This window comes from Tachysurus vachellii, chromosome 22 (assembly GCF_030014155.1).
Source record: "Tachysurus vachellii isolate PV-2020 chromosome 22, HZAU_Pvac_v1, whole genome shotgun sequence".
Lineage (NCBI taxonomy): Eukaryota > Metazoa > Chordata > Actinopteri > Siluriformes > Bagridae > Tachysurus > Tachysurus vachellii.
The window spans coordinates 9,802,427-9,946,605 of NC_083481.1; the positions used below are offsets into that span (position 1 = coordinate 9,802,427).

At 37.7% G+C, this 144,179-nt stretch overlaps 4 protein-coding genes across 6 annotated transcripts in view; 2 read left to right on the forward strand and 2 right to left on the reverse strand.

The window, feature by feature from the left end:
* Nucleotides 1–14,208: 14,208 nt before the first annotated feature.
* alpl (alkaline phosphatase, biomineralization associated) lies at nt 14,209–33,828 on the reverse strand. Its single transcript, XM_060858538.1, has 12 exons — nt 33,702–33,828; nt 24,136–24,278; nt 22,159–22,275; nt 20,853–20,968; nt 19,957–20,131; nt 18,541–18,716; nt 18,222–18,362; nt 17,825–17,894; nt 17,600–17,734; nt 16,570–16,761; nt 16,360–16,479; nt 14,209–16,062 (listed from the first exon to the last, which is right to left on the reverse strand). The coding sequence occupies exons 2-12, from the start codon at nt 24,221–24,223 to the stop codon at nt 15,794–15,796; spliced, it is 1,599 nt and encodes a 532-aa protein (XP_060714521.1). The 5' UTR covers nt 24,224–24,278; nt 33,702–33,828; the 3' UTR covers nt 14,209–15,793.
* Nucleotides 33,829–39,332: 5,504 nt separating this feature from the next.
* ece1 (endothelin converting enzyme 1) lies at nt 39,333–74,138 on the forward strand. The gene is made up of 19 exons (XM_060857723.1): nt 39,333–39,450; nt 47,387–47,473; nt 57,812–57,947; nt 62,307–62,519; nt 63,182–63,306; nt 64,337–64,483; nt 64,643–64,708; nt 64,989–65,177; nt 65,269–65,411; nt 65,577–65,691; nt 67,485–67,595; nt 67,676–67,774; nt 68,453–68,530; nt 69,165–69,268; nt 69,379–69,489; nt 69,599–69,666; nt 70,278–70,468; nt 71,126–71,221; nt 71,362–74,138. The coding sequence occupies exons 1-19, from the start codon at nt 39,403–39,405 to the stop codon at nt 71,536–71,538; spliced, it is 2,304 nt and encodes a 767-aa protein (XP_060713706.1). The 5' UTR covers nt 39,333–39,402; the 3' UTR covers nt 71,539–74,138.
* Nucleotides 74,139–79,856: 5,718 nt separating this feature from the next.
* eif4g3a (eukaryotic translation initiation factor 4 gamma, 3a) lies at nt 79,857–133,579 on the forward strand. 3 transcript variants are annotated; one of them, XM_060857732.1, is made up of 35 exons: nt 79,857–80,597; nt 93,940–94,012; nt 95,565–95,702; nt 96,965–97,042; nt 97,659–97,751; nt 100,305–100,337; nt 106,809–106,991; nt 107,678–107,789; nt 108,016–108,128; nt 108,601–108,717; nt 111,548–111,644; nt 111,829–112,479; nt 112,687–112,766; nt 115,131–115,356; nt 115,484–115,608; nt 116,735–116,854; nt 117,022–117,174; nt 118,446–118,643; nt 118,745–118,891; nt 122,082–122,318; nt 123,702–123,806; nt 123,894–124,029; nt 124,469–124,572; nt 125,253–125,343; nt 125,444–125,552; nt 126,484–126,686; nt 128,453–128,568; nt 129,689–129,861; nt 130,026–130,151; nt 130,792–130,873; nt 131,123–131,221; nt 131,455–131,601; nt 132,028–132,109; nt 132,363–132,509; nt 132,605–133,579. In XM_060857732.1, the coding sequence occupies exons 1-35, from the start codon at nt 80,503–80,505 to the stop codon at nt 132,784–132,786; spliced, it is 4,971 nt and encodes a 1,656-aa protein (XP_060713715.1). In that variant the 5' UTR covers nt 79,857–80,502; the 3' UTR covers nt 132,787–133,579. The 3 variants fall into 3 exon arrangements, with proteins under 3 accessions (XP_060713715.1, XP_060713716.1, XP_060713717.1); XM_060857733.1 differs by having other exon boundaries at nt 79,858–80,597; nt 96,965–97,039; XM_060857734.1 differs by lacking the exon at nt 96,965–97,042 and having other exon boundaries at nt 79,860–80,597.
* An 8,435-nt stretch (nt 133,580–142,014) lies between these two features.
* The window catches only part of timm17a (translocase of inner mitochondrial membrane 17 homolog A (yeast)), an 8,769-nt gene continuing 6,604 nt past the window's right edge, over nt 142,015–144,179 (reverse strand). Inside the window, exons 5-6 of the mRNA XM_060858553.1 lie at nt 142,727–142,837; nt 142,015–142,619 (exon numbers count right to left, since the gene is read on the reverse strand). Coding sequence (XP_060714536.1) covers nt 142,549–142,619; nt 142,727–142,837 — 182 coding nt within the window. The 3' untranslated portion in view covers nt 142,015–142,548. The remainder of the gene's footprint in view (nt 142,620–142,726; nt 142,838–144,179) is intronic.

The window sequence follows — 144,179 nt, forward strand, 5'->3', positions numbered from 1 at the left end:
ATACCAAAGAAAACCTTTTGAGGGAGAAAATGAAAGACAATTTGAGCAAACATTTTATTTTGGTTGGGTCACCTTTAAGCAAAGCAGTAATTCACATTCCAGGCTAGATTCCAGAAGAGTTTGTTCGCTCTCGGCTTCATTTGTGTCTTTCTCTCCTTATTATTATGTTCTTGTAATCATTTCATGTCCTGACCTTATTTTATGTTGTGTTAGTCAGCAGTCCTCTTTTCCCCATCCTCTCATGGGATGTTGACATGTAAATATTTTACCATCCAACCATTTTAAACATTAGCTCTTTGTGTGTGTCCTGGGCAAAAGTTCACAAGAGAGAAACCATACAAAATCAAACGATCCAAAAGAAAAAAATTATTGAAGCCACAAAAGTTGCACTGCTCATGGAAAATGTTAATCTTGTGTCACAGACGTTACTCAGTATGGCGGGGATAAACATTTTCCTTCTCATGCAATTCTATCAGGATACTCGTGAGAATGTTCACAGTTTATTGTTGTTTATTGTTTTCATTCAAAGTGTTATATGAAGCTATGCAACACACAAAAAACTTCCATTGTAAATCTAGACTCATACTGTATATACTGAGTGCTGTAAATGATTCATGAAGAATAATATTTGGAAGAGGAAAATCTTCCTTTAAAAATAGCAAGGCTTTTTATATGTATAAGAAAGAATATGGGTATGATGCTGCTGTGCTTTGGAACAAAGTGTGTACTGCAACAGGATATCCCTACCCTGGTACCAATAAATGAGATTCTGTCAACAATATACTCTTACTTTTAAATATTGAAAGTATTCTTATGAAATTTGCTTTGAGGTGACATGTTACAGCAGGGAACATTCATTCCATGCAGGTTCAATCTGGTTCAATCTTGAGCTCAGTACATCTTCTGTTTTGTATGTTGTCATGTGTTCATTTGAATTTCCTCTGGGTTCTTCAGTTTCCTCCTACTGTCCGGTTATATAATACATCTACGATGCTAACATACATCCATTTCTAATGGATGAAGCCTTGGCCTGGAGGTGAGGTCGTCAGGTGGTCCCCAACCTTCACTGGGTGTTTCAACCCTTAACCACAGCACCCTCCAGTTGGTGGGTCAGCAGTGACTGGCCAGGTCACTGCCCCTCTCCTCCAAGTTTCCAGCTTGTGTCCTTTCTCCTATTCCAGAGCCAAAAGGAGGCTCTCTCTGCCGCTTCTCCCAGCTTACGAGCGGCTGCTTTCCTCAAGTGGCCTCTCAGTCCAACCTTTGTTAATAGATTCCACACAGATTGAGCTGGGAATCCACGACATCCGACTTCCACCGTCATCAGCCAACATGTCTACCCTTTGTCCCAGCAGCCTTCAACAAGTTGCTGGTATTTGGCTCTTTTCCTCTCTGCAGCTTCTTCACAGCCCTCCTCCCACAGCACCATCAATTCCACCAAGATGATCTTCCTTCCCTCCGGAGACCACATGATGATATTGGGCCTTAGAGTTGTAGCCAGTAACCCCTCAGGGAAGTGGAGTTTCTTCCCTAGGTCAACCTCCATTTCCCATCCCTTGGCTGACTGCAGAAGGTTCTGCTTGGCTCGGCTGTGGACGACAGGTCTTTGGCCTTCTTTCGCAAAGGCAATGGTGCTCAGCAATGGTCTTACTTTGGCTGGTTGTTTCTTCCCCCTTTCTTGCTTCACAATGTCTGCGAGCACTGCCAACACCTTGTCATGGCGCCACCTGTATCTCCCCTGTGTCACTGTAACCTGGACTAGGATAAAATGAAGGGATAGTATCATGGAAAAGATGAGTGAGTGAGACAGCTCAACATGACACCTGCAATCGCCCTCCTTGTCAACAAAGCCATTCCAAAATTTGGTGTGACACAGTCAGGATTGAGTCAGAGCTTATGTCAACTTAACATTAGGTCTAATGCCTTTTGCCATCTGACTCCAGATAGAATAATGATGATCACATCATTTCATTCTTGAAATTCAATACGATGCTAAGAAGGATATAGTGGTTACTGAAGATAAATAAACCTTGTGCTTATGTAGGTGAATGTAGTAATAAGTATCATACATACTGTACAATGTTACTAAACATACAGTATATATCGAAAATGACATGTAACTACATGATCTAAACCACAGTGTAAAGTATATTACTGCTATTATTAACAGCATAATTTCTAATGATCTTGTCAAATATACTTTAATAAATTCACTTAAAATCTCACAGGTACATGAAGATCTTTTTCCTGATGGCTGTTTTTTATCATTTGCCCAATTATAATCTCAATTCAAGTTACTTAAAACCCACTTTTTCCGATATCTTCAAGTATATGATTTTTGTTTATTCAATTTAAAGGGGTATATAGACTTTATCTTTCAAGGGCCAAGCTGGCAAATATGTATCCTTCTGTTGACCCATCTATACAAGATGCAGGGCTCTCAGGTTTTGAAGACAGGCAAGCGTGACATCTCCAAGCCCACCGCAAACCCCCACCACCACCACCACCAAAATAAAATAAAATAAAAAAATTTAAAAAATAAAAATAAATAAATAATCGGGGAGTTGTTGTGTTTGGTAAGGATCACTGACCACATTTTAACCAAATACAAAGTATTTGTTTAATTTCCATTTATTAATTTGTGTGTGTGTGTGTGTGTGTGTGTGTGTGTGTGTGTGTGTGTGTGTGTGTGAGAGAGAGAGAGAGAGAGAGAGAGAGAGAGAGAGAGAGAGAGAGAGAGATTATGACTGGTGTTGTTTATTGTAAGTGTTTGTTGCCTTTTTGGACTCCTTTACCATTTGTAATGTTGGCTCCCATTTAAAACAGTTCGGCTCAAGCCCAGCCATTTTTATGGTCATTTTAGGGTCAAACTGTTTCGTGTTGAGGTTTTGTTAAAACCGACCATCGAAAATACCCTCTCTAATGAATTTTTTTTTTCATTGGTTGTTGCGTTAAATCGTAGCCAGATAGTTCTATTTTCTGATTGGCTCTTTTTTGATTGGCTGATAAATGTCAGGCTCGACTAAGAACTCCAGGGGAGACGCGATTGATTCCATAGAGACAGCGGTGCGGACAGATACATTTTGGGAGCTGCAGCATATTAATTATATGATAAATAGTCAAAAAGTTTTTCTGCATGAGAAATACAATGTGTGGCGGGAGAGCGTATGAAAATACCGAAATGCGTGACTGTCACGCTCAATGTGTGACACTTGACAGCCCTGAAGATGTAACATTAGTGACATTAGCAAATACTGTATGTTTTGGCTATGTATTATTTTGTCTGATTTTTAGTCACATATTTTTTAACTTATTCTAGAATAATTTTTAAGGATCTTTTACGGATAGATCCATAAAAGATCCCTTTTGGTATTGTGTGGTCGAAAAGGAAGTGAATTGGACTGCATTGCCTTTACTTCTATTTTACTTCTATTTTATAAAAGTCTCACAGCTAAAATGCTGCTTAAGCCTAAGGCAGAAAACTGCAAAATTCAATTAACTCTTGTGGTTTTAATTATTTGACTTAAAACATCCATTTGTTTTTTAGCAAAAGCTCTATACTGGCATCATTTTACATAGTCCATTTAGTCCATGCTCATTAAGAGCAAGTTCAGCACATTATTCTTATTATTCATTTATTGTAAAGGAATAAAGAAGACCAAGGGGAGAAGGTCAAGCAGATCCCATTTGCTTGCAATTAAGTCATGCACAGGAATGGCAAATTACACTCCCATGTGGGCTTGTTGAATTGTTTCTGGAGCCATGAAGCTATATGTGGTGAGGAAGGGATATGAGCCATGAAGGAGCCATGATGGTCATGACCCTGCCTTTACAGACCCAAGGCCTGTTGATGGGTGGGTAAATGAGTTCTGGGTGTATTTATTTAGGAAGGAAGGTAGCATCTTCTGTTGTGTTGATTACTTTACAGTAGGATATTGGGAATATTTCTATTTCTTGGGTCAACTGTTCCGTGGTACCCTGAGGAAAAGTTTAAAATAATTAATGTTAGGCTGATGGCATTGATGGCCATCAATCCCCTGTCAGATATATTGGTTCCACCGACTCATTGTCCTCTAGGATGCCTTTGGAAATGAAGAGATTATGGATAATGGATATGAGGGACCACTGAACAGCATCATATTTGTAGGAGCTTAAGCAATCCAGTCAGCATTTGTCTAGAAGTAACGTGTTTTGAATCTGTATTCGTATTGCCCAATGTCTATACTTATTATTCTTGATTTTAGTATAATTTTAGTGTAATTGTCATTTTTATGGGTGTAGTGTTGGAAAATGTTAGAAACCTGAGAGCAAAGAGTGTATTTCTGTGGGTGTAATTACTGACAACTAGATAATAACCCATACCAATATATAATACTCTTGAAATTATGCAGCCACAAATGGTGTTAAACAAAGAGTTAGTGAAAAATAATATATAAAAACAAAACAAATGGATAAGAAGGTTGTGTGTTACTCTTTAAGTCAAAGGGGTTTGACGTGGAACTTCTTTGGACAATTAAGGAGTACTTCCTAAAGCGCTTCTACTGTACACTGTAGTAGGGTTCTACATATAACTTATATGGTTTAAATTCAATTAAATTAATTTCAAATGACAATTAAAAATTCTCAATGTCTCAAAGCAGGTTTATGTAAGTATAGTAACAAAATAAAATGTTTAAAGTTTATCACATTGGGATAGGAGGGAACACTAACAAAAAATATGATGATCATTCCACATTACATCTACTCTAGTATTGTATCAATTTCTGACTATTCTATCTGTATTTCTAAATGGCCTGAATGTAATTAATTGGGTTGATGGGCTTATTAAACTTTCTGCACTTACATATTTTGGGTTAACCAGAAATAGGTTAGATGTTTTACATGCAAAGCTGTATTTAGCACATCTGCAGGGTCTCAAATTATATAAATGAGAAAGTCCCACTCACTGCAGTTAATAAGGTCTTTAGTTATGACCTTCAGATTTCTTTGGAAATAAATATGGTCTGTCATCTGTTGTCTATTGCCAGTGACTTTAGAGTCTTTTAGAGACTTTATCTACATCTGTGAAACATTGAAAAACCTCTCTCGAAGTTAAAGAGTGAACATAAAGAGAGAACATAAAAAGAGCTACCCAAATCGAATCAGACGCTAGGTCCACTTTTTTTTACTGTAACAAAGTATGAGAAGCTGCTTGAAACCTTTTAAACGTTAAGGCAAACAGAATATAAATTAAATAGGCAAACAGAATATAAATTAAATAGGCAGTGCTAACAAAAAACTAAAGCAACTAGAGCTAATAATAGATGAATGATAGCTATGAGCAAAACGCTAGATAATAGGTAACAGAGATACTCTAGGCTAGTTGAAATACTGGAACTGAAGCCACTTAGGCACAAAAAGTAGAGCAAGATAAGATTTTATATGTTTTATACAGTAGTGACTACTGTATAAAACATATAAATTCTTGTAGATGAATTGGTAAATAAAACAGAATTGAAAAATGTTTTATTTTTCCCATGACTTTATATCTTTAAAGATACAGTATAGAGTAAAATATAAATGAATTGATGGACCACATACCACATGATTGTACCACTAGTACAGATGATTTTGACTTGATGAATTTCCTATTGAAGGAAAGAGACTAGTAATTTTTACTTAATTCCAAAATGTCCAGACTGTACGGCACTTTTTTTTTTACCCCATTTCTCTCTAATAAACATAAGCATGGATAAAAAATAGGCTTTATAAATAAAAATCATCTCTTTCTGCATACTTTATATGCGAAAAACTTTTGCTTTACAAAGCTGACATCCACATCTTGACTAGGGATTTCTATAGGACTAGAGGAGGAATGTGCTCTGATACATTTGGGAATACACTGAATGATGGCATGCAGCAGGGATTAAACAGCTCCCTAGTTGTATACTCCAGATGGCTTCCTAGTATTCATTCTCAATTCTCTGTATTCATTCTAAGCACTGGACCTTTTTCTCTGCCAAATTAGTGCTGGCTCTCACGTGTTAAATTATGTTGAAAGAAATTGCCGTGACAAATGGAGTTGGTTTATAATTCATGATTTCATCCTCTGAAAAAACATGTTCCCTAAAAGCAGCATGTGCAGATCTGGCATTTGCAACACCTCACCTCACCCGTTGGCTTTTACAGCTGCTATATACATTGATCATCCCATCCTCTGTTTTAATTCTCCAGTGTTATTTCCATTTAACAATTACTATTATTTGTGTTAAAAAGGGTTTGGGCTGGCTTGCTGTCTATATTTTTTGGATGTAATATTTATTTAATGTAATTAATATGAAATGAATTAGGCAATAAATAAACCATTTAAACTTGACAGTATAATCTGTATATAAAATGCCCTAACTTCTTTTCAAATGATATAATTCAAAGCCAGTCAATCAGGGTTTCTATTAGTTAGACTTCTTATGCATACCACAGGATTGTTTAAGCTTAAAGGATTTTCATGAATATTAAATGGCTTGTGTAAAAACAATTTATGAATAACTCCATTTGTATTTATCTTGATATATGTGGCCCACTGTGGGTAATATATCCCATTAAAAAGGCAGACTAACATGCTAATGGAAAAAAAATAAAAAAATTCAGGAATTTAATTACAATAAGCTTCTTTGGTTGTCTGTCTGGGGAACATTTACAGGTTTTAAGTTGAATGCTACCCCAGATATTCCTTTAAGAGAAGGTGTCGAATACAGTAGAGCCCATTAACATTGCTAACATAAATGTCAGTAGAATTTAAAACATTTAATAAACTTTCCCTGACCCTCATGTTGTTCATCTATCACACAGCAATATATGTGCTTCATTTATTCTTAATCTTATTGATCATGAAATGGGTTTGGGTTGGCTTTCTGTCATTATTTCTTTATTTTTGTGTTTAATTGAATAAATAAGGGGGGCACGGTGGCTTAGTGGTTAGCACGTTTGCCTCACACCTCCAGGTTTGAGGGTTCGATTCCCGCCTCCGCCTTGTGTGTGTGGAGTTTGCATGTTCTCCCCGTGCCTTGGGGGTTTCCTCCGGGTACTCCGGTTTCCTCCCCGGTCCAAAGACATGCATGGTAGGTTGATTGGCATCTCTGGAAAATTGTCTGTAGTGTGTGATGGCGTGAGTGAATGAGAGTGTGTGTGTGCCCTGCGATGGGTTGGCACTCCGTCCAGGGTGTATCCTGCTTTGATGCCCGATGACGCCTGAGATAGGCACAGGCTCCCCGTGACCCGAGGTAGTTCGGATAAGCGGTAGAATATGAATGAATGAATGAATGAATGAATAAGTAAACTTGACAGTACAATTGTATGATTGGATGCCAATAATGGTTACGTTAATTAATCTTTGGAGTAATCTTAGGCACAAGTAGGATATAAACATTTACCAGACAGCAATCACAGAGAATTAAATACAGCTAATAAAAAGTGGGGAAAATCACATGATGCTGATCATGCTGCTTTCTTCTCTCAACATGCTCCATCTGCATTTAATCAACTGATTAAAACTCCAGAACGTTTTTACTTCACCTCTTAACCTCTTAACATGCCCTTTCATCATCTTCCTTTATCACATTCTTTCATGAAAAGCTTTTTTAATGTCTTTCCAACGTTGCACTTTCCATCTTCCCTTTATTTCCGCCTTAAGATGCTTTTCTCTTTTTTTTTCTGCAAAAGAAATTCTGCAGCTTCTCTAATCCAACAATCTTATCACCTATTCCCAAGGTTCCAGACTGTCTGTCAAGAATTCTTTTCCATTATTAAATCTGTCAAAGATTACTATATAACATTTGATTATGAAATGACTGCCTTCAAAACAGTTATTCCAATCCCATAAAAAAAAAAACAGACAGTGGGCACTTACATGCATCTACTGTATTGACCAGCATCACTTCTCCCTTCGTTCTAGTTATTGAACATGCTATATAAAATCACAGGTTGTTATTTCTAACCTAGAACAATCTTATGGATCCTGATCACTCTGGCATCATAGTGGAGCACTCCACAGAAAAAAATCTTATAGATATTACTGTGAAGCAAAATTAAAAAACATACAAAATCATCCCCAAATAGCAAAACACTTTTCAGGTGGATTCAGCCAAGATATATCATATTATATTGGCTGGTACAATAAGAGGCCCAGTGGCCAGATTTACAACATATCTTTTCTTCAATTATTGCATGTATCACTTCTGGAAAGTTTTCATTCTTGCTTATCTTAGGCAATCTGTTGTTTTTTTTCCTTTTATGTTTAATACTCAATTCACAGTGTTGTTATTAAACATCATTGGCAATTAGTGTATTATAGGTTATGACAGCACTCAGAATGCTCTCCTCATGTTAAAGGTAAAATGCAAAAGAACAATGTTCTTTATGAAATCACTCAAACATCAACTGAAAAGTGGTTACTAAGAATGAGTAAACTGTGACAGTTTGGAGTGGATTAGCCTTTATTTCACTGCTAATTGACAATGCTAACATGAGCTTACCTATTAGGATTCTAAAATCATATTGATACATTATTGGTCACTGCTAATTATTGATGATAGCTATTATCTAACACAAGCCAATCTTGAAGATCTTAAAGATCTTAAATTCCATATTTATAAATCTAGGGTTAATTGTTGGCAGCCATTAAGCTAACATGACAGTCTTCTTGTGAGGATTTAAGTGATAATCACAACTGTATATGGTATACCCTGCCAGTGTTAGGTATTAGCTAAAAGCATTCTATTTTAAGCAATTGTCATAAATGTTCTTAATCTCTCTTTATTATATTGTCTGCTAAGCACTGAATTCAGCTGTCAGCTTTATCTACCTATTCCTATTAGCATTTTGTAAGTAAGTATTTATTTAGGTCATGGTCTAAGGTAGCTAACATTTGTTTACATGGAGTTTCATGATTCCATCAGGTATATTTAAGTTGGTCACATTCTGAAGATATAAATTTGTGTCCAACATTCTCTGTGATCATTATGACTCCGGGCTAAAGTCTAAAATTGCATTGCTTCAGGTATTTTTATATGCATTAACAAGCTCCTCCCTGCCATTAAATGACTATATTTGCCATAGGTAACTCCACCCAGACTCTCCACAGGTGATCCACAATGACCATTGGTTGTTTATTTTCTGTTTTCTCAGAAGATAAGATTCAAAAATTTATACAACTGTTCAAAAGTACAAAATGGTGCTAGGGAGCTAAGAACATCCTGCACATACTATGATATTGCACATGATGTGATATTGCACATGCTATGATATTGTAAATGGTATTATATTAGCATACATATGGTACTTATTGTGAAAATGGGACAGCGCATAGTGTGCTGCTCACTATGATATCTGGGACGGTGTTCTGCAGCCTCACATACTGTGGTCAACCTGTTAGGAAGTTGATAATACAGGTCACCAGAGGAGTATCCTCTCCCAAGTCCTGTAGCTTATCACTGAGGATTGCAGGTAGTGATAGTGGTTGAAAGTACTGGAGAAGACAAAAAACATGACTCTCACAGTGTTGCCTGTCTCCTCAATGCCTGTGGGTATGAGCTTAGTTTTGCAGGAAGATGATAGAGTCCTCTACACCAATATGGAGCTGATGATCGGACAGCAGCGGGTTTGTTCGATTGTTTGTTTTGGAACCAGGCATGTTGTTTTCCACAGTACAGGTACAGTCATTATTCAAATTCAAATTCAATTTATTTGTATAGCGCTTTTAATAATTCCAATTGTCTCAAAGCAGCATTAGAAAAATATAAAAACAGAAGACAGAAAAAAAATTATAATAATAAATATATATAATAATAATAAGAAGAAGAAAAAATAAGAATTAAAAATAACAAAATGAATACATACAATTAAAGTTTCAAATTAATTTAAAAATATTAATTTAAAATTTAAAATACTATATATCCATCCCTATCCCTAATGAGCAACCCAGAGGTGACGGACGCAAGGAAAAACTACTTGAGATGATATGAGGAAGGAACCTTAAGAAAAACCAAGTTCAGAAGGGAACCCATCGTCATTTGGGTGACACCGGACAGTAAATATAAAAAATGTAATATGTAAATGTGTAAATGTAAATAATGTAATTTCTACAACAGTTTATAATAGTGCAACCGAGAGCTTCTGAGGAACTAATGAGTCAGCGCAAACTCTGAGTTCACTACAGACCTAACACTAATTTCTTCCTGTCAAAGTCTTCAAATGATTGCTGATATGAATTATGTCCAGGATCAGGTGGAATATGTGCTGAAACACTGCACACAGCTGAGTGGCACATCCTCTGAGTACTCTGGGGCTAAGGCCGTCAGGGCCTGCAGCCGAACCAGAGCAAAGGTATTTGAACTCTCTCCTCACACCCTCTACGGTGATGTTGAGTGGAGACACGGGAAATGAACCTATGTAGCAGGCAGGGGAGAGTTCTGCATGGAAAAGACAGGAGTCATTGTAGAGAGATGATTTACTTGAGGAGGGAGGACAGGGCTGGGGTTTTGAAGTAAATGGGTGTATAATGGAGGGGGGAGAAGGAGAGTGTTGTACTTGGAATTGAGTCATAGGAGGAACTATGGAGTGGCTGGTCAGAAGCCACATTCTCATACTTGTTTAAAAAAACCCATTTACAGATTTGTTTTTGATCTCTTTTGTCCTTCCTGCCTCGTGTATTTATTTTATTTTTTTACCATACCCATGGTTTAGCTAGTATATCTGGTGACCATCCTGATATGGAGGGCAGCTTTTGAAATTAAATCCCAACAAACCGGAGCAGCTGTACATTACTGGAGATCCAGTATCTGCACTAAGGCCACTCAGGCCATTATTCAATTCCTTTTCCACTTCAATTCTAGATTACTGCAACTCTCTTCATGCATGTTGCAAATGATACAGAAAGCTGCTGCATGCTTTGTTTTTTTTTTATCTTATCAAATTCTCCCACACCACATGCTTTAACTCCACAGTCTCTGCTAGATTCCTGTAACAGCCCAAATAAGTCTAATAACACTCATGCTTATCTACAAAGCAAAAGACAGGCCCCCACCTTCCTGGATGCACTTTTGAAAATCTGAAAATGCCTGAAAATGTCTGAAAATGCCCTGATTCACACATCAAATGAAAAAAACAAGCTCTACATCCTGCATCCTCCTATTTATTTGGTTTAATTATGAGATTATATCTTTTCATAACGCAACACAACACACAGGCTTTGTACACCATATTGAAATGTCACCTGACCTGCAGTGGGATCTTGGCACATATTAGAGAAAACAGATCTAGGCTCTTGTAATGAAAAAATGATAGCAAATGGATGCCAGAGTTCTGTACATTAACATATTTGTATGTATTCTTATGGGATGAAGCTTTCTCTTACAAAGGCCCACACTTATGGAACAGTCTTCCAGTTAGTGTTTGGGTCATCTCTAGTGTTTAATTGTTTTTGTCTTAGGTAAAGGAGCAGATGTGGAGGCTTCACAGGCATAGAGTGTTTTGGTGAATCCTGGTGGCTTACATCGGGTTAGAATTTTCCTCACATGGCCCCACATGGTTGTGATAGCAGCACTTAGAAATTATGGCAATGGTTTTGGACTACAATTGCCCATTGAAGACTACATAATTACCATTTCTGACCATTTAGTGCAAATGTATTAAAGAGAAATTATATATAATAACACTCTCCAGTGTCACCCAGATGAGTTCCTTTTAAAATCTGGTTCCTCTCATGGTTTCTTCCTAATAATACATTAGGTAATTTCCTCACCAACATAACCTCTGGTTTGCTCATTAAGGATTAATTAACAATTTACAATTAATCCTACAGTAAATGTGTATATTTCTTTAAGGCTACGTTGTGGAATGAATTGAACTGAATTGAAATGGAAAAGATACAGGTAGCATTAAGAGGTGCACTATTTAGGTTGTATTAGGTGTCTTTTCCGGAAGGTTTGCCTAAAAGCTCCATATTGAGATTAGGTGTGTGGTTCAGGTTGGCAGATTTCCAGGAAATTACCATACCAAATACATAAAAAAATAGTAATAATATATGAAATAAAAATTAAAGATTCAGGAAGTGAACAAGGAAGGTGCATTTTTGTTTCTTATTTATTTCCTCTGTATTCATGTGGGAAATAAGTTATCAATGAAGCATGAACATTTTTAGTTTATTTATAGAGCTTCTGCTCTGTGTAGCCCACACAGACTGCTCTGTGCACAGGTCAGAATACCACTGCTGGGGTTTCCAAAAATATTCCATGTAATGAATTTTAAAAAATATTTTATCTTGTACATTAAGTGAATGTTCTATCATTACATAAATATTCTCCTTCATTATGAAATGATAATCTGCCTGGAAATTTTTGGAAGCAAATTTTTCTGATCTGCCTGCCTTTGAAGCATGGGCAAGATGCGCTTTGAAAAATAGTTCACTTACTTGGTCACATTAGATTGAAAGCTTGTACCAGATATCTGAGTTGAGTAAAATATTTTCTGCGAATTATTTGTTAGAATTTATGAATGACTTCTTTTTTCAGCATAATCTGGGGTATAGTAGTAGCATGCACATATTGACCAATTTTTATAAACTTTGGCAACCTTGTTTTTCAGTACAATCACAAGAAGAAAAAAATTCGAGTAAAATAAAACAAGACGTAGATACCAATTGTAGTGAAACATTTGGCCAATTCTGCCTTCATTTATTTGAACAATTGTAAATCACTTCACAAACAAACCAGTATCTTCATGTCTGTGGCAAATTTGCATTGTGATTGTTCAGTTATACCTATTGTTGTAATAAAGAATACATTAATAAAATTCCCTCTATCAACATAGGCAATGTTTACACAGCTCATTTCACAGTAGCTCAGGTAACTGGGAAAAATTATCAAAAATGAAAAAGGCAATGTTTTGAATGTAGGAGAAATTTACACGTGTTATATTTGCTTAAAAAAAAGAGAGAGAGCTATCTAATCAAAGAACCCTGTATGCAAAATATTTCATTCTACTCATGAAGAAGCCTCCATAGAATACTACAAAAAAACAACATGATTTTCTGGACTGGGGAACATTTCTATTTTAAGGAACTTTCATTTAGACTTTAACATCTGGGATTTGTAATTATACAGTGCAAAGATTTTACGCCACCTAAAATGTTAAAAACATTTATGTGGGCATCAAGTATATATGTGGGTAATATTCTATATGTTAAATGCACATTAACATCAATACAATAAAGTAATAATATTTCTTTTAATTATCAATCTTTTTTTGACATTTTGCATTTTGAGAATACAGGATGGATTCACAAACTTCTCTTCTTCATGGCACACCAGCACACTCTTTATTCTGTGTTTGATCACTTCCACCACTAGCACAGCTGATACCAGACACTGGGGTGCCATATGAAAAGGTTTGAATGCACACTGACAATCGTTAAGTATTACATCAACAAGAATATTGTTAGTGAACAGTCGCTGACCAAACCTTATTACAGATGTAATCTTCATATTGTCAGAAAAACTAAAAATCCTAGAAACTATGAATGCAATTTGAGATGCAATTGAAAAAAAATACATTTCTGTCAAGTATCATTGTCAATGCTTCAGCTATGAGAAGTCTTATAGTATATTTAGCAAATTTGAAGGCCATAAACCATGGTGAGGGTCATATGATTTATATATGACCACCCATGATCATAGGGACCACCCATGATCATAGGGACCACCCATGATCATAGGGAATGACATTTCAAATCTAAGATTGTTTTCTATAGACATGCCAGCACACTGTGTGTATAGCTCCATCACAGTCTTGGTAGTAGTGTTAATTTCGTCACCTATTTTTAATTTAGTCTTAGTCTTAGCCTTGTGCCAAATGTCCTTGTTAGTTTTAGTCATACAGTATTTAGTCATTCACATATCTTTTTTGTTAGTCTTAGTTTTAGTCGACTAAAAGTCTCGGCATTTTAGTCTAGTTTTAGTCAAAAAATTGTAGCTTGACCACATCTGGAATCTATTGTAAGAATAAATACAACGAGGCCTCATTAAATGCAATAATATCAGGAACACAAGTGTTATAGTGGAAATAAATAACTTAATGAAAAGCCTAAGATCAAAACTGTAGGGGTGTGTATGTATGTGTATATATATATATATATATATATATATATATATATATATATATATATATATATATATATATATATATATATATATATATTGCACACACCATTATTGATGATATTTGGAGCAATATTACATGTAATTGTTAAACTTGATTCCCTTACATATACATTTGCTTTTAAGCCTAATTATTAATTTTGATTATGATGTGATTGTGACAGAGGCTTGGGAAGAGGTTTCAGGTTGGGGTGCTGAGTTTTTCTGTCACCACTTTTGAATAAGAAACAATATCAAGGCTATAAAACTTGTCAAAACTCCGCGAATCACAAAAGTATCAGTGAGAAGTTGAGAACACTCGTTTAAACAGTGCATACACTCAAACTTGACTGCACATCACATTTTTTACTTTAATGATACTGCTTTTAATCGTAATGCAAAGACCGGTCATCGGGACATAAGCTGTCATGTACAATAAAAGAGCCTGCGCAGCGACAGGAAATATAATTTAACACAAAAAGCTGCCTAGACCAGGGGTGGACTTGCGCTCAGGAGTTTTTATTTATTTGTTTATTTATTTGTTTGTTTGTTTGTTTGTTTGTTTGAGCGGCGTGTGGACGAATTCCTTCTACGCACACACTATTTTATTTCTTGATAACAGACTGCTGCGAACTATAACACACCGTTGCCATGAAAAACAGAGCGTTGCCATGGACACACAGGATTCTAACCGTAGAGACGGAGCGCACTATTTTCTTTAACGGAACCAATACAATCGTTTTTAAATCAATAAACTCCTTTTTAAATCATCATTTTGAGTCAAATTATCGATTTATTTGGTAGGTAGCAATATAATAAGCGGGATCCGCTTCACGGACCTGTAACTTGAGCAACAGCGTGAAGCCGCGAACTCGTGCTGAATATTTTAAAGGCGTACTGTAACAGCTGATGAAAAAGCAGAGACAATTGTAGACGAAAATTAAGAGATTTTATCTTAGTTTTTATTTTATACAAAACATTTTCGTCTTCTTTTTTCGTCAACAATAATGCATGTTAATTTAGTCTTAGCGTTTTTGGACAGTGGTGCAGTCTTGTCATCGTCTCGTCTTAGTCATGAAAAAAAGGTTGTTGAACATATTTCGTCTCGTCTCGTCTGACGAAATTAACACTACTTGGTAGATTTCTTTTATGATCCTAATAAATAATTAAGCATTATCTTTTTAATCTAAATTATAGTTTAGAATTTATAAGTACCTATATCTCTGCAGCTTGAAAATACCATATAGAGCATCAGAATTAAGATATTATCCAGTCGATAAAAAATTGTAAGTAATATTTAAAAACAATATTTAAACAGCTTGTTTTTTCTAGGGTTTGACAATGTATTAAGCCAAGAAAACATAAAAGAAAACATATTTCTATGTTCATGTTATCGGCCTTAATTTCTTTAGGTACTTCTATTAGTCCTTCATCTTTATATCACTTTCTTATTTGTTTTATTCTCTTCAATATAAGCAGTGATCCCAATGTGTAAAATGTGGTACAAAGATCTTTTAAAAGTGAAAACTTTTTTAAAATATATATATAAAATTCATCCTTACAGTACCTGATGTCAGATAATAAAGTCTATAAGTAAGTTTGTAAGTATGTTGGCAAAAGCAATGATTTCAGCACAATAACCAAGAGATTACGATGAGTAGAGCTAGAGTGAGAGGGACTGTTGTGGCTGAAGGAGCAGAGCTGCTGCCTGAGGGGCAATGGTCTTTGTTCAGGCCAATGCAGCCTGCATAAGCCATGACATGGGGAATGTAGTTCTGCTCTTGCACTCCATGAAGCAGGTGTGCCATAGGCCCTTTGGAGAAAATGGCAACATCTTCACCTCCATGTGTTTCCATGCGTAACGGAACAGCTGCCTGTGCTTGATAGTTGTTTTCCTCTGAGGGAATGAAAGAAGTAAAGAGGGATATTGGTGCATAATATCCAATTTTAAGGTTTACAATCATTTTAAAATAGTGCAGAACTACAAAGAAAGAAAGAAATTTCATGTCAAGCATCATTGCAGATTTTGGTATTTCCTATATGTCCTCCAACAGAAAGAGAAGTTAAAGAGCTCTGACAAGAATTATAATAAGGTCATAAAAAGACACACACACAGACCATTTCTACTGAAAACTAACAAAGAAACATCACTTTTAAAGGTTCAAGCATTTATCAGAGCAATTTAATGACTTACGATAATCCACAGTGGAGACGTTGACCCTGGAACCATTGATGAGCTTGAACCCAGGACCATTTCCATACAAAATGGCTGTGAAAGGCTTTTGATCAACATCACTCACCATAGGTGCCAGTCCTGCACACACACACACAGAGAGAGAGAGTGTTGGAAGTCTGAATGACACTTTAAACAGCACTGAGTACGTTATTCTAGTCAAACACTAACCGAAGATGGAGTTTCCTCGTGGTGTGTAGCCTCCAAAGTTGAACACATGCGAGTGATCAGCAGTAATAACAGTTAGGGTGTCATGGGTGCTGGTGAGGAGATCAGCTCGACCAATGGCACGGTCCATTTCTACAGCTTCATACAGGGCTTGTTTGGCTTTGCCTTCATGGTGTCCATGATCAATTCTCCCACCTGCAGCGGGGCAGAGTTGAAAGTTACAGCACTACATCATTAGCACTATAGCCAGCCTATAGCATTAGAATTATGTGCATAGTTCAAATTACTCTTCAAAATTAAAAAAATCTGCTAAAACCCACATGGCAAAATGGCCACACAGATATCCTGAAACCATTGAAATTCACTTAATATTCATAAGAACAGGCTCAGATTGTATTTATTTACAATAAACAGATTTTATTTAAGACATTATATAGATAATAAACAATCTAGATAAGAGACTGCCTGAATGGTGACAGCAGTTACCATAAAATGCTTAAACATTGATTTGTTAATAGTTATGCATTGATCCATTCAAGTAGTTATGTTTAGTTGTGTTGTGGCCCATCAATAGCAGTGATATTTGAACCGATGAGAAATCAGTGCAGAGAGAAAATAAACATAGCTCTTTTTTCTTTCATCTTTAAGCATTTTCTTTTGCCATCATCTTTCTTTTTGTTATTATATATGGGTAAACGCTTTAATGGAGCAGTGGTGAATAAAGCTGGATAATCAAGTAATAGATATAAAAAAAAACTCTAATTAAAGTCTGTAAATGCTCTTATTTCTCACTCTGTAGCTAATCTTTGGTTTGAGTTTCTAAGTAATTAACAGACTTAAATGTATGTGATCTGCTACAGAAGCTAAGCTTGTTCATGTTTAGAAAATTGGAGTTACATATATTAATCATCTCTACTACCTTTTCATTTCATGGTATACTCATTTCATGGTATCCTCCTGTTATACTCTACTACCTTACTTTAAATACATTGTGAAACCAATGTGGTCACTTGAAGGTCCATGACTCTTTCACCTTCTACTAGCAAATAAAAACCCTTAGGGTTTTTCCTGAGGATCTTTATAGCCACGTCCACCATCTCGGTGAGGGAAGGATCAGCGCTGATATTCCTCTCCAAGTCATAAGGCAAGTCTCCTGGCTCAAACAGTCCTAAATCATTGGTACAAGAAAGAGGAGGACATTTTTAACACCTAAACATTGTTAACTACTCTGGATAAAGCATGCAAGTGAAAAACTCACCCAGTAGATATTCAACAGAAGAGGGATTTACTGAAAGAAGATCCCTTTTGTTCCAAACATAGTAACCCCTCTGTAAAACAAACAAAAAAAATGTTATTTCCTTTTATGTTACATGTAGAATAAACCTCCAGCTTATGGGAGATTTGTGGCTAAATGACAGTTGTAATTCCTCTGGAACATGTGCTGTTCATATGTGATAATACAAACAAGACAGCTCGACAGAACCAAAGCTCTTCAGATCACATACCAGACAGTCAGTGAACCATGTAAACTAGTGAACTAGTACAAAGGGTGAAAATATCTTGCAAAGCATCAGCAATGGTAGAAGTAATTCAAAAGCAGAAACGTGTTTTAATAGAAGAAAAACAGATATTCTTTTCTTAAATGTTGCTCTCACCTTGTCCTTCATTTTGTCAATCCATTCCTGAATCAGATTCCGGCCATCTTTGCGTGTCCCACTGTGCTTCTTTTCACCAGGGTATTCCACATCCGACATGTTTTTAGGAAGCATGTACTTTCGTCCACCACCCATGATTACCTGTCCACCCAAACACAAAGGAAAGAATCAAAAACTAAAGAGCAAAACTAGAAAGGAACCTTTCCAAATATACTCCATAATCCTACCGTTCAATACCCAATATATAGTACAGAAATCTGTAAATGACTACCCACATAAGCCATTTATCAAGTGAAACAAAGGATGCATGGGTTAATACATTAATATTGGGAATGTTCTCCATGAGTTGTCTGGCGATGTCCTTACAGCCCTCCTGCACTGCCTCAGCAGGCATTTCTCCATCTGAATACCAGTCACGTTCCACACAGTGGGCATACGCTGCACTAGGGGTGGCATGGGTCACTCGTGTTGTTGTTACGATGCCCACAGATTTCCCTGATGAGCACAAACAACAGAGTGCACAAGTATGACCACAGGTTCTGTATTTGGTTTATGCATTAATTAAAAACTGAACTAATGATTCGAGAATAAATTGTAAAAATTGAAATGAAATCCTCAAATGAAACTTTAACTTTTCCTGCAGGATACACCCTGGACGGAATGCCAACCCATCGCAGGGCACACGCACACTCACACTCACGCACACTCACGCAATCACACACTAGGGACAATTTTCCAGAGATGCCAATCAACCTACCATGCATGTCTTTGGACCGGGGGAGGAAACCGGAGCACCCGGAGGAAACCCCCAAGGCATGGGGAGAACATGCAAACTCCACACACACAAGGTGGGGGCGGGAATCGAACCCCGAACCTGGAGGTGTGAGGCGAACGTGCTAACCATTAAGCCACCGTGCCCCCCCCGCCCAAATTATTATTTTTATTAATATATATGTATATATATTTTATTACCTGAGAAGTATTTTATTTATATATTTATTATACATATTTTATTGCTGTAAGAAAGGCAAGGAAAGAAAGGTCTCCGTAATATAGTTTTTTTTATATAGTTTGTGTGTGTTTCCAAAATATTTTCAAAATAAAGAAAAACAGGACAAAGCTGTGCAGTTTGTTTCTGTGTAAGTTTATGAACAAAATGATCGGAACACAATTGTCTGTGATTCCGGGGGCACCAGGTGAAATCTTGCCTAGGGCAGCAAATTGGCCAGGGCCGGCCCTGATTGTAATATACTGCATATTGCAATGACAAGAAGAGGGAAGGTGGGGTTATAAACTGGACATTGGCTGTACATCAGAAATAGAGGTATGTATAATTATTTCCCATGTAAAGTCTAAGAAATAAGGAAATTGACACTACCACCATCCTCTCCCCCCCCCCCCCCCACACACACACACACCTTTACAATGGCTCATTCTTGGACTAGTTATATTCTGTGGTTTTTAGATGAAGAAGGTACAGCTGTAACTATTAATCTAAAACCACACAAAACGTGCTGATGCTGAATGATTAAATCTTGTCAGCTTTTCAAGTCATCACAAGTGTGATAATCTCTCAACATTATTTTCTTAAGGCTAGGACATTACTAATATTTTTCTATTAAATAAATCTATAGTTGTGAGCTGCTGCTGCACATGCATCTATGACTACTAGACTCTCTTTTCTGCTCCTTTTATTTGCCTTCAGGAAAGTGTTGAATTTTTCGCTGGCACACACCTGCATCTTTGGCCCATTTAAGGATGGAAGTGACCTCGTTACCCTGCGTTGTGTTACACTGGCCCCTCACAGCTGCCGCACTCACACCCACCGTGCCCTCGTTGGCCTTCACTCCACACAGGTATGCCGTGGCCGTGCCAGCACTGTCTGCCACCTGAGCGTTCGTGTTGTAGGTCTACAGAAAAAGGCTTGTGAAATAATAAAGCTTGCTTGGGCTAATACCAGAGCAAGCTGGTATTTAGGTAATTCAAATAAATAATTAAATCAGATATAATTTGTCCTTTAATACTTGTCTAATATCTCATTATCGTGTTATGTACACTGTAAACATTGCTGTATAACAAAATACTGAAAAATGCTGAAATTAATCTGTAAATTGTTTCCATTTAATAGTAGAATATTTATTTTATGGTAAATTAATATCAAACTCAATGCATAGCAGGATGTCTAACATTTTTAAGGACTGTATTTTATTGTCTATAATCATAAGCTAGAACATTGGGGGTTCAATCTGTGTAAGTTAACAACTGTTTTAAAAAAAAACTATTTGTGCACTTTTGGATCTTAGGTTAAGTGCTTCATGCTGACAATATATGACTGGAAACTATATGGTATGTACAGACTGTACACATCCTTATTATGTACCCAGGCAGTTCAGACATACTGATTAACAGTCAGACTTCATAATGACCCTGTGTGTTTGGGATTTCTGAAAGAAAAATCCTCACTGTGCTATTCAGTTGTTTTCATCTGCTGTAATTTAACAACATGGACATGACCTCATGTTTATTCAGACATCAGTGCACACTTGTTGGCCAACAAGAGCCATTATGTAACAATACAGATTAGGAGCACAAAGGAAAGCAATGATGGGATAAAGAGGTGTGGTGCCAAACCTTAGAAAGGGCCACATAGGGGAATTTGTCCATCTCCAGCTGACCCTCCTCTCCATAGTGACCATTCAACTGTCCTTTCAAGATCCTGGCTGCTGTCACTGTAGGTACACCCATACCTAGACATAGAGCATTAGTTTTCAATCATTTGGCAGACAAAAAAGAAAAAAGACAGAACACAGTCAAGATGTCTAAAGCCTGGAATTTTACATCCTACTACAAACCTCTGAACTATGTCTCTTAGTGAATCATAATAGAGGCATCTTGGCTTCAACAAACAACCAATTTGAATTTTTTTTTTTTGAAGATGTGGAACTGATTCAAACTGATTCAATGAGTCACACTGGAATATACTTTATTTGCATTACCTAGTCTATGGACCATCTTACATTAAAATAAGTAAAATGTCATATATAGGACTATTATTCTGTGTTATAAAAGATCTATGATGGAAAGTATAATTCCAAAGATGAATTCATAAATATTATGTATTTTTTATGCATCAGTCACAAAAATGTAAGCATACAAAGACTAATTTGTAGACAATAAATAAATTAACCCTCATGCTTGTAAGCTACACAATTTTTGTATTTGAGAAAAAGAAACAGATTTGAAAATTCGTTTGCACCCAATTTCTACTTACTTTTCTATTCATTTTAGGATGAATGACTCAGTAACCTAATAAGATAACTAAATAAAAAGACAGAACTAAATAAAGTATTTAATATTACAAAATATTTTCATATTAAAGAAAAATATTAGAAAACACAATGCAATCTGACAGAAAATTTGCAATAGTCCAGACATCCAGGGTCGCAGGTTGACTTTGGCCACAAAACAGGACATCTTGAATATTTCGCCAGCCCATTGCAGGGTACAATTGTACACACACTCAAACACCTATTTATACATGCCAATTAACCTACAATGCATGTGTTTGGACTTGCAGACTCTGCAGACACAGGGAATAGAATAGGGAATCAAACCCCCAACCATAGAACAGGAGCTGTAAGGCAACCATGCTAACCACTAAGCCACCCTGCTCCATATTTACAGTAGTTTTTCATAAATAATGCAAAACACTAGACTTGTGTTTTTCCTCCATGAAGTTCACAGCTCAAAGCTATGGCAAGAACCAATAAGTTTTGAGAAATTTCCCCATTGTGGGACGAATAAAGGTATATCTGTATAGCTTAAAACACAAGTTTTAGAAGTGAACTGTATCCAAAAATAAATTTCTAGTGTTAAAAAAATACAAAAATAAATGATATGCAACATACTGATTGACATGGCCACTAATTTCACTTACCATCTCCCAGGAAAAGAATAAGATTCTTGGCAATGTTTGTGTTGCGCTCTGTCTCCAGAGCCTTTGCCAGAGTACGCTGTGCCCATGAGTTCCAATACTGGGGATCCTTCTCCTGTTCTGCAGAGCATTAATAAACACACTGCAATGTGTGAAAAAACTGAAAAAGATGACTGCAATTTTAGCAAGAAAATCATACTCACAGGTTTTCTCACATTTTAAGGTACATAGGACATACCAAGGTTCTGTCTCCAAACAAAATATAATTTACAAATGAATCAGTCTGACACATATACCATTTTTCAAGACAAGACATGACATAACCAGTAAAGTCCTGTATCATTGGTGAACCCATTAGGAAAATGACATAGCAACAGGAATAATAATCTCTTTGCCTGCTGCAGGGAACTTCTGCCTCATATCAGTGAATAACATGCATAAACATTAATCAAAACATGATGGCAGGGTAAAGGTTTGTGTTGTCACTCATACTGTGAAGTAAGGTGGCTTTAGACTGCAGGGTCCATTTATTTTTTTGGAGCAATGCCAAGCAAGCAAAACTTATTTAGTACCTAATAGCTACCTGTAGCTTATAACCTTTACCTAATGGCAATGTTATAAGCTACAAAAAAAGACAAAGAAATGAAATGTTATGCATTATTATTATTATTATTATTATTATTATTATTATTATTATTATTAGTTCTATTATGTAGCCTGAGAAATGGCAAAATCACTTTGTTACAATGATTCTTTTACATATTCTGTAGTTATTTTTTAATTTGGATAAAAGATTCCATTGTGTTAAAAAAAAAAAAAACTCACATGATGTAAAGTCATTATTATGCCACAGTGACGACAGTATATCTATTTCAGATTTAATTATGCCAGTATTTAGTCATACTGATGTATCATATAGAATCAAAATACTGAATTGAATTTGTAACTCCTTTTGATTAATTGTACATTGTACATAAATATATAAATCAAAAAGCAAACAACATTAGCTCAAGGGCTTAATTGGTCAGAAATGGGGTTGAGGAGTGTTTTTAAATACTAGAACTCATCTGAACACAGAGAACCAGGATCAAGTGCTAAATAACCAGATTATAATAACAAGTCTGAATGCATTCGCTATATATTTGTTCCTTTTTGTTATCAGTCCAAATGTCTAAAATAAATGCATTGAGGCTCAGTTTAGCAGATTGCTTTAAAACAGAAACGTTGTCTATAATCCAAAGTAAATGGTATGTTTGTTTTTCCTGTAGTAGATTTGAAACATTTCCTCACAAGTCAAGTGCACTAGTTTTCTGCATTCATTTTATTTGAGTTGGTTTCAAACTTGAAAGTGTTAAATAAATATATAAATAAATAACATATGAGATATATGTAGGTCTAAAAACATAGATCTTTTTCATTCATTGATCAGAAATGTTATGAAAAAAAGACCTTTTGCAAACCAACCAACAGCCTGATTTATTTAACAAATGATTGATAGTTAAATAAATAACTACTGTAGTTTAAAACATAAGCTAGAACATTGGGGGTTCAATCTGTGTAAGTTAACAACTGTTTTAAAAAAAAACTATTTGTGCACTTTTGGATCTTAGGTTAAGTGCTTCATGCTCTTTTTTAAAAGTTTAAAACATTTTCATCCATGGTATTTACGCAGCACTACAGCTTTCTCCTTTGCTTCAGATCTACACAGAAATACAGGTGACAAACCAAATATATGATATATCTGGCTCACTTCCTGCAAGTTAGATTCATGATGAAATAACTTTCCCATTGCAAACAAACTACTCTACAGTTCACTTGGAACAGGACTGAAACCACTTTGTTCAGATGATTCATTTTGATCTGCACCTGAGTGTAACTGTTGTGTTCACGCCTACCGAAACAACCTGCACCAGCGATCCAATTCAAACTCTAAACTCTGCACACATTAAAGCACCCAAGGTATAAAAAAGTGTTGCTTACCAGGAAACAGAGGCTTCCCATGGGCTTGCCATAGCAGGCAAGACAAGATGAGTGTGACAGCCTTAATCGTGTTCTCTTTGTACATCATTTCCTAGGTGTCTGTTGCATTTCACAGCCGACAAGAAAGGTTTTCTAGTCTTCTCCTAAACAAATATAAGAAAGTATAAGACCAAATATAAGACCTTTAAATATGTGCTGAAATCCTCTTAATTAATAATAATTATCCTATATTAATAATTAATATCCTTAATTATTAATTATCCTATAACCTGCTGATGTACATTTATGTAACAATTTATAAAACCATATGAATATTCTAAATGTCACTGCAAAGGCTTCAAAATCTCTCTCCTGAAAAGAGCATGATATAGATCTTTATTGTAATATAGTTATCTTGTTTAATTAAAGGTCAAGAAGGCAGTAAACGCCCAGAAACCTGAAGCTTGGACTGGAAAATTTAGCAAATATACAGTGAAAATTGACACAGAAAGGTTTTAAAGGAGGGGAAGAACACGTTTATAATTTGCATGCTATCTAGTATCTATTTATCTAGTCTAATCTAGACTTAATTGTGCTCCTCACTCGAGTTAATAGCATGCAAAAATATAACGTATTCAGGTTTAGATTTGCATGTGACTAAGACATGGATCTGTTTTATGAAAAATAACACCCTGTATATGTAGTTCACATGCAACCTCTGAACAGAACTTAGGTCAAAAATACATTATAAGCGAACATCCTTTTTCTGATCAACACACAATCATTGTATGAAAATTTGGTGGCATTATTGTTTAATAAAAATCTCTAGTAAGGAGAAAATTCATACATTCTAGGAGCACTATTTTCTATTATTTCAGACTTTCAAAAAATGACAGAATTATGTGAAAATTCATCTTTACGTAGTGAAAAGATGCCCTTTTTTTGAAAGACCCTTAAGTCAAGGTTAAATATAATGAGATTGAGTGGCACTGCTGGGAAAAGTAATGAGCACGACAAAGCTCATTAATTGAACATTTCTCTCTCTCTCTCTCTCTCACACACACACACACACACACATTTATACGGTGAACTTGTACAGACCTTCCACTGACAGATATTAATGTAGTTATTTGATACTATATTATTGCTAAATCTTACCCAAACCTTAACCTCAGTATCCAAAAGTAACCAGTATGTAAGTATCACTACCAGAAACAAACGTATCTTTCATGAGCCACATCATAAGCCACACCCTTCAGTGAAATAGCTTTTCAGCCAGGCAAATTTTATTCACGTTAAATTTAGTCTGACTATCAGACCGTCCAAGTTATGAGAAATAATAAAAGCCACAGCTAAACTGCAGTTTTGGGACAGTTCTGATGTATGCTGCCTGTGAGGGTACACTGCACTAGGTAGATACATGTAGTCATTAATTCAACATCTGTTAATTACCAAACACAAATATTACTGTTATCAAAGTCTGTGGCTCTGTGTCTCTTTTTCCTTGCAGGTGGCAGGTGACAGCAGCTGAACTCCGGCTGCAGGAGTCAAAAGAACATTCCAATAATCCAAGTCAAAGGTAAGACATAACACAGGGCAGGCAGAGACATTAGGGTCAAACCAGGCAGACAGCCGTAGAGCAGGCAGTGTCGGCAATAGGAAACCGGCAGGGTCAAACCAGGCAGACAGTAACCGGAACAAAGTGAGATGGATAATCAGGAGCACGTGGCAAACATCTTGATCATCTTGTGAAGAACAGCATGTTCACAGCGAGCTTATACAGTGTAGGATGATAGAAAATGTTGGCTGCCCCAGAGGTGCTTCCCCTAAAATGACCGCGAACTCAGAAGTGGGCTTTGCGAACCCAGACGTGTGTGTTGCATGGGCTGACACTTACATAATCCAGGACACTCCTAGATGGAGCTTTCATAGAGCTTTAAGAAAGGAATTGTTTCTTGTAACACCTTTAAAGGACCACAAACAGAGTGGCCAAAAACTAATTCAGCTGGGTGTAGCTGTAGTATCCCAACATCACTACTTTCACTTTTACTTGACTTTACGGAAACTTTCTAATGCACATCGGGACTCGGGTGTAACGCAATAGATACTTGATAGGGAACGTTCAATTGTGTCATAACCATTTGGAACAATTCAGACTGGATGTATTTTGACAAATTAATTGTGGTACAAAACTCATAAGACTCATAAGACTTTATGTTACACAGTGGTATGGCTTCAGGTTACCTAGTAGCAGGACGCATCAAGGTGAGTAAGTAACAATAAAATCAAATAAAAATAAATGGCTGAGCAGATCATTTGAATCTGTGTCAGAAAGTGAACCTACACCATACAAAATAAAATGTTCAAAGGCAGAATCAACTGAGGAAAGTGAAAATAACCTGTAAGAATGTGGGCGTGATACATGTGCTAAAGCTGCACGTTTAGGACCAGTTTTGTGCACAGTCAAACACAAAAGGCTAGGCTCAAACAAGATCTATAACCTATATAAACAGAGGATCATACACAGAAGAAAACCACATACAAGTCACAGTTGCAATAGTACAAAGATAGAAAAGGCAGTGACTCCCAGACTTTAGGCAGACGAGGTTTAAATGTCTGCCGGAAAGCCCCATCAAGCCAATAGCACATGGGGAAAAGCCAGAGCACATGGTGATTGTCCAATAATAGCTTTAAGCAGGAATGTGATGTAGTAGATGATGTGCCTGAAAAAAAAAAATCAATGAGACAGAAATGGAGCCTAACTTATCACCGATATAGACATAAAACACCTGGCATAAAGCGAAGCACACACAGTAATTCATCATTGTAACTCTAGTATTCATCATCCTAACTCCAGTTGAAATCAGAAACAGAAACAGACAACATTAGAGAAATATAATCAATAATTTAAAACACAGGAAAACAGGTGAGGCCAAAACTAGGAAATACTAGATATGGAAATATGAAAAAAGGCTTAGGATTGCATGAATACAATCTGCAAAAATTAGCAACCAGACTAAAAACAGAACATATAAAGAAACAGTAATCAAGAACTAAACACAGAATACCTGGTTTTGTTTGTAATCTGTGGTTTCATCTGATCTTTACACAAGAGAACGCAGTGGCTTAACAAGAGCTTTGGTACGCTGGAAGGGATGTTTCTTTTTACATTTTTTACAAATGCATGATTTGTTGCATAAACTTCATAATCATTAAAGTAAATCACTTGTAGGAGAGGGGATCCATAAAGCCTGAGAAGGCAATGTATTGTCCCTTAAAATATTTTTTTGCCTTTCAGAAAATGATTCGGTGCTCAGTTAACATTTTATTTTTGTAAAGGTGAGAGAAAACCCTTCTATGGAAAGGAACGTCAGTAAAGGCCACTTTAATGAGTATGACTGCCAGTTCTCTGAGAAGGTTAATAAGGATGACAAAGCTGATTAAGTGAAGACTATTTGCCTCCTCCCTTACCCTCACACACAAAGAATACAGCCATGGATAAAAGTGCAGGTACTTAATGCTTTTTTAAATTGTAGTAAACAAAACAAAGCTGCGATCCAAAAACGTAGTAGATAAACAGGCAATGTAGAAACAGCATAAACAGTTTCGGGGAAAATCTGGAAAATATTAACAGACTAAGATCAAACCCAGGATACCACACAATAAACAACAATTTGGTATCGACTGGTGCATGTAACAGTTTTACAAGTGTTCACTTTGTAGTGAGGGAACAGAATGTCCTATTTATACTGTGAGTGTGCTGTGATGTAATTGAATCCAGGTATGTGTGATAAATAACAGGGTGAGCGTGAACATGATAGAGTTCATAGGCAGTGTAGTACTCGTTGGCCAATTCTGTAAGGTGAGCTGTTTACTGGGAAGTGTAGTTTGCAGAAACCTTGTGTATGATGGTGATATAGGTGAGAGAGCTTGTGACTTCCATCCGTGATCCATAGGTTAAACTGGACATCTCTCTAAGCTTTCTATCTGCACAGATCTTATTTGTTTTGGCTGTCTGTTCTAAGCATTGGTGGGCTTGTTCCCCCACATGTTCCCCCACACGCTGGAACCAGCCATTAACAATAATGGCTTAATGTTCTATGGGAATACACTAGAAGACTTTGAAAAGGAGTGAGTTTACTAGTGGAGCATTCCCTTGAGGGGGAGGTTGATGATGAAGTTGTAGTGAAACCATGGTCTTTGGGGTCTAGGCAGAAGCAGGAAGGACATTCTTCCTGCTAGGCACTGGGTGTGGACTTTCCTTGGAATTCCCTGATTGGCCAGTCTATGTACCAGGAGAATTTCCTAGTGAAGCCCAATTAAGGTAGTATTTTTCTAATGATTTTTAGGATTTATTTTCTGTTATCTCACATCATGGGACCAGGTACAAGTGAGGCAGAAAGTGAGCATTCGTGTTCCATGATCCAGGATGGTAGTAAAGTTAAATCTGGAGAAAACCATTGCCCAACATGCCTGAAGTTGTTTTGCATATTTGATGTACTCCAGGTTCTTATTTATAATGGTGAATGAGTGAAAGCCTCAGTCCTGTCAGATATGCAACTCCAGAGTGACATTAATGATGAGTATGACATCAAGGGGTTACAGACATAACTTTTCAGACACATCGATCTCTTTCATGGTTTCATGGGGTAAGGGTGTATTGGGCATAGTGTTCTGGCTGTTGGCAGCTTCTTAGCCCTTTGCTTTAGCAATGCGGTCAGTGTACCCCAGAAATCGCTGCAGCTCTTTGACACTGGTTGGTACAGGCCAATTATTCACTGAAGAGATTTTGTCTCGGACCATGAGCACCCCCTCTGGTCCTATTGTGTAGCCTAGGAAAGCTTGTGAAATTCACATTTCTCCTCTTTTATGTAGAGCTTATGCTTGAGTAGTTGTTCTAATACCCTTTCGATATGCTGGACATGGTTCATCTTCTCAGGAAAGTACATCAGAAGTAAGTGATTACATACGTCTCCAGCATTTGTCTCAGTGTGTTACTGATCGGTCATTGAGACTGCGGATGCTGGAGATATTTTAAGTGGCCAGAGGTTGTGCTAAATGCTGTCATCCACTCATCTGTGAATTGATTCAAGCCCCAGTAGTCTCTGTATGGCCCCAGTCCACTATCTTTTTTTCCACAAAGAAGAATAAAGCATAAGTAGGTGAAATAGAGGGATAAATGTACCCCTGCTTTAGATCTTATTCAATGTATTCCTCCATAGCAGATATAGGGTTGCATGAGGTGTAGCTTCTGCTAGCAACTAATTTGTTCAGTCATAGGGGCAGTGGCTAAATAGGCCATAGCCTTGGTTTTAGTGAACACCTCACAACATTCTTGGTACTCTTGGGGTATGATTACAAGGGTTGCGATTATGCTTATGCAAAAGGGGGATGCTTTTCTTGTGGAGTACACTAACATAAAGGGTGACTGGTTCTGCGTGATGAATCCGTCACTGACTGGTCTGCCATCAAGAGCTTGGGTATTTTACTGACCGGCATAAATGAAGTTTCTGGGTGAGGTCACCATCTATCCAGTTTTCCAATCAGTTTTCTCTAATCTATCAGCACTACAACTGAAGAAAGCCTTCTTAAGAGTACAGGATTTTCAAAGTTATGGTGAAACAAATAACAGCCAGGACCTTCTGGTGGAGTGAGAGATGGAGTCATTTGCTCAGCTGCAGATTCTGCGCTCTTGCTCAACCACTGGGAGAAAATTGGTTTTGAGAACTTACTCAAGCAAAGTTTCTCCTGTGCAAATTGTTTGGTCAACATGGAATTTTGCCACTCTTGTTCTCTGATGAAGTGACCCTGCACCGCTGGGCACCCGCCACAATTCATTAATGCCAGCTGGATCTATGTGCAGGTCAGATTCAGCCATGGACAGAAGTACAGATACTTAATGATTTGATTGAATGTAGTTCAGGAAACTATGGTCAAAGTTAGGTTAACACACAACAAATGACTTGGTAACAGCTGATACAGAGAGACATAGGACAAATATTCACATTAAGTGAGTGAATGGAATGCGCCTTTGTACTACAAGCTTGAAAATATGTGATTGAGGCTAGGTGTGTGATTTATAAGCAGGTGAGTGTGAACGTGTGTTTGGGTGTTGTAAACTCAATGGCCATTTATGTTCGCCACGCTGTGTACTAAGAAGTGTAATTGGACACTTCTTGAGACACTACTGGTGTCATATTTGAAAAAAAGGCTTAAGGTGTCCTTGGTTTGTTGCTTATTAAATTATATTACTCAATACCTCACATTCAGTAATTAATTAAAACTAACAGTCACGTAGTTACATAACTAAGTCAGATTAGCTATTGGAGCTTATAGAAAAAAAAAGAACTTGGAGAAACCAGTTAAGAAGTATTTAAACAAAGATGAACACTTGATTATTGTGCCATTATTTAATAAATTTTTATACCACCTTGTTTTATTCATTCATTCATTCATTCATCTTCTACCGCTTATCCGAACTACTTCAGGTCACGGGGAGCCTGTGCCTATCTCAGGCGTCATCGGGCATCAAGGCAGGATACACCCTGGACGGAGTGCCAACCCATCACAGGGCACACACACACTCTCATTCACTCACGCAATCACACACTAGGGACAATTTTCCAGAGATGCCAATCAACCTTCCATGCATGTCTTTGGACCGGGGGAGGAAACCGGAGTACCCGGAGGAAACCCCCGAGGCACGGGTAGAACATGCAAACTCCACACACACAATGCGGAGGCGGCAATCGAACCCCGACCCTGGAGGTGTGAGGCGAACGTGCTAACCACTAAGCCACCGTGCCCCCACCTTGTTTTAAGGAAATGAAATAAAATAAAACAAAACAACTTCAACATGTTCTTAAAGATTTGTCTATAGTCTATATGAACATTCTGTATATATTCACCAAACCAGCTTCTCTCAAACAACAGTATGGACAAAATATCTACCCTTGAAGTAGAAGATACAGATTCTGCAGAACATGTAAAAGAAATGTAAGGTTCTAGGACTAAATTTACCCATTCAGAAACGCAATGGTGTTCCAAGAGGAATCACTCTGGATGCTAGACGGCATGTGAAGAAGCAGAGGAGTGCAAACACACAGAGGAACAGTGCTCCTGAGAAAAAAGCAGTCACTACAACCCAAATTTCTCCTTGGCTCATGGTATCAGCTGACTGGTTAATCACAATGTAATGAATTAAGTATGCAATCCAGAATCCATTTGTTCCTTGGGTTATAGAGTAGATCCACTCTATTCAGACTACAAACCAAATCAAGCACCAGTATGTATGTGTATACATGTAAGGATGATTATAAGGGAGGATTAGGGTTAATACGATTAAGGCATTCGTATTAGCTCATCAGTCTTACAAAGTGATTCTCACAAAGCACCACCCTTTACCAAAGCACTGAAGTGCCTGACAGAAATAAACATTGAGAGATTTCTGAAACACCTGATTTGTGCCATGCTAGGCAACAATCAACAGCCTGCATAATTATACATAGCAAATCTCTCTTAAACAACTATTAATTTACATCACACTACCCTTGGGTTATCATAGTGCACATATTGGTATTAATAATATTATTCATATTATTTTTCCTATTTTATTTAAAATGTTGAACATAATACACTACTCAAAGAAATGAAAATTGTTTGCTAGGTACATCATGTATTTGCAATATACTATATACTACAGTAGGGCTATGCAGACAGAAGCAGATGTTTTCAATTGAAAAATAATACATACTAACACATAAAATCTTATGCAGACTCTCTAAGTGGCAGTTAAGTCTGTAGTTATGTCAGAGGCCTGAATGGTGTTGTGCAAATCTTGGTATTAAATGCACACTACAGTACACTTGTTATGTGTCCATCAAACAATAACTATTAAATCTATGATGTACTGAAGGACACAGGGGAAAGTTCTTTGTTTAAACAGATAAAAAGCTTACAAAGGTAGATGAGTGTAGGATGAGTTATTCAGTAGTATCATGGGGGAAAAACACTCATTATATAAACACTCCATCCCTAGCAGTTCATGTTCAGTGCTCTTCATCCCTAAGCTATATACAGTCACGGGGTTATAAATTATTATGTATATAAACACCTTGCCCTTGGGCTCTAATTAAGAATTGCTTTTACCCATCATGTGCTTATGCCACATTCCACATTCATGTCATAGCCTGTAGGTCTAGTTTAAGACTTTGATATTTATCTCTGTATATAATTTCATGTTAGCTCTGTTCTGTTCTGATCCTTACTTCTAATGGTTACAATCATAGTTACATCTGGAATTATTTTATGGCTTATTTTTATACCATTTTTTTCTCCATGTGAAATGACTTGCTCAGTTTTTCATGTTTTTTCACTGCATTGGTTTCTGTTTTCTGGTATACTTTTGTTTTACTACAGTTTCTTCTACTTTCTAGAATTCAGTCTGCCTATGTAAATAGTACGGTGGCCGGGAAGTGCAAAACACATTAACAAATCCGAAAACACATTAACAAATCCGAAAACACATTAACAAATCCCAAATTCGGATTTGTTAATGTGTTTTCAGGATTTGTTAATTTGTTTTCGGATTTGTTAATGTGTTTTCAGATTTGTTAATTTGTTTTCGGATTTGTTAATTTGTTTTGCACTTCCCGGCCACCGTAAAATATGGTGCATCGTTCTGTCTCTTTCAATTGTCCATATTCTCATTCTCATTCCTTCCTTCAAGTTTCTAAGTTTTCATCCTTGTGCTTTTATAGCATGTTTGTTTTTTTTTTATTTTATTTTATTCCTCAGCATTTGGCATTAATAATGTTCAACAGGTTTATTACATGTCTGTGTGAGCACATTGTAGGGAATATACAAATATAGCCTAAAGACAGAAGAAAAGGGTGCAGCTGCATTTTAATTATTTTGAAGGAAATGTATTGTGTGTAAGTGTTACCAGATTTGGCTTTTATAATAAAAAAGCACAGTGCATACATTTTCAAAAATAGGGGCTCAAAATGTACATTTAGTGTGTGTATTAACTGGAAATGTGCATATAATGCACTTTTAAAGCATGAGAAAAAAAGTTAATACATTTTAATTGTACACACATTCACATTATTCACATTTAATTATACAATAGGTAGAAATGATCACCCCAGAAAAGGCAATGCATGCAAATCAAATTAAAATTTATATACATTTAGATGGAAAGGAAAAGAAGTAAACAGTTCTGGTTTCTGTGCACACTACATGTTTCAGGCTAATGAAGTGACATAGTGTAATGAAGGCTAATGAAGTGGCATAGTGTAACATCCTGAATTGTCGGCAATCAAAGGGCTGTTTGTGCCTTGAACCTATTCTGTGCACCCAAATGGTTTAGAAAGGAGGTGATTAGCATTGCAAACAACCTTCAGGATCGGAAGTCATTTCCGACTTAAGTTCCTGATTTTTCCCACCACCAGTCAGGTCTTGCAAAAAATGTCCAATCAGGCATAAACTTCTCTTGGCATGAAGACTGCACAGTTATCCTCGTGTATCTTGAGAAAAGATATACAGCAAGATTTTCTAAAAGTGAGTACGAATGCATGAGCACCTACCTTCGCGAGGTCCTTGTTAGCCCACTTTTCATGCGGGTGTGATTGTGTGTTTCAGCCGGTGATGCGTGAATGCTGCCGGGTGAAGCGCGCGCGCACAGACAAAATCCGCTATGCATAATGAGGGCGCATTTGAAGCGCGAGCTCCTCCTACTGCTGATCAAAGCACCTCCTGTTTTTCACTAGGCATGAAACTCACCGTCCGGTTTATTAGGAACCCCTGCAAATTCAAGCCGGTATCTAATCATCCAGTCGTTTGGTAGCAGAACAGTGCAAATACAGGTCAAACAAGTAAGATCTCATTATTCAAAACGAGGTGATCTCTGTGACTTTGACTGTGGCATGAATGTTGGTGCCAAATGAGCTGGTTTGTGCATTTCAGAATCTGTTGCTCTCTTTGGGTTTTCCGAAACAAAACGGTCTCTAGAATGATGTAGATCAAGAATGTACATAAATAGAACCCTGTGTGCTGAGGATCTGTAGACTGAAACATTTTGTTTTGAGGTGAGAGATCAGAGAGAAACATATATATATATATATATATGGAGAAAAAATATATATATTTTTTCTAGATAATATATATAGAAAAAAAAAAAGAAATATATATACATATATAGATAAATAGATATATATATATATATTTCCAAAGAAGGAAAAAAAAAAAAGAAGAAGAAGAAGAAGAAGAAGAAGAAGAAGGGGGGCACGGTGGCTTAGTGGTTAGCATGTTCGCCTCACACCTCCAGGGTTGGGGGTTCGATTCCCGCCTCTGCCTTGTGTGTGTGGAGTTTGCATGTTCTCCCCGTGCCTCGGGGGTTTCCTCCCCCGTTCCAAAGACATGCATGGTAGGTTGTGTGTGTGACTATGATCTACCTAACAGTTTGATGTGTGATCTGAGATGCTCTTCTACTAAACACAGTTGTACAGAGTGCTTATTTGAGGTTCTGTATTTCCTGTCACCTCAAAGCATTTATTATTATTATTGCTATTACGATTGCTATTGTCACCTTTCTCATACCCCATTTCCAGTTTTTTTGTGTGATACTATTATTATCTTCATCATCATTATTATTGTCATTAAAATCATTATTAGTCATTCATTTTCTACCGCTTATCCGAACTACCTCGGGTCACGGGGAGCCTGTGCCTATCTCAGGCGTCATACACCCTGGACGGAGTGCCAACCCATCACTCACACACACACACACACACACACACACACACACACACACACACACACACACACACACACACACTCCGTCCAGGGTGTATGGACGTGTAATAATAAATGGTTTGAGGTGACAGGAAATACAGAACCTCAAATAAGCACTCTGTACAACTGTGTTTAGTAGAAGAGCATCTCAGATCACACATCAAACTGTTAGGTAGATCATAGTCACATACTCACTCATACTAGACATCTGAAGACTCTCAAAATACAAGGTGTGTTTCTCAAATCCTTGCATGCTGAGATGCTTTTCTGCTCCCCATTAATGTAAAGAATAACTATATAATGCTAGGCAGCTTAACCCAATCTGACCATAGCTATTTCCAACCACAGAACTGTCACTCACTCAAAATCTTTATTTTTTTTAACCATTCTGTGTAAATTCTAGAGTGCTGAGGGAAATCCCAGTAGATCAGAAGTTTCTGAAATACTAGAACAATCAACAAACATGGTAAAGGAAATGAGATCACATTTTTCTAATCATTCTAATGTTTAATGTCAGCATTAACTGAAACTCTTGACCTGAATCTGCATGATATTGAATGTGCTGCTGCCACACGACAGGGTGCTTGGATAATTACACAAATGTGTATAGGTGTTCCTAATACAGTGAAAAGTACACTGAGGGTGATAAATACAGTAATTTCATTTCACTTTTCCACTCCAATGCGATAACACACAGTTTGCAGATAGCAGTCATGATTTCGCACTTAATCCCAATTGCTCGGTCAAATTAAGCCACTAGATGTCACTGCGCTCTTAAAGACAAATAGTTCATTCTGCAAGAGCCAAAAAGGCATGAGATGACTATAGATCTAATTTAATTAACCGCCAGTTTTGTCACCCAAATGAGGATGGGTTCCCCTTTGAGTCTGGTTCCTCTCAAGGTTTCTTAATTTACCATCCAAGGTAGTAACTATACAAATAAATTTGAGTTGAATTGAATTGAACTAATTTAATCTAATCTCCTTTTACTGTAAGCACAAAAACACAACCTATTAATCTAACTTGATTTTTTTAATTAACCCACACAATCTGTTGCTTTAAACTAGACTACACTCCCTGACAAAAGTCTTGTCGTTGACTTCTAGTTGATCATTTGGAATCAGAAGTGGCTTATATGAAAGCCAAAGGCCTCTAGATTAAGCTTATTTTACCAAAATAAAATCTTATCGTGCCTTGATTTTTAATTATTTAATTAGGACAGAAAGGTCAGACTTTGCTTAGACAAAAGTCTTGTCACATCTTTAAAGGATTCTCACCTGTGAGAAATACTGTAATTAACACATTCCCAGATGTGTAGAAGAACCCCAGCACACCCAACCTTCATTTGAAATGCATCCTGACCTCTGACAGCATGTCAAAGATTCAACCACAGACCAAAGTGCTGATCATCAAGAGCCTGAAGACCAAGTCTCCTCTCTCCTGCTACATCTTTAATGTATCTAAACATTAAGTGGAGAGGATAAGAAAAAGATTTGAAGAAACCGGTGAAGTTCATGACAGGCCCAGGTCAGGCAGACCCCGTAAGACAACTGTTCGATAGGACCGTTTGTTGGTTTGACAGTCCAGGGCCAGCCCTTTTTCACCTGCAGCAGAGCTACATAACAACTGGTCACCAGAAACTAGCATTAAACAGAATACAACTATAAAATCGTGTTGCATTTGCCAAGACCCACAGCTTGCAGGAAGGATGGGCTGTGGAAAAGTGGCAGAAGGTTGATTTTTCTGATGAATCATCTATTGAACTGCATCCCAATCGTCGCAAAAACTGCAGAAGACCTATTGGAACCCGGATGGACCCAAGATTCACACAGAAAACAGTCAAGTTCGGTGGAAGAAAAATCATGGTTTGGGCTTACATTCAGTATGGGGGCGTGCGAGAGATCTGCAGAGTGGATGGCAACATCAAAAGCCTGAGGTATCAAGACATTCTTGCTGCCCATTACATACCACATGTGAGAGCAAATTCTTCAGCAGGATGGCACTCCTTCTCATACTTCAGCCTCCACATCAAAGTTCCTGAAAGCAAAGAAGGTCAAGGTGCTCCAGGATTGGCCAGCCCAGTCACTGGACATGAACATTATTAAGCATGACTGGGGTAAGATGAAGGAGGAGGCATTGAAGATGAAACCAAATAATCTTGATGAACTCTAGGAGTCCTACAAGAATGCTTTTTTTGCCATTCCAGATGACTTTATTAATAAGTTATTTGAGTCATTGCCGAGACGTATGGATGCAGTCCTCCAAGCTCATGGGAGTCATACACAATATTAATTCTTTTTCCATTGCACCATGACTTTATGTTCTGTACTGTACATTATTTCTGTTAAATGACAAGACTTTTGTCTAAGCAAAGTCTGACTTTTCTGTCCTAATTAAATAATTAAAAATCAAGGCTTGATAAGATTTTATTTTGGTAAAATAAGTGTAAACTAGAGGCCTTTGCCTTTCATATAAGCCACTTCTGATTCCAAATGATCAATTAGAAGTCAAGTTATTATTTGTTGTTCCTACAACTTGGATAGGCGACACGACTTTTGTCAGGGAGTGTAGTATTCAGGTTAGTAACCATATAATCTGAAATTCTAGATAACACTTTTGAGACTTTATAAAATCAAAACCTTAGAAATTAATCTCACATTAAATTCTGAGAAATATAATAAGTTTAAGCATTTCTGTGTGGTTGAACCAAGTCAATGGGTTGAACTCATTTATCCAGGCATGGACCCTCATCATCCATGAAGGTAAAGTTGAAGAGGCATAAAGACATTGCAGTATAATCAATATAAAATACAGACTACAATGAGGTAAGTATATCAAAGTTTTGTTGTTCTACTGAAATACATAAATTCCTGTAACTTTGTCCTCTGACCTCTCTGATTAACAAGGTGTTTACACCCACAGAACTATAAAAGTCTTTGCTTGTTTTTTGTTTATTGCACCTTCTGTATAAACTCTAGAGATTGTAGACTAAAATACTCAAAACTGAAATTCACAAACAAAAATGTTAAAAGCATTGAGATCATTCATTCATTTTCTACCGCTTATCTCAGGCGTCATCGGGCATCAAGGCAGGATAAACCCTGGACTGAGTGCCAACCCATCGCAGGGCACACACACACTCTCATTCACTCATGCAATCACACACTACGGACAATTTTCCAGAGATGCCAATCAACCTACCATGCATGTCTTTGGACCGGGGGGGAAACCGGAGTACCCAGAGGAAACCCCAGAGGCACGGGGAGAACATGCAAACTCCACACAAAAGGCGGGAATCAAACCCCCAACCCTGGAGGTGTGAGGCGAACGTGCTATCCACTAAGCCACCGTGCCCCCACATTGAGATCATGTTTATCTTTATTTGATTTTTTCATCAATGATTTTTTTTTTCATTATGCTGCAGTGATATAATACAGTGAAATAAAATGTGTAGGCACACCAGAAGATCCCATGCTATTATTTCAGGAGATATAAATACCATAAACGTATAATGTGATTTTCACATTTATAGCAGTTATGCGAATACACATTTAATCCCAATTGCTCCAACTCGTTACGTTTGAAATGCAGAAACAAGCAAACCTCTTGTTTGTTTGTTTGTTTGTTTGACTACTCTGAAAGCAGCTGTTTATTTCCTTTGGAATCCCTAATGATTCCATTGAACCCAATTTTCAAACCGTTTTGGTTTGTTTTTTAGTCCATTTAAACTTATATCCCAACAAAAGAATATATATACTGTATACATACATATATATATATATATATATATATATATATATATATATATATATATATATATATATATATATATTATAGTCTATTTAAAATTAGATGCAAATGAAAGAATAGATTTGTTTGTTTGTTTGTTTGTTTGTTTGTTTGTTTGCAAATCTGTGCTTATTTAATAATAGAACCGAGTCAAAATAAAAGAAAAAATACTTCTAACAGTATTAGTTATTCACTAGTAATGATTTACTGTCTGTTGTTGAAAAGTTTAAATAAAGAAAGAAATAAAGAAATAAAATGATTCTCCTGTCTCCTTAAACATGCCCTGTGTAAGTCATGTTGAAATCTATCCTATTTTAAGAAGCACTGATTTTTATTTAATGAGCCTAAATATTCAATGTTAAATGTCTAGAAATAACTCAACAAACCAATCTTAATGTTTGTCATCCGCTCTGCACCTAAGTAGCTAATTCCCAGAGTAATCATTAGCGGTACATTATTAGGGTCCTTGTTTACTAAACATTGCGCAGGCAACATGAGGGAACGTCACTCAATCTCGTGGGTTTCTGCAATGACAGACCCGCCTCTTCCCCAAATGGTGCTTCGTAATTGGCCCGAAACGCTGAGGAGCTCCTTCCAAACGCGATTGGTTGAAAAAGTTCCTATAATAAACACCACAGAAAGCAAGCGAGTTGAACAAACGGAGACGTTTCAGTCTATTTGTGATTACATGTGATCTGTTTGCTCATGACACGTAGAATCTCTTCACTGCAGGAAGAGAAAGAAGTTACGATGGTAAGAGTCTCTGTTTTTCTGTTTTCTGTTTTTTTTAACTAATAGGTTCCAGGGTTGATGTTTCTTTCTAAATAACAGAATTGTTTTGTTCTGGTTTGTGTGCTTGCTTTCATATTGCTATTATACACGTTTTTTTATTTTTATTTGTTTTTTTATTTATTTTATTTTTTTTTACATAAAGTGTACACATACAGGTTTTTTTCACCAGAATACTTTATGTGCTTGGCTCATTTTCAACTGAACATGAAAATAAATTATTTACTTGTGGTGTTCTTCTTTATATTTATAATACTACAAAAAAAATGGACATTTGTACCCAAGATAGAAATAAATATCAAACAGATTTTAAAAAGTGGTGAAATATATTGACAAAAAGCTTAGTGAGCTACCTTAGGTCTACCAATCGGAAGGTTGTGAGTTCGATTCCTACGTCCACCAGGTTCCTACTGCCGCTTAACCCTCAATTGCACAGTTGTATAAAAAAAATGAGATAAAAATTAAGTGATTAAGCTAAGTGATGTAAATGAACTGTACTTGTCATTGATAATAGATAATACTTCTTAGGCAAAAGATATATTATACATTAAGACAAGGAATTCATTGGGTCTTATTTGTACTTCTACATGATTGCATATGCTTGCTGTTAGGAGACATTTTTTAAACACATTATTGTGTTTCATTATATACATACATGTATACATAAGGTTGGTTATTTTAAATATTATTTACTTCTTTAAAGTCGAAATGTGACTGGTTAAAAGATGCCTTATACAGTTGTTTTTTTTGTTGTTTTTTGTTTTGTTTTTAATCAAAGAATTAGCACACTCAGCATATTTGTTCCTTTTTTATTTCCCAGAACTTTCACCATTCACTTTAAACTGATGGTGATGATTTTTCCTTCTTATCTTTATTTTAGAGAATCCAAAATCCTTTGTCATATGTGTGAATGTGTGGCTGCACACTGTCTGAACATGGGCTAATCATTTACTCACACTGAGAGAGAGCCAGTCATTTTGAGGCTAACAGCAGACAGCTGGAATGATAAGCCTCATACAAACTGAATGCTGTAAAACTGAATCCTCAAATCTGAATTTACATGGTGGTGGGGTTTGTTGCATGCACTACCCGGAACAGTCGTTGATATGGAACTCTATCCCGCATTGGGATTAACCAGGAGGTTAGTACACAGTCTACTACAGATCAGAAAGCCTTTAAAAGGTTAGTTTACATTTTTGTTCTGGTGGCATGCAGTCAAAGTAGAAATAGGTTTTATGGATTGTAGTGTTCAGAAGGTGCACATAGTCATGGCTTTTCACACAGTTCCTGGAACAAGGATGTGTGCTGATAAGTGTCTAACCTGTTATGTGATCACCTTGTGTGATGAAGTTTCTCTTGTGCCAAAATGAAGGGTTAATACATTCCCAATTCCATATAAATCCATATCACTGCAGAAACAATTAAATATGTTTATATTTAATGTTTATGATGTGAATTTAATGTTCATTTTGTGGCTTGGAAGAGATTGTTTTTGCTAGTGTGGTTATAAGGGTGGTTAATAGGAGAAAATCTGTAATTTTTTACACATATAAAAGGAATAGCTCATATAAAAGGAATATGTGTCAGATTTTGCTCTTAAAGAACAGCAAGAGCTTCATATTAATGAGAAATCCATCATAGGGCTCAGAGATACAGAATGCAGTGCAGCTCTTAAGTGTAGAGGGGTGAAAGAGTGGGATAGCCTGTAAAACTTTAGGACTCCTTTAGCCTGACCTGTACACCTGTTTCCTTGAAAAAGTTATCTAGGACAATTTTCCAACATAAAGCGGATATGTGAAACTGGAAACAGAATGAAGTGCACTAAAGGTCTGTTTAGTGGTCAGCTTGAAATCCCTTACCCCATGCCCCCAAGGCTGGAATTCTCCCTCTAACACTTACCACTATCAGGTCACAGTCATTCTGGCCAACTTCCCAGTGTGTAGGAGGTGGAAATCGCTTCCCTCCTCAACATAGTCTGGAAACTATTCTTTTTCCAAGTGTTTCCCATTCCCATGTTTTTATAGGAAGACATCTTCATCCTCATATCACTGATAATATTGTTTTGAAATTTGTTATTTTTTCAGTTCACTTGTTCTTACACACATACCACCTTTGTCTGCAATATTTTATTATTAAGTGGTAGTTTTTACTAGGCAATAGAGTATTTTTCTGGTTTATGGGAGTCCTCACGTTCCTGGGTAGATATGAGATTTTTTTTATTTTCTAGTAGCAACCAAAATTATTGTGTGTTGTGTTATATCTCTTATTTAAGATATGTGTGTTCAAATACACATATACCTGTCTTATTGTACTTATGAGGACTTTCCATTCCCATAAATAATACATATACACACACAAACACACACACCCAGAGCCCACTTGTCCTGGATGGAGGCTTGTTTGCCACAAATGACCAGCTGGTTTACAGAATACGTGATGAATTACTGATGCATGCTTGTGGTTTGCTGCCTTGTTTAATGGCAGTAACTAAATCCAGATATTCTGGAGCTCTTAGACTCCATGGGCCAAGATGTAACACAACACGTCACAATCTAAAACTGTTACAGTGTGGGTCATTCTGTCCTTTTGTACTAATGAGATATTTGCCTTCTGATCCCGGAAGGTCAGTTATTAAATGTCCATTAACAGTTGGATTTGACCTTGTGCCACATTTATTCAGAGAAAACACAGTTTGAACCTTTTTTATTTAGATAGTTAGACATCCTGGGCAGAGGATTGTGGGACGTAAAAGGTGCAATATAGGCACAAACTCCTTACTTGCACAAACAAATGTTGGACTTTATTAGAAGAAACACAAGCACAACAACAAGACACAAAAAATAGGCAGTACTCATAAACAGAAATCAAGAGGTCAGGCAGTGAGCGACCAGGCAAGGACCTAATGGATTTAATGTAACCATGGATTAATGGATTAATGGATTTAATGTAAACATATTAAAGAAAAAGAGGTGAAACCAAATAAACAATGGCACAGTAACTTCACAACAGGTCAAGGGTCTAAGTAAAAACTTTCAAACTAACGTGAAACAGTCCAGGTTATATAAAGGTAAATTCATTCATTCATTCATTCATTCATCTTCTACCGCTTATCCGAACTACCTCGGGTCATGGGGAGATAAAGATAAATTCATAGGTAAATTTCTTCACACTGGTGACATGGATTGGTGACCTCTGTCTTAAGGTATGCCAAAATATTGGCATACGTTCATGTTTAAATAGTCACTGAGAGGTCTCAAATGTTGTGAGAGTGGTTTGGAATTGCATAATTCTAAAAGATTTATAGTAGTAATTGGCATCTTCTAGGATGGTGGTCATCATATCCATCATAAACAGTCATGGCCTAATGGTTAGAGAGTCTGACTCCTAACCCTAAGGTTGTTAGTTCGAGTCTCGGGCCGGCCATGACTGAGGTGCCCTTAATCAAATATAAGAGATTTCAAATATGTTAATTTAGCTGGTGAGTCTGAATCCGTGATAACTTTGATAAATGTGTATTTATTTGCTATTTGATTTGTTTTGTTTTCCCAATTCAATTATTCAAGCAAAATAAAAAAATTGTGTGCTGGTGTGTATTGCTGAAATTACTGTGCTGCTCATTGGTCAGAAATACAGCAATAGAAAAGTGTAAACAAACCTTTATCATGTTATTGACTATATCAACATCCAGAAAATAAGGAATTTCTGCATTCTGTTTGAATCTCATTTTTGGCTAGAGTCTTGTCACCTGGTGGTCACCTTGCCAGTGTTTGATCTGCATGGTCAGCCAGTGTCTCATGGGATTGTTGTGTATGAAGCCGCCCGGAGACTGTCATGCCTTCTTTTGCACCAATGTTGTGTCAGTCAGCTGTATGGTCTGGTCTTTATCAACAATCAGGTCTGCGCTGAACTCAGAGTTTACGATGACCCATTAGTTCCTCAGGAGCTCTTGGTTGCACTAATATAAACTGTTGTAAAAATGACATTATTTACATTTACACTATTTACTGTAGAGTGCCACCCAAATGAGGATGGGTTCCCTTCTGCACCTGGTTCCTCTCAAGGTTTCTTCCTCTTATCATCTCATGGAGTTTTTCCTTGCTGCCGTTGCCTCCAGCTTGCTCATTAGGGATAGGGATAGATATATAGTATTTTAAATGTAAAGTTAATCTTTTTTAAATTACTTTTAAACTTTAATTGTATATATTCACTTATTTCTTCTTCTTCTTCTTCTGTTAAAAGCGCTATACAAATAAAATTTAATTGAAATTTCTTAATTTAGCAGCTCACTGATGCAGAAAATACAAAATCTTTTTCAAGATTCAATCGGCCTTCAAACTGAATATGTGGAAGCACCTGAGTCCTGGGACATCAGTTTTGGGTAACCAGTAGCAGATTAAACATTCTACCTGGCAAAGTTCCTTCACCTTTGGTTTGAGCACAGGTGGAGCAATTCAGATGTCACTTAACATCCAACAATAATTCCCTCTAAATACTGTGTAAATATAACTGTAAATGGTATGGCCATCGAGGTCCACATGATGAGATTCTCATGACAAAACAGAAGTTTGATCTCCTAATGGCTGTTACCAAGCATAACCCCCTGAAGGATAATATTTATGGAATTTCCATTCTGAAAATGATCTGATTATCTGTTTACACCAGTGGGTCTTTAGCTATTTCTGTCTAATGGCGTAATTCTTCACAACCCTAGAGTTGTGCAGCAATGCTCCTAAATATCGGCACTGTGCCACTATATACAGTGTGTATATATACACAAGAGTGTTCTATTGGATTCAGATCTGGTGACTGGGAAGGCACCCAAACAACTTTAAACTCATTGTCATGTTCATGAAATTAATTTGAGATGACTTTTACTTCATAACATGGTACATTTTAATACTGTAAGTATTCATTATGAGATTTTTAATGACTATGATGAAATGCACCACATAAGCAACAATATATAAATAGGCTTTGGCAATGAGCTTATAATAGGCTTAAAATTATGGTTGGTTGGTATAAACAGGCCCCAATTCTACCAAAAAAACATTCCCCACACCATTACACCACCTCCACCAGCCTGCACTGTTGACCCAAGTCAGACTGGGTCCATGTTTTGGTGCCAAATTCTGACTTCACCATCTCTGTGTCTCAGCAGAAATTGAGATTCATCAGACCAGACTACATTTTCCAGCATTCAACTGCCCAAGGTTGGTGATCCTGTGCCCATTGTAGCCTCAGATTTCTGTTCCTGGCTGACAGAAGTGCAACCTGACATGGTCTTCATGCTGTTGTAGCCCATCTGCCTTATGGTTTATTATGTTGTGCATTCTAAAATTACCTGAAGCTGCTGGTCATATCTGTATGCTTTTATGCACTGCTGCCACACAATTGGCTGATTAGATATAAACATGAGTGTGCAGATGTTCCTGATAAAGTGCTTAGTGTTTTCAAAAGAAATGCTCAATCATTAGTGTCGTGTTTTCAGTTTTTAGCTACAGTTTAACTGTAGTTACAGTTTTATATTTAATGAATACTCTAATAAGGTGAGAAGCAAAAAAGGTTATTGTACCTTATGATTGACCTCATAGGATATGCTCCAGATCTACAGTGCCCTAACCAGGATTGAGTGTCTGCTGATGAATGGCCTCATAAATTTTATTTTCCTTTGTTTTAGTTTGATTAAATATTTGTTCAGTAATCACATGACAGTAGTGAATAAATGGTTAAACACTTTTTTTAAATATTTAATCGCTGTGAAATTTTAGCACACATTAACACACCCACTGGAACCATTTTAATTTAATAGGCTGTGGGAAAGGACACGAGTGCATCTACACTGCTGGTGGCATCACACGCCTGGATTGTTGTTCATCTGATGCCTGCTTAGCCTTTTGTTTCGAGGCAGTTAAATAGGCACTAATCATTTCGAAGCACCATACAGGATACACCCTGTTCTGAGGCAAGATGAAGCACTTTACTTTGCCAGTAGCATTTATAAAGTTGAACTTTAATTTCATATTTGATTTGAGTGATGTTTCCCTGCAGCTATGATCTACTGTACTCTGCCAAACCCACCCTCTATTCTGCTGCCAGAAGGTCTTGCTAGGAAGGGGTCCAAATGCCTGAGGGGCTGGTGCCAGTGAAAAACATAAGCTAGCATACAGTACATGCAAAGAATGTAAAAGCTCCTAGGCCAATGGGAACATGTGGCTAGATGTTTGGCAGTTGCTTGGCATCTGGCATCAGTTGATTAAATTCTTGTTGTGTCCTGATAATTCAGCTTTTAGAATGAATTAGTGGAGAAGAATTATTTCTCCAATTCTGTTTCATCTTGCATTAAGCAGTCATTTTAATGAAGACAAAAAGCTTCATAGCGTAGTTTGCAAATTTCTTTGTATAATTTTTTTTTTTTTTTTTTGTAATAGCTTAACATACTGTCATATGTCATCCCTGCAGAGCTTAATATCTTCCGAAGGTTTGGCAAAAGTTGGCTTTTAGCCAGTCCTTCTCACCTCACACCACTTTCCTTCCCTCTATGCATATATCCACCCACAAGATAACTGTCTTGGCATTTTCACGTCATAAGAAGTTGATTTGGACAATGCCACTGCTGAACAAATCAATTGCTTATCAGTAGTAGGCTGAGGTTGGATCTTTCTGGGCTGAGGTGTTAAACAAAACATAGCAGCTTCTTTGAATAAGGGCTGGACTGTGGACAGGTTTTGTGAGGGTGAGGGTTTTCTTCTGAGTAGAACTTTAGTGACATTGAGACCACAGAGGCTTGGCCTTCGGTGAACAGCTGCCACAGAAGAATTCTAGAGGCGACGTAAGAGAAGTCAGATATTCTCAATTCTAAATTTGATAAGAATAGAAAATTGAAACAAATCCAGTGTTGTGTCTTAGTGATATTGAGCTTGCTTGAGTTAATTCTGCGAGTGTTTTGCGTATTTTACTCTGTACAAGAACAACTAAGTTGAAAATGTAACCAAAAAGATCTGCAATTGCAGCGATTCTTTAGCTCTTTATATTTTCTTTTTCAGCTGAAACATATTGATATTATGTGGAATGACAGTTCTTTAGTTTATTATAAATAAAGCAATGATGAGAATAGAAAGTTTTTATTGGTTGTTTACTGAATCGTCATGGTAGCTTGGTTCTGTCAAACTTATCTGGTGACAGTAACAGGACCTTTGAGTGGGAGTGCCATTGTGCATTTTAAAGAAAGAAAAAAAAGCACCCCGCCCCTTGGCCTGGAATGTCTTAGGGGCAGGAAACATTGGGCGTAGACGAACCTCTAAAGGGTCCCTCCCTGTTCTAAACGAAACCACACTATGGAATGCACTCTCTCTTCCTCTTTCTCTCTCTGTCATTTCTGAACCACACATACACGGACACCCTTAGTTTTTTTTTTAACACACACACAAGTTGTTGAAGTCTTCTCCCATTTTTTTTTTGTTGTGAGTGTCTTGCTCAATATGGACTGTCAAAGATTACTGGAATAAAGTTAAATCCACAGAATTGCTGAACAGCACATGGTAGAGCATATCATGCTCCCAGCACAGGGGTATTACTGAAAGACAGTGCTTTTGGAGTTTAAACCTGAGGGAGGTTTGTGGGGGAGAAAAGGTGAAACTTAGGGCTCTGAGGAAGACATATCAAGAGGTGGGGGAGGTGAAGGAAGCGACCCCTCACACTCTTGCATGCTGGAGACAGAGATTGCTCAAGTTTGTTGAAGGAGTCTTTATCTGGACGCCTCCTGATGGATCCTAAGACAACCTTTTTCCCAAAGATTCTCAAAGAATACAGTGGCTTAACAACAAACCCTCACAGTGAACACTGAGGACCTGAAATTAGTATGGAGGCACTGAGGGAATCTTTTCTCCTTTTAACCTTCCAGATGTCATCCTACAAGCGAGCTACCTCAGACGAAGAGGAGCTGATAGACACCACCCCTGACATATCGTATCAGTCTCCAACCATGCAGGTAAGAGATTTTTCATGTAGCCTGATTTTATGTAGGTTTTCGTTCACTTACTACTATTGACTTTTACTTCATAAAGTTCAGAAGGTAAAACTCTACTTTCTTCTCACTAGATTTCTAAACATCACTGCATTTGCCTTGTTTTTGTCAAGTCATAATGTGACTTTTTAGAATCACACTGCTTTAAGAAGCCTGTATCTGCATTCCTCAAAAATTCAAATTTTAACAAATTTGAAAGACTGTGAAAGGCAAGCTTGTAGTATAAGTTAGCCATTAGCATCCAGCTATTTTACATCACCAAGTTATTTCCATGCTGGCTAATGGGACTGTTAGTTGGTCATAACAATAGCTTTTTGTTGAAAAGTGTGTTTGAGAACTTCAGCTATCAACAGCTATCAACCTGCAAGCAGTCTGGGTTTTGCCTGAGAAAGTAGCAGCAAATTAATTGCTCTGTAGATAAGTTCAGGCTGTCATGAGGTATTTGAGCTATGTTTTTTTTTTTTTTTTTGCTGCCATTTCCTGCTGCTGATTTACAGTTTATCACACATTTGCATCTAGTCAAATGCTTTAGGTGAATAACAGTACCAACTTGTGTTATTCTGCTATTCTGGCTTGTTTTGTAAAAAGAAAAAAGCTTTCTATTATGTACTTTTTTATGGTAATTGCTTGTTAATGTTTCATCTTATGGCAGAGTTCTCACACTTCAAAATAACTGATAAATATTAAATGTATCTCAGTTTATATTTAAATAAACATTGAAATAGATTTATTTAAAAATTAAAAATTTCTCATCAAAGCTCAAATTTCATTGCACACTAAATGTTAAGCAACAATCTAATCAATTATTTTAGCTTATATAGAGTACATGTGATAAATTGATTTAGAATTAACATGATCATTATAATGTCTCACAAGTTTGTGTCTCTGACAAAAATTTGGCTATAGTATTATATTAAAATTGATTTGATTAACTTTTGTGGTACAATGGCATGCTGAGTAACATTGGTAAATTGGGTAAATTCAATTAACTTTTTTTTCGTTATAGTATGTTTACTTAACTAGCTTTTAAGAACCAAATCCTAAAGAAGATTTACAGTGGGTTAAAGAAAGTACACCCTGCTTGCGTTCTCAACACATTCAACCTCCGGTTAAACAACAAAATAACAAAACCGATTTAAATATGTAGTAATTTTTGCCTTAAAAGTAAACCTTTAAGTAAACATAGGGGGAAAAGTAAACCCTTTCTACTTCCACCATCATTAGGAGATGTGCCGTGTGTTACTAATGAAATGCATAAGATCAAGTCAAGTCAAGTCACTTTATTGTCAGATCACCACAGCACATGTGCCTTGGTGAGTGAAATTCTTAGGAGCAAACTCCAGAAATTGCAGAACATTTATACAGATAAGGATATAGATAATGAGTTGACATGTGAAAATGTGCAATTTGCTCATACATATAATCAGTACAATATATGTGTTCAATATGTACAATTACCAAACAGATAATGAAATCAACAAGTGAACATGTGCAATATGCTCATACATATAGTCAGTACACAGAGTGTACTATTGGGCATCCTTACAGTAGCACTACACATTATGTGAAATATGTACTTATATATGTGTAAATATACAGTATGTAAATATATTAGATTAGTCATCATCAAGAAATACGACTACCTCTAGTTGTGTGTCCACATCATGGCAAGAAATGACATCAGTCATGACCTCTGAGAAGCAATTATTGCTGCTCATCTTTTAGGATGGTTTATAAAACCATCTAGAATTGCAATTATGGTTTACAAATGTCAGTTGCCAGTCTTCCCTGGAATGGCTGTCCCAGCAAATTCAATTCAAGGTCAGATCTTTTAACACTCAGAGATATAGGAAACCCAAAGAGCTACACCATATGACCTACAGGCCTCTGTAAGTACATTAGACATTTCTGTTCATGTCAGGACTGTCACAAAAAGACAGAATCTGACTTCTCTCCAAAACTGATGTACTGATGATTGGCTGGAGGAGATGTTTAGTCCTCATGTACAGCACCATGTTTGGCAAAATCCAAACACAGATTATGACCACGCACACCTCATACCATCTGTCAAGCAAGGTGGTGGACTGGCGGGTGATTTGGGCTTGACTTGCAACCACAGACCTGGGAAACTTACAGTCAATGAGAAAAGTATGTTTGCAATCACCACAGTAAATTGCCATCTGGTTAAAGAACAAACAAAAATCAAGTTGTTCCAATGGCTAAGACAAAGTTGGCCAAGTCAGTCTTCAACCATAGAGATGCAGTAGCAGGATCTAAAGAGAGTTGTACGTAAATAAATGCCCTCAAACATCACTTTATTGAAACAATGTTGTATAGAGGACTGGGCCAAAATTTCCCTAAAATGGCACGAGAGACTGAAACATTTAGTGTGTATTCTTTTTTTCTTTTGACAGCATATAGGGCACTATGATGTCATCTATATTTTTTAATTGAAGGTACATTTGTTTTAACTAAAATCACCAGATGACCTCAAAATTTATATAGTCAGGTACCAGCTGAAAAGTTGTTTAATGTGTACAATAATAAGTTACCTATTAATTGGAGTCAGAGAAATATTTTTTATTTATGATCTTTTTACACATGGAATATATATATATTTTTTTAACATTGTGGCTGTTAGATTCAGCTCCAGTTGAGATTATTTATAAGTTTAAAGACATTGATAATGATGGATTTGTACCACTAACACAATTACAAAATCACTGCCTGGTTAAGACCCTATTTTGGGAAACATGATATTAATTCAATTAAACCTATATTATTATTGTATGTGTTGACAGTTTCATATCAGCTATAGTACAAATACATGTGTTAAAGTCTGCAGACTGTAATGTCTAAGCCAAACATTTCAGAGGTAAGCAGAATCTCTCACAACATACTCAAACAACACCTGCTAATCTTGTAATAACCACCCACAACATGTGTTGGAGCTCCCTGTAGAAACAAATAGACCGCAGATAAGCAAATTTTTAGGGCATGTCAATGATGCTGATTGTTCTCTCCACAGACAGGATTCTTTGGTGAGCTCTTAATGTGCCAGTTTTCACGAGCAGTAAACTTTGTCTGTAATGCCTGATGCTAACATTCACACACTAGATCAGTCTTTTAGGTTGCAAATTTGACTATAAACGTATACGTTTTCGGTTTCACGTGATGATCTCATGATGTGATTCAGCTTTTTTAAGCAGAGCATTTTACTCTTTTGTAAATTCTTCATGAAATGAAGCTCAGGCTTATTACTTGTTAAACCATTTTGAAACATGTTTGTCAAGTGTTGTGACCTGGTAATATATTTTATTAAATATTGATAGGTCAGCACTGTGGCACATTGGCTCCAGAATTCAGTCCTGAGCTCTGGTTACTGTCAGTGTGGAGTGTCTGCATGTTTCATGCCCTGCAGTGACTTGCATCCTTTAGAGCACAAATAGTGTGCATGCAAAAATAAGAACAAATGAAAAGGTACAAATAATCACTTATTCAAATGCAGAATGGCTACCTTATAGCTTGAGATTTAAGTGACTGGAGTAAGCAATTTTTGAATGACAGCTTAAAGAGTCAGAGTAAATCCAACCGTGACATACCTCTTTTTAACTCTATGATTAACATAAAAGAAAAAATACAAATACAAATCAGAAACTACAATTTCAACCAGTTCATCTAGCCACTTATACTACAGCGTTACAATGGGCAGTGGTGGCTGAAACGGTTAAGGCTCTGGGCTGTTGACTGGAGGATCAGGGTTCAAGCCCCAGCACTGCCCAGCTGCCACTGTTGGGCCCTTGAGCAAGGCCCTTAACTCTCTCTGCTTCAAGGGTGCTGTATCATGGCTGACCATGCTCTCTGACCCCAACCTTGAAAGTTAGTATATGCAAAAATAAAGCTTCTATTCTATTCTAGCCACAAAATCCTTTTTTGTTCCTATTTGTGTAAATATCTTCAAACTAGCTTTTAACCTGTGAGGGGCTTCCACCTAGTGTGACTGAAACATGTGAGGATACCTAAAGGCCTAAGTCAATTAAGTCATTTATTTTATCTGTTAAAAGCTCTATTCCTACCCTAAAGTATAACTGTATTTAAAATATTTTTCTTTTCTCTTTGTAAAGGTTGCCTCTGCTTGGTCTTCTGACCTTCACGCCACTTTCCAAAATGAGTCAGATGTAAATGCTGGAATTCATGTGGTGGACTGCCTGCAGCCATATAAAGAAACCTAAAATTACTCCAGTGGCACAAGCCCGATTTGAGCAGCTTGCATCGATTTGTGCCTTGTTTTTTTGTTTAAAAAGAGTTGACCTATAAACATAGTTTAAACAATTAAAAGGTCAATTGTATTATATCACAGTGGTCCAGGGTAGATGCTTTAGGATGCAAATGGATTGTGAATAAAATTTATCTTTTGCCTGTTCCTAAAGCTTAGTTGGTTTTATTTCCCAACATATAGGCAAATCAGTCATTTTGTTAGTGACCCTGACCAGAATGAAGTATTTACTGAAGTAAACCTTTTAAAGGAATGAGTGAATGACTGAATGAATGAATTTATCTGGAATTTGTTTAATGAAATAGGCTTAATGTTGCCCCAGTTCCTAACAGGTTACCACTTAACAAAGGCCTAACAAATGGAGTCATGGTCAATTTGAATCATTTGCTCTGTAGGTTTATCTAGGTTTAGTTTAAGTCAAATTCAGTTCAATATAACTCAATTTATTTGTATAGCACTTTTAACAATTCACATCTTTTAGCACTTTTAACAATTAAAAAATCTCTAAAACTCATCCCTAATGAGCAAGCCGGAGTCAATGGTGGGAAGGAAAAACTCCCTGAGATGATATGAGGAAGGAATCTTTAGAGGAACTGGTCTCAGAAGGGAACCCATTCTTATTTGGAAACTGGACAGTAAATAATGTAAATATAAATAATGTCCTTCTTCTTCTATTCTTCTTGCCAAAGTCTACAAATGATTGCTGATGAAGACCATAAAGCTAGCTGACGCAACAGTGGTCCACTGTAGTTGTGACAGTCTCCGGCCGGCCTCATCCACAGCTATCTGATGAGTCACTGGCTGTCCATGAAGATCAATCCCCTGCAGAGTGCACACCGGGCAACAAGACTTCAACCAGGGGTGGGGGTCAGGATTGATGAAGTAGAAGAGTTGCTCAGACTATGAACTCAGAACACTTTGAGCTTGGAGTGGCAGAGATGGGGGACTCGAGTCATATGACTTGACTCGATTCGGAATTAAGTCACAAGTTTGAGACTTGAGACTTGCTTGACAAATATTAAAAAAAGACTCGACTTTGACTTGACATTCATGACTTGAGACTTGACTCGGACTTGAGTTAAATGACTCGAAATAACTTGTTTTTTGTTTTTGTTTTATCTTTTTTGTCTATTTTGTTTTTAAATCTGTTTTTAAACGCACGCAAGAGCGTAATCTAACCACGTGACGCAGCAGGCAAGCAGAGGGAGAGCGCGCACTAACTAATAAACCTTAACAGTCGTGACGAAACATGGAAGGCGCTACACCAAAAATTAAGTTCGGGATTTTGTGCAAGATGAGAAGAGAAGAACAGCAGTATGCGACCACATCACTCAGAATTGAATGACAAAGTTCTATCAAATAAAATTTTTTGCAAGCGCAATGTAGTGTAAATGGTTGGTTACTGTTTATGTGGAAATGTCAGCTTTTTTGCAATAGCACTTATAATTGGTCTTCAGTGTTAGGCTTTGAGTGAAAAGTGTATGGATCGTTTATGGGGATGCACATTATATATTCATTCATTCATTCATTCATCTTCTACCGCTTAACCGAACTACCTCGGGTCACGGGGAGCCTGTGCCTATCTCAGGTGTCATTGGGCATCAAGGCAGGATACACCCTGGACGGAGTTGCACATGTATATAAAAAACATAAATATAAATATAAAAAACTTCAGAGTTGCAAGCAGAGCCATATTCTTGTCTCGCATGCACACGCACACACATTCAATTTAAAGGGATAGTTCACCCAAAAATAAAAAAATTCTTTTATAATTTTCTCACCCTCATGATGTTATAAACCTGTATAAATTTCTTTGTTTTGATGAACATGGAGGAAGATATTTTAAGGAATGTTTGTAAACCGTTCATGAGCCCCATTCACTTCCATAGTATTCTTTTTTCCCACTATAGAAGTGAATGGGGCTCATGAATGGTTTGGTTACACACATTCCTCAAAATATCTACAGGTGTGTTAATCAAAACAAAGAAATTTGTACAGGTTTGTAACATCATGGGTGAGAAAAAGATAACAGAATATTCATTTTTAGGTGAACTTCAAGGTTTGTGTGATTCAATAATTTACGTTTTTTGGTTGACGTGATTGATTGTTATTGTTATTCTGTTGTTAAAAAGGAAGGATCTAATTTAAGGATGTGTTCATGTCCCATTAAAAGGGAATGCCTGTTCAAAAAATGCCATTTGGTTGCAAAGAAACCATTTGTACTTTTTTATATATACACTTTTCCATGGTCTTCTGCCATGTTTGAGGCATATTGAAACTTTTCATGCTTTTATGTTGGCCTTATTTCAGTTACATTTACATCTTAGGCTTTGTAGTTTTGATTTTTATTCATTTTTAGATTTTTATTGTATTTACAACTCACCTGTATGTGGACACCTTTTAAAAATAAATGCATGTAATCATTTTTGTTGCAAATAAAACCCTCATAGTCCATAAATACTGTAGATTTATCTTTGTTTAATATATACATTTAGTTAAATTATCAAACATTTGTATAACTTGCCAGTGACTTGCTTGACTCAAGCTACGACTTGTCTTGCTTGACATAAAGCAGTGACTTGACTTGACTTGACTTGACTCTCACAAAAAATGACTCGGACTTGCTTGAGACTTGAAGGTTAAGACTTGAGACTTACTTGTGACTTGCACATGTGTGACTTACTCCCACCTCTGTGGAGTGGCATATATAGCTCGACAGAGAAAAATATTAGGTATGATTGTACTCATGTGATGGACACTGTACATTATGTGTATAGTGCAGACAGGGAGTCTGGCAAAAGACTATCTATGATAGCATAACTAAAAGGGAGCTACGGAAGGTGACGCAGACATAAGAGCTTCCTGGGACATAAAGCGTCCCTTCACTTTACAGTCAGCAAACCTGAGCAACTTGCGAGGGTGGAAAGGCGACAGCATCCAGACATCCCAGTCCACCAAACACTCTATGCCCATGAACCCTCCAGATCTGCTTCTTTACCAAATAAAAGCTATTCATAAAAAGCTTGACTAAACAAATGTGTTTTCAGCCTTGATACAAGGCATGCATTTACTGTGATGCATGTAGAGTGAATGAGGCTGACTGTATTTCTAATGTACAGTTAGGGGAAAGTGTGTCATCTTGTGATCTTGTTATAAAGTCAAAGCAGAGGGACATATCAAAAGCAAGCATTGTACAAGAAAAACAATCTTTCTTGTAAATAATACACTACCATATTTAGATGTTCGAGGAATATACTCATGTGGAGACATTGGGTCTTATTTATCAAGCTTGTTGAACAGCTTTCTGTGTAATACAAACGCTTAGAATAAATTTGGAATATATAAGAATATTATTTATATAAAATTATAATAAGTTTTACAATAAATTCAGAATAATTTATATATCTTATTTATAACATGTATATAAGTATATTATAAGTTCTATATATATATATATATATATATATATATATATAAAACATTAAAACCAAAGACAGGTCTTCTCATTGCAGTGGCAACTGTCAAGGGGTGGGATATATCTTATACAGCAAGGAAACAACTGGGCAAGTGTAAGGATCTTTGTGACAAAGGCTAAGTTGTAATGGCTAGATGCCTGGGTCCGAGCATCACCAAAATGGCAGGTCTTGTGGAATGTTCCCTGTATGCAGTGGTTAGTATCTACCAAAAGTGATCCAATTAAGGACAACTGATGAACCAGGGACACAATCATGGGCACCTTAGGTTCAATGACACACATAGGTAGCGAAGGCTGGCCCATCAGGCCTGATGCCACAGAAAAGCTATTGTAGCACAAATTGCTGAATAGGTTAAAGGTGGTTATGATAGAAAGGTGTCAACACACAGTGCATTACATCTTGCTGTCTATGGGGCTGTGTAGCTGCAGACCATTCAGAGAGCCATGCTGACCCCATCCAGCAACAAAGCACCTACTATGGGAATGCAAGCATCAGAACTAGACCATGGAGCAATGGAAGAAGGAGGCCTGGTCTGATGAATCACATTTTTCTTTTTTTAAATCAAATGGATGTAAATCATTTTTAGATTCATGGTATTCTTAGTACAGTACATCGGTACATATAATCCATGAACATCAGAATCTTATATTCATGGTATTTGTAGTACAGGACCTCGCAACCAGTAGCGATGTATTCGATGATAAAGATTTCAAAGCACTTTTGAACATCACTCTGTATATGGTTGTCTGCCAAAGTCTGTAAATGTAAATATAATTTTTTCTCTATGTGCATTTTTATGTGTGACCCTTCACAATGCTCCTAAATCCATTGCCAAAAATATTTAAAAAATCTTAGCAGCATAAATGGATGAAAAAGTAGCATTTTTTCTGACAGCTGATTATTTACAGTCTGTGATCGTGGACATAACTTACCCTGGAGCAGCTTAGTGTGCAACATGAGTTGCCATTGCAATGTAACCTGGTAAAAAGGAAGAAAATCCGGGGTAAGATTAATCTAAGCTTAAATATAGCTAGGTAAACATTAACCCATGTTTCATGAGAAGGGCCTATGGTGTACAAAGAGAGATTTGGTTTCTAATTCCTGTGGTAGTGTTATGGGTAGAATGTAATTGTGGGCTTCACTAAGCTGGCTCACTATAATGGCTAACCAAGGCATGGCACTTCACCAGCAAAAAAACAGCATCTTTGTTATTAAGATCCCTGAAGCCAGTACTTGAGCGTTTTTTGCTATTGAGAAAAATCTGGGGCAGTAACCAAATATAAGCAGTGTTTGGTTCAGTGTGTTATTTATTAACATGTTTTCTCATTTACGTCTATTAGGTCTCATATAACAAGCTGTATGTGAACAAATGTATATGTAAATTATTTGTATTAACATGAAAATCTGATATATCCAGTGAAATTCTCTGATGTATCCAATGACAATTGATTATTGCACTTACAGTATATATAGATTACATATCTCAAATTATATGAACAGGGTAATAAAAATGTCTTTTTAGGGAAACCATTTTCATCTTTAGTGATGAATTAAAAATATTAAGTATAAAAAATAAAATTTAAATTAAGAAAAATTTGATTTAGATGAAAGAAATGCCGCTATGTAAACGAAGGACACGTCTGTTCATGATAACCTTTTTTTTTTTTTTTTCCAGATGCCAAAAAAATAGAATTTGACCCTGTTGTGGTTGTGTAAATATTCAGCACTGAATTTCTTTGTCACAAAGCACAGTAGTGGTTAATGGCTCAGATGAACATAGACACCCAGGGCTTTAAAAAATACAAGAATATTTGGTTTTTGGGTAAACATAAAAACAGTTTATTTTTTCAACACAAATGATTATATCTTAAAGAAATGAAGTGCTTTTTCATATGTATCTAAAATCTGAAGGCTGTCCTGCTGCTAAAAAGGGTTAAGAGGGAATAGATTTTTGGAGACTTTTTTGCACATTTATTTGTCATGTTTTTCTTTTTGCTTTTAATGAATTTTTCCTGTAGTTTTTTGGCTGTCATTAAATGCAAATGAACTATGATGTGTATATTCTTTGTACTTTACGGGTGATTGGCAGTCAACATGCATATGTTAGTATGAAGTATGGAATTAGTTTTGCCTAAATATTTGTAAATCAGGCAGAGATTTTTGCTCATTACGCCAACTTGTACACAATGGATTGATAAATGAGGCCCTTTGTGGCAGGATTCAGAAAAAAAACAATAATCATAGCAGGTGACACCTATGAATAGAATGGCATCACCCCAGCTCATAGCTGTGGTTTCACATCACAACAAATGATGATCCCTCACATAAATGTGCTTGAGAACAACATGTCTGAGAATGATAATGGTGTGCATTCATCAATCAGGTGTCTAGAATAAAGAAAAATCCATGAATCAATGAAAATAAATCTCTTCAACTTAAGGATAAGTTGTGTTTTTTTTACGTTGTTTATTTGGTCATTCACTAACATGGGACAGCATGTGCTGTGCAATTTCTAAGCCTAACCATTCTTTAACTTTTTTAATGTTTCAGGCGCTGGAGCATAGACTGGGGTCCAGGTGTTGGTCTGAGCGAAGCCATGTGGAGAAGAAGCTCCTTGTCGTGGTGTGTGGTCTCTCGCTGGCATTATTCATATGCCTCCTGACACTGGGTCTGCATTATAGTGAGAGTGAGTGACAGAAAAAACAATATCTTATCCTTATATTTGTACATATCTTTAGCAGAGGTCTGGAAGAAAATTGCATTTAAAGATCCAGTTTTACTGAAACATATTCATATATACATTTATAACCTAAACTATTTATGGGAAGTTAGCTATCAGTGTTCGGCCTTATCCACATTTGTCATTACAAAAGGTAAAAGTCACTGGCAACATTTAAACACTTGGCTGATCACTGCAACATTGGGTGGCCAACAACCGCTGATTAATTCAGTCAGTTTTACAAAATCTTTTGTCTTAATGTTTAAATCAGTCATTTAAACTATTTAAAACTTTTTTCCATTGTCCACGTACACACTCTGGCACAGATCTCTTCTCTGTTTTGACTGCTGCTATCTGACTTCCAATTGAATTAATGAGGATTTTGTATGTCTGTCAGTACAACATAACTTATCCAGTTATGGCATGAGATGGCATGAGAAGATGGAACGAGGACACTTTTTCATGCTGATATAAACACGCGTCCAATATTGTTTTCTTTAACAATAACTTTTTTTAATAAAGCACTTCTGAGAAACTCTTTCACACACAAATCACTTGCACTGTAATATAATAGAGTAAAAGAAAAAAAAATCATCCTAACAGTCATGTCTCTTTATATGTAAAGAGAGATGACTCTTTATGTCTCTCTTTATGTCTCAGTCATGTCTCTTTATATGTAAACATTTCCAGTTCAAAAAAATAACTGTGAGAAAATGTCACTTTAGATGGACTGACACATAGTTATTCTGAATGTTTTTCACTTGAGGCTGGAACATATACCAGGCATTTATCTTTGAGTCATGTTTTTTGTTCAAAATGAATTTTGTATCAGAGAACAGCATACCAGCGAATGTTATTTCCTCCTATTCAACTCAATGCCGCATGACAAATCACTGCATTATGAAAAGAGTACTGACAGAAAAATGTGCCCAGACCAGAATGTTTGCCCCTCCTTTTCCCTGTCCAAGTGCCTTTTTGTTTTTCGGGCCTACTTTTGCTTTTTTTTGGGCCTGCGTTCCTGCTTACTTGACTTTTTATCTATCCAAGCTATGGTTGTGTCTTTAAGGCTCAGTGTTTCTCTAATGAGGGTCCACAAAAACCCACTATTGCCTATATATGATAAAATTTGTAACTGGGACAAAAACATGCAAAACTGAAAAGAATGTTGTCTTATAAGTCTCTCTAAATATCTAAAAAGCGGTAAATTATACAATATGTCTGTTACCTAAAACGTTATCTTTCAGAGATTGGATTATAGACACATACATAAAAACACAATAGAAAAAGGGAGTAACCAAAAGAAAATGTTTCCTGTGTGTTGGGCATATCGTATCTAGACTACCCAAAGCTTTCTAGAGACTATAAGACAATTATTTTTTTATTACTCTATTATTCAAACATCTTTTTAAAGACACTTAACGTCTGTTTAGACATCTGATTTAGGATATTAAGGACTGAAATATGTACAGTCATGTGAAAAAATCAGGACACCCCATGAAAGCCTTTCTTTTTTTTCTTTTTTTTTTCAATAGTTAAACATATTTTATTGGAAGATTGAAGTAATATAATTAAACAAATAACAACAAAGAAAGATGTTTTTAAATGATCTCTAAAATGTAATTTAAAAAAATAGAATTTCTTGTGAGGAAAAAGTAAGGACACCCCATTTTTTTGTAAATAAAATGATAAAAAAATATCTACAGGTGTATCACATCAGGTGCACATTATAAGGACATGTTACAGAGCATTTTAGGTAAGGTAACAGTAAGGTAAACTTTTATTGTCCCCAGTAGGGAACTTTGTCTTGGGCCATCACCCATGCTGCAATCATACAGTACACACATTAGACAGATACAATTCACAAGATATTGAATACAAAAAATAGCAACTATGTCCTTCCCCTATTTAACAGCTTCACCGACACTGGGTTAAGAGTTTTTAAATCTATTTAATATGCGGGTGAGGAACAATGAACCTCCTGCCAGAAGGCAACAACTCATACTCCATATTCAAAACATGGGGAAAATCACAGACAATCCTCTCAGGGTGTCTTACAGTGGCATATTCGTACATAGTTTGAAGTGGTGTCAATTCTTTCACTCCTATAATTTTCCGAGCAGTATGTTTCATTCGTATCAGCTTTGATCTTGATTCCCAAACCATACTGTGATACAGTATCTGATTAAACTCTCAATTACTGCCTGGTAAAAGATTACCATAAATTTTTGGTCAACCCCATGGACTCTCAGACGATGTAAAAATGCAATCTTTGTTGAATCTTACTACAAAGATTATCCACATGTATCTGCCATGTTAGTGAGTTATCAAAAAACACACCAAGGTATTTGTATGATGAGACCTGTACTACAATTTGATTGTGGATGCTCAGTGGCCTGTGATCACCCACTCCCCATTTTTCCCCATTTCCCCATTCACTCCCCCAAGTCTTGCCTTATTTAAACCTCAGATATTTAGTTTGTTTCAACTTAATTGTTGAAGTGGGAGGTATCACAATGGTGAGATCCAAAGAGCTCTCTGAGGCCTTCAGAAAGAAGATTGTTGATTCTTTTGAGTCTGGTAAGGTTTATAAAATGATCTCTACAAATTTTGTAATCATCGATTCCACTGTTAAAAGCATTTACAAATGGAGAACATTTAAAACAACTGCCAACATGCCCAGGTCAGGACATCCAAGCAAATTCACCCCAAGAGCAGACTGCAAGATGCTTAAAGAAATCTCCAAAAACCCTAAAATATCATCACAGGATCTACAGCAAGCTCTTGCTACAGTTGATGTCAAAGTACAGGAATCTTAAACTCAGAAAGTGACTGCAGAACTTTAATTATCATGGGAAGTGTATAAGAAAAACATGAGGGCAATACTGAAGTTTGCAAAAGAATACAAAGGCTAAGGCCAATATCTTTGGAATAATGTGCTTTGGAGTCTAAAATTGAATTATTTGGAGACCATAACAGAGGGCTGTATTTGGTTTAAATGGCGTAAACCAAACACAGCATTTTAGCAAAAGAACCTCTGTGTATACCAACTGTGAAACATTGAGGTGGAAGTGTTATGGTTTGGAGATGCTTTGCTGCAGCAGGAACTTTGAGAGGAACCAGACTCAAGGGGGAACCCATCCTCATTTGGTTGACACTGGAGGGTGTGATCTCAAATATACAGTCCGACCAATCTTGTATTGATGAGAAGGTTGTTGTCCTCAAAGACCGACTGGAGCAGGTAAATCTCTAGATGCCTCACAGAGTCGGCCTCATCTTAGTGGAGGTCCAATATCTTCATGACACGGAAGACAATCAGAGCTGGTACAATTTCTGGATGCCTCGGTATGGGTATAAAGAGAGAAGAAGTGGAGAGGAATTAACGTAGCTGCTGTTCATAATATTAGCAAGCACTAGATGATCATGTGCATTTGGTGAGATTTACTAGAGCACAAGATTATGGGAAGTATTGTATTATGTTTCTTGTGTTCTTTAAAGCTGCTTTGAGTTAATGTCCAGTGTTAAACGCACTATACAAATACATTTTAATTTAATTGAATTGAATTGAGGGAGGCAAGGTGGCTTAGTGGTTAGCACGTTTGCCTCACACCTCCAGGGTTGGGGGTTCGATTCTTGTGTATATTCTCATTCTCCGCCTTGTGTGTGTGGAGTTTGCATGTTCTCCCCGTGCCTCGGGGGTTTCCTCCGGGTGCTCCGGTTTCCTCCCCCGGTCCAAAGACATGCACGGTAGGTTGATTGGCATCTCTGGAAAATCGTCTGTAGTGTGTGATTGCGTGAGTGAATGATAGTGTGTGTGTGTGCCCTGCGATGGGTTGGCACTCCGTAAAGGGTGTATCCTGCCTTGATGCCCCATGATGCCTGAGATAGGCACAGGCTCCCCGTGACCCGAAGTAGTTCGGATAAGCGGTAGAAAATGAGTGAGTGAGTGAGTGAATTGAATTGAGGAGTTAGATAACAGCATGAGGCTGCAAAATATAAGTTACATGTGTATTTAAATATGTGTATTTAAATTTACAAAGAATTATTGTGCAAATTAGGAGTAAGAAACTATTTAAACATCACCGAATACTCTTTCATACATCAGAATGTGTCTGTTTCAGTGAAGAAATAAAATGTTTGATGTCTTGTGACTGGTTCAGACTGCATATAATTTGTTATTAAGTGTAATCAGATGACTGGACTAAATAGGATATATTGCTTGGATCACAAAAATATCAGAGTAACAGACTGGATTTGAATATAATAACATCATAGGACAATATATAGGACAAGGAGTTGTAATTATTTTATTTACTGTTTGTTCCTTAGCACACCCAGGACTGTGTCTGACTGAACCATGTGTGAGTGTAGCAGCGGCTGTAATGGGAGCTCTGGACCGCTCAGTGGATCCATGTAATGACTTTTACAGCTATGCATGTGGTGGATGGATGAAGAGAAATCCACTACCGGAAGGCAAATCACGATGGGATACCTTCAGTAATCTCTGGGAGCACAACATGGCAGTCATGAAGAATTTACTAGGTCAGACCACTACCAAGAACTGTTTACTTTAGTTATATAAAACAAATACAATTGTGTTGAATTATATATTTAAAAAAGAATAATCTCAGATGCCAAATACATTACAGTACAAAAGTTTCAGAAACCATTAATTTGTCTGTAGAATGGAGTTTAATTAATGAAATTAATTTGCTCTAAATGAACTATAATTAGCATTTGGTATGGTATACTGAAACTTTTTTGTTTATTCATGCTTTATGGGTCTCTTAGCAAATACAGTATGTATACAGGTTATTCATATATTTTACTCAATGAAGTTTTATCGAAATAATGTTCTAAATAAATTTTTATTACACATTAAATTTGGCTGAGGAAAAAAAAAGCGCTGCCATACTTTCGTAATGTTACATGGCCATTTTGAGACAATTTGTTTTATTAAAACAATCAAAGTCTGAGCTATTTTATGGCTTTATATTTATTTTAATGCTGTAGTTGGTAGTGGCAGTCCTCTGTATGAACTTGTTTGGCTTTGAAAAATTGTTCATTTCTTGTATTGTACCTAATTTGAACACAGTTCATGTTTTGTCTTGTATGGTATGATCCTGGAGGTTACTATTTTTTTAATTAAAATGTGTACACATGTACAGGATGAATACAAATATTTTCTTGGCATTTCCAATTAGAAAGCACAGATCATCAGGGCTTGAGTCAGGCTCAGGAGAAGGTCCTGAAATACTACAAAGCCTGCATGAATGAAGCCAAGATCGAGGAGCTGGGAGCCCGTCCCTTACAGGAGCTCATCAACCAGGTGGACTTTTAAATGCACCTTAAAACTTATTCATGTCAGTGAATCCTTACTCTAGACACTTTCTCTGATTTTGTTATTTAAATGCTAACAGGTAACATTTTTTAAAATTATTTTTCTCCTCCAGTAACTCCCAGTAGTACATTAGGTGTCACCTCAGTATCCCTGAGCTCATAGCTTTTATATCAGGTCTACGCGAATGTCCAGTGTGCAAAATAGATAGATTTCCTGTTTTTTTTCTACTAATTCAGTTTCTGTCATACTGTCCCAAAATGTAAGTACTGCACAACAATGACTATTTACCTGAATGAAAGGATAGGCATGTCCCAAAACGGATCATTTTCTAAAAAATATTTCTTAAAAAAAAAAAGAAATTACACACCAGGGGCCAGATTTTATTTCCAGTGCAATTCAATCCACAGTCTTTGGTGGTTAAAGAATTCATAGTGCGCTCAATAGAGTATCTGTGTGAGAGCTGGTGTGTTTGGTGCGGTGTGGACATCAGGGGCGTGGAGCAGAGATCGGGGCAGGACTGAGGAGTCTGGCAGCTCATGCTAGACTTGTGGCACAATGTCCTCTGTGTCCAGCAGTAGCTCTGCGAGAGTGAGAGGAAAGGCCAAGCTGCCATGCCCTCTGCTGCTAGCTGTCTTCTTGTCTGTGAGGGTAAAGAGGTTGTAGCACTACACTGATTGGCCACTGGTTTTCTTGCCGTGCTTCTGCCGCCCTGCCCCTTGGCCATGAGGAGTGAAAAATTTGCCGCTCTAAGGCTGTGGTGCAGGCCTTGTTGTCACAGTAGCTTTTGTTAATGTTGTCATTATTTTCTTTATACTAAATTTATTTTTGCACAATAGTCAGACGATAGAGACCAGCTTCTACAACGCCAAGTGGCCTGAGCACACAGGGTACTACGTTTGACCCAATGTGGTATAATGAGCTTAATTATAACTGCATGCTATAATGAGCTTAATTATAACTGCTTCATGCAGTAATACATATATCCACCTTATGCTTAGGAATTTTGTCTTTTTTTCAGACAGGAGGCTGGGCCTTGACTGTCGCCTGGGACAAGAATAACTTCCAGGAGGTTTTGCGCACTGTGTCAGCTAGCTATCGCACCTCACCTTTCTTCACTGTGTTTATCAGCACAGATTCTAAGAACTCCAACAGCAACATCATCCAGGTGAACAGCCTCCTTCACTGCTGGCCAAGTCGTAGTACTACATAATTCTTTAATATTGTTTTTAATTTATTGTGTTATTTATAAGGTGATATGAATTCAGGAGCATTAGAATCCTGGTTAATGACAAAATATTAAACAGTTGCTTTATCTTTCCTGCAGGTTGATCAGTCTGGACTGGGCTTGCCATCTCGGGAGTACTATCTCAACAAGACCACAAATGAGAAGGTATCTAGAAGAATAACTAAAACTAAAATTAAAAGATATATGCTTCAATAAGAATTTAGTAAAACTTGGGAAATATCATTGGTTTTTGTTTGTTAAATATACTATAAAGACATTTCTCATTGTCAGACTTTTGTAGAATATGCTGACTTTTAAAATAAGTTAATTAAAGCTAATAAAAGTTATTTATATAATCTTAAATGATTTTTTGTTACACATTCATATTCTAAAACTTTCATTTCTCAAAAGTCTAAGTGAATGTCATGGTTTCTTATGCCTGCAGTATCTCAACGCATATCTGAACTTCCTGGTAGAGCTCGGAGTCCTGCTGGGTGGCTCAGAGGAGACATCTCGCACTTTGATGCAGGAGATTGTAGATTTTGAAACCACTCTGGCCAACATTACGGTTCCTCAGGAGGAGAGAAGGGATGAAGAGCTCATCTATCATAAGATTCAAGCTAAAGATTTAGCAGTGAGTTACACGATGGCTTGAGAATAGAAAGGTTAAAATCTATTTTAGCCTAATCTGTATGTGTGTGTGTGTGTGTGTGTTAACCCTTTAGACACTGGCTCCTGCAGTGGACTGGATGCCTTTTCTCAAAGCAGTGTTTGCTCCTGTTGCTCTTAATGAATCAGAGCCTGTGGTGCTCTATGCTACTGACTACCTCCAGAAAGTTTCACAGCTTATTAGCAAAACCAACAAGAGGTAGATCTCTATCATTTATCCAAAACCGAATACAAAATATAAATACCAAAATATTAAAAGATTGTATTTGTAGTCAACTTTAGGTGTGTGGCATTATAGACCTCATCTCTGTCTCGTTATTAAGTCTGCACAAATGGCTGAGCTGATCTTCCTGTGTGAATGCAGCACGCTGAATAACTACATGATCATGAAAGTGGTGAGGAAGATGGTCTCCATATTGGACCAGAAGTTCCAGGATGCTGAACAGCGTTTTCTTGAAGTCATGTACGGTGCCAAGAAGGTCAGTGACTAAAGTTTAAAAATTAGGTAAATAAAACTTTACCCAAATTTGGAGGACAAAATTTGGAGGCCAAATTTATTATTAAAAATATATTTCAGATTTACCAAAGTTTCAATAACACTTCTTTTCGAATGTGTATGTTGGTAAACACCTAGAAATGATCAAGACTGTTTGCCCACAAAACTCATGAAAGGCTCACAGAGAAATAGAAATAACAAAATATTTTGCACAAATTCAGGAGTTCTTATAGCATATGAACATTTTCCAATTGAACTTTTTTTTATAAATATCACATTTCATGTGTAAATGATATTTATTTATTAAATTAATTTTTATCAAGCATGATAAATGAGGAAAAATTGTCCCTAGTGTGTGATTGCGTGAGTGAATGAGAGTGTGTGTGTGCCCTGCGATGGGTTGGCACTCCGTCCAGGGTGTATCCTGCCTTGATGCCCAATGACGCCTGAGATAGGCACAGGCTCCCCGTGACCCGAGGTAGTTCGGATAAGCGGTAGAAGATGAATGAATGAATGATAAATGAGGCTCATTGTTCCATTCTTTTTGCCTGACATTGGTCATCTATTATTAAAATCTTAAACCCATTAGCCTGCTGTAATGATAAGCAAAGTAATTAGCAGCTGAAGCAGAGCTCATGAAGTATCATTAAAAGTTATAAACCACACCTTCAGTGAACTCATTAATAGAGGAGGAAATTGGAAAGTTATATACTGTATGTGTTGGAAGGTAGGTAAATAGAAAAGTAAGTGCGGAAGTGTCGAAAGTTGAGTTTGTAAATCTGTTTTTTTTATAATTAGCTTTATGATTGTGGAAAACTTTGTAGGTGGGGGTTTAGTGTAGAATCCCAATGTGTAACACTGATAAGACACTAACTAGGCTGGGCCTGTACAGCTCATATTAAGCAGAGATCCTGTTCTCCTGACCTCATCTTCCTTGAGGGTTAGGCTGAAATAACAAGCTACGAGTCTGTGAACTACGGCTGATGTGAGTGTGTGTGTACTCGAGTGAGTGTGATGGGAAGGAGGAAAGAGCAGGAAGGAGATTTTGTTGGATGACTAAAACAACAAAAGTTAGACACATTATTTTGTACACATTATATTGTATTTTATACCTATGTGACTAGTTATACACTATTTTTTCCCCTCAACACTTCATTTATTTACTCGTTCTTTGCACTTCATGGTGTGTGTCGTTGGCTTTTGGTCTCTTCAAAAAGATAAAGGCATAATAAGGTTCTTGAGGTCAAATAATATACTGGAAACATGTTTCACTCCATAAATAGTCTACTGGTAACTGCTCCCAAATTTAGAGACACAGTCAGTGATTTCAGTTAAAATTAAACATAACTCTTTTGAAAATCTATAGTTTTGTAAAGTATATTTTTAGTTATTGGTTGAATGCTTTTAGTTGTCTGTACGTTTTTAGTAATTGGTTGAATGCTGATTGTTCGCAGCTTCTGTACTGTATATTTTTCTCACATTTACAGAGCATGTGGCCCCACAGAGGCTACATTTCTTCTTCTAAACTTTTTATTGTCGGCTACCAGAAATATAAAGTGCTGTGTCTTCAAAACAAAATCCCAGATTGCATCTTTAAAATCTTTCATTTTGATTGATTGTTTAACTAGGATTTAAGGATGCCGTTTGCTTTGTTTATTTCAGCTTGAGTACTTTATTTTAAGAACTAGAATATGAATGAGGAGAACTCACTGTTCTTTCTTTGTTATTCTGAGCTAATGGACAACAGGTTTGAGTATTAAGTTGGCAATGTTTCAGAGCTGCACTCCTCGCTGGAAACTGTGCGTCAGTGACACAGACAGTGCACTAGGCTTTGCCCTGGGGGCTCTATTTGTCAAAGCCACGTTCACTGAGGACAGCAAGGCCTTTGTGAGTATGCCTTATCCATCATGTTTTAATACAGCAGTTAGGCTGAACACATTTAACCTTCTCCTTTGTGTGGATCTCAGGCTGAAAACATGGTTTCGGAAATCAAATGGGCTTTTGAGGACAGCTTGAAACATGTGAGTTGGATGGATGGTGAAACCAAAAAGGCAGCCAAAGAGAAGGTGAGCGGCAGAATGTTCATCAAAACAAAACGACAAAAAATAAACTGATGCACAACCAGTTGACCATCTGTTCACCTGAACGTAAATGATTTTTTTAGAAAGTATGTGATGTGTGCTCTGTACTACAAAAATCTAAGATCATTTGTGATAATGCAGTTATTTTGCAATCCTTTCTTTTTAATATGATTTGTAATTTGTAAAACTCTTTTTTTTTTTTTTTAAACTAATTATGGTTGCATATGTTGCCTCAGAGAACCCATAAAGTGGGAAGCCCTCTGTCCTAAAGACATCCCCATTTTTAAATGCAATTTAATATCAATTGTGCACTTGCTTGCAGAGAACACTGTAGTCAAAGCTGTACTGTTTTAGGAAATTAATAAACACATCTGGCCAATCAGAATTTATTAAATGTCTGATGTAGTTCAGTGTTTCTTAGAATGTTCCTGATTTTGAAAAATGTTTGTCACTTGATTACAGTCTTAACTGTACATTAACGTTTTAATTAGTAAATTAAATTAACCACTATTCAAACTATCATGTTTTTGCACTTGTACTCTTTGCTACCACCTGGTGCTCAAATATATAAATATATATATAAAAAAATATATATATATATATGAGAGAGAGAGAGAGAGAGAGAGCACTGAGAAGCAGCGGCGTATTTTTCTTTTCTTACAGGCGGATGCAATATACAATATGGTAGGCTACCCAAAGTTCATCATGGATCCCAAGGAGATAGACAAAGTGTTCTATGAAGTAGGTACAGAATAATGTCATTATTGTAATGCAATATTACATAAGATACAAAATAGAAGTTTTCCTTTTTTAAATATATTGTCTTGCATCAGATTAGTTGATATGGGCCTTGTAATTGTACAGTGTAGGATGAAAACATAATGTGTGAATGAAAAAATAATGATCTCTATATAATGATTATGTATATCAAACTTATATAAAATAGCTGTGAAATGTTTTATTTCTCTGGAAGCTTTGTGGTTTTATGCTGTACTACATTTTACTTCTTGGATTTTGTTTTGTACAACATATTCATCAGTATAAAACTATTTCTTCTTTTAAACTACTACCAGTGAAGAATTATATGTAATTACTTTCTGTGATAGCTATACTCACATTTGATTTATGTATCTCTCATCTATTGAAGAGGGCTTTGACTGATTATGGGTTATGTGTTATGATGTCTCATGACATGTCTCATCTTGATCAAAACCACAGAAAATTTGTGGCCATTTTGAATAATTGTATTCTCCTTTGAATAATGTGGAGTTTATTTAACAATCACAAAATGAAATCATTAAGGGATTGTTGTATGGAGGTTTAAAGTTTTATGCATGTCTATTTAATGTTGTTCTGTGTTTTGTTCTTTTGTTAGTTTGAAGTTGTGCCAGACTTATACTTCCAGAATGTCATGCAATACTACAACTTTTCTGGCCGGGTAACAGCTGACCAGCTGAGAAAAGCCCCAAACAGAGATCAGTAAGGAGCAGCTCTGCTTACACACTCGCTACATCCGCTGCTGACCCATTTTTTTACACACTGCTAACTAGAATTCGGCTGTAAGCGTTCTTCATCCTCCTCTTGTACAGATGGAGTATGACCCCACCTACAGTGAATGCCTATTACAACCCCACCAAGAATGAGATTGTGCTTCCTGCTGGTATCCTCCAAGCCCCATTCTACAGTCATTCCTGGCCAAAGTAAAGTAAAGTTCACACACTATTTACCTCATCACCTTACCACTTGAGGCAATGTATAAAATTAAAAAGGTGCTATGAGTAAGAGAATGTTTAATATTTGCTTTTCTAGAGCCTTGACTTTTGGTGGCATTGGTGTTGTTATGGGTCATGAGCTGACTCATGCATTTGATGATCAAGGTAAATGTAATTATTTGATGAAATTCAGTAGTCTTTGTCTGTAGGGAAAAATATAGTAGATTAGAGCAATATTGTAGCTGGACTTTTCTGTTAACATCACATACAAGGTCCTTGTGTGAGTCACTGCCGTTAGCTTTTTAGCCTGTGAATGAAAAGCCATAGTCAAGTATAAACTAGAACATTTACAGTATATTCTAGCTTCACCTTGGATCATTGTTCCCCCATATTTTCTATCAGTATACAAACACTTTACTGACAAATGAGTCTGGTCATTACTCATTCACTGAAATGTCCAGTGTTCCCTAAATTTCACTGTTGCCAGATTAAAGCACTCCGGTCTTGCATGGCATACATATATTTTTGCTTTATCTATAATTGACATTGCTTTCCCTTTACACAAAACTCTGTGTCTATTTGCCAGTTCATTAAAGCTACAATAAACAGTTGTCATTATTATGTTTTGTTTCTTCTTTATAGATATTTTAGTAAATAAAGCTTAAAATTAAATTAACCCACCACCTATCAATATTTATTAATTAATTTATTAACATATTAATGTTTAATGTGGATGTATGCATGTATGGTTATGCAATGGTGTGTTATGCTCCTAGGAAGAGAATATGATAAGGATGGTAACTTGCGCTCATGGTGGAAGAATGAATCAGTGAGTGCATTTAAGCAACAGACCCGGTGCTTGGTGGAACAATACAGCAACTACAGCATAAACAAGGAAGCCCTGAATGGCAAGCACACTCTTGGTGAGAACATTGCTGACAATGGTGGCCTCAAAGCAGCTTACAAGGTTTGTGTAGATCATCTTTCATAATTTGAATATATTTCTCAGTAGACATATTGGTGATTTAACTTCCCTTTGTCCATAGAACTATGTTTTTAAGATTTACTCACCGGTTTCCATGTAATGTATCTATATACAAGATCTAGGCCTGGGGAAGAGCTGGGTTTTACATATCAAAAGCTAAATAAGTCAGATTTAAGTTGAGTTTAATTTTCATACTTTCGTACTTTAACGAGCAAAAACAGTGTTATAGTTTACTCTTCATAACCCGGAATGTGGTGTGAATGGTCCATCCACATATCCTTCCCATTCAGCACCCACAAGCTGGAAAAATCTGGAGTAGAAAACAGTGTGTCTCTCCCGCAAAACCTTGAAAACACAACAGGTGGCTTGGAAAGGGTCCCCCTTCACCATATCTCATTCTTTCCGCCAGGCGAAAAGTCAGAGGTTACAGAGCAGGCCTGGTATTGACAAAACATCTCTCAGCAGCTTCTGCCTGTTGATGTTCTGCCAATTCACAAAAGCTGCTCCGAGATTAGCACAGTGAAGATCTCTGAGTGGATTTATGGAATATGAATTATATTCCACTAAGAACAAAACAGTAATGAGTTTTTTATTTATTTATTTTTTTACTATGGTATTGAATGCTGTTTTGTGCTGCAGGCATATGTGAACTGGATCCAGAAGAATGGGGAGGAGGCTACACTGCCCGCTCTGGGAATGACAAATCATCAGCTATTCTTTGTTAGTTTTGCCCAGGTTTGTTTTTCTCGCTTTATTCATTGTTTACAAAGAATGCAATTAACCGAGCACTCAGTGAAAAAGAAAACCGAGCACTCAGTAAAAAAATGATTTGTGTTATTACTGGAGTAAGCATTATTGTTTTCCTCTTGGTAAAGGTGTGGTGCTCAGTGCGGACCCCAGAGAGCTCTCACGAGGGTGTGATCACTGACCCCCACAGCCCCTCACGCTTCAGAGTCATTGGCACCATCTCCAACTCCCACGAGTTCTCCAAACACTTTGGTTGTAAGGAGGATTCGCTAATGAACCCTAAGCGGAAGTGTGAACTCTGGTGACCCCATTACCACAGTTTGATGAATCCCAGAAACCCGTGCTTTGCTCTTGCACAAAACCCAGTGGACTTGTATTTAAATATGTTTTAATGTAGGGATCTTTTTTATTCTTATCAGGACTCAAGAAAATCACTTACACTGGTTTTGTAAATACATGGGTCTTTATTTTTATTATAAGCTATTATTTTTTAAGGGGGAAATCATTATTGTTCATCTTGTTACAATGTTATATATTTCATAGATTGTTCACTGAATCTTGTGTCATACAATGTTATCGAATGTAGTTTATGACTGGGAACAGAGGTGTCGACTTATTTTACAGGCCACAGAACACTAAGTTGGACTGGACAAAAAAAAAAAATCAACAGATTGCAGTTACCACGTAAACAAATTAAAATTATTAACATTATTAACCCCTGTATAGAATATTTGGATAATACTAAACCTTAATATAGCTTACTTAAAAAAATAGAAAGTAAGCATGGAATTAGAAAACCAATTCCTATATTTATTTCAAACAAAATGATTCTTTTACATTTTAATGTGACTGCGTTGGAGATCTTCCATTTAACATCCTTCGGCTTAACCGTTGCAGATTTGTTACCCAAAACCTATCATTTCTTTTTGGAAAAATCTCTAATCATCATTAAAAAAAACAAATAATACACAAGCAATAGTTAAATAAATCAAAATGCCAACAAATAAAGAATAGAGCCTTGGCCAAAAAACATTGCAAATCTAAGGAATGCCATTAGCCAGATGAAATAATTATGAAATATATATAAAAATAAAAAAAATAGTCTCTCAGATGAGTTGTGATTAGATTAAAAATGCCACCACTGGGTCACGGGGGAAAAATCCAAAATTATTTACTAGCATCCATATCCAGTCATCCAGATACTAGATCTTGATCTCCCAGTTTTGTTCTCCATTTTTGTTCTGGAACTTTGATGTATGTATTGTGCAATATTTAAAACCTGTATGTGGTAAAGACATTCTCCCAAATGCTGTGAATGTACAGTCATGGCCAAATGTTTTGGCAGTGATGTTTTGCAAAGTTTGCTGTTTCAGTATACGAAGATTATTTTTCCACATGTTTCTATAGTATACTGGAAAACAGTGATAAGCATATGTTTTAAAGGTTTTGATTGGCAAAAACATTTAATATATGCAAACAGTCAATATTTACAGTGTTGACCCTCTTCATAAAATTTGCAATTCGCTTTGGCATGCTGGATATTAACTTCTGGGCCAAATCCTGACTAATGGCGATCCATTATAAGTGCTTGGAGTTGATCAGAATTTGTGGGCTTCTGCTTGTCCACTCGCCTTTTGTGGATTGACCACAGGTTCTCTATAAGATTGAGATCTGGGGAGTTGCCTGGCCACAGATTCAAAGTTTCAATGTAATGATCTTTGAGCCACTTCATAATCACTCTTGCCTTGTAACATGGTGCTCCATCATGCTGGAAAATGCACGGATCAGAACCAAATTGCTCCTGGATCGTTGGGAGAAGTTGTTCTTGCAGGATATTTTGAACACATTCTTTATTCATGGCAGTATTTTTGGGTAGAAATGTAACTGATCCCAGTCTTTTGGTTGAAAAGCAACCCCACACATGGATGATCTCAGGATGCTTCACTGTTGTCATGACACAGGACTCATGGTAGCGTTCACCTTTTCTTCTCCAAACAATCGATTTTCCAGATGTTCCAAACAGTTGGAAAGGAGCTTCATCAGAGAAATTAACTGCACCAGTCTTCTGCTGTCCAATACTTATTTTCTGCAGAATTTTAGTCTGTTCTTGAAGTTTGTCTTTGCTGCCCCAGGCCATTGTCCAAAAGATTTCACCTGACTAGAACTTAATGACACTTTCAAATGTGCTGATGATATGATTAGACATATCATCATATTTTGACCAATAAAGCTTTTTGCAGTTATTTTAAATGCATGTGATCACTCTGCACAATAATCTAGAAACAATGTGAATAAACACCACAACAGCTTAAACAGCAGTCTTTGCAAAAGACAAAATTTATATTACTGCCAACACTTTTGGCCATGACTATAAATGTAAATGTATAGCCTGCTGTAGAAAGTGTGTGAATGAGTGTGTGAATGAGTGTGTGAATGAGTGTGTGAATGAGCGTGTGAATGAGCGTGTGAATGAGCGTGTGAATGAGCGTGTGAATGAGCGTGTGAATGAGCGTGTGAGTGAGCGTGTGGGTGAGCGTGTGAGTGAGCGTGTGGGTGAGCGTGTGGGTGAGCGTGTGGGTGAGCGTGTGGGTGAGCGTGTGGGTGAGCGCGTGGGTGAGCGCGTGGGTGAGCGCGTGGGTGAGCGCGTGGGTGAGCGCGTGGGTGAGCGCGTGGGTGAGCGCGTGGGTGAGCGCGTGGGTGAATGAATGAACAGATTCAGAGCTTTGTTTGATGGGGAATGATGGGGAAATATTTGCTGCTTTTCAAAACTGAGACTGCAAACATAATTGGTCCATTAATATGACCAGTGTTGATTTGATACAAATGTAAAATGTGAACACAAATTATAATGGATTTTCTTACCTTAATGCAAAAATTGTGATGCAATAAAATTTTATCCAAATAATTCAATAATCAAATGATTTATTATTCTTTATTTCTATTACAAATAATGAGGCCTTAGAGGCTTAAGTCTCGATATGACTCCTGTATAATTGTATGCATCATGTCATGACATGAAATGCGATGGGGTTCAGATGGGGTTTTTTTTGCAGACTATATGTTAATCAATACTCAATACTCAAATTATATATATATATATATATATATATATATATATATATATATATATATATATATATATATATATATATCATTAACAAACTCTTGTGAGTAGCAGTTTGAGTAGCAACAATTAGTGTATATTAGCATTTTATGATTTCTACTAAACCCTAGGATGGAGTTTCTAAACATTTTTGAGCAGACTCCTACATGGATATTAGTAGTAGTCATATATAGGCAACCCCACACCTACAATTTTATTTTATGAATATAGAATTATAAAAATAGGACTACTGTAACAGGGGGCATGGTGGCTCAGTGGCTAGCACCTTCACCTCTGAGTTTGGGGTTTGATTCCTATAGGAAAAGTTCTCCCTGTGCATGCATGTTCTCTGGTTTCCTCCCCAGTCCAAAGGCATGTTGTAGGTTGACTGGCATCTCTGAATTGTCTGTAGTGTGTAGGTTGTTGTGTGTGCAGTTGGCACCCAGTACAGCCTCAGGTCCCTAGTGATAGACCCTGCTTCCCATTACCCTGCATGGGACAAGCAGTTCAGAAAATTTGATGGATGAATGTGTAAAGTGACTAAAAATCAAATCTTTCTTGCACTGATTTATCAGTCTAGTGGGAAATGTAATAGGATAATCAGTGCCAAGCGCAGGAGCCCGGTTTATACTTGAAGCATGATTTTGTCTGTCCGAACAGAAGCAGCAGCAATGCGAGTCATTGTGTTCTTGTTCACATACTTGCCTACTTATATTTTGTAGATCTGGACGATTAAATGTGGCATTTAATTGCAGATTTCCAAGGTTTTTTTCCAATTCGTTGATGACATGAGCTGTGTCTAAATTTCCTGATTTAGAAAATCCAGAAGATAAATAACAGAATCTTAATAAGAAATCGAGTTGGTGTTACCACTCAATAACAGTCTAAAGCAGTACGTAAGTTGGCGATTTGAGCCACAACACTACTTTGTTTAACAGAAGTAGATAGACAGGTTAATGTATATACTCTCTCACTCATTTTCTACCACTTATCCGAACTACCTCGGGTCACGGGGAGCCTGTGCCTATCTCAGGCGTCCTCGGGCATCAAGGCAGGATACACCCTGGACGGAGTGCCAACCCATCGCAGGGCACACACACCCACTCTCATTCACTCACACAATCACACACTCCGGACAATTTTCCAGAGATGCCGATCAACCTACCATGCATGTCTTTGGACCGGGGGAGGAAACCTGGAGTACCCGGAGGAAACCCCCGAGGCACGGGGAGAACATGCAAACTCCACACACACAAGGTGGAGGCGGGAATCGAACCCCCAACCCTGGAGGTGTGAGGCGAACGTGCTAACCACTAAGCCACCATGATCCCGGGTTAATGTATATATTTTCTTATAATTCCTACTCAAGTGCAGAAAGTCAGGGTCATGAATAAGACTACGATAGGATGTACGTTTTGTTTAAAAGTAGCTTGTTTGAATGTGACTTGTAGGATACAATTCACAATATTAGCACTCCAAACAAATCTGCATTTGGTATTTGCAATATTTATTTTTGAAATAAATGTGAAATAAAACTAGAGATTGTGCAAAAAAAAAAAAAAAATGACCCCATTTGTAAATTAAGTATATTAGTTCATTTGACAGTTGAGTCTGTAAAATGTTGAAAAAATATGCTTTATGAGACCCATTCATTCATGTTGTTAGAAATACAGCTATGTTCTTCACATTTTACAATATTTATTTGTGAACATGGATCATCTTCTGTTCAGCTTTTTCAGCATCAATATCCCATCAAAGCTTTCACCAGTTAAATATGGAGACTGTATACTGGGTAGACTGTTCTGATGTAGGAGAGAATAGAGAAGGGGATAACAGAGATGTAGGCTAAGCCAGAGAATATCATCTCTAACTTTGGTGTGTTTTGAATCCCATCTTACGATCAGAAAAAGACAAATAATTAAAGGCAAGCATTCCTTCAATTACCACTTGTATACTACTTACATGAGAAGCACCAAATGTAAACACAGAGATAGGGAGTATTATCAAAATTTTACACAGAGAGAAACCTCAAACTAAGAATCAATCCAGGGCCGCTCTAGCTGTAAAAGATCCTGAAATTAGTTTTTCAGGACAAAGGGAGTTTGTACAGATTTGATACCAGAAGCTTTCTGTTGTTTCATGTGCATCAGTAAAATGGCTTGGTGTGATTTTTGCCTCTAGTCCCTAATTTGAAAATAATGTAGATATAATTACAAGGATAGCCTTCCCCTGCTGAAAAATCCAGCATAAACCAGCATGAATTCCATGCTGGTCCAGGCTGTTTTTTTACTGGTTCATGCTGGTATAGTGCTGGTATAATGCTGGTCAGTGCTGGTATAGTGCTGGTATAGATGGTTGGCCAGCATAGACATGGTGTTATCAAGCAAAACGGGGCTGGTGTAGCTGGTTAACCAGTATGATCTTTCTGGAATGAGCTTTATGGGAACAACCTTTATTTTTGCTTGTGTATGTTTCTATGTAACACATTAATATAAGATTAAAACACAATATATTGGAATATATTTAATTATAAGTGTGTTATTTCATTTGCTCCCTCTTTTGAATAAAGAACTGAAATAACAAAGCTCAAAAACTTTGAATAACAAAGAATAAAAACATTTTAAAATCGTTCATTAGGGATTAAAGTGTCTCCACAAATTAAATATAGTACCAACAAATGTTGGTAAATGTTAAATATAGTAATACCAACCATACATATACATACATATATACATATATATATATATATATATATATATATATATATATATATATATATATATATATATAAATCCATTTGTCTCAATTAAGAAGTAGTTAAGTTGTTTGTTTGTTTGTTTTATTAGTAAAGCGGTAATGTGAAGAGATATTACCCAGCATCAGCGTTGCTATGCAACCTTTAAAGTAGCTATGTTCACGAAGGTAAATGTAGTTCCTGCACTTTCCAAAAAGAAATCTCGCAATGTTTTCGACTACATTATATACCTTACAGTGTTTATCGAAATTAGTATAAGTGCACGTGTTCCAGATCATCATGTTTTTGCCACCGTAATTAGGATTTTGTTTTGGGGTAAATAAAAAGCTTCCGCTTCTACACGACGAATCTGCTGATCACTGGGAATCAGAATGTTGGCATACGTGAGGTACCTGGATGACGGCTGCACGGCAGTTGTTTAAACTAGCGAAATTAAGGACTTTAATTACATGTTTGACCAAACTCAGGTTTATTGGGTACGATGGAAGCAAGACTTCTGCAGGGCACAAATACTGATGCTTAAAGGTATGTAACTTAAGCAGTAGCTGTTTTATCGTAACTCGTTCACTGCACAATATAAACAAATGAGTGATATATAGTTTTGTTTCTTATTTTGTTTCTATAATTTTTCAGAGAATAAAGAAGACATAGAGCAGGGGTTGTCTACAGGCAAACGACTCTGGGTAGCACCTCTTAAAAAAACATGGTCATCGCCACCACATACTACGTGTATATTACAGTGTGATGGCAAATGTCATTGTCCAATAAATATTTTAAACAAACTTGTATAAAATAGTGTGTGTGTGAGTGTGTGTGTGTGTGTGTATATATATATATATATATATATATATATATATATATATATATATATATATAAAGTTTGTTTAAAATATTTATTGGACAATGACATTTGCCATCACACTGTAATTTACACACGTGCACATATATAAGAAAGCCCATATATAAATGATATGATGCATATATATAAATGATAGGAATATCCAGAATGTTTTTCTTTATTAAAAAGTGAATTGCAATTCTCTAGAAAATTGTCTTGGTCTTTATTTAACTATGAATATGCACTAAGAAATGTGATATGTAACAAATGGGTTTTGTTGTGGTCTTGCTGGGATTATACTAGCATCCAAAAGACAACATATGTTGACCAGCACACCAGCATCCCAGGCTGGTCGGCCAGCACACCACCATCCCAGGCTGGTCGGCCAGCACACCAGCACCTAATGCTGGACCATCATACCACCATCCCAGGCTGGTCGGCCAGCACACCAGCACCTAATGCTGGACCATCATACCACCATCCCTGGCTGGTCAGCCAGCACACCAGCAACCAGCACTTAATGCTGGACCAGCATACCACCATCCCAAGCTGGTCCCAGCATGCAAAACATACCTTATGCTGGACCAGCAATGCTGGTTTTTTAGCAGGGTCTTTCATCTCAGAAATATTGCCAAGGTAAGAAATACATTGCGCAAAAAAAAAGTTCAGGCTTCTGTTACCTCAAGGTTGGATTATTGTAATGCCTTTTTCTCAGGATATTCCATTAGGTGCAATTCCCAGTTAGACCAAAGTTCAGCATGTACAGTCTTGACTAGAACTAGAAAAAATATGAAACATCTCCCCTGTTTTATCCACTCTACATTGGCTCCCATTAAACAATCTCATTTAGTATAAAATACTACTTCTGTCAAACATTTGGTCTGTTTTGTCCTCCACACCTGCTTTAACTGAAAGGTCCAAGCTATTTGTTTGTACCTTGAATAATGAAGGCTAGAGAAGGCTAGAAAAACCCCTCAGTTATGGAACAACCTTCCAGTTAGTATTAAGGACTCAGACACAGTTTCAGTGTTAAAGTTTAGACTGATAATCTATTTCTTTAGTTTCTTTTAAGTAAAGGCAGAGATCTGGAAGATACCTAGGATTCCCACAGCCCACCTCACACGTTCACTCAGTTTTGTTGACCTTTGAGTAGCCAAGTGTACCCTCATGTCTGTGTTACTATCTGTCAATCCCTCATGTCATGTCAATCCCTTTTAGTTATGCTGACATACCTAGTCCTGAGAGACTAAGTTGCACTTAAACCATTACAGGAGAACAGCACACCATCATTGTCCGATCTTTGTTCACCAATAACCTCACGCCAATGCCAGATATTAGAGAACTTCAGATACAATAGTCTTAAGAAAAAAGCTCTAAAAATGCTCATATTCAAATTTATATTAAAACACTTAGAAGTGTTTGACTTTATGGTATAGAGTTATAGAAGATGCATGATTTCTAATCGCATGATCAGACTTTGCTCATTAGGGATACATTTACATAAAAATTTTATATTAAGACTTTCCATACAGCTGCTTTGTAACTGCTTTGTTCCATTGTTTAAAGCGCTATATAAATAGTTTAACACCGACATATTCCACAATTGCACTGATTTAAGTGTTTCTGTGAGGTGTTTTGGACGCCACAAAGTCCTAGTATTTTGTTTTGTTTTGTTTTTTTCTTGCTGTAGTTCCCGAGCATCGTCGCTAGATGCTGCTGTGTGCACATTATTTGTGAATAATATCACAAAAGCTTTGAAAGCGTAACGTTTATCATTTCTACCCAGTGGATATTTTTGTTGTATTTTATCGTTTGTTTGTTTTTTTGTTTGTTCGTATGTTTTTTAACGGCAGTTGATCGAGTGGGCAAATGTATTGAACAATTATCGCTCTAAAGTCGATGCCGTCTTTTCTGTTCTGGGTGATAAATCACGCCCATTTCTTCCCCTCTGATTGTTTTGGAAATAAAAGACACTTCATTGACCGCGCAGACGCTTTATACAAATCCATTCGGTCGTTTGCAGCTCTGAACGTAACGGATTCAGGACCCGGCTGGACATTTTGTAGTGGCACGTGAGGAATCTGTGCGAGTCTGAGGTAAAACCCGAACGTTTCCGAATTCCGCCGAAGACTCCCGAACCGTCTGTACTAGCGGACGTCTCGAGGCGGCCGCTTAAACGCCATGTTGAGAGAACTCTCCGGTGTAAACGGGGTATTACTTTCAGCATGACGCGTAGAACTGAATAAAAGCAGCTGGGGGAGAGATCAGATTGAAGAACAGGATTTTATCAGTGAAGAGGAGGAGAGCTGCGTGTTAAACCCCCCCTTTAACACGTCCCCATGAACAGCAGCACGTACAACAACAACAACCACAAGAAAAAAACCGACTGCACCGAAAATGGCTTTTTTTTCCTTTCTTTCCGGCACCGATATTGAGATACTCGTATTTTTCAATGGCGTGAAGTTTCTTACGGGCTGTTAAAGAGAAGATAGTCCGATGTGCGGTAGATAGCTGCACTGTGTGTCTGTATTATAGCCGCCCATTGTTTTCTTTTGGATTGTTTTTAGTTTACAATGAGTTCAGGACCGAGTCAGCTACGGGTTCCCCCGGTGTCGGTACCACCGGGAGCCGCTGCTCAGCCTCCCACCGTGCCGTTACCGCCGCCTCAGTATCCTTCACTAACCGGCGTTTCACTCAACACAACGGTTTGTTCACATAACGGCCGTTGATGCTAGCTAGCTAGCTCTCAGGGATCCTGTGAGGAGATTAGCGCGCGAGGATGCTAATCATACCTGCTAGCTCTCAGGGATCCTGTGAGGATGCTAATCATAACTGCTAGCTTATCGTTTGTAACATTTGTCTGCGTGAAATATACGTGATTTATCAGGTTTCACGTGTGTGTTTGATGACGTGTGTGTGATCTTTTCACGTGGGCTATAGTTTGACTACATGTCCGTTTGGCGCTTTTGGCTTTTGTTCGTGGAATTTGACACAACTCTGGCTTTGTGTGTGTGTGTGTGTGTGTGACACAGAAACGCCGCAATGTACGCACGCACGCACGCGCACACAAACCGCTACGTGTTTCTTTCTCGGTGTGTTTAATTGAATGTATTTTGACATCACGGGGACGTTGAGAAGGACACAGAAATAAAGGTTTATGGGATTCCCCGCTTTTAACGCAGGTGTCGTCTTGCTCAACCCGGCGGTCACGTGACCCTGCTGGTTTGTTACGTGCGGATTTCAGTCCCATCTTTTTCACGTGCAATGTCGTATCTTTACACGTGGAGCGATTCTAAGTCATAACGCGTTGATTTGGGTGTGCTGTGGCAAGGAAATATGACTAAACCGTGCAGTGCACAGGAACTGATTGATTAAATATTGGTACAGGACAAAAGACCTGGGTGGGCTGTATGTTATGTGAGGCTCTTGTGTGCTAGCCTGTCTCTTCATGAACCACACAACCAAAATGATGGCTTTGTGGTTGCTGTACAGCCAAAGCATCATGCAGTAGCTATAACTGTCTGGCATTCATTCATTCATTCATTTACAGTAAATGCTTTCCAGGTGGATCTCTTCCCATTGTATTGTATGAGGTGGTAATTCAGTCTGTACAGTACATTTCAAGGCACCATGTACACGCGTTCATACCAAGAGGCAAGCCGGAGTGGCTAATCCACCTACCACCTTCTTTATTGGGATCTGAAAGGTAACCAGAGAACCCAGAGGAGAACCTTTGCACAAGCCTTGGGGACTCTAAAGCTGTGCCCCTGGAATGCTCCATGCTGTGCTCTCATGCGACCTTCACCGTGGTTATATAATCAAAATGGCATTGGATTTTGCAAGCTTATTAGAAAAAAAAACTGCAGTTTGTTTAAGAAAGTCAATCCTCTCTGACTTTCACCACATGAGCTGGTGCACTGGATCCCCGACGAGTAGATTATTATTGGGGTTTTTTCTGGAGCCACACTCTAACAACTTAAGGTCGACTAAAATTGAGTGTCGATTTTTATTTTTTTTTTAGTAATAGTAAGTGACCATAAAAATCGCATGCTTTGCATATATTATATTGTACATTTCATGCATAAAATATAAAACCGGAATGGAGCCCACTTTTCTGTTTGAGGACCACCAGATTTCCTCCGTAAGTGCCAGTTCTCCCTTTTAAGTTTCCGATGATGTTTGTACACGGTTGTGTATTAGACAGTATGATTATAGACTAAACCTTTTGTGCAGATCAACAATATTAAGTTTAGTTGTTTCTACCATTCAGTGAACAGAATATGTGCTTTATCTATATAAATTATTCTTGGCACATACACTTAGTTTCTGTGTCAGGATTGAGCAATAGTTTAGTTTCACTATGATGCATCCCAGAAGCAAGCTTTTTTCTCTTCTAATGCTGCAGGCTGGAGGGACAGGAGAGGCAGTGGCTTCTGAAACTGAACATTGTAGGGTTTTTTGTGTATTTATTTGACTTTTTTTTATTTTTTGTATATTTTTTATTTTTTATTATTGTACTGCCAATTATTTTTAAGGGTTTGAAAATTTTCCCTTCTTTTCCAGTCCAATTTCTCTGGCAGATCTTAACTTAAGAATGACTACAGCATTCAGCTTTCACATGATCACAAAGTGGCATCAATTTATTCCACTATTGTAGTATCAGACCCAATTGGGATAGTGCCATGTGGACATTAGAGAAAAACATTTTGAAAACTAGTGATTAGATACGACTATAATTGAGACACTATAGAACCTTTGGGCAAGGTTTTAACCTGTTATGCTTAAGCTATATAAAAAATGTAATCTTACATTTAATGTACGCTATATGGACAAAGTTATGTTGCCACCAGGAAATCAGAACCTGTTTGTGGTTCCTCGCCAAACGGTTGTTACAATGGTTTAAGTGCAAAATTGTTTAAAATATCTTTGCATGCTGTAGCATTACAATTTCCCTTCACTAGGACTAAGAGGCCCAAATCTGTTTTAGCATGACCGTGTCCTCTGTGCATAAAGCAAGCTCCATAAAGACATGATTGGCCATTTTTGATGTTTAAAACTTGGAGTGCCTTGCACAGAGCCCTAACCTCAACCCCAATGAACACCTTTGGGATGAACTGGAACACTGACCAGCCACCTCATCCGAGATTGGTGACAGACCTCAAAATCAGTGCCTGACCTCATTTTAGCTGATTGGACAAATCCCCACTGCCACAATCTAAAATATCCAAAGCTGTTCTAGAAGTAGAGGAACCAACTCTGTATAAATGTGTTTTGGATTGGGGTGTTCAAGAAGCACAAAGCACTGTAATGGTCAGGTGTCCATATATATTTGGCCATGTAATGTATGATCTTTTTGCCTGCGGCAAACATTTAAATTTCAGATTCTTACATTTAGCGTATTAAATTTGACTTTGCATATATTCCATACATGCTAATTCCAAAAACGTATACTGATTTAATTACTGTAATTCTGTTCATTGTTTAAATTCTTGATAGCTCATGGATCTAGGCATGGGTGGTGTTCTTCATTCTCCTGGGAAGGATTGTCATTTAGTCATCTTTCCTTCTTTTCCTGCTTTCTCAGAACAGTGAGAGCATGTGTTACTCTGCTGATGATGCTAAGCAGAGCACTTTGTGAAAGTGTGTGTGTGTGTGTGTGTGTGTGCATGCATAAGGCAGGGTATTTCTACTGGTTACCAGAGCGACAGCTAGTCCATGCGGCTGCTGCTGCTCCTCTTAGACAATAGCAGTGCTGCTTAGCATTCAGAACGTGTGGCAGAGGCAGTGCTTCCCACCGCCTCCCAACAAAGGCTCAGGTCAGCACAGAACAAGCTTTTTCTCTTTCTCCTCTTACAGTCCTGCTAACAGACCCTCTCCCATATTTATCTCAGTCTTTCCCAATCCTTCTACATTGCCTTGCAGATCTCACTTATAGAATTCCCAAACCTTCTTCCAGCCATCACCTAACTCTTTCTCTGCTAGAGCTGCACATAATTTTGATGTTTTAGAATGGAGTTTATATATATATATATATATATATATATATATATATATATATATATATATATATATATATATATATATATATATATATATATATTTTTTTTTTTTTTACATATACATATAATTTTATTATATATTATGATTATAAATCACTGGGATACATTTTTGTGCATGTGGATTTGTATTCCAAGTCCCAAATGATGTATATTGCACCATTGCGATAAATTATGTTGTCATACAGGCATCTTTTCCTTTTTTCTTCTTGACACATACAGTTTAGACCACATGTGCATAATATGGAGCCCTTCACTTATTGTCTGTGCTTTATCGTTATGGGCTAACTGTCCTCCGAAGCTTCTCAATGGCCTCCTTTCCTCTTTTCTGCTGTGGTGAGTGTATTTTCTGTTGAGGTTGGTATATACCACTTTTATTGTTTAGAAGGTAACACTCACCTATGATTGTTCCTTCTGGTCTTGGGGCTCCCTCGGTGCCGTTTCCTCTGAGTATCATTTCTTTGTTATATCCCATTGCCATTCACTACGACACTGGCTCAATTATTTGGGTTCATTTAAATTGCAGCGCACATCCCGAAGTTTTTAGTCTGATAATTCTGTCTGTCTGACTAGCTGTTGTTAGCACACATCAGTGATTCTTCTTCAGTGTACCACGGGATGCGAATTCCACTATGTCATGGTGTTTGCTGGGTGCTGTTACTGCTGCTTGTGCCAAGTGTGGTTAAGTGTTTTTCCTTTGGATTTTTTGGATTTCTGTTACTATGCAGCTCTTGGCTTTGATTGTGTATTCCCTTCAAAAAATGGAAGCCTAAATCCAATACAAGTGCTTAACAGAGCATTGCTGCAAGGCCCATGCTCATGAAGCCAGTCTCTGAATCTCCTGGAAACCAAAGGCTGGTACCCTGAGTGAGTGGTGCTCACTGCCTCAGCCGTCTCCTGCACTGACTGTGCAGTGATGATGATGATACCGGCGTGGTACACTTGGCTTGCAGGTATAGACCATGAATTGGAGTGAAAACAGTACAGCCTAAACAGCTTGCTAGATGTAAACATGCATTTGATTGCTGCATCAGGATCCTTCATTGACAGGCACACAAGATGTAGTGTCCTGAAGACGCAAGACTGAACTAAAGAAGGGAATCGGCTTGGGAAGGATGCCGGAAGGGTCCTTGTCAATCATAACAGCCACTGACCTGGTGAGAACTCTTGATGGAGGTATTTTTTGCAATAATTTGTCATATCACTTGTAATTTGTCTTGATATAAGATATGACACATCCTGATCCAGACTTCACAAAGGAATACTGACCCAAATAAAATATTAGATTTCAATACACTTCATTTGTTATGATGGCATGAATTGTATTGTAAGAAAAGTTTATTTGTTTGGTATTCGAATAGTTTTCAGTGTTAGTGTACTTTATGGCACTGTTGTTAATATGGAAAGACATTTGTTTGGCCATCAATTATGTTTAAATTGTTAACATTTTGAAAATGTAAATTAACTGCACAAGTAAATAACACTTTGATTTAATTGTACAGTCAAGAAAAACCGTTGTTAAAGTCAGCCATCCTACAAGCTAGAGTGCACACATTTATACATTTCTAACTACTTTTCATTTGACATGCCAGAACACTTCCTTCTGATTAGCCTAACGTTTTCTACTATTAAGTAATCATGCTTTGCAATGGGGAAAAGGTTCCCACTCGCAAACTAGCTGAGTATGCTACTAGCTCTGCTGCTGCGGCGGTGTGTAAGATTCAGTGTAAGAGGTTTCCATATTAAACAGAATTAACACACAACACCTCAGTCTTGCCAGTATTTTGTAACATGATGCATGAGGGCACAGTTCTGTATGTCTACTGGAAGCTGCGACACTACACTCTTACAAATTATGTAGGTGTAAAATGTTATTAGCAAAGTCCAGACCCGGCATTCACCATTTCATTATCTTTTTGATTTAGTTCAGTTTGTTTCGCATTGCAGTGATTTTTATAAGTTCAGTTCATGTAAATGTATTGATCTAAATTGCAGAAAATAATAAAACCCAAAGACAATTTTGAGTTATTTGCATACAGTATATCAAAATTTCTCTATAACACTTTCTACACACGTGCTTAAAGGTGTATTTTGACGCATTATTTTATATATATATATATATAATGTTAACAAACGTAATACATTATTAATGACCATGTTGCAGATGCCTACAATTGTCCAAACAGTCAAAGTCTTTTGTGTGCGTGACAAAGCCTGACCTACCACAGACCTTTCCGTTTGAATATTAATATTGTCCTAAATAATCGGTGTTTGTGTGAAAACATGTATACATACAACTTGTTTGACAAGTTTACTGTTTGACATTTGCTTCCTAATTTTGATCTCACCCACCATCAGTTCCCTAAAGACAACCCTTTCAGTAAATATCTGGAGTATTTTTGATTTTCTGGTACATTTATTCTTTCAGACATGGCAGGTAGGGACCAAGGACAGTACAATAATACCCTGCAGATGTGGAGAACCACTGAAAAAATGTTTGGTGCAAATCTGTCATCTAACTCCATTTGCACCATGTCGTCGTCTTTTTCTTCTACTTCTACTTTAGGGGTCGCCACAGCGAATTATCTGTTTCCACCTAACTCTATCCTTGGCATCTACTCTGGCACCAATTAACTTCATGTAGTACAGTGGTGGTGGTTGTTAACCCAGGCCTCGACCGAGCCGGTATGGAATTCCCACTGACGATTCGCTTGTTTACGTTTGGCCCTGTTTGCACTATGTAGTCAATGGAAATTAGGATGCTAGCCAGGTTTGACTAACATCCTTTGTGTAATGTGAGATCACTGTATGCCTTTAGCCTGTTAATTTACTGAAGTATAGAAAATAGCTTGTCATCTTCTGTTTGAGGTTGTCTTGGTCATGGCCACACTGGATCCCCCTGAATGGGACACCAGTTCATTGCAGGACACGTTGCTTCCCTTTGCCCTGCTATATGTACTGCATAGTGAATGAGTGATTAAAGAGTGATTTGAGTGAAAGGGTAAATGTCTTTCACTGAACGTGTCTGTCGATTTACAGTCAGTGCAGGTGGTGAAAGTACCAGCATATAAAGCCTTTATAAAAGCCAGTGATTTTGCTTTAATATAAATCCAGAGACGCCTTTGGAAGACCTGAATTTTTAACACAGAAAGAAGACCTGGGCATCGGATAGCACACGTTCTCATTTTTAATGACATTTCCTCCACACTAGACACAGACAACCCTTTGACTCTTAGGCTCCACCTTATGCTCTGCATCGTGGCAGACGTGACTCAGGTCTGCTCTACCTGCAGGGTCAAGTAGGGACAGTGCGTGTTTTTGTTTTTTTCCCCCCAATAGGCAGTTGCTGTGGTTTATTTAAAGGTGCCCTGCCACACGTATTTCATTACTTTTGTGGTAATACTGAAGTTTACCATGGACTCTGTAACTTTTTTGGTGGAAAAAACGCCTTGGTTACCTTGTTTCAAGCCATTCTAGTGTGGTATAGAAAGCCTGCAGGAAGACTCAGCTCGATTTGCGCCAGTTCTCATGAATATTCAAATGAGCTATGCTGCTTGGCTCCGATTGGCTAACCTCTAGGATATGAGAGCATGACTATTCATTCACCCAGCACAATAAGTAGCCTAGGCTAGAGGAAATTTGTTTACAATCACCTTGAATTGCAGCAGAATAGCGTCTTCACAAGCCCGTTGACGTTCAGCCATCCTTGCTGTATAGGAAACTCACTGAGCTACACGAATTCTGGGGGCGCGGCCTCAAGTGGGAGAGCTCATGAATAATAATGAGCTCAATCATTACCATGTCACACTGAGCAGCTTTTCCAACTGACCTGATTTCTCCCCTTATTTCTTTTAAGTGGCTAGAACTGACCGGGGAGGTAGCAGTTCGTTTTCAAATTCACGACACAACACAAACACATATGGACCAAACACGTATCAAAAAATCCAAGTAAAAACGGTTTTGTGTGGAAGGGCACCTTTAACCAGGGCAAGACCTCACTCTAGCTGCAGATAGCATCAATACAAATTGGTGTTGCCATGTATTAAAACTAGATTTTTGTGCATGTGCTTGTGACCTCCTGGGCACTTTGTTTAGTAAAATGATGTGTCATGATAAAGCTGCCTGCTCTGCTTGGTGTAGGATTCAGTTCACATTAGGCAGTGTATTCCACGTGTGATTACAAACAGGAGTTTAATGCGGCTAAGACGGCATGCTGCAGTTCATGTGATTTATTGGTCAGATCTGGAGATGAGGTGATGAATGGGCTTCAGTTAAGAAAGTTGTCTGGTTCTGGTTCCTTTTGGGAAATTAACTCTTCCTGAAAGGCAGATGTTATTGCCATTAACATGCACCAAATTATCTGGTTTCAATTTCAGTTTTTACCAACATTTCTCTCATTGGAAAATGTACATCTGGCACTGCTTACAGGTTTAATGCTTTTGATGATATTGATGCGAAAGTCCAAGAACAGAGTAGAACGGAAATGAAGAACGTTCAGAACTTCAGTAGGAAGATATTTGAATAGCATACCTAAAAAAATGTTTTAAAGTTGTGGTGTTTTATAGGTGGCGAGTGTTTTTGTCTAGTCATGTATGCTAGATGATTAGTGTGTTTGTCTTAGATTGTGTAATATAAAGTTAAAGGTAAATGACTGCGTTTGCTTCCACAAGCTACATTTAGTTCTGTGCTCACTTGACTGAGGAACACTCCAGTATGGTCTCTCTCTCTCTTTCTGTATCGGTTTCTCTCAATCTCTCTGTTTGTGTCTGGTCTGTCTATCCATCAACCTGTCTGTTTCTCTGCTTTGATTTGTATCTCCCTGTTTTCGCAGTAATTTTGAAGAAATCATAACAAAATACATCCCGATTCTGTATAAAAGGGGGAAAAAAGGTGGGGTCCAAACAGTTTGCCTAAAGAGGTACATCACCTCATCATTTCTCTAGCCATAGCAATCAGATCCTAGGCATTTGCTTTAAAGGAATCACTTAAGGAAAAGGTCATATTTGTTTATATTTTGATTTTCAAAATGCCTAGCTCTAGCTGACGACACTTGCGTGCGTTCACAGCAGCAAGCAACAAAACCTCCAGATGAACATTCACTTCTATAGACATGCGCAACTAGGAATGGGATGCAAGGCAGTCGACAGGTCTAAAAAAAGATTTTGTCAATACTGTGCAAATTATATATGATTCTGTAAAGAGACAGTCTGCTTGACTACTTCCTTTGATCAGTGTTTTTTCAGTTCCCCACTTAGAACCTACAACCTGCAACATTCGTATGCATGAAAAGTTTAAGAACCTATGACCGGTTGTGTGAGACCACTTATTAGAGATGTATAGAGACATTAAAGAAGTAGTGCTTGGAAGAATGCAATAGATTGCTGATGGCTCTGGTGAGTATACGTGGGTACAAAAGATGTCTGACAATGGAGGATTTCTTTCATCAAAACTGGGAAAAAGAGGGTTTTGGACAGTTCACATCCCCAAGCAACAACACAGCCACCAGTCACAGTAATAAATGAGGAATCAAAAGTCACTTATATATTTAAGTCATATTGGTTGTTTTTGTAGACTAGTAGTTTAAGGAAATCTAAACTTTTTGCACTTTTGCGAGACATCTTAACGTTACGTATGTAGCTTGGTCAGCTCTTTGTACACTCTCTCAATCCTGTGCTTTCTGTTGAAGCCCCCCAACACCACCGCTTCTTCTCTTTCTCAGTCCTATCCCCTCTGCGTATGCGATCCTACGTCACAGGATCTGTGTGCAGCTCGAGAATGCATGCGTGCAGGCTTATGCTGAGCTCTGAGTGACCTCATGCACTGCTCTTCCCTGCACCATCAACAGCTGCAACAAAGCTGCACTGTGTTTGAGGTGGAAACACAGTGCTGTTGATGGAACTTTAAATGCGTGTCCTTTAAGAACACTCGCAACCCACATCATTTGTTAGGGCTGGTATGGCCAGGCCTCTCACTCACTCACTGTCTGTCTCATTCACACCATTGTTTTGGTTGAATTTGCAATAGCAAGGAGCGGGAGCGAAGTGGCAGAAGACCCAAAAATTTCCTGTGCTAGTTTGCAAAACAGTGCCGGGGTGGAGAGACATTTGAATTGAGATTTCCTTCTCTTTTTTTTGCAAATTAGTTATGACGCGTAAAGAACAAAATGCAAATGATTGACCACTAAAAATCTCTTCAAATCTACAACAAAGCCTGAGGGGCAGGGTTTCTGACGTCTCCCAAGTTACCTCCATCCGTTTTTTGGCGTACAAGTGTTTCTAGCTGTGCTTTAATCTTTTTTCCTGGCTTTTATTATTGTGTTAAGATTCACTGTAACCCTATTGAGTAAAATGCATTCAGTAAACTAGTTGTCCTAAAATAATACCTTTATTTTTGTACACCTCCATGTAATAACAGTAGCATTCATTTTACATACACAAGAGACAGACTTGTATGGTGAGATTTTAGATATTTATTTTCCCTAGTGTGAATGCAGGGTGCCTCCCACACACACACACAAACACACACATGCTGTCTCCTGCCTTTGAGGATTGGCAGTAATAATACCACAGAGGAATAGCTTTATTGGCCTAGAAGAAAAAATTGGCCATCCACAGCAGATCTTTTTTTTTTTTTTTTTTTTTTTTTTCTTTTCACGAGAGAGTCTAGCTTTTGAATCGGGAATCTTGACTCTGTTCTGCTCTATCTGGGAATGTCTTTGAAAGCCTATAGTTTATTCAGAGGCTTTCATCGATAAACTAGATGTAAGTACATTTTATAGCAACACTATTTAATGTAGTCGCGATTTAGTACATTAGGACAGAATAGCAAATAATTTAACACTCTAGTATGTTTGTTGTTGAGAACAAAGAGCTGTTTGTGTTTCAGTAATGTATTGTACACATTTCAGTTAGGGGATTCTCTGGCATGATATGTCTGAGTTTCACTACAGAAGAGTGTTCATTCTAGCATTGAGAGAATGCAAATACAGTCATAATGATGCCATGGCCAGGAGTCCAAGAAAGCAACATTGTCCATGTGCTCTGAGTGGTAGGGATCTTATAACTGTTAATCAGAGAGACGGTCATGGCTTCTGTCAGCTCCCAGAAGAAGGGCAGATAGCAGTTTATTGTCTGGCACTGCCATGTGGCGTCTTCAATATGTCTCGGGGGGGGACAAATACTACAGTTCAAACATGGTTGTTGCCAGGAGTCCTAAGATATCCTGCCCCTAAACTGTTCCAAATGAACAATAGTAGAGAGGGCAGTGGTTGTGTACACATTACATCATTACAGTGGGAAAACAATACCAGAAGCTGCTTAGGTGTTAACTGTAGCTGCAATCGCATACATTCATATTTAATCACTTATTTAATGGCTGTTATTATCCATTGAGTCCGGAATGCTGCAAAACAGAAATCGGGACTATAAATAACTGTAAGAGTCATTAGTGTAAATGATTAAAAATTTCTGGGCTCATTTATTAAAAAAGAAATAAAATAAAATGACATCTATGTTTACATGTATAATTGTATAAATATATGTATAATTACGGGGGGACACGGTGGCTTAGTGGTTAGCACGTTCGCCTCACACCTCCAGGGTCGGGGTTTGATTCCCGCCTCCGCCTTGTGTGTGTGGAGTTTGCGTGTTCTCCCGGTGCCTCGGGGGTTTCCTCCGGGTACTCCGGTTTCCTCCCCCGGTCCAAAGACATGCATGGTAGGTTGATTGGCATCTCTGGAAAAATTGTCCGTAGTGTGTGATTGCGTGAGTGAATGAGTATGTGTGTGTGTGTGCCCTGTGATGGGTTGGCACTCCGTCCAGGGTGTATCCTGCCTTGATGCCCGATGACGCCTGAGACAGGCACAGGCTCCCCGTGACACGAGGTAGTTTGGATAAGCGGTAGAAGATGAATGAATGAATGCATAATTACCAATGATGTGTGTGCATGTGCTTGTGGTGAACAGCAGCAGAGTTACTTAACAAATTATTGTAATGATGTAGTGATAAACAACACGTTTCGTTTACTTAATTTGAAACTCCTTTCATGTTTTAAGAGGGAAGACGTTCGTATCTTTTACTATTGTGCGACCTTGACAAGGGAAACAAAATGGGTAAAAAGAATACAGATTATTAAATACAGCACACGCATGTCTTTTCAATTTTAAAGCAACAAACATTAAATTCACCGGCTTTGTAGATATCACTATTTTCGTTTCCCTTAACTATCACCAGTTGTCTCAAATCTCGTAGCTGTCATGTGGTGGGCGAGAGGTGGAAAATGTGGCTAGAGAATGCCATCTGGCTCATTTGTAAGCCCTCAGCACATGTACATATTTTTGCATGCTGTTGTGTTGAACATGCATGGATTCTATACGGTGCAGAGAAAATAGCTGTCCTTGTGCTGCCTTACAAATAAAGCAGAATTGACTTTAAGAGCAAAAATGCTGCCCAGAAATGGTGGCTGCTTTGTAATCTACCTTTCAAGTAGAAGGTAAAGGACATGAGAACTTGATTAAATGTGAGGAATAACGTGGTGCGTTCTGCTTATTGCGAAGTCCCGGCAAAGTACCTGTGCGCATGCAGGAATTTGCTTTCAAAGCACGCAGTGAAGTGCACTAGTCCCATTCAGTTCAGGGTGGAGTTCCTGCCTTCCTCCTGTGCCCTTACACTCAACTCATAGCCCTGGAGCCATGGAAATCACCCCAGTGACCCAGGCTGACTTTTCTCATATAGGAATGTGTTGGGGAAGTAATATACAGTGGACTGTTCTCAAATATAAACAAACACATTGTAATGCATGGCGACATGCTGCTTGCAGTCTGGCACAAGTGTACTTTATCCTTACCCAGAGATACACACATGGATTCTGTTTAGCTGTCTAGGATGAAGTCATTTCTTATGCCACAGCACACTTATCATTTTATTTTTCTTTCATGTTTTAAGGTTTTACTCTTTAAACCTTTTTTTTTTTCTCTCTCTCTCTCGCTCTCACTCACTTCCTCTCTTGTGCCCTTGTATCTGCAAGCCTTACATTTTCAGCTTTCTCCCTCTCGTTCTTATTGTAAAGGCTGATGTTCACAGACTGCCTTCAAAGAGAGTACTCGAACATGGTGTGTGTGTGTGTGTGTGTGTGTGAGAGAGAGAGAGAGAGAGAGAGAGACAGTGTGCGAGATGGAGGAGAAGCTGGATTTCACCAGAAGACTGGAGGAATGCTTTCCTTGAAATCATGTGATTCTCCTTTCTCTCTGATGCAGAATTTGAGAACTGCAGCCCAACAGCCTTCCTCACCCCCCTTTCTGTCAACAAATAGAATACTTCCTGTCGCTTGCCAACACAGGGATTGCTTGAGATGGGAGAAGTGTAATTCTGTTGCTAGGAAAGGTTTTCTGAATGCACCTGCTACGGACAGCAGACTTCGTGACATCGTGGCATGGTATCACCCACTAGAGGGCGGGCTGGCAGGTCTCCTCTTATTCATGTGTTTTATTGTTTCTATGGGGCCGGTGCCACGCCCTTACCTTGTTCCCGCCATGTCACCTCTGTCTTGTTAAGTGTCAGTGCCTTGCTCGTTACACCTGTCACATCAATGTGAATATCAATTTTAGTTATGTGTGTGCCGTTGTCATGTTTGTTAGTTAGTCTTTGTTTTGTTTAAAAAAAACAACGGCCACATTGGAATCTCATGTTTGGGACTGGTCTGATTACTGTTGGTGGACGAGCCGCTGGCAGAGATCAGGGGTGATCCCCGCCGTTGGTGGATCATCTCATCAGTGTACGTTATATTATTCTGTAGAGTTATTTAAGTTTGCATTTAGTGAGCAAAAAGCTCTGACCGTGGGTTAAACTGAACTACGGATGCTCTTGCATACTATTAAATATTTGCTAATATGTTCTTGATCTTTTCTTAAGCCTGAATTTAAAAAAAAAAAGTTTTCCTTAACCTTGCGTGCTCCAGAATCCCAAGAGCAGCACTGTCGCTGGAGGAGCGGATATTTCCAGCCCAACCCGGAGTGGCAGCAGTGTATAGCGTGAGTGGCTACATCAGTACATTCCCATCCATCAGAATCCAAATACACTAAAATCAAAAGGGCTGGAAAATGTCACCAAGTTAGAACAACACCAAATAATCATCTTCCTGCCTCTCATCTCATCATGTGATGTACTAATTCCCCCCTAGTTTTACTATGCTCTACCTGCAGCTAGAGATTTATTGTAACTCTTTGGGCATACATTTTCATTTTTAAGTTATTACTTTCACCTGAAGCCGTCTGCTAGGCACCGGTTGAATATCCTGGTTTGGTTATGGCTCACCCTTTAAATCATGTTTGGTCAAAGCCTACAGTGTACAAAAGTAATCAGTCTGAATGTCCCGTCACAAACAGAAGGTTAAAATGTGAAACACAGCCCCTAAAGAAAGATTTGAAATGGAACATTTTTAAAGTCCGTTTAAAAAAACACACTAATAGAAGATAAAATATTCGCACCAGGTGAGCGCCTGTATTATAGAAACTACAACTAGGATTTACGGGGTAATAAAAATCCAAAGTGTTTGGATCCATGGGAAATACAATAGATAATAGTTTAAATTGATCATTTGTCTAATTAACCATCGAAAACTAGCTTTATATTATGAAGCAGAACAGAGTTGTGCGGTTGAATAGTCCTAGTCTAGAGAGAGAGAGAGCGAGAAAGAGAGAGCGAGAGTCAGGAAAATTTCTAATGGTTTCAGATGCTAGCTTAGCTTCTTAGCTTTGGTCATACTAAACTGAAAATCATTTTCTGCTAAGAGCAAGCTGCTGCTTGCCTGCCATTAAAACATCTGCTCTTAGCAGCTGACCAAAACAAAACATCACATATAGGACACAAAATGATGGGGGGATAAACAAATGATTTTCAGTTTAGTATGACCAAAGCTAAGAGGCTAAGCTAGCATCTGAAACCATTAGAAATTTTCCTGACACTCACTCGCTCGCCCTCTCTCTCGCTCTCTCTCTCTCGCTCTTCCCCAAATCCCAGCTCCCTGTCTAAACTCAACGATTGCTGGCACTAAAGATCTCTGGATGTCCCATACAGTGTTGTGGCTGCATTGTTCCTCTTTCTAGAACAGCAGCAACAAATCCATTATCTCTGACATCTTTCCTGATGCTTCCGTTTTCAGCAGTTTATTCTTGTTATACTCACTACGTGGACATGCCAGGGTTCAGAAGCCAGCCAGGGTTCTGTGTGCTCATTCAGACAAGAGCAGAATGACACCATTGTTTCAATAACGGTCAGAACAATTGGTGGAGCGTTTGCATCTTTTAGATATGTGTAGGAATCTTGGACAGCTGCGGGGGTTTGCATAGGGCAAAGGGTACCAACCGTTCTCCTAGAGTGCCTTCTGTTCTACACACTTTAGCGTTTTCACCGATCTAACACACCTGACGCAACAAATCAGTTTGTTAATAGGACTTCTCTGGTTCTAGAACATGTTCGCGCAGAGGAAACACTAAAATGTGTGAGACAGTGGGTTCTCATGTGGTTGGGATACAGGTGATGACGAACATGAACTCAGTGAAGGTGTGTGTGTGTGTGTTGCAGGTCCCAAGGAACCCTGGCCCTCCCTACCAGTTGCATGATCTGAGCAAAGGCCATGCCCCCTCACCTGCTCTGCCTCAGGTATCAGCCCCTCCTGCGCCTACCTACCGTTACCTTAAGGGCTGGGAACCAGGCGGAGCAGTGAGTGTGCTTCTTTTATGTTTTTTTGGAATAGACTTATATAGTTATATAAATTTCATCTGATTCACACTTTGAGGCCAGCTTTATGATCTTACTAATGTGACATGCCCACTACCATTTTTCCTAATGTGCTGATGCTTTTGTTACATTAAGAACAAACACAACTTAGTTAATGGTGTAATATCTGGATTTAACCGTTTTAACTATACGCAGATAAATCATACATCCATTATTTTCTGGTAATGAGCTTCTAATGTGACATATAGTTTAGCTTCAGTTTGTTCAATTTGAAACCAAACCAGTTAAACAGTTAGAGTGGTTTCTGTTTTGCCGAAGTGTTTCTGCAGGAAATAATGATCTCTCACTGTGAAAAGTTGAACACGCTCAGTGTGTCAGAGCTTCAACCCCAACAGTCTGAGTTGTCATCTTGTAGTTACTGTAATTACTGTAATTCCAGACTGATGCAAATGAACCGCTGAGACATTTGCCACCATTCTGTTGAAATGATGAAGTGAAAAACTATATTTGTTGCCATAACAGTTATCTTGACTTTTTTTCCTCTGTACGTGTGTCAGCACCCTGTTTTGCTTGAGTGGTAAAGATTATGTACTAATATCTTGCTTTTTTTCTGCAGGGATGCATGCCAGGCATGTTTTTTATTCATAGATGTCCAGTATGCTAGTAGGCTTGAGACTATTGACAATAGTATTAGGAAAGGCTGACCGATTCCATCTAAAATGTGCCGGAGATGTTCAAGAACGATCAAGAAAATCTTTTTTTTTTGTATTTCATATGTCTCCTTTTAGCATAATGTGTAGTCTTATACAAACCATATCAGCATATGACGTCCGACTTCGGAGCAACAAAACGTCTTTCGTCTGATGAATTTTGGCTCCATTCTAGCCAAAGAGATAAAGCTGTTCTAGGCTTCCCATGAGGAAGGTTGTGAATTTGATCACAAAGTTTGAACAGGGGCTTAAAGTAAGAATCTGAATCCGCCTGTTGTTCATTAGGGCTACCTTCTTGCTATACAAATAAATTCAGTATGTATCTCTAATGCATGCTTGTGTAATAATTATGCACTGAGCTTAGTTGCAACTAATCGAGTATTGCGAGTATTGCTGACGTCACAAAAAGTCAATTAATCCATAAAAGCTGACTGTATATTTGTTTCTGTATTCATGTGATTAATTAGCTAATTAGACCAATGTACAATATTCAGCTGTGATTATTTTTTATTTTGTTTTGTCGTTAAATTCAAGTCACTTAGGTTTCCAGGCAGCCAAGAAATGGAATGGAACTGCACAGCACAACAGAGGTTTCACTTGTTCCATGAGGTAGTTAGTAAATGAGTGCTTTGCCCATCCTTGTACTGTCTCTTGGCTATTTTCGGCTACAAATGAAACCTTATAGCATTCACTCTGAATTGATGATGGGCTTATTTCTACAGATAACTTCTAGAGATGTGTATTGAATAATATGTTTAGAAAGTTTTATTAGAATGTGGGATAATGGGACTACAGACCTTTCACACCGTCAGAGCTCCCTGGCTTTGTGCATTCGACTCAGTAAGCTCGAACAGTTAATAACAGTTTTCAGCCGCTTCTGTTGTAACAGTACTGTTATCCACCCACCACATACTCACAAGCAATGTCAAGACATACTTGTGGCCATGGTTGAGATGCGCTGATTATTATTCTTCTCTCCACATACACATGGATGTCAATGTCATTTATAACAAATGACATTGACATCCATGTGTATGTGGAGAGAAGAATAATAATCAGCGCATGTTGTTGCGTGACATCCACAATAAGATCCATGAAGAAAATGTGCACACATTAATTTTCTTTTTAGATCATATACTCGTTTTTCCTTGATGACTCGTACCCAAGAGAAAAGTGTTTGTGCATAAGTCTTTCTGTTTAAAACACAACCCTGTCTGTGTTTGTCCAGCCTTCCTTCAGCCCCACACAGAATCCTGGCTCTGCCTCCCTCATCTACTCTCCACAGACGCAGCCAGTGAATGTACAACCTTCTGGTCGGCCTGTAAGTACAGCTTACTTTTTGCTCACAAAGCATATATTCTTGATGCAGTCGTTTTAAATTATTTAGTTTTTTGTTTATTATATACAAACATGACCTATGTAAAAAATATATATAATTTTTTTTTTTTTTTTTTTTTTTTTTTGAGTCAAATCACTCAAGACATCATAATGAATATAGTCCAGTTTCACAGATAAATTGATCTGTTGACTCGGACTGTTTGCCGTAGCTGAAAGCAGGCTCGCTGTTCTATTAAACAGTATAAACAACCCTTTTTTGATTTTTGATGTGGGTCCTTTTTTTTTTTTTTCCTGATCTGGAAATCTACACTATATGGCCAAAAGTATGTGGACGCCTGACCATCAAACTCTGATTTTCTTTTTCTCACAAAGTTGGAACCAAACAAATGTCTTAGCATTGCAATTTCCCTTCACTTAAACCAAGACCCCCAAACCTGTTCCAGCATGACTGTGCCCTGGGCACAAAGCCATTTCAATACATGCACAGTTTGACAAGACTGATGTGGAATAACACTGGTGTCCTGACCTCAACCTCAATGAACTCTGAACTGGATGAACTGGAACACCACTGCTTTTCTAATGGTCTTATTGCTAAATGAGAAATAAATAAATAAATAAAACGAAGCCACACTCCAAGATTTAGTAAAAGGCCTTTTTCAGAAGAGCGGATATAATAAGCGGTTATGATAAAAAAAATAAATAAATAAAAAGTGACAATCTGGAATAGGATGTTCAAATTACACATATGGGTGTGATGGGTATATAGAATATAAACTAGATTTTAAATCAGTATTATTTATTTTTAAAGTGTAAAATGACTTTGCTGAGTCTGCCAATGGTCACTGGCACTGATAATTATTTTATTATCTTAAAGTTAAATCTTGTTTCACAGACATTCAGGCATGTGACAACTATCGTTTACTATATCGTAATCGTAAGAATACTATCGTTTCTTGTTGATTGGGGGTTTACACACGTGTTTACAGCTTTTTGTACCTTTAACGTGTTTGTCTGGAAAGATGCAGACTACATTAGGCTTGTTTGGTAATATTACGACTCAGGGTTAATCTGCACAGGTGCTTTAAACTCTCCTTTGCTGACGTACAAATAAAAGTTGTTTTGAGTTCAATAATCTGAATTAAACTCATAACTCCTGTACTTGGCTAAATTATACAAGTGTACTATATATTTATTTAATGTTGGTTTACTATATTAGTAAATTTAATGACTATATCAAATTAATACATTTGTATCCCACTAATATATAGATGTCAAGTCATGTCAAGAAACTTCTATTGTTGCAACCCTATATAGCTGATGCAGTACACAGTGAAATGCAGTACACACTCCTCTTGGACCATGATGTTACAGAGCTAAGACGACACCAATGTCAGGGCTAAAAAGTAAAGATGAAACCGTGTGTACAACCTTGTGTAAAAGGTGCAAGGCAAGAGTCTGTGCATATAGACAATAAGTCAATCTACAGATTATTGTACAGATTAATATTCAATTCAATTCAAGTTTATTTGTATAGCGCTTTTTACAATGGACATTGTCACAAAGCAGCTTTACAGAACATAAACATAAAACAAAAGATAAACATAAGGAGAAGTATAAAGAATTAATATAATAAAAATTCAAGATATATACAGTTCACAGTGTGTATGTATGTATGTATGTGTACTTGTCCCCAATGAGCAAGTCTGAGGGCTCAGGCAACAGTGGCAAGGAAAAACTCCCTTAGAGTGGTAAAGGAAGAAACCTTGAGAGGAACCAGACTCAAGGGGAACCCATCCTCAATATCGGGTGTTTAACGGGTGTTGGAGAGCATCCTTCATGTCTCTTCTGTTCTCTTCTGACTTTTGTTGTACAGTAGATGAAAGGATAATTAATGTGTTTTGCATGAATTTGTGCTCAGTGTTTTAAACAACACTTTGAGAAATGCACCATATGGAACTATTACTCTAGTGATTTTCCAAAGTGTTTTTTTTTTTTTGTGGGTTTTTTTTAATGAAACTGTCAGGAATTGTTATCCAAAAGCTATTGCTAATGTTGTGGTAATTAACTGTATTAGGTTAGAAACAGTGATAAGTGATTAAAAACTAAAAACTCGACACACAGCAGAAACCACAAGAAGAGCCAGTGAGATTTTTATTTATTTATTTATTTATTTATTGTCATTTTTAAGCTTGAATTTAGCACCTCTGATTTGGAGTGTGTGAAGGAAACCCTGTCTGTTGTGTGGAATCGACCATGTGTCTTTGGCTGCTTCTCCTTCTGCTGTCAGATACAAAGCTCATTAGCTCCATGCTGAGATCCACCAAGAGAACCGTCTGCGTTGCTGACGAGCGTGTGTTTGTACATGTGGGAGGAAACGACAGTCTCCCCTGCCCCCCTGAATCTGTCACAGTTTTGAACATGTTTAACTGGCAGCATGTTTTCCACAGTATGCATCTCTCTATAGTACACTAATCTGTCTTCCTCTTTCTCTCCCTCTTTCTCTATGACTGCTGCTGCATTGCTCCATCTCCATCAGTTTCTGACGGGGCCTCGTCCCACCCACCATCAGGTAAAGTCCCTCTAAGTGCAATCACGGGTTTTTAATAGCTGATCGGTTTCTATAGTCACTGACAATTCACAAAGACTTGTATGGTGACACTTGACATCTAATGCGACTTGTTATATTTTAAAGACAAATGCATTTGTCTCGTGGATGTTTCCCAACGTTAAACCTACCTATAAACGGTTAAATGTATTGTTTGTTAATATAGAAAAGTTTTTTCTTGTTGACAAATTGCTCATCATTGTTAATCTTCACTTATTCGTGTAGTTCATTGAATAGCTACATACATAACTGATATATAAACTTGTCCTGACATCATTAGAGGATATTGCTGTATTGCGGCCTGACTACGTTAGAACAAAAGCAGAAATCCTTCACGCGATTCATTCATGCAAAGCTTCATTTCCTAAGAATGTGGCCACAGTGGTAAAGAATTTCCCCGAAAGCATTTTAAAGCTTCTTCCTCATCCGAGCATGAAATGCCCAGAAACACTGCATCACACTTTAAAATTTGACGTTCAAGGACACAAACCGATGCCTTCTTTACACTTGGACTACCTGTGTATTATTTACAATCACTCATTATATTCGATGCACCATATGGGCATACAGTATGGGGAGACTTGGACTGTTTCGAGCAGCATTGAGAGAAGAGTCATGCACTGACTAATATCTCTGCTTATGAGGATGTATTGCAATTGATGTGGAGTTATGAATTAATCAGTAAATAACATAATGGCTTATTGAGGCCCGTTCACTTTGGACATGATCAGCTGGCTCTTCTGTTCATTTAAGTAAAGAAAAGTTTCTAAATTTTACACAGAGGTTCACAGGCACCGGAGCAGCAAATTAAGCAACTGTATGCTTTCATTAGAAGGGTAGCAGGTGTGGTTTTCTTACCAAATTTGTATTGTATAAATAAAATTGATCTTCAATGTAAAGAATCGCATTCATGATTTTACAGTTATTTAATCCTCATTCTGAGCACAATTCTTGCACAAAACATGTTATTTAATTAATGATAATTACCGTGTAAGAGCATTTGTGATGAGATGTTACTTGACTACACTCCAAGTCATTAAAAGATGTCTCTCTGAGTACTAAATGTGTTCATAGTTTATAAATAAAATATAAGATACGCACAAGAGAAAATCTTACAATTCTGATAGCAATACTACATTCACACTTCTTACTCCTAGGATTAGATCATATGAGTTGCTCATAGAACTGTTGTTAGTACTGCAGTGCAGGAAAGAGAACTTTATCAAGCAAAAAATGAATAGAGAAAACTGATGACATTCTGTCAGCACATGCATCTATTCCAGTGTTTGGGAAAACAAACGCTAACCAGAACCTGTTAGCGTTCCCAGCACAGATGATTCAGCCTTTTGCACCTTCTTACTGTCTGGCTATTACATTTCTGACAGGCTGTTAATAGTCGAGTGCCAGCAGGGCTACATTAGTCCGTACACTGGCACCACACACTCTGGGTCACCACCACAGAAATGTGTGTCGCAGACCAGATCTCCATCTGGAGGAGGAACAATAGTGCGTTCTCCTGCAGATACACAAGTCCGGCTTACAGGAAATGCAGCAGAGGCATGAGAAATTTCATTCATCCAAAGTGGATATGTTTGGTCTCCTTGTAAGATGACGTTAGTGCTTTTATCAGTTACACTCTCACAAGCTTTCTCCCTTTCTTGTTCAATCAGATGCATAAACACACACACATGCTCTCTCATTATAATTATTCCAATGGGACTTCTCTTTTTTTCCTCGTTTCCTGTTCTGGCAAAAGTAGGCTGGTTCTACTCACAAAAGCAGTCTGGTTGAGGCATGGTAATCATTATCGCTTATGTAACACTCTCTAGAGAACCTGTAATCAGGACTGCTTTAGATCCTTCTGTTGATTCTTACTGTAACTAATCACAATGTAACACGAGTGCTTTCCTAGTCAAACGTTATGCTTTTAGCAAATTCCACTGGATCTCCCATTTATGAACCTCTTGTAACTTTGCTTTTTTTTTTTTTTTTTTTTTGGGTGTGGGGCACAATGTGGGAATAGTGGAGGGGTTTGACATCTGAGAAGCATGACTGTGTGCTCTTGCCTGCCTCCACAACAATCTGTCAACACCAGCAACTTAAAGCAGATTTGAAACCAATAGGGAGTGAATTGTTGTTTCAGCAAAGGGCTGTTGAATGTAGGTCAGAATAAGGAGTTGTGGATTCAGTAAAGTAAAACAGTGGATTCAGTACACTTCATTGTGCCCTCCGTAACATACTGTAAAAGACCTTCTGGCCCAGTTAGCTTGTTAAGTTTATTAATACTGACTGGTGTTAATATCATGCATCTGACTAATAAAAATAGTTGTTGACTGTAGAGCAGCTGGTGGTGGGATCTGGGAATGAGCAATGAGTTAGCAGTACAGCATCTTAGGGCAGAACACCAAATACACTTGTTGAAGCAGTTGGAATGTGTTATATTCAATAATTTATGTCAAATTAAAACAACAAAACAAGATTGGTTCTTGGAATAGCAGCAGTTTACTAAGCTAGATGTTTGACATCTGTCCAAGCCTGCCTAAGTGTGTGGTGGTGGTGATTATGGTATTTGTCTCAGTTACTCCTATTCTATTCTGTTGTGTTCTGTTGCGTTCTATTCTGTTGTGTTCTATTCTAATCAAATTCTTCTCTGATGCTTTACATTAGCACAGTAAACTAAAATGAACACAGTAATACATAAAAATCTGCTTTTCATAATGGGACATTTTTTAACCGAAGAAGGATCCTTTAGAGTCGCGTCATTTTCGGAGCAATGACAGGTTTATTGCTTCCAGCGTGCAGAACAGGTGACTTTTAATAGCTTCAGGTCTCTTGCCAGTCCTTGTGTAACTAAATGTCCTGGCTAATGGTCAAATGTTGCATAGAAAGTGACCTGAATTGTCAGTATGGTTATGTTTTGTTGGTTTGCTTAATAGAGATCTGGGAGCAACATCTGGCAACATGTCACCAGTTTTACCTAAACAAATTATTTTTATAACAGAATTTCCTGAATATTATATAATAATTTCAATAATTGTACAATAATGATGTGTCCTCATCAGCTGGCTCTGACATGACAGAATTTTGAGGCGTCTAACTGAATTGCTGTATGACTGTCATTGCTGACATTGTCATATAACATGTAAAATCTGCACATTTAGATGATACACACGTACTGTTTTTGGGCTATGAAATGTGCTGTCTCCAATGTTGATATAAATGAGTCATGGTTAGTAGAAATCGGCTTTCATGCGTGCGCACACACACACACACACACACACACACACAAATAGAAACACATCTCTGAAAAGTGGTGTTTAATCCCTGGCTCTGCTCTCACTTCTGTTGGCACAAATGACTCATTGGGTGTCTTATAGCACCACACACACTTCAGATCGTCAGCACTGTCGCATGTGCTTGGTTTCATTAATAGAGTCCACATTGGCTAGTTGTGCTCAGGTTTATTTGTTTATTCAGGTTATTTCTCTTTGCTGGTAGGGAATTCTGTAAGCTTTTGCTTCTGCTATGGATAAACAACTTTACTAGACTGAAATTCTTAAAGGCTTTTAAGATTACTCAATGTGATTGTGTGATTGCACAATTATGTACCAATTGTGTGTGTACTCAAACCTTCAAATCTACAATTTACCATTCACAAAGCTTTTCTCTTTTAGTACAGCAATACAGAACAAGGATCCTGGCCCATCCAAGTTCCTGCACAGCATGAGAAGATTTAAGTCATGATATTTAGTGCGTCAGTTCTGCCATAAACACAGAAGTAAATGGTACGCTTTAGTTAGCTTTTGCATGGAGGAAAGACTGCTTTGTTTCCGTCTTAAAACACCGCCTAGCCTGCGGATTCCTGAATCAGGCCTAATAGTTTTGAATATGATAAGTGTCTTAATCCTATGAGCTTTATAGAAGTAAAAGTTGAGACTTGTCCTGCATAGACACGCATGCACATACTTGTTCTGTGTATTTATCTCTTGCTGCTCTCTGATGATCTGCTGCAGCATTGATTTCAAGTACAATGTTCTCTGAACAAGCTACGCACACTTGATTATATAGTGAGTATCCAGGCCTCAACATGAAGCCAGTCCTCCAGACTTTCCCAGGTTTTTTTTCTCCCAATCAGTCTTGTTTTAATTTTGTGGTGTCCTCACCATCTGGGAGGCTGTAAACACCTCTGACAAGATGTGTATATCTAAGCTAAGGTCACGTTCAGCACAAGTAGCATTGCATATTGTATGCAGTTGTGGAAGAGTATTGACTAATTATACTAAATGACTGTTATAATTGTACCATCCTGTAAGCTGATGGGTTCCCTTTTGGGTCTGGTTCCTCAAGTTTTCTGCATGTTGTCTCAGGGAGATTTGTCTCTGGGAGATTGCCCGTTATTAGGGGTACATTTTTTTAAATCAATGCCCGGATCTCTGTGAAGCTGCTTTGCGACACTGGTTATTGTTAAAACGTTCCCTCCAGGATTTTGCAATTTCAGAGTTAATACAAAATCAAGTAAATTTATAATATTCAGAGGAATTTTTTGCAGTTTTTCAAAATTATAACAGATTTTCTGCATTTTTGGACCAAGACCTGTTGAGTGACATAATCAAAGCACAAATTCAGCCAAAGCCCTTTGATTCATGTACATGTACAAGTCCATGTATAAGGCTACATACTGTATGTGTCTTCACTGGGAGTAGTTTAAAAGAAGAATCCTGTGCTTGTAGTTTTGCCCTTAGAGTAGTTTTCTGAGCAGAATTGACCGTTTTCGCCCGCACTCACAATCTACTCTCTTGGAGGAAATCATGGAGGGACTGTTAACGTCTCTTTATAAATAAATTAAATATAACTTGGCACTTCACAGACATGCGACCACACAGATAACTAATTTAGCAACTGAGGAATGAATGGTGTAATTCCTTCCTAAGGACCATATGTATGGATTCCTCTGAGGAGATTAACCTTGGATTCCAGCTGTAGGATCACCTCTGCAAAACTGAGCAATGGTTTTACTTGGTGTGACCCAACACTGGACTCCTTACTTGTTTGGCTCATTCTACTATGGGAGGATTGATGTGCTTTTAAGTAATATTGGTATCATGGGTATGGGAATAGTAGTTCACTGTTTCCATGTGTTGGAGAGAAGAATGAATGTGGATGAGCCACAAAGGGTCACCTCTGGTGTTGAAGTTGCTCAGCTGACACCATCACTGGCTGAGTTTGCTGAGGAAATATTTGCATGGCAGGGTCATTAGAGAGAGAGGAGCTTTTGCCCCCATTGTTGACCTAGCTAGAACTGTGTGTATGGTCTGAATCATGCAATTCTCCCACAATTCTCTGTTTGTGTGTTTTTGGACTTTTAGGCAGAAATTCACAAGGGGATTTATAGAAACTTTGATTTATGCTCAATAGTCAGTAGAAACGCACGGAAAGTTAAGCGGGCGCTTAATTGATTTTCTGGATGGTTTGTTCAGTTTGCATATCTGAGGTTGCCAGGTTTTTCTTGATTAAAGACCAATTCTTGGTTGTTTGGTTGGTTGTTTTAAAAGGAGTGGATAAGAAATCGTTTTCTTTTAAGCCATAAGAATCAGATGATATACTGATAAAGCGTTTTTTTCCTCAGAGCAGTATAGGGTTAATTGCAGAAAGTTTAGGCTAATACAATATAATATTTTCTGAGGCAAGTAGTGAAGGTTCAAATAAACATTTAAATACACCAAATATGTTGGTTATTTTCAGGAATAGTTCTAGTAATGATGAAGCTAATTTTGTTCTTCTGATTTGTCATAGTTTTGCAATCTAGGACCCATATTAAATGGCTGCTAATAGAATAGAAGTTTGGTACCGCCGTAATGTCTAGCAGATGCCAATAATAACAGGGACACAGAGTCCTGCGAATAAAGCTGACCCCACCCACGTTTTCCCCTATTATGAACTAGACGTGGACGCCGTGATTTCATTTTCCAGAGACAAAAGTGCTTTGAAGTTTCGATCAGTGAATACATTAACACAAACATGGGAGATAAGAGGGTTCTGGTCCATTTTTGGCTTTGTAGGCAAGCATTAGTGTTTTGAATCTGATGTGCGCAGCTACCTTAAGGCAGGGTAGGGCATTTCCAGGAGGCACACTCTGTTTGATGATGCCAGAGGCTTAATGAGGGTAAAATGCTGCAAATTATGAAGCATGAAATTGACTTATATGATTACTTGTTTCCTCATGTAATAGTTAATATTAATAATTAATGTATTTTACATGAACAATGAAATAGTGTGGCGTTAAAATTAATTAAGCTCCCAACTGGAATGGCCATTATACAAGGAAACACAAGATCACTTCATATACTTTTGCCACCATTTAATCCTGAAATAGTTGGATATTTTCTTCAGAATAACAGATTGATTATCTTTTGTACCTTCTCTCTCCCACTGCAGTTCCTGCACAGAGCTCAGATGCAGACACCTCGACCTGCTCTTCCCACCAATGCTCCCTCACTCCGACCTGGCTCTCAGACCCCCACGGCCACTGCTGTCTATCCCGCTAACCAAACTATCATGATGACCATGACTCCAATGCCCTTTCCTTCAGCACAAACGGCTCAGTACTACATCCCTCAGGTACCTGAACCCCAATCTCCTTTGAGCACTGCCTTACATGTACAGTACTGCTCTAGAACAGTCTATTTAGTCATTAAGGTCATTTCACTATTTCTTTAGTTCTTTGCATACATTACTTTTCCACGACAAGTAAAAGAACGTTAATTTTAATCCCAGATTTAGCAAGATTTTTAATTGATATGTAATCTAAAGTTGTCTTGTCTTTCATACAGTGAATCTACATCCTTACCATTTAGCTAATGTTTCTTTATAGGGTGCAGGGAAGAGCTGTTTAAATTAAAGACATAAAATTAAGCAATTCATATAAATAATAAAACTTCTCTGACGTGTGAGACATTTGGGGAGGTTTTGTCTTCAGTTACATGTCTTCACAGCATGAGATCAAGTTTACAGCTCAGCACATGTACAGAAACATTAGGCATGATTGAACTTGTACCCATTATTGTGCTGTAAGGGGCGGGCTCTTACACAAGATGATGGAAATAATTCAGTTAACATAACATTACTTACATACAAGTGAGTGTGGGAGATTTTACCCAAGCATTATATAACTGCTGCTCTTGTCCAATAGATGTAGTACCTATATCACCACCATGTAATTGACTTCTTGGAGGCTATTTCTAATTGAAATAGTGTAACTTTGGACAGGCCTTGCCTAACCGGGATTCCTTCCTTGTAATCCTCAGTATCGACACAGTTCACCATATGTTGGACCTCCACAGCAGTTCTCTGTCCCTCCTCCTGCTTCTGGAACCTTTTACCCTGGCCCTGGCCCAGGAGAATACTCTGCACCCTACGGTTAGTGCAGAACTGAACTGTACCCTTCAATAGTCTGTCTTACACTCAGCTGGTTTCAGTCACGTGCAGTTGTTTTTCTGTTCATCGGATGATGGCAGCACTGACTGATCTCTAACCACATTCCTGAACCATATCCTCAGTAGCTGTTTTGATCAGTGAGTCATATGAAATAATGATGTGTCTCGTTTTTTTACTGTATCTTCTCATGTCTCACTTTTAACAACAGCTGCTCCGGGTCCAGCATATTTTCAAGGCCAGACTGTGTATCCCTCCTCAGCCCCAATTATAGTGCCTACACCGCCACAGCAGCTCCCACCAGCCAAACGCGAGAAGAAACAAGTGGGTTTTTCACAACTTGCACTTAATTATTCACAAGCAGTTAGAATTTAAAGTAGTCGTCTTGTAGCTATTACACTTTTTAGGTGCTTAACTATTGTATATACCAGTGTTGTTAAATTCTCAAATCTACTCAAATTATTTAGTAAATAAAGATTTTGAGTTGATCAATTGCTGTGGTGTTTGAAGTGAAAAGGTACTTAATCACCAGTTATATAGTTTTACCTCATCATCAAATATCAAAGGAAATAAATAGCATCGACCTATTTATCTAAATTAGGACAGACATAGTGAAATAGATAAATATGCTCTCAAAAATCATTTAAAGTCTGGCGTGCACTGGATAATCCTGATTCTGTACAGTGAATTTTTGCACATGACCATGATAAACAGAGTAAAGGCATAGAGAGGAGGAATGAATCCCAGTTCCTGCTTTAGTGATGATAATGACTGCACTTACTCTCTGTTCTCTCAGATCCGGATTCGGGACCCCAACCAAGGTGGGAAAGACATTACAGAGGAGATCATGGCTGGTAGTGGGAATACCACGCCCCCTGTGGGTCGTCCGAGCTCCACCCCAACCCCTCCACAGGTATGAACACCACTACAGGCTTTCTCACTGCAATGTACCTATTGTCTTTCTGCCAACTATTTTTTTCTGCAAATACAAAAAATTGTGTATTTAGCAGCCAATATTATAGCCTCTTCTGTTTATTGGCCCATTAAAGCATCTACAATACATTTATTGTCATTACACTGGTACGCTGCAATAAGTAGTTTAATCGCTCAACCCCCTATGTGTAAGGAACAAGCACAGGTATCACAGTGGAGGCCCAAATAGTACAGAGCACAGCCAGACACTGCAGTATTGACTGTGTCAACTTTAAATAGTAAATGTACTTATAGGCTTTACATGTAGATATGTTAGGAATTAAACGCACTCATTTAGATCCCAGTGATTTACTCGGTAATGTTATGAGCTTTAAGCATTCAATAGTAGTGTGGTATAAAGCTCTAAAAAATAAAGGGAGCTCTAAAAATATATATAGCTGTATAACTATGTTGTTTCTCACAGTAATATTAAAGGCAGGTTACTGAACAATAAAAAGTATATTACATTCAAGAAATGTTCTTGCACATTAGTCACAGCATTTGTGTGAATAACAGTTTTGCTATAATGTTAAACAGTGTTTTATGGTCAGCATGTATGTGGGAGGAGGCAAGCAGCTTAACAGCTTGGGTATAGAATTTAGTCCTCCATCTGCTAGATACAGTGAACTGGTACCTCCTTCCAAAAGGTGGTTTGATGTGGTCTACTCTTTGGCCCAGAGTAGACCACATCAAAATACCTGAGAGCCGGTCACTGACATTATTTTAGAACTTCAATATAGTGAATGTCATTTTAGTGGAAAAACAACAGAGTATTAACAGCTGTAGTTGTGACACACAAAATGCTCATTAACTTGTGCAAATTTTTAGAAAAAATTACATCAACTAACACTAGTTAGAGAGATTAAAAAGGATTTACTAATGGTTTTCCACGCTTAGGGGTGGGAAGCATTGGCACTGATTAGCTCTAGTAATGCTCTGATTAAAAAGTTGCTTTAGCCAGAACAAGTCCAGCTGTGTCTTAGTCTCTGCCCTCTGATTTGGTTCATAATGTCTAATGATATTAAATTACTGCAACAGTCTCTTGATATAAAGAATAAAATTGTTGGTAGCCACCCATTAAAGAAAGAAAAACACACAATGGCCACTGAAATAACTTGAAACTGCAAGTAATAATAAATAAAAATTTACTGAAAATTGACTAATGGAAAATCTATTTTTGCTTTTTGAGTTGTGGTTTAACAGAATCGTTTAGTAAATAAACTATTAAGTAGCCAAATGATGGTACTCCTAGAAAAGAGTGAAAATAATTTGACCGTAGGCTCACAGAAAGGTAAGGAGAGAGCCCTCAGGAGATTAGAAAGAAAATTATAGACAAACATATTACATGTAAAGGCTATAAGACCATCTCCAAGCAGCTTAATGTTCCTGTGACTACTGAGGTTTAAGGTCCATGGGACTGCAGCCAACCTCTATGGACATGGACACAAGAGTAAAACTGATAACAAATTGAAGAGACAGATCATATAAAAGATTTCCAAAGAGCCAAGGACAAAATGCAAAATGCATATTGACAAGCCACAAAGTCTCTGGGCAGATGAGACAAAATTGGGGCTTTTTGGCAAGGCACATCAGCTCTTTGTTTACAGACACAAAAATGAAGCATTCAAAGAAATAAACACAGTACCTACTGTGAAACATGGAGGAGGCTCGGTTATGTTCAGGGGCTGCTTTGCTGCATCTGGCACAAGATGTCTTGAATCTGTGCAGGGTAAAATGAAATCTAAAGTCTATTAAGGCATTCTGGAGCGAAATGTTCTGCCCAGTGTCAGAAAGCTTGGTCTCAGTTGCAGGTCATGGGTCCTCCAACTGGATAATGACCCAAAACATGTAGCTAAAAACATTTATTCTGAAGTGACCTTCTATGAGCACTGATCTAAATCCTATTGAACCACTGTGGAAAGAGCAGAAATGTGCAGTCCGGAGAAGGCACCCTTTAAACCTGAGATGGCTGGAGCAGTTTGCTCCCGAGTAGTGGGCCAAAATACCTGTCTGAAAGAAGTCTTATTGAGAGTTACAGAAATTGCTTGATTTCAGTGATTGCCTCAAAACGTTGTGCAACAAAATATTAAGTACCATCATTTTTGTCCAGGAAATTTCATTAGTTGTGGTTTATTTATTTATTTATTTATTTATTTATTTATTTATTCATTTTTTTAATGCTTCTGTTGAAACACAATTCAAATGTTTGCTTTTTATCAGTCAATTTTCAGTCATTTTATTTATTACTTTTGTCAGTTATTTCAGAGACTACTGTGGGATTTTCTTTCTTTAATGGAAGAGTACCAGCAATTTTGTCTGTGTATAGGTACAAGGTATATGCTTTTGCTATGTATTTTCACAGAAAATAGTGTGCTAACTTTGCACTTTATCTCTTTTTATTTATTCAATAAATTAATTTGCAGATATAGTCAGAAAATTTTGGCTCTTAGAATTGACCAAATACAGATGCTGTTGTCAGATGAAAGGAAATACTGTTTACCAGGAGCCACACCTCAAAATATGCTGAATGCCACGGTCAACTAATTAAACGTGTAGAATCAGGAATCAGATTTGTCCAGGGATAATACAGAGCTAGGAGACTCCAACACTTCTGCTGGAGTCTCTAAGCTCTGTATTATCTCTGGACAAATCTTGTAACCACAAATGCTGCCCAGAGACTTTTGATTGCCGACAATCTTAGTAGAAGGCACTTTTAGGAGTGTACCTGTCTAACGTGTCATGCCATACTGTTTCCTGCTGTTTGAGCATAGCAGCGAAGTGCCAGTCAGACACCAGAGCAGTTATACTACAACATGGACCCACCCTGCAGACTCAGTCCTGTGACTACAGATAGCAAACCCACTTTAGGTATGATGCACTGTCCTGTCTCTCCTCATACACTGAAGCACATGGGTGTGAATGATACAGAGCAGATTACTGATTTTCATATTTAGACTAATATTCATATTAACCTGACAATTATCTGATTTGCCTATGTATTTGTTTCTTTTTATTTTCCTCTAATCTCAATTATTGGACTTTTTGGTATTAGAAGACAAGCCCAGAGCTGATTTTGCTTCCCATAAATCTTCATCTCCTGGACCTTCAGAATCCTCTACAGAAAGGAGAGAAGCTCCCTCTCTTCCTATATCAAACTCTTCATCTCACACACAAACTGGAATGGCCTGCAATTCAACAGTTTCCTGTGACCCAGAAGAACTTTCTACAATTTCCACAGCTGTAGCACGATCCCCCATCCCTAAGGAGGAAGAAACTTTTTCAGAAGCTACACCTTCCCCTACAGCCACGTCCCCTTCTCCAGGAAAAGCAGTTAATGGTCTGTCTGAGTCACCGCCACCCTCTCCAAGCTGTGAGCAGGACATTCAGGTGCAAGAAGTGACCTTGACGAACACTGAAAATGAAGGACCAGTTTCACAAGAAGCAATTCAGGAAGAGCCCCCTGCCCCTGTGACCCAAATTTCAATCAGCCCAACCACCTTAATACCTTCGAATGCCATGTCTTCTGTAGTGCCGCCCCCTGGCCTGCCCTTATTAATTCAGCCTCCAAGCAGTGACATACACGAACAAGGCAAGGACTGTAGTCCTAATGATGTCCACCTCAAAGCTGAAACAACAGCACAGAGCTCTGATTGTTTATCAGAACCACATAGTCAAGCTAATTCCAGAAAAACAATGGCAACAGGTATGACCAATTTCTGTATTAGTTTGTATCATGACTGCCACGTTTTCTGCAGAAATGTGGTTAATGTAAAAAAAAAAAAAAAAAAAGGAGCCCCAAACATGCCACTTGTCTATGACTATAGCTTTTGTTGTGGGGTTGTTTAGGATGTTTTCATAAGTATGTAATGCAGTGTAATTGCTAACGCTTTTTTTTTTGTGTTGGGACAAGCTGCTTCTGTTGCACCAAAGGACTGGATCAAAGCAAATGAAGAAAATTCAGCTGTGGATATTTTACACAAGGAAAACAAGGTGTGTAGGTGTTTTGTGCTACTGTAACAGTACATAGACATGTAAAACTAATAGAACAGTTTCTAAATTTATTATTTAAAGGTGGATTAAAGAAATGTACGGTAGAAGATGAATGAATGAATGAATAAAGAAATGTAATTAATTTAATTGCCACAAAAACTCAAATTGTCCACATTAGAGATGCACGGATCAGCCCAGAGGTCACCCGAAAGCGATGATTCAAATAAATCCTCCACACGCCACACACCACCACCATCATTTTCTCTGAATAAAATATCTGCACCCAATCATCACATTACTGTACAATTTAATTTAACTTCATTCATGATATGGTCAATGGATGGTTCTTTAACAGTGCATTCGGTGCAGTTAACACGATCAGCGGGTAAAACAATACACTGGAAGGATGCTGCTTTTAAATGAACATTTATTTAGGAAACAAAAGGTGGTTCTTTTGGCCAGATTAAGCTACATTTTATTAATAGCATAAACACAGGCTTTACTTCCCTTTAGACTTTATCTGTCACCTTTTATAAACTTTGTTTCCTATATGTATGCTTCTCGAACACACCCTACAGTTCCTGGCAATAAACCTGGTTCTAATTCTGATTCTGAACTTCCAGAACAGGCGAGTTATGTTTCCCGATAACTCGTTGCTTATAGGCTACAGGACACACCATATATTTATAGCCCTACAACAAACCGTGTCCAGATTCAGGCGATTCTGCCGTGTCTCTAAAACACGGCGTGCTGCACTAAATGAGCGTTCGCTCGCACCGCTAGCTGCAGGAACGCCCAAGATTCTCCTAGTTAACCCGCTGCAGTCGTGAGAATCGAGCTTGTTTCTTCCAGACTAAATATCAGAGGGAAATTTGCTTTTAGAGTATGTAGTTAATATTTGCATCAGTAATGGCTTGTGCCTATCTTATCCACCTGAGTCCCATCCGAAATTAATCAAAATGTAATTTTTTATTACCAAACATGCGGTTTATGAACAGCGCCAGCGGATATAACAGCACATCACTAGTCCACATGATCAGAGCTATAAGCAGAGTTGCCAAAATAGCAGAAATGGCACACACACAGCTATGCAAATAATTCTATTACTAGGAAATAGAAAGTAGGAAGCTTAGTATAGATTTTCTTTTTAAAGATGTGGCTGTATTAGTATATTTTGTCTGGCACACTGTAGAAGTAGAAGATTTAAAAAATAGTGCATTGTACATGAGTAATTGCTTCTTCACTAGGTGAAGCTAGTTTTAAAGCTATGCTCAACAGCTTTGGTGCAGAAGTGAAATGAAACTGACTGACCTCACATCTAAAGCAACTGATTAAGATTGTGAACCTGCATCTGTCTGGCATTAGCTGTAGCTTTCTGTAGTTTTCCTGTTGAGTTAGTTTACCAAGTACTATCCTGTATTATTTTTCTTTTTAAAACAGTAATAGAAATGGAAGTGAGCAATGTGAAAAATTAGACTCCTTTCATCAGTCATTGAGGTGCAAAGAAGTTGACGGAGCAGAAAAGTTGTTTTTGCAGCAAGTAGTGACTTCCTGATTATGTTGGCTTTGTAGAAGACAACATTCTGTTTTCCTATTTAAGCTTGGACAAAAATTTATCAAGAGTAACTCCTCCTAGGGCTTTCGAGCCATATGCACCAAATATGTCGTAGATGCTGGTCTGAAGTTTGTTGCTATTACTTTTCTAAGCGATCCGAGTACCGGTACTTCTGGTACCGGGTCTCAAAGTGGCCTTTTTTCCCATAGACTCCCATTATAAAATTTGGAGGTTTATAACTCGGCAAGCTTTCCAACTATCTACACCAAACTCGGCCAGCTCCTTTAGGGTGAGACTCTGAACACAGTTTTAAATTGGTGTACCGACTGGCCTTCTGGTTGTCCTGCAGCCCTGCCCCAAAAATATGCAAAATCAAAAATGAGCACAACATGGACATGTGACATATCAAAACACTCAGCCCAATGAGGGAAACTTCCTCAAGAGTATTCAGATGATGTCACATGCTTGTCTCCACTTGCCTCCAAATGTTTTGGCACCCTAGCTTTCTGTCCATTTACATCTAAAAGTAAAACTGTCCCTTATGTCCGCTCGCCTCCATAAAGCACCGGCCTTTGCGAATACTTGCTTCATCAAAGCCAACATCAAAGTTTGTCACGACAAACTTTACAGATCTAGTTCTTATTTGTAAATTTAAAGTAGCCAACATCGGCCAGTTCTTTTGAAGCCCCACCTACCTGATAACCCGGTGTCATTCTTTCAAACCAAGTTGACTGTCTTTAATGTTTCCTCAGTGTTTTCTGCCTCCCATTTGAAAGCTGTACCTTTTTTTCATTATTATTATTTGTTAGGAATCCACTACGGATGGCTCGGCTGCAGAAGAGGTCTGTAGACCAGCCTCAGAGATGAGAAATGGCTTCTCTCCGTCTTGCTTTCCAGAGGAGAATGGAGAAACAGAAACAGAACCACTGAAAAATGGAGATGTACACATGTTAGAAACTGAGCTCATGGATAACACTGTCACTCCTGAGGAGGAGGAGAAGGCCACTTCAGGGCCTTTATTAGCTATAGAGGAAGGTAAAGATATGACAGACACTCACTATTTGGGAGATTTGCAGATGCTGGTATCTTTAGGAAAACAGTTGGTAACTGTTCATTTCATTTCTTTGTCTCACTGCAGTTTTGCTTTCTCAATCTGTTTCAGTGCTCATGCAGCCCTATGGGAAAATACAGTATGACCGGGACTTCCTGTTGGGCTTCCAGTTCATGCCAGCATGTGTGCAGAAGCCAGAGGGATTACCTCAAATCAGTGATGTAGTTCTGGATAAGGTGAGTGCTTGTTGGAATCTAGACATTCTGTATAATATCTCCACTGAAGTGGTTTTGAGCTCATATTTGGTCTTTCAAAGTGTTTTCATTTTCTTTTGTTTTACATGAACAAGCCACTTATTTTAAATACAACCCCTAGACACTAGATGTAGCTGCTCTTGACCGCTGACTCTTGACTTCGAGCTCCGAGTAAAAAGCTGACCAAATATTTGATGTCGTGACCTTTGAAACTCTGGCTGAGCCACCTCAGTGACATAAGACATAATAATTTACACATTTGACATAATGACATAATAATTTACACATTTGCATGTAACAGCAGCAGTATTTTCTGGTTACATTCTTTTCTCACCTTTATGTGATCTGATTTAGTTTGTGTAATTTAATTATTTGGAGCCTCAAATTGAATGAAAAATTGTTTGTTCTGGATTTCTGCATAGTCTTTCAGTGTTGCAATATACAATGTCCCTCATTTCCTACAGGCTGAAAAATGAGCCTGTGGCGAATGACCTACCATTTCATGTCTGTCTCCATTGGGCACACTTGGTTCACAACCCTCAGACATCCTGTTTCCATTAAAATTGCATTAAGGTTACATCACACTTAACCGGGATGCTAACAGAGGAGGGAATATAAATGCATGCTTTTGTGTAATATTTGATTTCACAAGATAGCCTACTTTCTTTTATGAGCTGAGGCACAGCAGTGGCTTTTGTGCATAATAGTGAAGTAACATTTTGGGTTCATTCTGTTGCCTGCTAGAATGAATCCTTTTGTTTCGGTTGCAGATGAGTTTCGATATTAGGTGTAACTTTGCATGTGTGGTGGCTTGATCGGACCGTGTCACTGTTATGGTTTGTTAAAATACCTTGTTGCCAACACCAAAAATTTGTTTTGTTGTTACTTCAAACTTCTAGATGGGTGCTGCTGAATTTGTGCATTAACCTAAACACAGATTTATGTGTCCTGTGATTAATGTATAAGGTTCAGCTTCTAGTTGGAATTACTGTACTTGTCACAGTGTGGTGCAAATCACAGGACATGTGGTTTTTCATTTATTTTGATGAGGTACAGGAGCTCAGTTTGCCCCCTGCTGGTAAAGACATGTCTCATGCTCTCATTTCAGATTAACCAAACTAAATTACCAACAAGGCCAGTGGACACACGGCTGCTCTCGAGAGGGCCAGACTTCACTCCAGCATTTGCTGACTTTAGCAGGCAGTTACTAGTAGGACGGGGAGCACCAGTGAGTGATGCAAGCACACCACTTTTCTTATCTCCAGTGTATACACACGCACACACACACAGATTCAGTCATGTACACTACGTGATGTTTATGTAGAAAATTCTACTGATTGTTCATGTTCCTCATTGCATAAACTCAAATTCTTTACTTTCATCCCTCTTTGTTAGCTCCTCAGCTTGCCTGCCTGGAGGCCTCAGCCTCGCAAGATCATCATGAATGTTTCTGTGAATGAGGTGCAGCTGCAGAAGGCTGAGAATGCTTGGAAGCCTGGCATGAAGAGAGAAAGTGTCACAGAGGACCTGGAAACTCAGAAAACACAGGTAGAAACGTGCAGTAAACATCTGCTACGGATTGAAATGTGTTTTAGTTCAGAATCAGTGTTGTATAAAGTACTAGAAAGCAATACTTGAGTAAAAGTACAAGTATCGTACTAGAAAAAGACTTTGGTAGAAGTGAAAGTTACCTTTTAGAATATTACTCAAGTAAAAGTCTTAAAGTATCTGATATGTACTGTACTTAAGTATCAAAAGTAATTTTCTGATATTTAATGTACTTAAGTATTTGACGTAAAAGTAAAAAGTAAAATTTCAGTGATTTTCAGTAGGCATAAGAGCAGGGGCGGTTCTAGGATTTCATCTTTAGGGGTTTTAGCCCTCAGTGAGAATTTACAACAAGAGTTTTATATATTATATGACTACATAGTAAGCCAAAAGTTATGGTATTATTTAATGGCAAAAGTGGACACCAAAATTTTATGCATAATGTAATGATGTCAGTCTTGAATCAAATCAGTTCATGTATGTGTGCATTCTTTACAAACAGTGTGTCCAATGAATGCAGTCATTAATAAAAACAAATATTCACAAGACAAAGAACAAATCAATAAATGTTATTTTTATTTAGAATTGAATGGGTTGTTTGCATTAATATTTTGTTTGTGCTATCAACTCTGGTAATAAGAATAGTGAAATCTCACTGCTTTTGGTTGCCGTCTTTGCAGCTTTCTGCCGAATAACGTTATAGCTAAATGCCTCCAGCTCTGACTGCGTGTGCCTGTGCTTCTCCATAGAGCGTGCGGAGCTGCGTAATGCAATATAGGAGCAGTTATTCGCTAAACCTCCCTTATTGCAGTCGCACACATTTCTTTTGTGTAGTGTTTTCTGTGGTGATTTTATTTTGTAGTAACGAGTAACGAAGATGCTTAGTGGAAATATAACTGAGTAAAAGTATCCATTTTATTTAGGAAATGTAGTGGAGTAAAAGTGAAAGTTGGCATAAATTTAAATAGCGACGTAAAGTACAGATACGTGAAATTTCTACTTAAGTACAGTAACAAAGTATTTGTACTCCGTTACATTACAACACTGTTCAGAATCATGCAACTAATGAAGACGTCCCTTTTTCCCCCTCTTGAACTTTGAGCAAGCTACTATATAAATACTTTTTTTCCTTATACAAAAAAGGCAGAATAGTTTCACTCCGTACTTCACCGGTTTATGTTATGTCTCCTAAGGAGCAAGTGTTTTGTTTTGACTGTAAATGTTTACTTAGCTTTATTTCATCGCTGTTTGTTTTCATGTCTCTGCTGCAGGAACTTTTCCGGAAGGTGCGCAGCATCCTGAATAAACTGACACCCCAGATGTTCTCACAGCTGATGAAGCAGGTGACGGACCTCACCATAAACACAGAGGAGAGGCTTAAAGGAGTCATCGACCTGGTGTTTGAAAAGGCCATTGACGAGCCCAGTTTCTCTGTAGCCTACGCCAACATGTGCCACTGCCTGGCTTCAGTACGAGCTTGACAGCATGATTATTTTTCAATTATTGATGTCTGCATTTTATCTGGCATCTCGAATGAAAAGATCTAAATTGTGTTTTGATGTACCTGCAGCTGAAGGTGCCAATGGCAGATAAACCTGGCACTACTGTTATCTTCCGGAAGTTGCTGCTGAACCGCTGTCAGAAAGAATTTGAAAGGGACAAAATGGATGATGCTGTGTTTGAGAGGAAGCAGAAGGAGCTCGACTGTGCAACATCAGTATGTGTCTATTATTATCTGTCTAGACTCTTTAGACGTTTCACTGCACCTATAATATACGTAATACTTAATATATACAATACTACAATAGTAAGTAAAGAAGGCTTCACTATCAGAATCAAAAAAGAGCTTTACTGTCAAGTAAGCTTGCGAATAGAAGGAATTTGTTTGTGTCATACACTTCCAGTACACAGAGACAACTCCACTGACTATAAAAATAAGATGAGAATAAAAATAAATGAATAAAAATACACACATGTAAGTACAAATGGACAAAAACATGGTGAAAAAAGTTTGTACAGTTGTGATGTAGATGATGGATTGGAATAGAATGAGATGCAGGGATTTACTAGGATGGAAGTGGTAAAAACTGAATATGATTATGTTGGCTTTGTAGAAGCCAACATTCTGTTTTCCTATTTAAGCTTAGACAAAAATGTATAAAATTTAATGCGGCCTAGAGCTTTCGAGCCACATGAAGCAGATTCGGATATGTTGTAGACCCTGGTCTGAAGTTTGTTGCTATTTTCTAAGCAATCCGAGTGGCCTTTTTTCCCCCCATAGACTCCCATTATAAAATTTGGAGGTTTATAACTCAGCAAGCTTTTGAAATATCTACACCAAACTCGGCCAACTCCTTTAGGGTGAGACTCTGAACACAGTTTTAAATTGGGGTACCGACTGGCCTTCTGGTTGTGCCGCAGCCCTGCCTCCAACATATACAAAATCAAAAAACATTTTACAACATGGACATGTGACATCAAAACACTCAGCACAATGAGGGGAACTTCCTCACATGTATTCTGATGACGTCACATGAAAATAAAAAATTAGCACAACATGAACATGTGACCTAACAAAACACTCAATGAGGGGAACTTCCTCAGGAGTATTCGAATGACGTCACATGCTCGTCTCCACTTGTCTCCAAATGTTTTGGCACCCTATCTTTCTGTCCACTTGCCTCCAAAAGTAACACTGACCCTTATGTCCACTCGCCTCCAAAAAGCACCGGCCTTTGCAAATACTTGCCTCGTCAAAGCCAACATCAAAGTTGGTCGCTACGAACTTTACAAATCTAGTTGCACATTGTTATTGTGTAATGGGGAAATTTCTGAAGCTCTGAATCACCAGCCAAATGGTAAAAGTTCAAAAAGCAGATGACTTGGATGTAAGAGCTACAGAGAGATTTTCTGAGCCCTTTTCCTCACTCTGGTTGTATACAGTTCTTGCAGGGTGGACAGGGGAGCACCAATAATCCTTTCAGCAGTCCGGACCATTCTCTGATGTCTTCTGATGTCTGATTTTGTAGCTGGGCCAAACCAGACAGTTATTGTTGTGCACAGAAATGACTCGATGACTGCTGAGTAGAACTGATTCAGAAGCTCCTGTGGCAGCTTAAGCTTTCTCAACTGGTTAAGGAAGTACATCCTTTGTTAGGCCTTTTTTACAATGGCGTTGATGCGAGAGTCCCACTTCAGATCCTGGTAGATGGTAGAGCCCAGGAACTTGAATGCCTTCACTACAGCCACAGTGCTGTCCATGATGGTGAGTGGGGTGAGTGCAGAGGAGTTACTCCGGAAGTACACGATCATCTCTACTGTTTTGAGCGTATTGAGCTCCAAGTTGTTGTGACTGCACCAGCTCTTCAACCTCCTGTTGTGTCTCTCCTTGATGAGGTTGATGACTGTAGCGTCATCTGCAAACTTCAGGAGCTTGACAGAGGGGTCATTAGAGGTGAAATCACTGGTGTACAAGGAAGAAGAGCAGTGGGGAGAGAACACAACCTTAAGGTGCGCCAGTGTTGGTGGAGTGTTAATTTGACATGAATGAGATTCCCAAGTTTACTGCATCATCCACAGACCTTTTTGCTCGATAAGCAAACTGCAGGGGGTCCAGTAAAGGTGCAATGAAGTCTTTCAGATAAGCCAGAACCAGTTTATCGAACGACTTCATGAAGACAGACGACGTCTACAGTCCTGTTATCTTAGGTTTCTTTGGGACGGGGATTATGGTTGACTGTATGAAGTTACCGTCTCAGTGAGCTTGTTCAGATCGTTGGCACCAGCTTTAAAAACACTGTTGTAAAAAAAAAAAAAAAAAACAGGCTTGTAAAAGTCACTCTGTATCGCTGAACCATCTCTTTACAGTCTTTACCATGTGTTTTAACAGGTGTCAGTTTTAGTGTTTGTCGGTTGGAATAAGATGAACCAGGCAGTGACCAGAGAGACCCAAAGCTGCCCGTGGGGCTGAGCGATGTGCATTCTATATTGTGGTGTAACAATGGTCCAGTATATTACTGTCTCTGTTGGGACATGTAACATGCTGTCTTTTTTCTCTTTCTCAGTTCACAGGAGAGATTTGCTTTATTAAAGTCCCCAAGAATTATTATAACAGAGTCCGGGTGTTATTGTTCTGTCCCTATAATCTGATCAGCAAGTTTTTGTAAAGCCAGGCTCATGTGCACTTGTGGTGGAACGTAAACACAACGAGTGCTTCTAGATCTGGACAGCATATCTTCAACACTGTTCTATCTGTACACCACCCGTTACTGATGTAGAAGCATGTCCCGCCGCCCCATTGATTCTTGGTTTGGCAGATGTAGCGCGTTGTCCGGCGCGGCGTCGTTCAGCCAGGTTTCCGTGAAACGTAGTGTAGTAGCAGAGTGTAAAAAATCCATATTTGTCTGGGAGAGCAGAAGCATTTGATCGGCGCCGCCGTTCAGCAGAATGTCTGAATAATCGAAAACCAGTAGGAGATTTTGTGCTGTATTCTGCCGTTTGATACAGTCTGATTGTTTGATAAAATAAAAAAAAAAAAACAGGAAAAACGAACAAACACTGTGTATGCTTAGTGAGCCACCAAGCATCTCTGCTGCTTCCTTCCCTCTTTACTATTCTCTCTACTGTAATTTATACACATTTACTGAGAGGTTGTATATGAATGGGTTTGGGATCTTTCTGCCATTTTTGCATGTAAAACAGTAAACGCGAACTATAATTGCAGTTAGTGGCTAAAGTTATAAGATGGGATTTGAAGAAACCACAGACCACATGCCGTGCCATTAGACTAAGCAGCCGTTCAAGCCAGTTATCTTGGTTTGTTTTACAGTGTAATAAATTTATATCCAGATTTTAACTGCATATGTTTATGCTTTAAGTAGTTTCACAGCTCTTATTTATTCTTCCAGACCAGTGAAAAGGAGCGCCTGCAGGAAGAGCTGGAGGAGGCGAAGAATAAAGCCAGACGACGCTCCACTGGCAACATCAAATTCATCGGTGAGCTGTTTAAGCTCCGCATGCTAACAGAGGCCATCATGCATGACTGCGTGGTGAAGTTGCTGAAGAACCATGATGACGAGAGCCTCGAGTGCCTCTGCAGGCTTCTTACTACCATCGGTAAAGACCTGGACTTTGAGAAGGCCAAGGTAACTCAGCACTTTTGAGGCTTTATAACGGTCAGTAAGTCCTCAATCAGTGGAGAGTCCCCAGGTCCGAGGACGTTGCAGTTATCATGACAAGCAATGGCTTATTTATAAGGTTAATAAGGAAGCTGAAAAAAGTATTTAAATAAATCTAAAGTTCGGATTTTTTAATTACAGTTTTGTCACATTAAAAAAAGTAAATGTATTAAATAGAACAGGAAAAAATACATTTATTATTATTATTATTATTATTATTATTATTATTATTATTATTATTGAGCTTGCTGATTAAAAAAAGTCAGAAGCCTAAAGAACATTCCAAAAAAGTCAAATCTCAGAAATACTGATTTTAATCCAATTTTGATGAAAGAAACTTTCAGATTGGTGGAGCATTTAGCTTTGTTGAAATTGGTTGAAATTGCTTGTTAATGAGTAAAAAAAGAAAAATGAATTAGGTAATGGCAGTTAAAGCATTTGTTTTACTCGTATCTAATTTCATAGAGTGATGATTAATGTATGTCCAGTGTAATGATTAGGAAATATTTGATCTGTTAGGCTACTCTAATCATTACCAGCTAACAGTCTACACCTTCTGGTCAGAAAGCCACAGTATCGAATGCAATTCAGCTTTCTTACACATGTAAAACTCCTCCTCAGGAAACTGCCAAGACATTCATTGGCTGAATTTTGTGTAAGTAAACACACATCTCTGGATTTTGTGTGGTTTCCCGGGCCTGAGAAGAACAGAAAAGCTTTAGATGCACCTACCTTATTTATTTATTTAATTATTTATTTGCTCTACGGCTCTTTTCTTCATTTCACGTTGTGCTCATGTGTGAAAGCATGGCAGATGGCTGTGATTGGCTAAGTTGACACTGTATATTTTTCCTTAGGAAAGTATGGGTGGGGTTATGACTTGTAAGTTTATGGGTGTTTTCTTGCTGAGGCAATGTGTAAGACTATATACCCCAAGCAAGATGTTTCCCAGATGAGAAAAAGTTTGAAAGTCCGTAGCTGTCTCACTATCTTGGTCAGTGAAGTCACTGTTTGAGGACGATTATTCTTTAGGATTTTCTTTTTGAGAAGCTACGTTCTAGAAATTCATTTTTTTATTTATTTAAAACAATTGATTTTACTTAGAAGTCCTCGGCGGCCAAGCAACATTCCATATCATAGAGACAGGAAATCAGATACAGGACGGAGAATCAGCGAGTGGTTTGTGGCATTTTGTTTGTATTTTGTAAAGAAATTGCTTGTGACAAAGTCTGGCTAGGGGGGTAGGGAGGGTGTGTGTGTGTGTGTGTGTGTGTGTGTTGTATGTGTAAACTGACTGTAGTCGGCCCAGTAAGTGTTTTTGATTAGCTTTTGCTCTGTGTGCTTGAATAGCCTCGCATGGACCAGTATTTCAACCAGATGGAGAAAATTGTCAAAGAGCGCAAGACATCGTCTCGAATCCGATTCATGCTACTGGACGTGATCGACCTGAGACTGGTGTGTTTGTTTTTGCTGTTCATATGTTTAATGTGTCCTTACTTAACTGTACATGTTACTGAAATTCCTTTATATCTGTGCTTTTAGCATAATTGGGTGTCACGCAGGACTGATCAGGGCCCCAAAACCATTGAGCAGATCCATAAAGAGGCCAGGATCGAGGAACAGGAGGAGCAGAGGAAGGTTCACCAGCAATTATTGTCCAAGGATAAAAGGAGGCCAGGTAAGTTGAAAAGGAGGCCAGGTAAAATTTCCCACTTAAACTAAACCATGTAACATAAACCTGTCCTCAACTCATTTTATTTAAGAACATATGAACATTTAAACTTGGCTTAAATGCTTGGGGTTTTTTTTTCAACCCATGGCCTCATTATGTTAGTTTCTATTAGTTTTAGAACTAATTTTAATTAGCATTTCAAACTGTACTTCAACCAGGTTAGTTATATACTTATTTACTTACTCAGTCACACATTTACCCTGTAAAACAAGTAGAAAGCTGGAGCTAGTATTCGTTTCCTGTGCACCGTGTTTGCTTTACTTTAATCTTTCCCTGGTGAAATCGGTGCAAGACTGAACAATAAAACAGCAGGCATGCCAGATTCTAACTTCATGAATGAAGTTATAAAGCAGTAGTTGTAAAAATGTCATTATGGTGTTTACAGAACCGAGGGAACAGCGCGGACTGAGAGAAGAGACTTGGAGCACTGTACCAGTGACCAAGAACAGCAGGACCATAGATCCCTCAAAGATTCCTAAGATCTCCAAGGTCTGTTCATCATTTACCCAGTCTTGTCATGCACACAACACTAGTTCAGCAGCTCTGTGGAATATGAATGATAACCTAATTATGAAACAAAATAAAGGTGATGTGATGTGAAGAACTAAAGCCACAGATAAATAAAATATAATATCCACATATAAAACAGGGTATTAAAATCAATACATGAGGTTTATATCGGTTTTGCCACATGGAGATGAGGACGATCCTGAAAGCATAATATGAAATTACAGTGATTCTGTATGTTGTATGGTTCATGCATGGGTAAACGCTAAATAATCTCCTGCGAATGGGAGCACTTTTATAACTGAAATCTCTGTTTATTCAAAATCTGCATACAAAATAGTGCCTTTGGGAAAATTTCTCTGCTTATGAGACAGCATTTAAGCACATACACAAATCAATCCTTCACTTTCCCAGTTACATATGAAAACTTATACATTCGTATCTTGTGTGGAAATTTGTATCAAACTATTAAAAGTAATAAATACGTTAATTATTTCATGGAGAGTAATGTTTTTGGATAAATAAATTCTAATGTTTTATAAATAACATTTTTGTAGTATTAGGAGGCACATTGCTGTTTATACTGAATACGGACTTTGTGATTAGATGAAAGAACAAATGCAAATTTAATCTGTTACATATTTCTGTCTTTTCTCTTTCAGTCTCAGTTTGATGATAAGATCCAGCTGGGACCCAGGGCTCAGCTTAGCTGGGTGAAGGGCAGCAGTGGTGGAGCCAAAGCCAGCAATTCAGGTGAGTATCTGCCTACTTTTAGAGACAGACAGGTCTTTAATTAAACAGTGTTAGTGTTTTTGATGGTCTTATTTATCCTTTCTTGTATGGGTGCTTGCAGAGTCACACTCAAGTAGCAGCAGCAGTCTGAACCGCTACTCAGCTCTGCAGTCGTCCACATTGCCCTCAGCCCAAACCTCTGACCCAGACTCCAGACGGCCTCTAGCAAGGTAACAACTCCCCAATCACCAGTTAAATCACATTTATTAGAAAAATGGATGCTTCTGGTTTGTAATTTCACACGATTAAATAAGCTAAAAAAGCAGAAATTGTCTGACAGGAGTGTCCATTTTAAATGAGACTGGAAAATGCGTTTTCCAAGTGTAGAAATCATCAAATTCATCCCATCAACCAAATTCATCCAAATGAGTCTATTTTTGTGATTTTTCACATCTGCCCAAATAAAGTGCACAAAGCTCACAACTCATTTATACCTACGTTAAATACGTGTATATACGATTATACCAGAAATTCTTAGCTTCATTAGAAATATCAGCTTTCTGAAAAGAACTTCTTGTGACTGAAATGTTTCACCTTCATCTTGCCATGAAAGTATAAGTCTAAAACCAAGTGCTGATGTGTGTAAAAGTGAATCTTCTGCTGATTTTATCATATCATATGCCACTTCTTGCTGTTTGTCCATTGCTGAATGATTAACAGTTGTTCTATATACCTGGTGTTTATCTACCAGACAACATTGAACAGGTAGAGCACAGTGATGTGGGTGGTAGGATTAACATATGGCTCGGTGCAATATATATTTAATTTATTAAAATGTTTTTATCATTAATTGATTCTATTTTTTGGCAAGCAGACGATGGCGGCATTCTGCCTCAAACTTTAAAGAGTTTCCTGTTTGCCAGCAATTGACTAGATTGAGATTATAGATCATCTGATTTAACTCTTCTTTACTGAGTTTGTAGGACAGCTTTTGTGTTCTTTATAATACCACAATCAGCCAGCTGGCATGTTGAAATCTCTGCATTTTTTTTTATTATTGCAGTAATTGTGAGCATTGGTGTGGTTTCTTATGTCTTGTTTGTCTTCATTATTACCGAATTAAAAATAGCTCAGCCTTTTATGTGTCCGTGTCGTTCTCAGCCGAGGCAGCTGTGGTCGGGAGCGAAGTGAGAAACATCAGAGTTCAACTCCCTCCAGGCTCCTCAATCGTAGTAGCAGCAATAAGGAGCTGGTGGAGAGTGTGGCTGCTGAGGAGCCATGCAGAGACACACAAGTCACACCCTGCAAAGCAAGTGTGTCTGAGGAACCAAGCAACACTGAGCACAGCCAGTCCCAGGATCCTTGTGAGATAACACACACACACACACTCCTCTGCTCAAGCATACGCACAGTATTTCTTATCTATTTCGACACATGCCACCTTTTCAAGACACTAGCTACCATGAATTCCTGTGGTTGTGGTATTCCCCTAAATTTTCTGCAGGTTCATTGGCACATTGCTGCAGTTAATTTAACTGAATGATTTATTGCACACTCAAATCCACAAATCGTCAGACCATAGAATCTATAGTATTAGGCAAAAGTCTTACACACTATTTTAGTACTACTGATTCTCACATTCACTTTATGATTTCTCAATTACAGGGTAAATATATAAAGCTTTATATTTCAAAGAATAACATTGAATTTTTGGGTATGTCAGTAAAGATAGCAGCATATTGCATTTTTACATACACACACAAGTGCTGTTTTAGAGTTTTAAAGTAGTCGCCTTGAAGACAGATTCTTCAAGCTTCTCAGTAAAATAACCTGCACAAAACTGTACCTGAGACTACTAATTTTAAAGAAAAGCTTTGCCACACCACACATTAACATTGTTTTTGTTTAGTGTATTAATGTTTACTGCTCTTTATAGTTTTGTATATTTTATGTAATTTCATTATTTCTTAAGGCACCTTTGCATTACTTTGCATGTGTCTAAACAATAGACAACATTGCTGATGGGCCAATTTACTAATAGCACCATAGCCAACAATTTTATATTTCATTGTTCATTCTGTTCCTTAGAGTCTTTCTTTTCTTCCTACCAACTTAAGCATGAATGTTATTATTTGATTATCCTGTGATTGCTGATGGGTCTGACATGCATCCTCAGAATTATTGGCACCCTTGGTAATAATGGGTTACAAAAAAAATATATAGTTAAAGGATTATAAAAAAAATTTATACAGTGCATTTAGAAATAATCGGTTCCCCATAATAACACAGTGAAAACAGAATTCTAGAAATGTTTGCAAATGTATGTAAAAGGTAAAACTGAAATATCACCTGTACATAAATATTCAGACTCTGCAACAACACTTGACATTTAGCTCCAGTTGCTTTTGATCGGTGCTGAGATGTTAAAATTAAATTGACTGGACGTGATTTGGAAAGGTACACACCTCTGTCAGGCCTCACAGCTGACAATGCAGATCAGAGCCAAAACCAAGCCATGAGGTCAAAGGAACAATCAATAGCACACAGGGGTGTCTTAGGGAGAACTCTGTGGATGTCCTCGGACATTTTTAGAATTCTGTTTGCACTTTCATTATGGGGTACTCTAGATTAATGTGAAGAAAAATGTATTTTATGTAGTGTCTGGCTGAATACATTAATCAAAACCACATGTTGGGTGTTGGCACTGCTGCATTATTTACAATAATGAGAAATTACAGTATTGTGTCTTATATAAGGCTTGATGAGGGCAAGGAATCTGAGAGCATTCATCATAGGATGTGTTCAGATAATCCTTTGAGCCTTTCCTTGTGAACTCTTCTCTTCAGTTCACCCTACAGGTTTTCACTGGGGTTTGGGTCAAAAGGCAGGGATGACCATGACAGAAGCTTGATTCTTCGGTCACTAAGCCGTTTTGAGTGTGTATTTGGACATATGTTTTGATACTGGAAGAGCCAACAACGCCAGGATTGTAGCTTCTTGTTGGGAGCAGACAGTTTTTCATTTAAAATATTTTGGTACTTCATAAAGCCAATGAGGTCACACAGGTCGTTAGGACTTTTGCGGTTTAAACTTATCTATAGGATCATTTTGTCTTGCTTTTTCATTACAGCCAAAAAAGAAAGGTCTGTGAGTGTGGCTCCAGCAAAGCCTGTCCTGACTGAGGAAGAGGTCGAGAGGAAGTCTAAATCCATCATCGATGAGTTCCTGCACATTAATGACCTCAAGGTTTGCAGGGGGGGTTCTGCACACTTACAATAATTCTGAGCTTTGTAAAGGGAAATTAAAGACAATAGCTGCCTCAGACAGAGTATTAGTAGTTATGATAATTGACACAATGATTGTGTTCTGACCATGATGAGGACATCAGTAATACATGGAAACAGTATTTTATGCTAGTTATTCCACAGCTAGGTAGAATTCTCAAAACAGAAGGTATTAATTTTTAAAATCAGTGTATTTATTTTCAGTGAAACAGTTCTGGCTGTAAAAATAAGATTCTTATGTTTTATATGTGTTATATCATTATTATATATTTATATATTATATCATTTATACATTATTTAATACATTATTAATTATTAATTTATTATTGTTGATATACAGGAAATTATGACTGACACTGCTGGAGTCTATAGCTAATAGTAAACTTTTACAATTGTTTAACAAAGAAAATGTATAATTATTAATATGTCTGGGACTTTTTTCCTCAAGAGAGAAAAAGATGCAGTTGAGAGAAACTCAGTATGTTTTGTCTATAATCTACTGTACACTATATGGCCAATCTTATGTGGACACCGGTCCATCAGCCATATGTGGTTCTTTTCTAAACTCTTGTCACAAAGGTGAAAGCACATAATTGTACATTGTGAATCTCTACTGTAGCAGTGAGATTACCCTTCACTGGAACTATGGGAAATGGAATGTTCTGTTGTCACATGGATGTGATGGTCAGGTGTCCACAAACCTTTGGCCATTTTGTGTAATTTACATAAAATGAAATGTACGTATGTACAGTTAAAGGTTTTGATGTCATCATTGTTGAAAAACATTGAATCGACAGATCACTGTGGTATAAGCAGAAGCACACACATTGGGCACATCATCTTGTGTGAAAATAATCCACTTTGGTGATAAAGGTCTTCAATTTCATATCTAGCTTTAACGTACCACATTTACATATGACAAAACTCTCTGCTGTGCTATTTCACTATGCTACATTCCTTCAGAGTCGGTCAAGAATACCTACTTGCGATGTAATTGAGAATGAATTAACTAGTATATCACTGAACTAATATCTGAGTGTAAGTAAAGGATCAGTGCTGTGTGTGTGTATAACTGTGTATAGGAGGCAGTACAGTGTGTGGAGGAGCTGCAGCAGGTCTCCCAGCTGGCGGTGTTTGTGCGGGTGGGGGTGGAGTCCACATTGGAACGTAGTCACATTGCCCGAGAACACATGGGGCAGCTCGTCTACCAGCTGATCCACAGAGGCAGCCTACAACTGGCTCAGCTATATGCAGGGTAAGTTCAGCAAAACACACACTCCTTATCTGGACTACACAAAGACTTGTTCAGTACTGGACTATTTTATTTCCATTAAAATGGACAGTTCTAATTATGGTCTAAAATATCACATATTTTGAAAAACAAAACTGTATGCATTGTGTTTTTGTTGTGTTCTCCAGCTTAGCGGACACACTGGAAATGGCTGACGACATGGCCATAGACATTCCCCACATTTGGCTGTATCTGGCTGAACTGCTCTGTCCTCTGCTCAAAGATGGAGGCATCCCCATGAGAGAATTCTTTAGGTATGTTCAGCTCCAAGTCCAGGGTTTAAATAGATTAGTAAGTGTATCTTTTTTGTGTGTGAGTGGTTTAATTATGTTTAGGCACTAGTTTGTACATGTAGTTACAAAAGTATAATATTATACGTTACAATATTTTTTTTTATGAACTATAAAAGTATTTTATACTTAAAAGCCTTCAAACAGACCGAGCTCATCTGAAAAGTCAAAAACATTTTCCCCTTGTATAGTTCATTCTACCACACAATATCTATTGTAGTCTTCTTAAGTATAAACCTCTTTATCTTGTTGCTGAAATATAATTTGAATTATATTATAGAAACAAATCACCAGTTTTTTTTTAAATGCGCCGATTCTAATGTTGTTTCTATAAAAAATTCTTATTATTGAGACTGGAAACTGCAAAAATGCTAAATAAATGTCTCATGGGAACCTTCATCCTTTTGTTTATCAGTCCTATGAGTCCCAGTGAATATCAAATCAGCATATATAATCAGATTTGGGCTTCATCACACTAGTTTATGTTCCTATAGCTGCATGCTCCGTTGTTTTATTTCTTATACCTTTATGATGTTTGTACTATATTATGCAATCAAAATTGTATCTATTGTTTGAGGAAAAACAACTTTTTTGTCTTTTGCAGTGAAATAAGTAAACCATTAATCCCAGTGGGAAAAGCTTCCATGTTAATGGTGGAAATACTTCACCTACTATGCAAACAAATGGTAAGATTTTATTTAAGTAGTATTGTGATTAAATGGTTGCATTTGTGAAATAAGGAACCTTGGGTGATTGAGTGATTGAGCATGCACATTTGAGTTTTTGGGGGGGGGAAAAAGTGTCCCAAAAAAAGAGACAACTAGATTTATTGATTAGTAGGTTATTGATTAATAGGTTTATAGATTAGTGACACACCTGTGTTCAAGTTCATTCACGGCTAATTGTGCATCCAATGCATTTTTTTCCTGCACCAGGGCCATAAGAAAGTGGGGGCTTTATGGAGGGAGGCAGAGCTTAACTGGAGTGAGTTTCTGTCAGAAGAGCAGGAACTCCAAAGCTTCATCTCCAAGCAGGTGAGCCAGCGTGGTGTTCAGGTAGTTCTTTCATACTTCACACATACCTCACTATTTTTCCCGTATTATTTTCTTATCATGTAAAGATATATGACTTTTCTGTTTTTATAAAATCCCAAATTCTCTTCCCAAACAAAAATATACGTGGTTCCAAAATGTAAAAATAATGTGATGTGCAAAGAAATTCATTGCTTTTGTGGTTATAAAGTCTCCTTCCGTTCTCCTCCTTCCAGAAGCTGCAGTTCACACTGTCTGACTGTACCTCTACTGACTCTGTTGCTACCAAACCCAGTCTCACCACGGATGAGTTGCACAGACAGCTTGAGCGTCTCCTACTAGAGGACCTGGCCAGCGATGAACAGATATTTGACTGGGTCGAGGTAAAACAAACACACACGTACACATCAATTCCCTTTTTCAAATTCCATCATCCTAATTATCATCTTAATTTCCCAAATCATACACATTTGCACCCAATTCCTTTCTTAGCCATTTTCACTGCTTTAGGTGTAACAGTCGAGAGGAACTAAATAGGCATGTGGACAGTCCACAATGTGAAACACAACTATAAACAGTTACGACGTACACTCTGTTGTTCAATATGAAATTACAAATTGTAACTGATGGAAAGTTGCTGTGGTATAATAGCAATCCAATGCTGTTATAAGAAAATAATAAAGCTCACAGTAAGCACTTTACTTTAAGACACATCACACCACAGTATTGATTAATTTCCTACACAAGCACACCATGTTGTTTTGTCCCTTATATATATTTCTATGTAAAATAAATTTCTTTCCTTGCAGGCCAATGTGGATGAATCTCAGATGAGCTCTTCTACATTCCTGAGAGCTTTAATGACTGCAGTGTGTAAGGCAGCTGTTAGAGGTGAGTATGTTCCTGATACTTGCTCCATGTAGCACTTTGCTTTTACTCCATAATGCTATTTCTTGAAGCTCCTTAAGCTTCTCAGATGAAAATGAAGTAACTACATCCTCATCCCTTCAAATATGAATATTAACTACACCTCATTAAGACACTCTACCTGACTTGCAATACAGTACTGGGGCACGTTAAAAAGCGATGGGGTTAGTACACTGGCAGCACTAATATTTAATCTGGCTTTATTTCACTTGTGCAGATGAAACCACGTCCTGCAGAGTGGATACAGCCGTCATACAGAAGCACCTCCCTGTGTTACAAAAGTACCTTAACTCGGACCCCGAGCTTCAGTTACAAGCACTTTATGCACTGCAAGCATTAATAGTGAGCTTGGATCAACCACCCAGTAAGTGGTCACATTTCAGCTTTCTGACTAGTTTTGCATTAAAGGGAATTAAATTTGACTTATTTTTTTTAATACACTTTGCTTTACCTTCGCAGATTTGCTAAGGATGTTCTTTGACTGCCTCTACGATGAAGATGTCATTTCAGAGGACGCTTTCTACAAGTGGGAAACAAGTAAAGACCCGGGTGAGCAGCAGGGCAAGGTCATAGCGCTGAAGTCTGTCACCGCCTTCTTTACCTGGTTACGGGAGGCTGAGGAAGAGTCTGAGGACAATTGATGTAAGGAGGTGGCGGCCACCTATTGCTGCGTGGAGGCACGCTGCCAGTACAAATGAAAAACTGTACACTCTGAACTCAAACACACTACCTACACACACACACACACACACACACACACACACACTCATGGCCAGACACATGGTGTAGTGCCTGAGTTTCTTGTGGAATGGATTCTAAAATGCTTCGCTCTGGAAGCAAAGGGGCACTAAAAACCCTGTATCATATATATAAATAAATATAAATAGAAAATATTTTTTGGTTTAAATTTTGACAATTTTTGTTCCATTTGTTATTTTTAAAGAAGAAACTTAAACAGGTTTTGAAATTCTTAATTTATTATTTTTTTAAACATTCACAAATACAAAGTCTATTTAACATTTGCAGATCTTCACAGTAAGAGAAATGTTGATAGAAATAACAGAAATACCAAAATATTAATGGTTATTAAGAAAAATGTACTCACCCTTCCAGAATTTCACGACAAACAAGCCTGAAGACAAGGAGCATTTTGGCATAAAGGGGAAAATGGACTGTATTCTCAAGTCATGTTCTTGAGTAACCCCTTAATTGCGTTTCTTGGTTTGTCACCACGAGAAAGGTGATGCAAGAATGCATAGGTCTCACAAATAGGAGAACTTCCTGAAGATTATGAACACTAGATGATTTGAAGGGTTATGATGCAAATACTACTAATGCAAGTTTAAACCATTCTTGTTGGCCCTGACTGGTTGTGAGAAACGCCTATTGGAGAACATGTAAAACTTGTAAATACATTAAACACTATAAAAGCGATTGCAGAAGTTTTTCTTTAAGAGTATTGTATTTCTTAAAATGTCAAAGTTGCACATTTAATAATACTCTTGTAATTAGATGATTTCTTTATATAAGGATACCTTTATCATATTGACCTAAAATAATTGCTATTCAAATATATAATACTTTGGTATTGTTTGTCCGGGGAGTCAGATTTCAGTACAACACCAGAAAGGCACGGGACGTCTATGAATTTGATTGCAATGATATTTAAACTGGTTTATTGATTTAAATTGATAACAGCAGGATTATTGTTAGTTGGTATACAAATAAGCCACCAGAGACTGTTCTGTTGTTTGACTGATCTTGACAAACAAGTAAGATGCAATCTAGACGTGTGATGCAAAATCTTATTCACATTTTTTGTTAGTTGTGCTGGCTGGTTAATCATCTAATAACAACTGTTTGTTTTATATAGATTCCAGATAAGTAATTGTACCAAATCTGAAGTGTAACTGAAGAGATTTATAGCCCACAGATTTGAAAAACGTTATTGAAATATACGCTGTTTAGCTGCACATATGCTTTTGTCAGGAAATGCAAAATTGAATGACAAAGCTGGAAGAGGTGAAATTTGTTGAACAAACAAAAAATAGCTTCTTTTTTTTTTTTCCAAGAAAACGATTTTTTTTAATGGCTTTTGTGTTTGTTCAATGAATTCCCCCCTCTTCCAGCTTTATCATTGTCACATTAAAATGCAAAATTGAATCATATTTCAGATCATAGTTCACCCTGTGACGGTGAAGCACGCACCGCCTCACAGAAGACACACAAAACCGCTCTTCGCCCCTCTAAACTGGCAGTGCTGAAGAAACAACCGTGTTTCAGCACCATGGATAGCTCATCTGAGTGTTGGTGCAAGGTGTGCAGCCAAAAACCTGCCAAACCAGGAAGGGCCAATCAAGAGCGGTGTCAAACTCCTCACCCTCTGGGAGTCTACTCCCGATAGAATCTGGCTCAGCAGCAGGGGAGGGTACATCTGGGTAGCTGACTTCTGCTGCTCTCTACTACTGTGTTTCTGCAGACTCTGCCACCTGAAAAGGATGAGCCACGCTACTTGGGTCGGCAGTGCTGCCTTCTGCTTCACCCACACTCCCTACACTCCCACTCCTCTGGGAAGGCCACCACTGCTATCCTTGCATTTTCCCCTGATTTTTAATCCCTATCTTGTGCTTCTCTGTATGTTCCTCTCTCTGCTGTGGGTGCTACACCCTGAAGGATGTGAAAAAAGTCATTGAAATCTACCCCATTCAAGTGCACATATGCATTTGTCAGAAATGCCCTTGTCCCAAGCTCATAGTGTCTTGTAACTCACGGAATCACATTTTCAGCATGTAAAGAGCACAATGTGCTATGATGGGAAACAAGCTTAATTGATAAATTCTAAAATATATGATTGTATTAAGTGTTTATTCAACAAATTTCATGTCTTCCAAGTTTATGAAATTTTGCATTTTAATGTAAACAATCATATTTCTTATCATAGTTCACCAAAAATGTGAAAAAAGTTACTGAAATCACCCATTCAGCGACATACATGTGTTTTTCAGAAAAACACTTTTCCCAAGTTTGTAGCACCTTGAAACCCACAAAATCACATTTTCGCTATTGTTGCGTCAATCAGCTGTATGGTCGGTCTTTATCAGCAATCATTTGAAGTCTGGCAGGAAGGAATTGGTGTTTGGTCCATGGTGAGCTCAGAATTTGCACTGACCCATTAGTTCCTCAGCTCTCGGTTACACAACTTTAAACTGTTGAAATGTCATCATTTACATTATTTACTGTCCAGTGTCACCCAAATGAGGATGGGTTCCCTTCTGAGCCTGGTTCCTCTCAAGGTTTGTTCCTCATATCATCTCAGGGAGTTTTTCCTTGCCAACGTTGCCTCCAGTTTGCTCTTTAGGTATAGGGACAGATGCTAGAGGTATATAGTAACTTAATTTTAAACCAGATTTTTTTCTCTGTTTCTATACTTCTGTAAAGCTGCTTTGAGACAATGTGAATTGTTAAACGCGCTATACAAATAAATTGAATTGAAATTTTCAGGGCCTGAAGAGCACATTGCAGGAAGTAAATTAAATAATGAAAAATTACCTTCTTTTGTTTGTTCATCGAATGTTCATCCAGCTTGATGAAGTTTTGCATTTTATTGTAAAACTATTACAGTTCTTATCATATTTCCCTCCAATGATGTGAAAAGTTTTTCCCCTATTCTCTGGCACCTTGAAACAATTGTAATAATCGCAACAAAAGTGCAAATTTCAGTCTGTAGAGCAGGGTTGTTGAGTCCAACAGACTTTATTCTAGAAAAGCTTCTCCTCTCTTTTAAGCAGGGGCGTAGATCACGCGGGGGATGCGGGGGACATGTCCCCCGCACTTTTTATAAAAAGTAAATTCGTCCCCCTCACTTTTTTAGTGGAGAGTTGTGTTCACCACATGTTGAGGTTTTAATGGATCAATGTATATAAATGCAGAGTGATTTAAAATTCAAAGAGACAAGAAAGTTTAAGATAGTCTATACATGACGTTCACGGCAATCAGTCACTCACTTGTCATGTCATCATCAGTACTGTAGCTCGAGTCGCACCCGCGGTCCAGCATTCGGTTACGATGAGCTCAAAGCGGCAAAAAACGCTTCAGTCCTTTTTTATAAAAATGTCAAACAGTGTAAGTTGGCATATGGTATCCGAATTGTGTTGCACAATGTTTAGTAACTCTGCCTGTTGCTCTTGTTGAATAATTAGCAAGTTTTAATTTAAAGGATTATAAGGAAAAATAGCTGCTTTGACAAACGTTATATAAACTCTTTTATAACGTCTTTTGTTTTAACAAGTGTGTTATCAAAACCCTTCAAATAAGAATAAAGATAATGTTGAACTGTGATTTTACAGCATGTTTAACTCTGCCAATTCCACATAATATCAAGTATGTGTCACTGTATGTACACGACAGAGACGAGGACGACGAATAGTGACATTAAAGATGTCATTTTAATAATAAGGAGCAGGTAAATCACACATACATACACCGTAGTAAAGACGATAACCGACAGTGAAAACAAAAAAAAAAAAAAAAAACAGATAACACTAGACATTTCGTCCCCCCCACTTTTTAAATGATGGCTATGCCCCTGCTTTTAAGTCACATGCTTATATACATTTATGAAAAATGATTGTTACCAAAACACAATACACTCATACCTGTGTGTTCTGTTTCAAACTAAACACAGTGCAGCCATGTAGGTGTTTTCTTTTTCCATCAAGATACAGTGTTCCCATACATGTTCTTCACATTGCAAAATGAAACATTACTCACTTATTTTGACAGCTGGTTCCTGCAATCTCATCCTGCCTATGTATACATGCCTACTGTGGAATATTTTTAGGTCTATATAAATTTGTGTAATTGTTACGACATGGAGTAGTTTTGATCACTATTTCTATTATTGGTTTAATGGAGTAAGGTGCATCTGTTAAGCATGAATATGTTGGTGTAGCTTGTGAACTAACTAACATCCTTAGTTTGGCAAGTCTTATCAGAGAGATGGAGTCTGTACAGCAGCATCCATTGTACTGCCTCTGAAGTTGAAGTTAGACTGAAGGTCAAGAAGACTGTTCAGAGCAGTGATGTTCCTGTGGGAAACATGCAGCTGAAGTCTGAGACACATTTATAAAGGCAGAATGTCAAGTTCACCCCGAGTCGAAGCTAAATATGTAAATGAAAATGCGTAAATAAGCTACAGGTTTAGAGTAATTAACATGGAAATGGGATGGTTAAAGATTATACCATGATTAAAATGCTTCACTGTGCAAAATGTTAAAAAAAAACATTGATGGGGATAAGAGTCAGGGATTGAATTATAATAGGAAATGTAATTGTATCTGGGGAAAGGCCCAAACTTTCCAGAAAGTAAACAGTAAGTAGTGTTTTGACTCTGGGTATTAAGGATGAAGTCATTATATAAAATAAGAAAAAGAAATATAAGGACAGTACATGGAAGCAGTGGTTTGTGGGGTTGATGAAATGTTCTTTGTGACCATCTTATAACTTTTACTGAGCACTGACTACTATAAAACTCATCTCTGCATTCATCCAGTCTAAAGAATTGTCTTTTTCATTATTTTAGTCTAGTATGCTCATTTGACTAAGCTAGAAAGACTAATTTTTAGAAGAACCTCTCTTTAATTTTATTTTTTTACATAATATGTACAGTCATATAAATGAGGCAGATAAGCTGGGGTTTCTTTGAGACAGAAATGATAATGGACTATTTGAAGCACATGTGAATAACTGACTGCCCGGAGGAGAGGTTGAATATCTTTTTGAACACATTTGTTAGCTGGTCAGTTCAAGCTCTAAGGACCTTCTGCTGCCTTCCTGGTGTTCACTCTCCTGAAAGACTTCCTTACATTATGCTCTGAGATGATGAATGTTCTTCCTGTCCTGACACTCCCAACATGCATGTTGCCATTACCACAGTTAGCCTTGTAAGCACTAATAATGCTGTTAGCATTACTAGCACCATTAGAGCTGTTGGCTGCAGCGTTCGCCAGTTTGGGTCATGTCCTTTATTTCTCCTCGGTGATAACTCCTTTAAGAGTTATGTTATCCATGCTGACCAAGCAAGAAAGCAAAACAAAAAGGCCAGACTTCCAAGACCAAAAGAAAGAATGCATTAAAACTAAGTTCCTTCTAGCCTGTCCCACAGTGTCATCACCTGCTTCTCCAGCACCCTTCATCTCTCCACAACTCAAATATCAAACCCACAGCCAAGTTGTATGTGGTAGACTCACTCAGACAACAAAATACCAGTGTTGTATAAAGTACTAGAAAGCAATACTTGAGTAAAAGTACAAGTATCGTACTAGAAAAAGACTTTGGTAGAAGTGAAAGTTTCCTTTTAGAATATTACTCAAGTAAAAGTCTTAAAGTATCTGATATATACTGTACTTAAGTATCAAAAGTCATTTTCTGATATTTAATGTACTTAATTAAAATTTCAGTGATTTTCGATAGGCATAAGAGGCACTTCATCCGGTAGGAAGAATCTTTCATTCCAATGTACAGAAACATTTCTTGCAAATACGGCCAAGGATATATAACGTTATCTTCTTCACTCTGTCCACCACTATTGTCGGGGTGATCGTCTCTTTGCCCCGCTTTCATGCGGCTCTAACGTTCATATCGAAATTTTGTATTTGTGTCTTTTTATTGTGCGTGTTCACTTCGCTTGAGTTCAATACGGTATTTTCGTCAAACGCGCATGTGAGTGGGATGAAAATACCTCAGTTTCCCAGTAGGAGCAAGATCATTTGAGTAAACAATTTGTGTCAAGTTCGCTCTCAAAATGGCAGGGGAAAAAAAGGTGATGATCCTGTGCCCATGTGTATGATGTGGCTCTTTGCGGTAACACAGTAAAAAATGTGGCTCTTGGTCTCTGACTGGTTGGCCACCCCTGGTCTACGATAACGGGAGGTCCTCCAGTAGGTGCTTCCATGGCGGTTTCAGTTGTGCTTCCGCCTCCTTTGGCAACATTACGCTGAAGTAGAGCGTGCAGAGCGTAATGCAATCTAGGAGCAGTGATTCGCCAAACCTCCCTTATTGCAGTCGCACACATTTCTTCTAATTTTATTTTGTAGTAACGAGTAAAAGTATCCATTTTATCTAGGAAATGTAGTGGAGTAAAAGTGAAAGTTGACAAATTTAAATAGCGATGTAAAGTACAGATACGTGAAATTTCTACTTAAGTACAGTAACGAAGTATTTGTACTCCGTTACATTACAACACTGCAGACTAGATATACACAATTAACTGGCCCTGATTAATGCTGTATTCCTTTAAAAATGATTGGTTCTGATACTACTAAAAATGCCCTCATAGAAGTGTGGATGATCCTAACCTCTCATCCTACCGAAAATTTGTCGTCAATCCCTCATCCCCTTATAATCTTCTAGGCCATAATGGTTTTTCTACACTTCTCTCTTTTTTGAGCAAGGTTGTTCTTTGTACTCCAGATAATTTGTTGAATTATTCTGTGGTGACTCCTGAAATGCCTGAATGGGACAGCCTGGTTATTACTGAAGCCTTCATTAGCATCCCATGAACACTTTGTCCATTCTAATTAAGTGGGGCACATTCAGGTTACCCCATATGTCAGCAAACTTCGTTCCCAGACCCCTGTCTACTGGGTTGGGGAACATCATCCAATCTCTTCTTTCACAGGGTGTTTCAATAAAATTCTTACACCATACCTGCAAACCCTGCACAGAAACCTTATGGTTAGGGGTGGCATTTTGGTTAATCCAATAAGATTTGTGCTGAATAAGCATGCACTCTTTACTGTTATTGATCTTTGTAGTGCCTTTTTCAGTGTCCCAGTGAGCAAACAGATGCAGTCCATCTTTGCATTTACATTTAAGTAACATCAGAACACCTGGACACACATCCCTCAAGGCTTTATTCATCCCCCTGCTCTCAATGTTCCCTCCTTCACAATGCCAATGATATTCTGCTCTGAGCAAAAGATGAACAACTTTGCAAAGAGGGGTTCATATTTCTTATTCCCATTTCTGGCTCACAGCAGCTTTAAGGCCTTCCTTGTGAAGCTCCAGTTCTGCCTCTCACTGTACATTACCTGGGTTTTATAATTAGCACGTCTTTTTCTGATCATGAGTCTTTTTGTTGATTTTTCACCTCCAACAACACAGGACCTCAAACAACACTGGGCAACCAAGGAGGTATGCTCAGCCCTTTCTGACTTTAATTATTGATATTATTATTAACTAAATTATTGTTGTCAATACATACCAGACTGCTCATATCATGACAAAGTATTCAGATGGTGTTGTCTAAAATGACCTGAACTCAGAACCCGATTTGTCTGCATAGACACAGGACATGACGCAATCCATTTGTTACGTAAAACAGTCCCTGAGCTCTGCTCCAGAACTGCAGCAGTCTCTGCTCTGCTCATTACGGACAAGTGTAAATAATTCATAAGTGTAAAAGTACTACTTTCTTATTCCGTGATTCTTATTCTTATCAAGTCATCATGGTCTTTAAGAACATTCGAAACTCAGCACATGACTACTACCAGTGTTGTAATGTAACGGAGTACAAATACTTTGTTACTGTACTTAAGTAGAAATTTCACGTATCTGTACTTTACTTCGCTATTTAAATTTATGCCAACTTTCACTTTTACTCCACTACATTTCCTAAATAAAATGGATACTTTTACAAGTTATATTTCCATTAAGCATCTTCGTTACTCGTTACTACAAAATAAAATCAGAAGAAATGTGTGCGACTGCAATAAGGGAGGTTTAGCGAATCACTGCTCCTAAATTGCATTACGCAGCTCCGCACGCTCTATGGAGAAGCACAGGCACACGCAGCGTGCACGCGCAGTCAGAGCTGGAGGCATTTATCTATAACACTAATCGGCTGAAAGCTGCAAATACGGAAAAATTTCACAGGAAATGTCACTATTCTTATTACCAGAGTTGATAGCACAAACAAAATATTAATGCAAACAATCCATTCAATACTAAATAAAAATAACATTTATTGATTTGGTCTTTGTCTTGTGAATATTTTTTTTGTTTGTAGAGAATGCACACATACATGAACTGATTTAATTCAAGACTGACATCATTACATCATGCATAAGATTTTGGTGTCCACTTTTGCCATTAAATAATACCATAACTTTTGGCTTACTATGTAGTCATATAATATATAAAACTCTTCTTGTTTTAAATTCTCACTGAGGGCTAAAACCCCTAAAGATGAAATCCTAGAACCGCCCCTGCTCTTATGCCTACTGAAAATCACTGAAATTTTACTTTTTACTTTAAATACTTAAGTACATTAAATATCAGAAAATTACTTTTGATACTTAAGTACAGTAAATATCAGATACTTTAAGACTATTACTCAAGTAAAAGTCTTAAAGTATCTGATATTTACTGTACTTAAGTATCAAAAGTAATTTTCTGATATTTAATGTACTTAGGTATTTAAAGTAAAAAGTAAAATTTCAGTGATTTTCAGTCTTTTCAGTGATTTTCAGTCTTTTTCTAGTACGATACGATACTATACTTTTACTCAAGTATTGCTTTCTAGTACTTTATACAACACTGACTACTACTCCTGGCTAGAACATAATTGTCTTGGACAAATTTTAGAGTTGTCTCAACACCCCATAAACGGTGGAGCGCACATTTATATAGATGAATATTTACTTGTTCAAAAGTGATGCCATCACTTTATTTTGATTTATGGTATACATAATGCTTTTGACAGCAATTGTTTTTCTTTTGTAAATGTCAAAATGATTTCAAATCATTTTCACAAAAACTAAACAGATATTCATTTAAAAGCACAAAGGTAATAAAAATAGCAAGAAATTCTTTATCCAAATCATTTTTATTCATTTCTACCACTCAATATTTCTTCAGTTTAACCTGAAATACATAATAAATATATGCTTCAAACATTAATAGTTTAGGGATATGTTCAGATGGTTAAGATGATTTATTATTAATTAACTTTCTTCAGAAGGGCTTAGTGGCAAAATATTTTACAACTGCAACTTCAACTTTTATATGTACAGAAAAGATGCTTACATTCACACATCAAGACAACTAGCATACTTTAGGAAAATTTTGTTTTCTTGAATCCCTAAGTCTTGCTGTCTTTGTGTTATTGCTTAAAGAAAAATTAAAAACAAGAATAAAAACACTTGATCAATAAACAAAAGAGGCATCTTATAATGTGAAAATCTATGCTGTAGAAGACTCGGTGTGAAAAAAGGAATTTCCTTTTTCGTTTTCCAACAAAGATCTTTAATGGTGGATTGCATCCTTCCATTGGCGCTTTATGTAAATTTGACTACCCCATGAGTTCATGGAAGAGTAAAATGGTTTGAAAATGAAGGGACTGCTCACTGATACTGTCTATAGTCACCAAAAGATGAGGCAGGCATTGAGGGTGGTTCCTCAGCAAATTGTGGACCTGATAAAATGAGAAATAGATTTCTTGGTTCTTTAAAGTATCAATTTAAAAGATTTATGAAAGTGGTAAGATATGCTACAAGCCATACTCATGTATTGCACACTCACCTGTTGGGAGTTGTGATGAAGCAAACCTTGTGAGAAGGATTCCAGCACCTTCTATCAATGCTAGAAGAATGCCTCCCATAGCTGCAGACCCAACCATAGCCACAGGCCCATCTAGGGATAGAGAACATCAGTCAGCACCAATCTGACACAACAATACTAAACAAAGACAGCACACAGCCAAAAAGAGAAAACTGGTGGTTGTGAGGCTATAACTACAGTCTATTTTGATTCTTTCAATGACAATATATACAGTAGTGGTCAAAATTTATGTGTGTAGAAGATATTTGTACAATATTCCCCTTTATTGACCCTACAGGTTCACTTAAACCATCCAAATATGAGAAGTATGTTATATTTGGAAGAAGAAAATATTAAATGGAACATGAGATTTGTTCTAATATGCAAAAAATGCATAATAAAATAAAACCTAAATTGGATACTGAACTAGGTTGGATGACTTATCACGATTCAGGTTTAGAATTTTCAAAGTTTTTCAATGGGATTAAGGTCAGCGGACTGAGGAGGCCAACTGAGGACTTTAAAATGCCTTTGTTGTGCGTTAAACATTGTGTTCTGCAAAATGTGTAAGTATTGGTCCGTTTTCAAAGTGCCAGCAACTTTGTAGATCCTTTCCTGCAACAGACATGCATCCTCACAAAATTAAGTTTCTTCCACTGTGCTTAACATTGAATTTGGTATCAAAATTTTCCCCTCGTCTCCTATGAATATACCTGACACCATCTAATACAAGCATGTTGAACTTTTACTTCAAGAAGAACACGGGTCTAATCATCCTGAGTCCAATCCTTACTATCCCTATTTTTTTTTTGGCAACGACGAGATGTTTTTTTTGAGGTTATCAGAACTAGTAAATAGGTTCTTTAACCCAACCTCTTGTAGCAGTCACGTTGCAGTTTAAGATAAGACTGGGGTGGGGATTCCTGACCAGTGCACGATTCATACAGGATGTTGGAAGATGTTTTGATGCAGTCACACATTGAAATGATTTGCATCCTTCTGTTAAAACGCTTGCTAGTCTTCCTTGCTTGGCCACAGTGCTTTACATTCTGCACAGTACTGAACTAATGGAGCTTTGGAGTAATTTTCCAGATGTTCCGACAGTTCAAATCCGGCACACAAGCAATATCCAAGAGCAGCTAACCACATTTAGCCATCCTTCATCTTAGCCATTTTCACCAAAACACAGAAAACAACATCTAATAACAGACAGCATAGTAATCGACACACCTGTAGCATTTATAGCCTGGGAATAATGAGTGCAGGCTTTGTATGGCTTGTCCAGTAATAATGTCTGTGCAATTTGACATGTTTAACTGCAAAATGACAAATGAAATTGTTAAAATGTGGAGATTGTTAAAAATCTTTAATAATATATTTTTATTATATAATATAATTTAGGCGTTATTTCACTGCTACTTTTAGTTCTGTTCTA

Bases quoted from the DNA above. Each gene is read 5' to 3' on its own strand.
- alpl (XM_060858538.1), bottom strand. From the start codon at position 24,223: ATGATGTACAAAGAGAACACGATTAAGGCTGTCACACTCATCTTGTCT. The intron at 17,895-18,221 runs GTGAGAGCAACA...TTTGTTTTACAG, and splicing joins TTGACAAAATGAAGGACAAG to AGGGGTTACTATGTTTGGAA. The intron at 16,480-16,569 runs GTTAGTGTTTGA...GTGTGTGTGCAG, and splicing joins ACGAGGAAACTCCATCTTCG to GACTGGCACCTATGGTGAGT.
- eif4g3a (XM_060857732.1), top strand. From the start codon at position 80,503: ATGAGTTCAGGACCGAGTCAGCTACGGGTTCCCCCGGTGTCGGTACCA. The intron at 95,703-96,964 runs GTGAGTGTGCTT...GTTAAATTCAAG, and splicing joins GCTGGGAACCAGGCGGAGCA to TCACTTAGGTTTCCAGGCAG. The intron at 130,874-131,122 runs GTAAGATTTTAT...TTCCTGCACCAG, and splicing joins ACCTACTATGCAAACAAATG to GGCCATAAGAAAGTGGGGGC.
- ece1 (XM_060857723.1), top strand. From the start codon at position 39,403: ATGACACGTAGAATCTCTTCACTGCAGGAAGAGAAAGAAGTTACGATG. The intron at 65,692-67,484 runs GTCAGTGACTAA...GCAATGTTTCAG, and splicing joins TCATGTACGGTGCCAAGAAG to AGCTGCACTCCTCGCTGGAA. The intron at 69,490-69,598 runs GTAAAGTAAAGT...TTGCTTTTCTAG, and splicing joins TACAGTCATTCCTGGCCAAA to AGCCTTGACTTTTGGTGGCA.